The sequence below is a fragment of the Camelus ferus genome, chromosome X, assembly GCF_009834535.1.
Source record: "Camelus ferus isolate YT-003-E chromosome X, BCGSAC_Cfer_1.0, whole genome shotgun sequence".
In the NCBI taxonomy this organism is placed as follows: Eukaryota; Metazoa; Chordata; class Mammalia; order Artiodactyla; family Camelidae; genus Camelus; species Camelus ferus.
Genome location: NC_045732.1, coordinates 25,051,016 through 25,179,689, shown reverse-complemented (window position 1 = coordinate 25,179,689; position 128,674 = coordinate 25,051,016). Strand labels below are relative to the sequence as shown.

Genomic DNA, 128,674 nt, shown 5'->3' with positions numbered 1-128,674 from the left:
TATAGATAAAATGAAATAGATTAAAATATATCAACTATTGTCAATAAAGTAAAATATAATAGTTATTGCCAGATTTCCTTGCATAAGTCCTTAATAAAACAGTACAATCACTTCTAGATCATTTGTTTTTACAAAATTCTGCAATTTTTTATTTTAATTTTTTAGTATTTATAGATACATGTCCTAACAATTTAAACCACAAATACCAATTCAGTAAGTCCTATAAAGTTCTTATTTTCTCTTGCATATTTATTTTGAGTAAATAACAACTCAATTAATATAAATTACATTAAATTCAATCAGAAATATTTCTAAAAAAGGGCTAGACACTCAATATGTTCACTTATATTTTTATTTTAAAATGCATACTTAGAAAAAAAGCTCATAAATTGTTTACTTTTACTGATTTGTCTTTAATGTAAAGGTAACAAAAATGATTAGAAAGCTCACACGCACAATCTAGAGGAAGTTGCCAATCAAAAAGAAACTTTTTCAATATTGACCTTTGAAGACTTTTTTTCCATTTTCTTGAATAAAGATTTAAAATGAAACAAAATAAATCTGACACGTAAATATGGAATAAAATCAATCAAATGAACTGTCAGAGAGTCAGAATAATAAATTAATTAAGGATATTTATTACAGGAAAGACTAAAGCAGTGGCAGTCATTTCTGTGCTCAGGTTGGGATGACAGTAACTATTTTTCTTTACAGTTTTCTGTATTTTTCAAATTAATGAGTATTATTATTTTAAAGGACAAAAGGCCCAATTTGAACTATGTGGTAAAATTTTAAAAAACACTATGGCACAATACTAAATGAAAGACTATATTCAAAAACAAATATATGTACATAAAAACAGGTGAAATGGCAAATAAAACATGCAAAATGATAACAAGGGTTTTCTTTGGGTGGAAGGAGTAAATGATTTTTTAAATTTTTTCATTACAAGTGATATTTTTTATTCTTTTCATTACTCCAATTTTTTCTATAAAGCAGATTATATTACTTTCATATTAAAAAAAAAGAAAATAATTCGAGTATAGAATGTGCTACATACACATCTTTATACTAATGGCATACAACATCAATGGAAGAATTTCAAGTTAAGACCATAAAAGCTCTCCTTCAACATCTAAATGAACATTTAGTTCTTTGTGAAGATTCTCTCAGTTAAGATTTTTTGAATGTAAATGCTATTTCTTCAAATTTCAGAGGTGGGGAGGGAAGTGTTGACTATGCAATAGGTAATAATTACATACTTAAAACAGACTGATGTTTTTAGAAAGGTCTCTAGAATTTCTCTTTTCTTTGCATTTTTCCTTCTCAAAAGTTATTTTATAACAATCTTAGGTGAAAGACTGTTGATCTTTTCTTTCTAACTTTGAGCTGGGAATGGTAAGGGTAAGAAGTATGTTTCAAACACTATTCAGAAAATCAGTGATATCCAAGGACAGGGAAAAATTAATCTTAAAAGGATGAAAAGTGAGCAAGCCCACAAAAAAATACAAAGACATTCTAATACATACAATTTAGAGGGGACCATTCCAGGTAGAAGTATAATGCCAGAACTTGAATTTTAAAGGGAAATTTCCACTCTGTATTTAACATTTCAAAATCTGGTTTAAAATGTTTCACATGTTGAAAATTTTCTCTCAGCATGTAAATCACTTTCTACGCAGCTAAAGAAAACTAATACCAAATGGAGAAAAAAAAACTATGTACATTTATTATTTAAAACAAAGTTGTTATTCTAATTCCTTGTATCAAATTGTTTTATTTCTCATTCATTTTATAATATTACTCTTCTTTATTTTTTCACTTCACTTTACTCTTCTTTAGTTTTTCACTTCACATTTGTGAATCATATTTAATACATCTAATTTGTCCTCACAGTAATAGAATTATTTCTGTTTATATATGGCACAACAATTACACAGTTTGTCCAAGGTGAAATGCCCATGAAATTACAGGGCTAAGCCTCAAGTCTCCCTATACTCATTGTCCCTATCCTCTGTCCCTTGCTTCACTGTTCCACCAAAGTTTCACCTTGTAAACCAATACTTTGGGCCCATTCCTTAAATAGTGACAATCTAATTAATCATTTTGGGGGTTTGAAGTGGAAAAATTTTAAACGGTACAGTAGAATAATTTTAGGTTAAGGTGATACCCATTAGGGCAGGTATCATGGCAATTATTTCAATGCTGACAAGAAATGCATGGGTACCTGTCTCATTTTTCTGATTTAGGTGCAGACTAAATGAAGCTTCAGTTTTTTGTGAGAATTCTTTCCACTTAAGATTTTAAAACCAAGTTTACCTTTTTTCTCAAATGTGTTATTGTAGCCAATCTTATGTGGGGAAGAGGTGTTGAGGGGGGAGGAATCTCTTTAAAAGACTTCAACTGTAACTGTCTAAATCTGTCATAATTGGAAATAAGTAAAACAGACACAGTAGATTAAATAAATTCTTCCAAATAGAGCTTGTTAAAAGAAATTTATCTTTCTCCTCTAATGCTACCATTACTTTAAATATAAGCAGCCAGTATCAAGAAGCACTTTCCACTTAGTTCACAGGACCACCCCTTTGTGTTAAGAAGAGGAAAAAAAGCTATTTGTGACAGTTTATTTTTAGATATTGATCATCTCATCTTGCTGCAAAGGGAATAAAAATAATTAAAGTTGAGTGAAAAATAATTTGAAGTATGGCATATTTCAAAGCATAACTATCATCATAACTGTTCAGATGAGATTTCCTGAAAGCCTGGTAATAAATGCATGCCCTAGATATTTCTTTTTTAATCTACACTTTGCTTATTCAAATTGGCCTCTTTTACTGGCAGCTAAAGTTTAATTCTGTCTTTAGATACTGCATAAAATTCCAAGTGAGTGCAATGATGAGTGTGTATTTAATGGCTGAATGAGACCATTAGATGGACACTGACTGCTTGTAAACTACATAATTTATTTTAAAATATAGTAAGCATTCATCTATGCTATGATCTTTTTTATCAAACTTAAAGTACTGTTTCTTCAATGTACATAGCATTAATTTTCTGTTTTTCTGATAACTCAAACTCATTTTAGAAAATCTGGAAAATACAGAAAAGTAGAGTCTAAATAAACTAAAATCGCTCATATTTTCATCATCAAGAAGCAAACACTTAACTATTTTATTTCATTATTTTATCCTCATTCCTACTGTGAAGACAGATAGCAACAAACCACAGAGCCCAGAAACACTTGGTATCAAAGATATGACATCACATAACAGGAGAAAAATAATAGATTATTTAAGAGATGATTTACAAACATTAATATCATGCATATAATTAAGTTTCCTCTAAAAGATATGTTTTGTTACCATATATTTTTGCATAGTGTTTCTAAAGTTTTGTTCACTTTCATTCTAGCATTGGAAAATGGTTATAAGGATCAATACTCTTATTTTAATTAATGAATAAGCGGAGATGTAAAGTGATGGGTATCTCTCGATATCTCTGGGGTTCTTTACATGAATAACAGAAAAAGAATTACAGCTTTTACACAAGAGACAAAATTAAAATGAATAACAATTCAAGCATTAATTCCAGATTTTTCCAGAAGAGAATAAACAAGCATGTGCTAACCACATGGGATAAACGGGGCTCAAGTCAAGTCAATTTATTTTAACAAGTCAGTAATGAGCATGACACTGTTTTTGTCTTCAAGGAGTTAACAATCTAATGGAAGTCACAGCAGAATATAACTGTCATAGACAAGATGTAAAATGCATGTAAAGTAAGTTTAAGGGATTTCTACCTTTGCCCATGCAACAAAGAATTATAGCTGATAAGTCAACAAAGGGCACAAAATGGAATCATAAAAAATAATTAATAGAAAAGTACAGAGAAAAACAAACAAAGAACAGATTGGACACATAGATAACAAATAGCAAGGTAGTATATTTAATTTAACTTCAAGTATATCAATAATTACATTAAATAAATAGTCAAACTAGGGGGAAGGTATAAACAATTATGAGAAATAGTAAAAGTTTCATGAGTGAGGTGACATTTCCTAGAGGCCTTAAGGGATGGAACATAATTTTAACAGGCAGAGATAAAAAGATATATGGGGCATGTGCTGAGGAGGCCTCACAACATAAAAAGATGAAATTGCAAGATCTATTTTACCAACACCAACTTATCCACATGAACTAGAGTACAATTAAGATGCACAGGAGTAATGGAAGATAGAACTGAAATTATGTTAGGACCATACTTGGGAGTCCTTTGAATTCCAAAGAGAGGAGTTTGTAATTAATTTGGAAATTAGAGGAAAACTGCTGTGACAAAACTGGAGCTGGACTTTAGGATGACTAGTCTGAAAATAATCAATTCTGTACTTACAAGCAGATTAAATTAAGATGTCATGAAGATGTATTTTATTAAGAGAAATTTACATCTAATATTTCCTTTAAGGTACAACAGAAAAGACATGGTTAAAGTAGATGAATTAAGATATCAAGTCAGGTACACGCTAGGATGGGGTAGGCAAGGCAAGAACCAAGAACACCCAAGTACAGAAGTTTCTGTTAGGAAGCATCTCAAAGGTGACACATGGAACAGGACATGTGATGGGAAAACGTGAGATAGAAGGAACTATGACAAATGTTATGAGCCACACTGAATGTTAAAAAGCAGAAATGGGTAATGTTAGAACAAAATGTCCTAGGAAGGGCACGGCACCCCTCTTCAAAACTGAGTGCTCAGCAGGTGGAGGGTACAGAAGGTCCTTCTACATCCTCAGTATATTTGGGGTATTACAATTATTTGGAGTAATTTCAGTAATTCTGTGTTTGGTCAAGATGGAATGTACTTAGAGTTCAATCTGTAAAAGCAACTCTCTCTCTATTCTACCTAGCATTTCCTGATCTGTAAATAGCAAAACTTAAACCCATTATGCCTTGAAGTAAGATTCCTAAAGAGAATGTTGAGCCAAATAGTGCAGCTATTAAAGTCCTGTCGTGAGCATGAACAAGCCTCTCAGGGCAAGATCAGAATGGTATATGTTTTCTATGAAGTAGTTGTCTATACCAGGTGTTCATATATTCTGGAAACAAAAACAGCATCACTTGTTTCTGAGATGGCAGGTTCTTAAAATAGCAGAATGGGTAGGTTAATCACAACTTACATAAACTGCACTTCCATCCCTGCACATGCCCTACAGGAAATTTTAGTTCACTGAAAATCATTTCAGCCATTCTTAATGTAACATCTGAAGGTTAGCGTGACAAAGGTATGCTTTAGAACCTGTGAGTTCTAAACATAGACAATTCTCCATTTCTGACTTCACTCTATAGGTAAAAGTTAAAAGAAAGGTAACTTTAAAAAAAAAGATCACTTTGTTTATCTGCTTTTGATATGGGAAAACATTAGATATGTATGAATTAAATGAAAATGAATACACCTGATTCTTCTTCAAGATTTTTCAGGATAACTTATAGTCGCCATTTAGAATTGCAGTGTTGGTTTATAAGCCAACAAAGAGTGGACCAATTACTCAAAAGTTAACTTTAAGCTAGCCATTCAGATCCAGATGTTTAAAGGTGATACAAGAAATTAAAAACACCCACTTTCTGTCATAATTATGCTTGGAAATGAAGTTATTTTGGAAGGTGACATCAGATGGACTGCATTCTCATAGAACTGATAGTAAGCATGAGTTTCTCATGTATAAAAAGTTGAAAAATAAACTCTTAATTCTCCCATTTAATTCCATGGTATTTCAATTGTCTTGGGTCTCATGTATAAATGAAAAGCTTAAGTAATAATACAATACAGTCATCACAGATCTTATCATGTAGCCAGTAATAACTACTGTATTATTATAACTGCATATAGATTGTTACTGTATCCAATACACTATGAATGATTATCATCCAAATACTGTGCTATAGGGACCCTTAAAGCAGAGAGAATTTCTTTTCCTCTTAGTAGAAGGGAAGAAACTAATAGTCTGCTGTCCACATCTCAAATCTTTGGTCAAGTTTAATGGCTTTAAAAATTGCTTTAAAAATATACTTTTGAAGAAATATCACTGATAATACAGAACTATAAGGAAAATTACCCATGGACTATATTATTGCTCTTTTATCCCTGTGCCCTAGATCAATGTATGAGAACCAGAATCACCTGGAAAACTAGTAAACATGCAGATTCCTGGGCCTTCCCCAGAGTACATTTGGGGTTTATTCCAAGAATCTGTATTTCTAACAGGTTTCCATGTGATGATAACGCTGATGGTCCATGAACCACACTGGACTAGCACTGCTCTAGAACATGTCAGCAAACTATGGCCCAGGTCCAAATTCATCCTGCTGCCTATTTTTGTAAAACAAGTTTTATTGGCACAGAGCCATGCCCATTCATTTCATTTACACACTGTCTGAGGCTGCTTTTGCAATATAACAGCAGAGTTGAGTAGCTGGATCAAACACCATATAGCCTGTTCCATAAAGCCTCCTTGCTGTTTGCTCTTTCACAGAAAACGTTTGCTGATCCTTGCCCTAAAATGCCACTCTTTTTCCTATTATCTAGTTGAGATCTTTGAAATTCAGAAATAAAATTTACTGATATCAAATACGAAGACATGTAGTGAGACTGTTAAGAGTATTTCAAAGCTCATAAAATGTTCACCATCTTTATCTACGTCTGTGACTAACAGCAATAAGTTGCTGACTTTCTTACTGCCTGATGAATCCTGATGAATGTCTGATGTATTCCACAATTACAAGTCACAAAGTTACTCTCATTTCTATAAGGAAAAAATTCTTAAAATCTACAGTTTCAGAGAAATGGTGCAAATAAAAATCTATACAGTACAACTAAAAATATACTGAAGCATTTAAATCTGTATTAATAAAATTCCTTATTTGAGAAAATGCAGGCAATATAAGAAACTCTTAATTATCCCTGGTAATAAAGGACAGGAGTAGAAGAATAAATTAAATCATCAATTTCCCCAATAATCTTTCGTATCATTATATTTTATCTTCAGCTTTCCCTGTTTCTGTATCACTGGACAGGTTAACAAATAATGGCATCCTGAAAAAGTAGCAGCAATAGCAATAGGTTGACATGAGTCTCACACAGAGTGGTGGCCATAGGCCTCAGACCTCTCGGATATGATTTACTATAAGATTTAAACAAACGTATGCAGGATATATATTATTCAATTAACTACTCTACCATTTCTCCGTACCTTATGCCAGGCTTGATTCAAACATTTATATTAGCTGCTGTAGCCCTGGAGGCATTTGATTTGGTAGTCCCAGGCTTAAATAATACTCGAAGTAAAAAAAAAAACACATCAGGTCATGTAAGTAGATCACTTACATGATTAAAGTGATAATTAAAGCTATTATGTATATTTGTCTGTATGTACACCTATATAAATTAAACTATAGTTGTATTAATAAGAAACTAATAGTGTCTTACAACCAAAGTCTCAATTATTATCCAAATGGGGCAATTTAATTTTGTGAAAGGCAATGTAGTTTAGTCATCCCCACTAAAAGTGTGAGACTAACAGACTTACTTATTATAATGATGTCTCTAGAGGCTCAGGTTACTTTTACATCTATCTGCTTAATAAAACCCTTCTTTACTGGGCTATATGAATACTTTTCCAGTGAATAATTTCATATTTGGTTTCTTTAGAACCATCTGTCTTTGAATGAGAAAAATCCCCAAAACAGTATCTTATAAACTCTTGGTAAATGAGAGTACTTCTCATTGTTAGAATATGAAATAGCTAATAAATTAACAGAAAGAAAGTTTGTCAGCTAATACCTGTTGCACGATTGTTGTTAATTCCAAGCAGAGCTGTATGACATTATTCCTTGTAACTGAATAGTCTGTGACAGCAGCAAATGGTGACCTATAAAGAGAAAACGAAAACCGTTATTAACAGGAACAACTTTTGAAAAGTCCCAAAATACAGCAGCCTAAAATAAGATTTTGAATAATATGAAATAAATTGTTCTGAAGTTTACATAGTGATAAACAATATTTGGGGCATATTTAAGAAAAAAATTGAGGGAAATGTTAAGAAGAGAAACTCAAGAAGCAATGGTTACTTTCCATCAAATTTCTCTCTTTTTCTTTTTAGCTCTTAATATTTAAAAGTTCTTTGGTACTTTTTACAAGGTCTCTTCACTACATCTAAAATAAAACAACAACAAAAAGAATACTTTACAGGTTTTTATTTTAATTTAATTTTTTTTTTTAATGGAGGGACTGGAGATTGACCCCAGGACCTTGTGCATGCTAAACATGCACTCTATCACTAAGCTATGCCCTCCCCTCCAAAAAGAATACTTTAGACAAAGACAATATTTTAGTTTACTTCCAAATGAAGCTAGGATTTTGAGTACAGTATCTTTTTGAAATAGTCACAATTAATAGCTAATAATAATGACAGCTAACATTACGTGCTAGTTACTGTTCTAAATGCTTTACATGCACCAACTAATTTTCACAACTCTTACAAGATAGGCATTATTATTATTTCCATTTTACACATGAGAAACTTGAGGTACAGAAAGGTTAAGTGGAAAGTATTAAATGGTGGACCTCATATTCAAATCCAGGATTTCTGACTCTAGAGCCCATCCCCGCAGAGAGTTAAACACTAATATTTCGCCTCTAGGTTTTCACTTGTATTAAACCAATTATTTATGTCACTTCACATCCTTTTACAAACAACTTGTTATATAAATAATATATATTGGTATAAAGTTTATATTTTCAAGAATGTTACAGATAGCAGCAGTCTTCCTGGGCAAGTCAATGAGCAAATGAATTCACAGTGGCTTTCCATTACTCCTTATCCTCTTTCTTGTATGTGAATGACAATCAGGTTTTTGTAGGGCCAAAGCTTACATGATTTTGGAGGCCTAATTTAAAGAAAACAAAATCACAAATAGAAGGCATGATGGTAAAAATTTACCAGATTACTGAAACTTTAGTGCTTTAGATTTCTCTACTGATAACTCTTTAGGCAATTTACTCAAAATGATTATATAAAACTGCTTCCTGCTTATAAACTGAATTTATCTCTTCTAGAAAACTCTAAAACTCAAACACCTCTCATTCTCACAGGGGTCCAAAAGACAAGAGGCTCTTTATTGGTTACATTTTTTTTAAACCACATTTTTCACTTATGTATTTTGGCCATTCTAGTAGTTATGTATTTAATCTGCATTTCCCCAAAGTATTTTTTCTATTTATATATTATCTACATCGAAGTTATCTCTATTTCCCTAATAATTTTCTAACTGGTGATGCTGTTCGTCTTTATGTACATATTTGCTAACCACATATACTCTATAGTGAAATGTCTGCTCAAGCCCTTTGCCCATTCTTTACTTAGATTTTTGGTATTTCTACTATTGAGTTTAGAGAGTTCTTAATAGTTTCTGTATACAAGTCCTTTGTTGAATAGGCAACATGTAAAATTTCTTCCCAGTCTATGGCTTGTCCTTCCATCCTTTTAACAGAATCCTTAGCAGGTCAAATTTTTTTTATTTTAATGAGGTCGAAGTATTGATAGTTAGTTTTCTGGGTTATTCGTTTAGTGTTGTATCTAAGAAATCTTCACCTGACTCGCCCATGTCTTCTTCTAAAGGCTTTATAATTTTTTTCCATTTAGATCTATGATCCATTTTTAAGTCAATCTTTGTGTAAGGTGTAAGGTTTAGGCTGAGGTTCACTTTTTTCTCTGTGCCTATCCAAGTGTTCAAACACCATTTGTTGAAAAACTATCCATTCTCCAGTGAATTGCTTTTGCTCTTTAGTCAAAAATCATCTAACCATACGTATAAAGATATAGCTCTGGACTCTCTGTGTCTATCCTACCACCAATACCAGTTTTGATCACTGAAGTTATAGAATATTTAAAATAGTACTAAAAAACTTCAAAATTGATGAAGTATTCTGGTCCCTTTGCTTTTTAATACAAATTTTAGAATCATATTGTCTGTTGCTATAAAAAAATTCCTGCTGTAATTTTAATGTGAATTTCATTAAACCTACAGGAAGATTTGAGAATTGACATTTTAGTTGAGTCTTCTAATCCATGAACCACAATATGTCTCTCTGTTTATTTAGATCTTGTTTGATTTCATACATCAATGTTTTACAGTTTTCACATACAGATCCTGTAGACATTTTGCTAAATTTATATATAGGCAAATCATTAATTCTACAGCAACTGTAAATTGTACCAATGTTTTTACTTTTAGTTTCCAACTATTCATTGCTGGTATATAAGAAGATGATTAATTATTCTGCGTGGACTTCATATATTACAACCTTGCTTAATTCACTTACTAGTTCAAATGGATGTTTTCTAGATATCTTGGAATATTTACACAATGACACATTATCTGCAAATAAGAAAAGCTTTATTTCTTCCTTTCTAATCTCTATGTCTTTTATTTCCTTTTCTTGCCTACTATACTGGATATGACTTTTAACACATTATTAAACAGGAGGGATGAAAAGGGAGAGCCTTACCTCATTCCCAATCTTAGGAGGAAGGCATTCAGTCTTCCACAATAAAAAACAAGGTCAGCTGTTGCTTTTTATATATGCCTTATACCAAGTTGACACAGTACCATCACTCTATTCCTACTTTGCTGAGAATTTTTCTCATGAATGGGTACAAGATTCTACCAAAAGCTTTTTTTACATTAACTGATAAATTCATATAATTTTTATTCCATAGCACATTAACATGGTAGATTACACTGATTTATTTTCAAGTAGTGAAGCAGCCTTGCATACGTGGAATAAATCTCATTTAGTCAAGGTGTAAAATTCTATTTATATATGGTTGGATTTGGATCGCCAATATTTTGTGGAGGATATTAACATATAAGTTTGAGAAATATTGGTCTGTTTTTTTTTTGTACCGTCTCTGTTGGGTATTGGGATCAGGATAATGATTGTGTCGTAAAATGAGATGGAAAGGATAATGTCCATGTCTACTTTCTGGAAAAGATTGTGTAGAATTAGTGTCATTTTTTCTTTAAACATACAGAATTCACCAGTGAAATCATCTAGGCCTGGACCTTTTTCTCCTTACCTTAAAGAGTTTCTAAGTACAATTCAATTTCTTTCATAGTTACAGGGTTATTCAGAGAATCTATTTCATCCTGGGTAAGTTTCAGTAGTTTGTGTTTTTGAAGGAATTGATTCATTTCATCTAAGCTGTCAAATGCATGTATAAAGAGTTATTTGTAGTATTCCTTTATTATTCTTTTAATTTTGATTGACTTCTCAACATACTGTTTCCGTTTTCAGTTTCATTGATTTCTGCTCTTTTATCATTGTTATTATTATTTGCTCCCTTCTGCTTGCTTTGGGCTTATTTTACTCTTATTGTCTGCTTTTCTTTTTCTTTAATTTTATTTTTTAAAGAATATTTAAGGTAAGATCTACCCTCTTAACAAAATTTTAACTGTAAAATACTATTGTTAACTATAGGTACAATGTTCTACAGCAGATCTCTAGAACTTTTCATCTTATTAAGTGAAATTTTATGCTCATGATTTTTGATTAGCAATTATTTTTCTATTTTCTTGGGATGGGAGATTAGATATCTGATTTGTGATCTTTCATTCAGTGCTATAAATTTCCCTTTCAGCACTGCTTTAGCTGTGTGCCACAAAAAATATGACTTGTTCTAATTTTCATTCTGTTCAATATTTCTATTTATTTCCCTTGAGATTTCCTCTTTTATCCACAGATTACTTAGAAGTGTGTTGTCTGATCTCTAGTTTGACTCCATTACAGTTAAAGAACACATTCTAACTGATTTAAATTATTTTAAATGTGTTGAAGTTTGCTTTATGATGCAGATATGGTATACCTTCATGAATGTTCCATGGGCATTTGAGAAGAATCTGTATTCTATTGTTGTTTGATGAAATGCTCTAAAAATGACAGCTATATCTTGTTATTTGGTGGTGGTGTTCACCTCTTCTAATCCTTACTGACTTTCTGTTCTGAGAGTGGAGATGAAGTATCCAACTGTAATTGTGGGTTTATCTATTTCTTCTTTTAGTGATGTTACTTTTTGCTTCACATACTTTGAAATGCTGTTGTTTGGTATACACATCTTAGCAATTTCTGCTTCTTTTTTGAATTGTCTATTTATATGCTCATCGACTGCATTTTGGGTTTCTTTGTTCTTAATTTAAAAGTAACATTCACACATTAACCCTCTGCTTCTCATAACCATTTGTTGCAAGTATTTTTCCCAGATTGTCATCTGTCTTAGTCATGTTTTTCAATTTTATGTAGTCCAACAGTGTATTTCTTTGCATTTTATTCCATATTTTAAAAGACTTAATAAGTCTACATTTAGAAATCATTTTTTGTCTATATTTTCTCCAGTTTTCTTATGGATTTACATTTTCCACTTAGTAAATGATATACCTAAAATTATTTTAGTGAACAGGTAGTGTTCTATCATTATTTATTTCCCAAAGGCTTAACCAAGTGCCCCAATTCTATTAAATGATCCTTTCTTTTTCCAGTGGTTTTAATATATTGTTTTCCAAATGATTTTATATACCACAGTCTGTTATGAGCTGTATTTCACTATCATTTATTCCAATTCCAAAACAGTGTATTTTTCAATGCAACTTACCAAAACAGTAGACACTAAGAATTCAAATAGTTAATTAGAAGAAAATATATGTGATTAATTAATCTATTTTCTCAGTTAAAAAAATAGAATTAACCTTTTTAACTGTAAGCAGGAATCCACTTAAAAAAATTTATCCTGTTGCAAGGTTTCTAAAACATGACTGTAGGGGTCATTGCATAGCTGTATCTAAATTTACTAAAACTCATTAAACTTAAAATGGATAAATTCTATAGAATGTAAATTAAGTCTCAATAAAACTATTTTTAAAAGATGTATAATATAAGAACTTCTAGGAAAAAATCATTAAAAAAAAACCTACCCCAATGCCATTTTTTTGCTGCATTGAAGCATAAAAATTGGCATTTTAATTAAAAATTGAAAAATGCTTCTGGCATGATTAGAAAGAGCTTGGATTCCTAGTTATGCAAAGGTCAAAGTCTGTTAATAAAATCTAAAAACTTCATTCAAAAGTGAAGAGATGAAGTACAGCATGATTTTTCCCATAAAATCTTTAAAAAAGACTCTTATTTAATCTTCAAAATGTACCAAAAGAAAAATCTATTTGATGACCAAATGCCTGTAGCAAACAATTCTAAGGCATGTTTCCCACTTCCCTGACCACTTGTATTTCAAGTAGGACAAGCTTCTCACTTAAGATTAAATGTCAAGAAAACTGGAAAAAAAAAAAAATCTAAACATATACCAAGGAAAGCACTGATTTTTATCTTGCAGTGAATTCCCCTAAAGTTTTCATTTTAAGGGCAAATCACATAAATTATACTAAGAACCATTCTTAGCCAACAGATATTAATGTTTGGTATAATGATTTTGGCTATACATACACATAAATAAAAGACTGATAGGTTCCAATCTTTGTGAGTTACCAAAGACGAACACGCAATCATGACTTAATGATCATCTATGAGCTAAAGAGACAGATATTTGCAAAATAGTTGAACATGATCAGCTCGAAAACAAAATGAAATTGAGAGGAATGTGTTCCTAAATCTAAAGAAACCCCAAGCTAGAGCTCAGAGTACTTTAAAAAACAAAACAAAACAAAACAAAAAACACATGGCTGGCTCTAAGTAAAAGAAATTAAATTAACGGCAGGAAAGCTTTTTGGTGCCAGAAACTTAAAAAAAAAAAAAGATAAAATCCTTTGCTTATTAACAAATGGCCATTACAGGAACTACCCTATTAGATCTTAAAAGTTAGGCAACTGTCCTCGTAAAATCATAATATGGATAATATACAATGTTTATACTTCTTTCTAGTGAAAATGTTTATGGCCATATAAGAAATTATTCATTGCACATTCTTTTCAAACAAAAGCATCACATTTATGGAAAGGTTACTAATGGTTCAGAAATTCCAAACAAATTAGAAGCTAATAAGAAAAACAAAGAAGTTAATTAGGAAATCTGGAAGGCCTTACTATTTCTCAGGTTGGTACTGCTGAGCCTGAGGGGAAGTCTATGAATAGTGGCCTTGCTAACATCACTGCTCACTTCTGGAACAAGAGGTGCCAAGTGGGGAGCAGTGAGCACATGAGAGGAAATAAGACCTAAAGACAATGAGACACAGGATCTGGTAGTGTCTGAGGTAGTTTTCTTTTGTCTCTGTAATTGTTTTCCTGGTATAGAAATAATTTGTGTCCTACAGTTTCATAGGTTGGAAGAAGAAATTAATTCAACCACTTTCTTAGATAAGGCAAAAATATCAAAGAATGTATTTTTTTTCCTTAGCATCGTCTTAGGCCTTAAACAAAGGTTTTCAGTGATATAAAAAGATATCTCATTGATCCCTTCAAAACAGAATGGTCTTAAAATGTATTTCAGAAACAATCAGAAATAGGTATTAATGCTAAAAATGAGATGAAAGAATAAATTTTCACTATATATAGCAAAATAAACTTTCTCTATAAATAATACTTTTGTGCATTTTAAATGATCTTACTGTACAACATGATACATACAGTGATCTGTAAACCTTCAAGTACAGACTGATTTGGCAAAGCCATATAAAATTGCAAGAAAGATGTGGTGTGAAAAACAGCAGGATGTAGGTTAAAAATAGATAAGCAAACCATAACTTGAAAATAAACAGTAAAGCTACCAAGTGTGATTCATCTCTGAGTCTTCTCCTCTGGGAAAGTCTTGTTTCATTCAAGACAGTATTTAAAATGGGAGGAAAAAAGGATTTTGTTAGCCTTAGATTTTATTTTATGCAAGAAATGTAAGGAGCTGGTTTTTGAAAATAAATGTTATCTAAATGGAAGCTCCATGAAACTGCAGCTTTTGTGATTTGTAAACATTTCCCCTAACACCCTAATGCTAATGCACTAAACATTCAAAAAGTTTTCACTGATATTAAAAAATCTCATTGATGTCTTCAAAGTAAAATATGAAATAAATTTCCTATAAATAAAATTGTATATAGCAATTTGAAGTATCAAGGCCAGAAAGAGAAAGTGGAATCCTTGTTTAGCATTTTAAGAGAAACACCAAAGTACAAATAAATGTTTATATATGCCACATTCTGAAGAATCACCTCCTCAAAATTCTTTAGAATTAGACAGCATTCAACAAAGATGTAGCATGACAAAGGAACATGATAAAAAAGAAACAAGGGCTTTGTTATCACAACAAAAATAGATTCAAATTATAGTTTTCATAGTAGTGAACAGCTTCAGACAAATTACTTAATGTCTCATATGTAAAATGAGGATAATGATACCTGCTCTGTGAGAATTCAGTGAGTTGATACATGTAGAGCATCTAGTTCAGTATGGAACTAAATTGAAGAATTTTGCCTATTTCTTTCTCTTTCTCCCACTTTGACATAAAAATTGCAATAAACTCATCATATTGCTGTGCATGCAAGTTCTCCCCAAAATGGAATAAAAAATTTAATGCAAAAAAATTTGTCACTGTTTTTTAAAAATTAAGCCAGTTGTTTAGCATCAAAATAACCATACTTAACTGACAGATTTTTTCTTTCTTCAACTAAAAAATTATATTGTATTGTATACTAAAGGAATACACTAAGGTAAAAGATCCAATGCTTGGCAATATTTGATTGCAGTGGCCATTTTAAACCTTCTAAATTAAAGTAAATCTACCATAACAAATCAAAACATTAAAAAATTTTGGTAAACATTTCTATGGAACTTTATACAATTAAGTACTTAAGTTCTAAGTTCTTCAAAAGCAAACAAAAATTTAAAAGACAAGATATATTCTTATGTTATATAAAGAAAGCATAAAAACAGATTAGTTTTGCTCTAGAACTTCATATTAACTAAATTTAATTAGAGAGGAAGTAGGGAGTTAAATCATGATTCTACAAGTCACTTGTTAGTGTTTATCCTTTGAAATTATGTAAAGGGAAAATAAGATGAATCTATTCCTCATATGGCTTTGGAGAACAAGGTCAATGTTAGTGCATAGAAGAGAACTTCAAATTCTGTAGGTCTTACATGCTTATTCTAACACGAAAATAAAAATAGGGGTTAAGGTTCAAGGTTACCTAGGGCTAGAGACAGAGCTGAAACTCAACTCTTTTTCAGCCCTCTGCTCTTTTATACTATTTCACGATGCATTTTGGCAGGGATTCACAACAGCAGTCATGGAGAACACTGCTCTTTTGGCTTTTCTAGCATTGATTAATATGTTTTGTTTCCTGTGTAGTTTGTTGGACACACTGAAACAAGAGGGCATGTGGAGTGTTGTCTTGTGCTCTTGCTGCTACCTAGAAAACATTTTTTCTTTGAAAGGAATAAAATATAACTTAAATACACATCCACTAACAATCTCTAATAAAAGTCTGGGCTACTTGTCAGGAAAACAAACAGCCTAAACATTTCACCTGGCATAGCTGTAGATAAAATCCTATTACATTTAAATTGATTTTGGAACCTTCTGAAATTTATATTAGCCAAGGAGCAGTTAAGATATTCATACAATACATGGCAGAGGAAGAAGCAAAGTCAAGTTCCCCAAAATAGAAGTAGCACTCATCATTTACCTTTCTTCTTTTCCAACACCTCTAAAAGATTAAGAATCTATGAAAAGTGGAAGTTAACTTTATACAAAACTATCCTGAAATACAAATCCTGAAAAGTCACAGAAAAATTTCTTCAGAGTTCACTTACCTTACAACCAACCCATGCATTCCAGTTTTCATGAATTCTAAGTAAAAACACTGAACTGTTACTGGTGAGATCCCATATATCCTATTTTTTCACAAACTTTGTCTTACCCTACCTAATCTCTCAGCATTTGATCATCTCCTTTTTTTCCCTAAAACTCTTTACTCCCATCTTAAATGCTCTCACCACACACCCAAAAGGGTAATTACGTGAGGTGAAAGATGTATCAACTAATCTTATTGTGGGAATCATTTTGCAATGTGTATTGAAATCACCATGTTGTATACCTTAAACTTAGGCAATGTTATATGTCACTTCTATCTTAATAAAGTTGGGAAAAAATAAAACAATACTCAAATCTCAAAAAAAAAAACAAAACCAAAAAAACCAAACCAACAGCCCACCCTCACACACAAATACACAAACAAAACAACAACAATAAAAACCTCTTTACTCTCTTTGCTTCCATGACACCACTCTCAACTAATCCAACCCTACTGAGTCTCTGAATAGGCCTTCTTATTTTTTCAATAAGCTGAACTTCTAATCAACCTTCAGTTGGTGGTGGTCTGCAGAGGTCACTCCTTATTCCAGTTCTCCTCATCATTCACTCAAAACAAATTTATTGAGTACCCACTATAGGCCAGGAACTCTTCTACATAATTGTGATAGCAGTGAACCAAGAAGATGAAAATCCCTGCTCACTTGAAGCATACATCACATACAGAGTAGTCAGACAGAAACAATAATAATACATAAGTACATTATATAGTGTTAGAAGGGTTTAAGGGTCATGGGAAACAAATAAAGCAGGTTAAGAGGAATCCATTATAAAGATCTCCTTAGACCTCCACATTAATATGTGCAAGACTATTCCCAAATCGCTACTGACCATATGCCTTTTCTAAGCAGCAATATTGTGAAGACCTTTTCACAGTCTATCATGGCCAACACTCAATACTTGTCTTCCACCATAACCTGTTCCTCCTATTTTGATAATGGCATAACCATCCACTAGGTCAGCCAAGTCAGAGACTTCTTATTCATCCCAGATGTCTCTGGTTTCCTTAATCTCTACCTCTATCTCTAACATTCATCTATCCTCACTGCTGCTTCTCTAAATAAAGATCTCAGTAAATAGCAATGGAGAGAAACAACTCTGTAGTCAGATTCCTGGAATGAATCCTGGCTCCATCACTTACATCTTATTTGGTTTTGAACTGAACTTGTTACTTTTCCTATTGTAAAATGAAGACAACCCTCCTAGGGTTGTTTTGATTAAATGAGTATGGCTGGCAGCATCTGAATCACCAACAGTAGCAGCAGCAGGATTCCAGTGGCACCACTCCACAGTGGCAGGTTCAATATCCATGGGTTCAACCGACCTCCAATTGAAAATATTTGGAAAAAAATTCCAGAGAGTTCAAAAAAGTAAAATTTGAATTTGCTGCCTATTGGCAATTATTTACATAGTATTTACAATGAATTAGGTATTATAAATAATCTACAGATGACTTAAAGTATAAAGGAGGACGTGAATAGGTTATATGCAAATACCATTTCATTCTATATAAAAGATTTTGGTATCTGAGGTGGTCCTGGTGGATACTAAGGGACAAATATTCCTAAAATAACCTCCTAACTGGTTTCCCTTCTTCCAGCCTTATTCTTCAGTAATCTTTCCCAACACTACAGCCCAACTATTCTTCAAAATTCAAAGGTTTGAACACAACAATAACTTTAAACAGCTCCCCACTGCCTTCAGCATAAATGCCTTAGCATGGCAAAGAATTCTTTTTCTCCTTCTTTCTTTCTTTTAAAACAAGCTGTTAACGTACAATCATTATAGGCAAGCCAGCCTGGAGCTGAACTTCCCTGCAGAAAAACCTTCAAAATATAAACTTCAGTTTCTTTTTTCCATTTAAAGTCTCAGAAGAAGACTTTAAAGTTATCACAAAGTTGTCTTTTTTTTTTTCCCTTCCAAGTATACATTTCATTTTTATGGTCAAAATGTTAAGTGGCCTTTGATTTAATTATCACCGTGGTATGACAAAGCATAAAATAAGCATTGTGAGAAACTTTGCAGCAGTGGAAGCCAAACACATGATTTAAATTATTCCTTCAGGCTTTTTGTCACATTTTCTCTTCAAAACACCATTGATTGACTTCATGGACTGCTATGAACGCGTAGATGCACTCATGTACGTTTGTAAATGAATTGGCATTTACTAAGAGCATCTTACTAGATGATAAAAATAATGTCACCATAAAAATTATAATACAATAAAATCTAAGAAACTATTATATAGTGTTCTAGAAGCCATTATGTGTTTTTATAAACAGCCATATCTGCCATTAAGAAGTAAAAATATTCTCGGGGGGAGGGTATAGCTCAAGTGGTAAAGCACATACTTACCATGCATGAGGTCCTGGGTTCAATCCCCAGTACCTCCTCTAAAAATAAATAAATAAACCTAATTACCTACCCCCTCAACAAAAAATAAAAGAAGTTAAAATATTCTCTAATCATTCTATTTATTTATTTAACAAGTACTAGGATAAAAGCAAATTAATGAAATTTGACAAATATAAATATCAGGGCTGAGCAAATTTATAATTACAGGACAGCTGATAGGTATTAGAAGATATAACTAAAATGAAATATGTTTTCTTTAAGTTTTCTGATTACTGAGAAGCCTCCTGAAACAAGTGTATTATATTACTTAAGGATAAGCCATATTTTAAGTATATTTACTTACTGACCATTATATAACTTGTAGAATTTATAAATTTAAACTGCAATTACTTTATATAATTCATAAATGTGGTTTAGACAATTATGAGAATTTTAATGATGTCATAATATAAAAGAAACAGGTTGTTCACCAATGAATTACCAAAAAGCTAATAATATACAGCTTACTGTTCAGATCTGGATTTAGTATTATCATGTTATATGTTATTACTAATTTGTATAAAATTAGACAATATAGAATTAAGTAAAATTACCTTAAATTTACCTCAGACATATAAATACTTTATTTTTAATATAAGGTCTCATACTTTTAAAAAGTCAAAATACAGCTGACCCTTGAATGAGACTGTTAGGGTTGCCAACTCCACACAGATGAAAATCCACATGTAACTTTATAATCAGTCCTCCAAGGTATTTTATTACTTTGGGTGCTATTTTAAAGGGGATTGTTTCTCTACTTTCTTTTTCTGTTGATTCATCATTAGTGTAAAGAAATGCCACTGATTTTTGAACGTTAATCTTGTAACCTGCTACCACGCTGAATTCTTCAATCAGCTTAGTAGTTTTTGTGTGGACCTTTTAGGGTTTTCTATATGTAGTAACATGTCATCAGCATATAATGACACTTTTACCTCTTCTTTTCCAATTTGGATCCCTTTTATTTCTTTCTCTTGCCTGACTGCTGTGGCTAGGACTTCCAAGACTATGTTGAATAGGAGTGGTGATAGTGGGCAGCCTTGTCTTGTCCCAGATTTTAGTGGGAAGCTTTTGAGTTTTTCACCACTGAGCACTATGCTGGCTGTAGGTTTGTCATACATAGCTTTTATTATGTTGATATGTTCCCTCTACGCCCACTTTGGTGAGAGTTTTTATCATAAATGGGTGTTGAATTTTATCAAATGCTTTTTCTGCATCGATTGAGATGATCATGTGGTTTTTGTCCTTTCTCTTGTTGATGTGATGTATTACATTGATTGATTTGCGTATGTTGAACCAGCCTTGTGTCCCTGGGATGAACCCCACTTGGTCATGATGTATAATCTTTTTTATGTGTTGTTGGATTCTATTTGCTAATATTTTGGTGAGAATTTTGGCGTCTATGTTCATCAGTGATATTGGCCTATAATTCTCTTTTTTGGTAGTGTCTTTGCTTGGTTTTGGTATCAGGGTGATGGTGGCTTCACAGAATGAGTTTGGGAGTATTCCCTCCTTTTCAATCTTCTGGAAGAGTTTGAGAAGGACTGGTATAAGCTCTTCTTTGTACATTTGGTAGAATTCCCTGGCATATCCACAGATTAAACCAACTGATGATGATCATATAGTATTGTAGTGTGTATTTACTGAAAAAAATTCAAACCCATGTTGTTCAAGGGTCAACTGCATATATATGTATATGTATGTAAATCCTACTGACATTGATTCAAGAAAGAATTCTAGTAAAATTGTACACTAGCAGAGTTTCTATGAGAGACAAAGTGTATTTTGAAATCTGATTATTTAAGTATTATAACAGTGCCTGCCCCTCTCAAAAAATTCTCCAAAATGAAAGTTTATTTAGTTTTTTAAATAGTTGCAATGTTTTACCATTAAAATGTTTAACCACATATACAACTTTAATCTAACATTTTTCATTTTATATTATGAAAACATCATTTTATGTGTTTCAAAACAAAATTAACTGAACTAGCAAAAAAGGACCAAAACCACGTTTACAATATCCAAAACTGACTGTGCAATGTGAATAATAATAAAGAATGAACAAAAGCAGGGGTAATGAGACAAGCAATGCATGCTACGAAAGTGTCAGTGTCCAACTACCCATTTAAAACAGTGAATAGAATCCTGATGGTCACTTTCTTAAATACAACCAATTAATGAAAAAAATACAGAAAATCAGGAGACAAGGCAGTATTACAAATCTTATTATAACTGCCAAAAATGATTTTGCTTATAAAGTGGCAAAGGTATTTTTAAATTGTCAGGGAGTAATTATTGATTGGCTAAACTTAGTTGGGTACAAAATTTTGCAAACAATTAGTATCTATTTGATGACACACCTATATTGTGGTAAATCATGAGACATCTGTTATTTAATATTCCTCTACTTGTTCAACCTTTTCACAAGAAAACATGAAACAATGTTATATTAAAACTGGTATCTGAGGAGGATAACCTATGAAACATGTGGAAGATTTTACCTGTCCAACCAGGCAAGCAGACTCTTGGCTGCTCCAATCAGATCCACAACCGAAGTCAGAAAATCATTTGGCAATTTTCGGCTGGTTCTCCCATCATAATGGCCACTCCTTCTCCTCCCTGTTATAAAATTCTGTAGATTTTTGGCAGATGCATTCAGCTTGTGAGAAAGGGTTTTTAGATTTTCTGTTTCCAAGCCATAATTCTGAATTATAAAGAGAGAACAAACATACTTAAAGTCAATATTTTATTCATTCATGAAAATATTTACTGAGTACTTTACTATACTTGACTATATGTATAAGCAATGAAACAAATATTAAGAGGGACACATAAATAAGATAGGATTCCTAGCCTAGCAGAACACATAATCAAATGAGGATTTAGGGAAACATCAGCTAAACAAAATGAACATGCAAAGAAAGGGCACTGTATCTTGGAACTATGCCGCCCAAGACAGAAAGATTATAAGGACTCATAAGCATTTTTTAAAAAAACCCAAACCTAAGTTCATTTACTTGTGAAATTCATTATCAACAATTATTTTTCAGTATCTATTCTATTAGCATATGCATAATCATGAGTATAGGTACTAGAAAAATTCTGCTTCCTTTAAATGAGCAAAGTAAGCAAAACCCAGCAATAAAATGAAACAGCAAAAGATAAATCATATGCAAGATAACTTTTCTTCTGTGTCTCCTCCACAATGACTCACATAAGAAGTTTGTTTTATAAAATGGTATACCTGGAAAACCTCTACATCTTCAGGGGAACCAATAGACTTTCTCTCTTTTATAATACAAATTATAAAACTAAACTTATTTTTAATTTTGTCATGGTTGCATTAGCTTACAGTCAAATATGAAGCACATCTAAAGCAATCACAATGGCTTTTTGATAAGTATTATTTGTTTTCTTCTTTCCCTTGGTCTCATTTTTCAATTTCTAGTAGTATTTATTATTTTACCCTAAATATTTCATCTATAAATTATTACAGAAAAGAGTTATATCAGTAAATATAAACTTTTTTTTTACCATATTATATAGGAAAATATTGTAAGACCGCCTCACACAAACTTTAGGGAAAGACTTTATAAGTTACAATTAAATTTTACAATTAATAATTATGAGTTGTAAAACAATTCTGAGAAAGACTGGTTAACCAGATCACAGGATGACCTTAATCAAACTACTAAGCAGCATGTACGGTACTGTCATCTGTAAAGTTAAAAGTATTATTCACTTATAGAAAATCATAAAATTCAAAGTATGTTAGATAGCTTCTGAGGCCCAAACAAATTCTGTTCGATTTACCCTGCTTTTACAGTTAAGTAAAGTGAGACACAGGGAAATTTTTTGGCTTTGCGTAAAGAGCTCAGAGCTTAGAGTAGACAGAGTTCAGAATGGGACTCTGTGAGGCCACCAGTGAAGGAATGCCTCTACCACAACTCCTTAGCATCAATAGTCTACTCCTGTTCAAGTAGGGTGGTGAGAAAAAATGAACCAAAATGGAAGATTAAATACTGGCGAGGTGAAAAAGGGAAGCAAATGGCACAATGAATGTAGCTATATTGTTGAGTCAACAACCACAAGGTACCTAGTTTATATACAATTTAGGTTTATTTTTTCAACGGTAATTTAAGAAAGAACTTAGAGGAGAAAAAAGGAGGGACCAGAGAAGGATTTGGACGCATAAATATTAAATACCAAGTTATGTATGTTCCCACTAAAGATTTAATAGTGATAAAAATCTGATTATTCTTTGCTGAAAATTCAAATTTTTGTTAAAAGAACTTTGTTTTGGAGCCATGGATTTGTTTTGAAAAAAAAAAAAACCAGTATATTATATATATTCACTGCTAAATTTGAATTACAATAGTCTCTCAAGTTAAGAGGTTTGGTTTACACAAATGAAACAGTCTATTCAAATTCTATTGCATCTGAGCATGGACTACTTGTGAAACATTCATGAGATTTTATCCAGCATGCCCCTATATTAAAAAAGAAATCCTCTTATAAGAGATACTCTCTAAGGACTAGATAAGAACAACTTATAATTACGTCAACTAAACTTAAATGATACTTCTGAAGTGCTTGAAACTATTTTCATGTTTTCCCTATGTTAAAGCATTTTCCCTTAAGTACAACAGTCTGCATTTTTCATTTTTGTGTATTAATGATTTTAATGAGAAAACATTTGTTTACAAACTATAATGATTTCTTAGAGAAGCTCAAATTATAACAGTTTATATTAGAGAGGAACCTAATCGATCAACCTGGTAACATAACTTGCACTCTGTAGCCATTACCCCCATAAAAGATTCATTTAAATTATCTCTTTATATATTAGCATCTCAAATATTTCATTAGAAAAGGTAAAAATGATTTAAAAAGAATACAGATCTTCTTATAAATAAAAATCTGAAGTCAAAGTAAAAACACTTTGAAGCTTTCACACTTGATAATATTAAAAAAATTTTTAAATACAACTCAAGAATTAGAGAAGAGAAAAATCTTCTGTGCAAAACCTGGAAAGATGCCTTGAGAAGGTCTCCTAACTTGGAATCCTACTAAAGAAATAACCTATATGGAGGAAATCCAGGTGAAAAATGAGGACGCCAGAGGAATCCAGTGGCGAGAAGAGACAAAAGATGCATAGTAGAGGATGGGGAAGGAAATTCTTAATACTTATTTTAGTTAACACAAAATGTGACTACTTAAACCAATAATTCAAAAGCATTTTAAAAAAAATTCTAAAAAGTATAAAAATAGGCTGGAAGCTTATCTGTATATTAGCACCTATGTGGTACTATTTTAACAAAAGAGATGGATTAGTTGATCTCGCAAGTTAATTCTTATGACAGCTCTCAATTCTAAGTAGCTCAAAATCAATTACGGACAACACAGATACTTTCTTGCTATTTCCTTCATGAAAGTGGATGGTTTGTTGTGACTTGCAGTCACCAGTAAATCACACTCCCTTGCCTACCATGTGAAGAAGCAAGAAGTAAATGAAGCACCCCTTTGCTTTGGGCCAGAGGTATGCAGATGAGAACTGCTTTGACTTTTTATAAACTGCAGGTTTATTCACTACAGATTTGCTTTTTACTGGATATGTATGGGACAACTAGGCATTACTATTGGTATAGAAAGAACTACAACAAGTAAACAAAAGCTTGGACATGAAGTGTACTTAGCTATTTTCTTTGCCCTAGGTGTTACCTTCTTGGCCAATAACATTTCTGCCAGGAAGCAGATGTGACTCCACACTGATTCAATATAGCCAGTCTAGTCTTAGGGAATTGTGGCTAAGTTCATACTGTTCTTCTCTCAATTATATGCATGTAAAAGCACATGAAAGAATGAAACGAAGGAATACATTTAACATTTTAGAAAATCAAGTTGGCTATATCCTTACTAGTGGCAAATTCTCACTAAACATCTAACTGAAAATATTCAGTATTGGCACCACATATTTTACAATGTCAATGCTACTTTATTTAGAGCTCTTAATGTGAATGCATCATGTAGCAGGTGTTTAGGTTTTATAATATTTTGCTTTATAAATATGAGTGAGTCCTAAAAGGACTGCTTTAATGACTTTTTCAGAATTGAATTATTTTGAGATGAATGAACCAAGCAATTATGCTGCAAAGAAACAAATCCTAGCAATTGCAGACATCAAATTTTTCATGCAAAATACCTATTACATGAAAAGTACATGAAGAATGAAATGAAAACTGTTCTTATCCTGTCATAAATGATTCACTTGTACTTCTCAATAAAAGGTGTATTGTCAGAACATAAATTAAAGACTATACATTAAATTATATATATTTTATTTATGCTTTACTATTTCAGTGAATACAATGAGCTCTCTACTGAAGCACACCAAATGATAGCATAACAGCTCCAAAGAGTTAATACAACTCTAAACTATGAACAGCTTATTTCTTTCTAGGATAGCATGGTATAAACGATATGGTTGGTGCTTAATAAATGCATGAATGAACAAGTTACTAAATAAACCTTTGATTTTCATCATCTGGTGTAACATTTATTTCCCATCAGGACTAATTTTAAGACAAGGCAGATGAAACTATTCCATGGCTTAAAAGAAACAAAGGAATTTGGTACTTTTTCTGTGTCTTCCTTATCCTAGGAACAGAAACTTCAGAGTCAGAGGCTGTATAGGCAACAGAAAAAAATACAGTTCTCTGGAGAAAGGCAGAGAACTTCATTCAGTAATATAACATTAATTTAACAACCCCTATATGCTAATAAGCACTGGGCAGAAAGCATATCGAGGACTGAAAAACCTAAGCAAAGAATAATAATGTGATACAAAGTATAAGTTGCCATTCTTCCCATTACTTCACATTCTGCAGCAGCCGAATCAAAATCCTCATTTTTCTCTGAACACCCCATACTCTTTCACAATTCTGTCTTTACACGTATTTCTACTGCCTAGGTAAGTTTTCTCCAACTTTTTGTCTGGCAAACATCTACTAATCTTGCAAGTCCCAAAGCAAATCCCACCTACACTTCCTGGATCCCTGTAGTGTTCATCATCTCCTTCTGCACTCCCCTGGGATTTTCTTTAAATCTATTATTATCTTTTAATGACTGCTGTCTTCTTTACTAGACTGTATAATATGCTATGAGCATAGACTATGCCTTTTTCATCTTTGTATTCCCTGCGGTAGGACTGCATGAGCATGAATGTATATATTTGTTAAAAGAATAAATGAATACAAAAGAACACAGTAATGCCATTTCCAGCAACATGGATGCATCTGGAGATTGTCATTCTAAATGAAGTAAGCCAGAAAGAGAAAGAAAAATGCCATATGATATCACTCATGTGGAATCTTAAAAAAAGGACACAAATGAACTTCTCTACAAAATGAAACAGACTCACAGACACAGAGAACAAAATTATGGTTACCAGGGGGTAAAGGCTGTGGCAAGGGATAAATTGGGAATTTAAAAACTGCACTTCTTAGGGAGTGATGGAAATGTTAGCTATCTTGATTGTGGTCATGGTTTCATTGGTGTATATACATCTATCAAAATTCATCAAATTGTACATTTGAAATAAGTGTAGTTTACTGTACAGGAACCATACCACAATAAAAGTGTTAAAAAACATAAAAATACATTAAAAAATAAAAATTAAAAAAAGAAGAAATGAATACAGTAGATGTAAAGAAAAAGTAGAAAGCCAGTAAAGACATTATAGTTTCAGAGACAAAACATAGTTCCTGATTCCCAACAGCACAACTCATAGTCTAGTCAACTCAGCTTGCTGATGAGGGATCTCACCTCCTATTTTATAATGGCATGCAGAAGTAAGTCAGAATTCTTGTTGCTCAGAAATTTACTTTATATTCACTGGAAAACATCTGGTACATAAATTGAAAGATATTTGCACTTCTAATGCTGATGTATAGCCATGAGGAAGCAACAAAAAGGAAGTTTAATATTTGATATCTTTGGGGAATGTGACCAATCTATTGTTGAATAAACACAGAAAGAATGAATTTAATGTTTTGATTTATTATTTTTCCCAAGAAAGTGATGCAACACAACAGTGCTTAAACTCAGAACTACAGAGGGGTTAAAACTCAACATATGAAGAGATTTGCCATAGCTCCATGGCTCGAACGTGGCAATAGTCTAGACGTGTTTCCTCTGATGTTATCCTTTTAAGTAAGTCTAGGTCAGCAGAGCTTATTCATGGGTCAAAGCCTACAGGTCTAGACTATCTGTAGGTAGCACCATAATCACCAATCTTACTTCCTTCTTCAAACTGGCAGAGTGGAGCTCAGCACAAGAGTGGCTCATTTATAAGAAGCCCTGCTTATGAGACAGACACTTGAGATTTCAAGCTGTGACACCCCCAACTATTACTGTTATAGAAGATGTGGCAAATAGGGGACTTCTAGATCAGATTCCCATCTCCAAGCCACTTCCACTATACCTTCATGGCCACTCTGACTCGGATCTGGAGACCAGTATGCAAAAACACTGTGGACTCTTACCTCACCCTGAGTACTACTTTTTATTTCAGGCATGATTTTTCCGATCTGATTCAGATAAGGGAAAGTGCAACTGCATGTTCTGCTCTGAATTGATTTCTCTTATCTCAGTGCCCACACTAAGAAGTACAAATCTCTTATCAGGACATTAAGGTATTTTACCATCTGGCCCTATTCTATTTTTTAAAGTCTAATTTTCTGTCACTGCCTCGCACCTACTTTTGGTAGGAAAATAGCTGACCATTTTTCACGCACGCTCTTTATTCTGTGTGCCTGTGTACGTGTTGCTTTTTCTACCTGGAAATCCCTTCCCTCTGTTCCTCCACCTCTTAAACACATGCTCATCCTCCACTAGACTGTTAAAGATCACCTCTTTTGCAGTATGAACCCATTTATTTTAGTCAAAACTACTTATTTTTTCTGTTTCCTCATAATACTTAGCTCATATTTTTATTTAGGAATTACGCTATAATATTGTGATTATTTGTATGTCACTCTCATCCCACTAGGCTTTTCAAGATGGCAGGAACTAGATTTTACATCTGACACACAGTGCTGAATGTACTGATTCTGAAATTGTTTAATTATCTATACATTTCTTATTAATCATCATCTCAACAGTAGATACTACCTACTGAACACCTACTGTGAGCCAGGCACTGAATTTGGCACTATACAAACACAATCTCATTTGCTTTTCATACTACCACGAAGAGGTAGTTGGTATTATCTCTATTTTAAATAAAAGAACTAAGGCTATGGTGAAATTATTCCCCTCAAATGTCAGTAATTGACTGAGCCAAATTTCAATTCCAGATTATTATGTTACAAGACTCATGTTCTTTCTCATTGTAGCTCTAGCCCCAATCATGTTAGTGTCATCTTACCTAACATGGAAAAGAAAATCTATATTCTTCTCAGAATATCTAATGTACTATCAGAAATCTTACAGGATTATTTTCACATTGATTTCTCTTGTCTGACTAGGCAGTGCTCTTTTAACATACAAAAGTAGCAATATAATGCACAATATTCAATTTTCATTGAGGCATGTATAAAGAACACTCAAATAAATTGATTATTTTAAAATGGATTCTTCTAAAATAGGATTACTTAATATTTGTGATTCTAAAACAAAACTTTTAGAAGGAAATGAATGTCATAACTGATCGTATACAGTTGTATATCCCAAATGTTGCTGTGAAAACTCCCTTGGTGAGCTCTAACTTAGTTTTTCAAGTAGCTAGATTAAAATGTCACCAATGGAGATAATAAGCCTCTTTAATTTGTAATGTGGCACTGCATAACACATCAAGTTCAATGGAGGAAAATAACACATCCAGTTGTTTGAGAATTAGGGGATTCTTTTTGCTTGCATTTAAATTATGTTTTTAAAGGGGGTGGAGAGAAGGAGAAGAAGAAACAAAAAAAAATTTTTAAGGAAAAATGATTTTAAAAGTCAAGAAAAAAAAAATAAACTGGCAAAGTTTCCCTCCACACGTCTTATGTCCTTACCAGTGCACACAGGAGGTCAACTGCTTCCAAGATCAGTTCCTGATGGCCAATGCGGCTGACCCCCAGATCTTCTAGCTCCTGATGCGTGATGCGCAGTAGCTGGTCCCCACTGATCTTCTCCCTCTCAAAGTTCTTAATATATTGCTGCAAGCAGTCATCAAGACCTGCAAAAGAAAAATATGGAAGGTCAGAATGAAAAAACAGTTGAAGCAAACAAATTTTTAGAAATAAAAAAACAAGTATTAATTTCTACGAAGTCACAAGTTAAGTCCATTTCAACTCTGGACTAGTTCTATCACCCACCTTTTCTCAACCTTTATATGGGCTGCAGTGGGAGAAAAAAATCACTTCCTCATATCCCCAACTGTTAAGTTCCTATTCAAATTTTCCTCAGCAATTACTGGAAATCTTTCTCTCTCTTCTCAGCAGTTCTCTCTGTTGCCTGTTTCACGAAGTATGCTAATGGGCAGGTTCCCCTACTTCCAAACTTATTTGCACCCCACTCCTTCTTTCCTCTTTAACCTCACTGCACAGAGAGAGGTATCATTCCTGCTATACAAGGCTAATCTTTCCCAATGAACCTAAATAATTATAAGTAAAATTTATAACTACCACCTACAAATTTCCTACCTATTGTTCTTAAGAAAACATAACAGAAAATAAATGTTGATCTGTATTGTAAACCATACAAATTTACCATGAAAAAAAATGTGCTTTTGTCAACTGAAATATTAAACACACTATACACTACTTTTATAACACCACGCCTTAAAAAAATCAAAAGGAAGTCTCAAGTCATTTCTATGACATGTCTCTGACTTTTTCCGTAAGTTATACTGCTTTCTGCCATCTGCAGGGAAAGGAATGAACATAACCATAGCTCTAGAAAGAGGTTTCAAAAATAATGAAACATTTACAAAATGATGATAACATTTGAGAGATATTCTAAGGATGTATAAATTTTCAGTAAAGCAATGATATTACAGAAGATGGAGTAAAATAAATAAATGAATCCACTATAATACAGAAGTAGAAGTATAATATGCAAATTGTATTTAACGTTCAAAATGTTAAAAACCCACTTAAAACTGATGTTAGAGAATAACTCTATCCCCACTCCAGACAGTTTTACTTTATATCATTTTATACACAATATATGCGCTCTTATCTAAAAACAGAATACTCTGTGATGTTTACAGCAAAAAATAAAAATGTAAATGTAAATTCACTAGTTAGACTTCTATGCCACTCACTATCCACTATGAAGAACAAAGATTGACCTATGAAGGTTTGTGAGGACCTAGGTCCCACTTCTGCAAAATAAAGTTAGGAAATTAAACATGCATCAGTCCAATATCCTTTTGCTTACTCATATACATGAATGATAATTCAAGGCAGAAGATCTTACTTTTAATCTCGTTTTCAGCCCCCTCATTACACTGACACTACTTTTTTCTAAGATATCCAATGACCGGTAACACCAGATTTAACTGCCCCATTTCCAATCTCATTCTTCCTAAGCAATTTCTCTATTTCTACTAGCATTTTTCCTAGCCTTAGAGCCATCTTTGATGACTCCTCAATTTAATCTCTTATCCTGTAAGTGAGAAACAATTTATTCATTCAAAATAGCTCTTGCTCTGTCCTTTCATACTCATGCTGTACAGCCTTCCCTGATTCCTGGTTGCTGTCCTGGCAGCACTCTATCCAGTCTATCACTGTCAGATCTCTAAAAACACTCGTTGATCATCAAGCCATTACCTGATTCAAAAATTTCAATGATTCCTCCTACCAAAAGGTTAAAACTCAAAGATCTTTAAAAACTTTTTAACTTCTAAAACTTTCTTTTGGTCCTGGATACGAAGCATTAGTTAGAGTTCAGGTATTAATTGCAACATCTACTAAAGACAAAAACAAGCATTTTATCTATAATATAAACAGCTAGAATGCTCATATAACCATGTTTTTCTTCTATCTGTAGGATAGTATACAATGATAAATGACTAAGCAGAAAATAACTCACATTTAAGATCTTGTGGTACTTCCTAAATCGTCTAAAAAAGATAAATAATTCAGTAGCATTTCAGCACTAAGTGAATTTTACTGTATTCTAATTACTGGAAAATTGACCAGCCTATGTCAACATATAAGCTACTTAACAGATATGTAGAATATTTAGTAAATCAAATTGCTGAAGTATTCTAGAAAAACGAGATTTTGCTCTAGAATCTATGTAGTTAAAATTGGCTTAACAATTCTTATATAGTTCAGGATGATATAGCCACGTAAATTCTCGACTTAACTCAGAGGTGAGCTGGCCATCACTCTTACTTAATAAGTGTATTCACTCTTTGCTCTGCTTTTTACTGTATTCAACTTTATATTTTGTTCAACCAAAAACTAAGAAAAGGTTTTCTTCAGAAGCATTTATGCCATTAGATAATTCTAAATTCCAACAAAATTTAGGCAATATCTACTTTAACAAATGGGAAAAAAATATGAACAAGCATAACAAACTGTGGGGTATCCATACCATGGAATAATACCCAGCAATTAAAAAGGAAATACTGATACAGACAACTTGGATGACTCTCAAAGGTATGATGCCGAATGAAAATGGCCAATCTGGAAGAGGTTACTGGCTGATTTCATTTATATTATATACTTAAAAAGACAACACTAGCAGCAGAAAACAGGTCAGCAGTTGCCAGAGATTGGGAATATGAAGAGGCTGTGACTTTAGGAGCAGGATGGAGTTTTTTTGTGGTGATGAAACTGTTTTGTGTCTCGTCTGCAGTGTTGGTAACATAAATCTATACACGTATTAAAACTCATACAATCATAATGCCCCAAAAGTCAATTTTACTCTTGCTAATTTAAAAAATAAAAATTTTTAAAAATGCAAATGAATTACAGGCCATATAACATTTGGAAAAGACTATAAAAACTAAAATTTTAGTTGAAAAAATTTTCCTTCTGATACCATTTTATCGTAATGTTTTACACAAAAGACCCAGACCAGGGAATAATGCTTCCAGCGACCCATTCAGCAATTACTTAAGTACCTACGAACTTTGGGGCAATATGCATTCATGCATTTAACTACCGTTGAAAAGACTCCTTTACCCTGCTAACTGGCAGGGCTGATAGGCTATAAACAGAATTCTCTGAGAAGCCAAGTATGATGCAGGGTGTGCAGACTGATGCAGTGATATCAATCAGAGCCTGTGGTCTCTGGAAGACTTCTTAGAAGGTCAAGCCCCACTATAATGATCATCACCATTTCTACTCCTCTCCTCATACCTAATTATTTGTCTAAAAACTTAATGCTATCTTTAAGACAGAGCCTGGAAAAAAAATCTTGACTGAGTGACTAGGTGGTAAGATGTCAATTGTTACATTTTACAAAACAATTCACCCTTCCTACAATCGGTTTCTGGTTCTTCATCTTAAACCAGAGTAGGTTTTAAATGCCAGGCAACTTTAAAAGGAATCTCAAAGAAATATCTGCTTTAAAACTCCCCTCTCCTAGAAAACAACCAAAAGAAAGTAAAAGGAAGAAAACTTTGTCAGCACTGAAACTAGAAGAGTGCCAACCACATAACAGATAGACTAAATATGTAATGTTAAAAAATAAAAAGGTACTAGAAGAAAATTGGGTTTTGTATGAAAGCAAAGCCAAAAACAGGAAAGAATAAGAGAGAGATTTGAGTACATAAAAATTAAGTTTTTGTTACGATATATCAAAGCAGAACATTCACAGAAAAGTACTTAAACTATATTCAGTGATATACGACATCAAGACCAATGAATGAGGGCAAAGTAATTCACAGATACATTATGAAGTTGCTTAAAACTGCTCAATTTTAAAATACTGATATATGGTAATCTGAGATAGGAGCCTAAAAATGCAATAGCACATTAACAAAACAATGTTTGAATGGTTTCATAATTTTGTAATTTTTAACATTTTTGATGCAGAACATGATAAGTCAGCTGGACAAGCAGTTTTCCTCAAAGTGATTTTCAGAACAGATTCCAAATAAACTTATAAATGCTCTTTAAGTAAAGATGAAATAAACTCTATATATTATACACTTATTCTGCACTTCGATATTTAAATTTTTTAAACAAAGCCTGAAATGATTTTAATGACAATAAACAAAGACTGCTTGCTATTATCATGGAGCTTCAAGCTATTACATACTAATGTTTTAGCTAAAACTGAAGCTGTTTTTCTCTTTGCAAGTCTTCAAAGTCCTTAACAAAGAATATTTTACTAACAGAAAAACAATTTTTAATATGAATCACAGAGCGACACAACATAAGGGATTAGTTGTAAACCTAGGGATTAGTGATGTCTTTAATTATACAGCTTACTAGATAATCATTTGTTGTTTGTTTTATTTAAGGAAGCTTAAGGATATCTAAGCCTTTCACCTTTTATTCTGGCATTCTCAAAGACCTCCAAATTCAGGCTCCAAACTATCTTTCAAAAGTATCTCTCATACATTCATATATCCTACACTGCAGCCAAATTGAACAACTCAGCTGTTTCCTTAATATGATTGCAGTTACCCAAAATGTGCTTTTCTACATATTTAGTTGTTGAAATCCTGTCAGGTCTTGGTCATCAAGAATCAGATGGATCTCTCTTCTCTTTTTATCTCTGGATTTTACACTTCTGGTACTTATTACCCATGCCTTTCTAATAATCTGTGTTAGTGTCTTGTCACCCCAAAGATTATAGAGCTCTGAAGGGTAGATCACTAACTCCTCCACACAGCACTGAGCACAGTGGGCACCTGATACATATTCAATCATGCCTTCACTGAATAGTTACTGAGTTGATTACTATGTACTTAGGCACTGGAAATTAATGCCAAGCAAAAACTGACATGGTCATTGACTTTAGGAACTTCATAGTATAATATTGAAGACAATCATTAATCATTTAATTGCCAAAACAGATGTGTAAATACAAGCTGTGATAACTATTACAAAGGAAAAAATACATCATGCTGTGAAAAACCAAAATGGAGACTTACCTATGCTGAGGAGGAAGTCAGGAATAACTTACTTGAGGAATCAATTACTGTACTATGATCTATAAGCTTAAAAATTGTCAACTAGGCAAACAGGAGGAAAAGAGGGAACAATGCAGGCAAAAGAAAGAACATATGCAAAGACCCTATGCTATGAAAGGAACACACTGTACATTCAAAAAACTGGAAGAGGTTTGTGTGGTTAAAATGCAGAGATGACAAAGAGAACTGAGCAGCATGGGATTAAAGAGGTGGGCCAGGGTGAGAGGATGCAGGGTCTTGTAGGCCATATTGAGAATCCTCACCGTGATTCTAAGAGCAATGAGAAGATACTGAAGGGTTTGAAATAGGTAGCATTAAAAGTATTTTGTGAACATTACTCCAGCTGGAGTATGGTAAATCAATTGGAAGCTGCCAAGAGGGAGGCAGGTTGTGTCACATTTGAAGTAATCTAAGTATGAAATACTAGTAATTTGCCCTAAGATGATGGCAGAAAAGGAAGAGAAGAGACAGATTGGAAAGAAGATAAAATGTGCTGGACTTGGTGCTGGATTGAATGTATGAGGCAGAGGAGGCCATGAGAAGGAAGGTTATGCCTATCTTTCTGGATTACAAAAATGGTGACATTATTCACAGACAATGGAAACACCAAAAGAGAAGCAGTTGAGGGTAGCTAGTTCTTTTTCTGACATGTTGGGATTCCAGTTCCTTTGAGGCAGCCAGGTAGCAATGCTGAGCAGTCAGTAAGAAATAAAGGTCTGCTCTGAAGACATATATTTGAAAGTCATTGGTGTATAGGTAGAAAATTGAAGCCACAAGTGTTATTGGGACTGACTAGGGAAAATGAGCAGTGTGAAAAGAAGATTTAGAACTGAACGTTAAGAAACTCCAAAATGTAAAGGCTTGGTAGAGGAAAACTTGCAAAGAAAACTGAGGAAGTACAGCCAGAGAGGAATGAAAAAAGAACGAGAAAAGGGTGGTGTCATGAAAGCCAATAGGGGAGGGGGGAGGAAACTGTTTCAATACTAGCAGTACAGGACTGTGGTAAAAGAAAAGTCTGGGTCAGATGGCGAGATTCAAAGCCAACTCTGAATTTGACAATTAGGAGATTATCAGTGACTTTAACCAGAGTATCATAATGGTAGAAACAGAAACCAGATAGAGCATGGAATTGAGGGGTGAGAAAGTAGAGGCCTTGCATGCAGAATATTCCTTTACGAGATGATATGGTGTTGGTGATAGAGCGTGGATAGGGAGTTACCACAGTGGATCAAAGGCACTATTGTTATACCAATTTCAGACATTAAAGAACTAAAGGATATATGGTAAAAGTAACTAAAGGTGAATAATGTCACCATTTATCTATTTGAGAGATTAGGTAACTCCCTAAATGTACACAGTAACTGACTGGCAAAAGCAAGGATTAAAACCTAGTCCCTGAGGATTCTGAAGTCCAATCTGCTTTGACTACATCAGATCATTTCAAGACTGAAAAAAATAGATCTCAAAAATAAAGTGGATTTATATGCTCGCAAAAAGAAGGGGGTAAATGGAGCTAGACAGAAACATGTAGTTATTAAAATGAAGAAGGGGTAACATAGGACAGTGGCTAATAAAATCGTACTCTTCGAAACCTACGTGGAAAAATTACTTAAAACTACCAAGAAGTGAATTCCATTCAAGTATACTCTGATGAATCAAACACAGTGTAAGGTACCTGGCTGGCATTCAATCTGAAGCTGCATTCAAATAAGTGAAAGGAGAAACACTGTGAAGTTTTTAGATGTCACTGAAACCAACACACTGGCTGGAGAACTCTTCCTTATGTTCTTCAATGCCATCCTTCAGTCACCCTCCTTCTACAAACAAGCAGTGGCTCTACAACAAACAGTATACCAGCTCTTTTCACAAGGATTCCCAAGAAAACCAAATAAAATAGAAAAAGGAATGTTGATTTTCTTCTGAGCCTGTTCTCATTTACCCTGTCCTAATTTCTTTTAGAAAATGCTAAGCTAGCAATAGTTTTCCATTATTTCTAAATGGAAGAGTTGATGCTGATTAACAGTAATACCTTCCATTTATTTTTTTTTGTGCTGTGTGCCAAGCATAGTTCTAAGTACTTCACAAATATTTTCTCATTTAATCCGTAGAACAATCTTATGAATTACATATCATTATCTTCATTTTACAGATAAGAAAATTGAGATTTAGAGACCATGCCCTAGATCCCACAGCTTAATAATAAATAGTAAGGCAAGGTCTAAAACCAAGTCCATCTGACTCCAAATCCCTACCTTTATAGCGTGTGCTAAATTAGAAGGAATTGGGATTGTCCCCAAAGTGATCATCTGTACCATACCAAAAAGACATTATGCCAAAAATATTTTTCCATTTTCCATTTAAAACTTTAAACACATTGTTTTAAAATCCATTTATTTAAATTACACTTTGTATCAAAAGCTGTTTAAATATGTTATTTACACACATACATGCACACACAACTCAGCAGGATAACACAAATTGAAAGTAGATGAGAAAAAAATGACTGAGGGAAAATACAATTAGCCATGAAATAGGAGCCAGAAATAATGGTAATACAAAAAATTCATACCAATGAAGAATATTAGACTTACTAAAGTGAGGAGGTAGAACATTGGCTATAAATTGTCTAGAAGCTCATAGAGAGGAAACAGAATTAGGTACACAGTTAAAAACATTAATTAGATAAAACCAAGTCAATTTCTCAGAGAAGTCCATCTAATCCTAACAATAAAGCCAGAAAAAAGATTTCTCATTGGAAGAAATCCTTGTGTGGTGTAATGAACTTACAACTTCAAGGACACTATGAACAAGAGTGAAAAGGCAATCCACAGAATGTGAGAAAATATTTGCATGATTGACTGCCTTCAATCAATGTCTCCAATACACACCAACTACAGGTTCCAACTGGTCTTTTACAGCAATGTTGAAATATTTTTCCCCCTAAATTATGTTATATTGTATACCAAGTAGTAACTAGTTATCATGAAGACAGAAAAATAATTATATTTACTGGCTAAGTTGAATCATCTTTGGAAAATTGATAGTTTGTCACCAAATGCCTAAAATGTTTTGGGAATACATATTATATACTCATTTAATATAATGATAATTTAAAATGAAACACTCCTACTGTCAGATTTATCTTGAAAAGCATATTTACAGAATTAGACTAACAAAGTACAAGTCACAGGCAACAAAAGAAAAAAAAGATGAATTGGACTTCATCAAAATTAAAAACTTTTGTCCATCAAAGGACATTATAAACAAGAGTGAAAAGGCAACCCACAGAATGGGAGAAAATATTTGCAAATCATAATCTGACAAGGGATTAATATCCAGAATATATAAAGAACTCCCCTGTAACTCAACAACAAAAAAAACCCCTTGATTTTTAAAATGTCAAAGGGCTTAATTAAAAACAGATTCCTCCAAAGAAGATATATAGATGCCCAAAAAGCACATGAAAAGCTGCTCAACATCACTAATCACTAGGGAAATGTAAATCAAAATCACAATGAGATACCCTTACACCTATTAGGATGCCAATGATCCAAACAAACAAACAAACAAACAAAAAACAGAAAATAACAATTGTTGGCAAGGATGTGGCTAAACTGGAACCCCTGAACACCATTAGAGGGAATGTAAAATGGTATAACCACTTTAGAAAATGGTTATAGCATAGTAGTTACTTAAAAAATGAAAAATAGAACTACCATATGATCCAGCAATTCCACTTCTGAATATATACCCAAAAGAACTGAAAGCAAGGTCTCAAAAAGATACCTGTAAACCCATGTCCATAGTAGCATTATTTGCAATAGCCAAAGGTGAAAGCTCCTCAAGTGTCTATCAACAGACAAATGGACAAACAACATGTGATATATATATTGATACACACACACAATGGAGTATCATTCAGTCTTAAAAAGGAGGGAAATTCTGTCACATGCTGTAACATGGATGAAATCTGAGGACATTATTCTAAGTGAAATAAATCAGTCACAAAAGAACACTGTATGATTCCACTTTTATGAGGTACCTAGAGTAGTGGAATTCATAAGGACAGAAAACAGAATGGTGGTTGCCAGGGGCTAAGAGAGGGAGAATGGGGAGCTGGTGTCTAATAGGTACAGAGTTTCAGTTCTGCAAGTTGAGGAGCTCTGTGGATAGATGGTAATGATGCTAGCACAACAATGTGAATGTATACATCACTGAACTGTACACTTAAAAATTGTTAAGATAGTAAATTTGATGTCATGTGTATTTTATAATTTAAAAAAATTGAATGGTAAAAACGATAAATTTTATGTTATGTATATTTTACCACAATAAAAAAAGTACAGGTTAACTAACAGATTAATCTTAGCCTAAATGTGCTACTTTCAAATTTTAATTAGACTTAAGCATTTGGGGAGGTATATGGGTTTATGAAAGCCACACCTATAAGTTACTAATATCTGATTACTAATGCTATGTCCTCGTGTAATCAAATTTCTCTAACACAATTTTCCTTTTTATTGACTACAAAGAAACAATCAAAGACAATGATTAACTAAATTCAGTGAATCTTACACGAAACTCATCAACATGATATCTCAACCAAGCTAATTCATCAGGAACAAATAATTTGCCTAATCACAATGGGACTTAATATAGCTGCCATCTTTTTTACTATTTTCATCTAATGTCTAAACAATATTGTTAAGTGTGAAGACATGCCAAAAAGTTTCAGCAATGTGTGAATTTTGAATTTTATAAAAAATTGTACATTAGGTATACCAAGAGGGGAAAAGAACTTTGTATCCAACTGCCATCCAGATAAATTTCGAAGTAACAGTAGCAGAAAGGATGGATCAGTCATCTTTGAGTGCTGGGGGAGATTTCCTTCTCCAGGGATGACATGCCCATAGGCAGAAGGGAGCTGTTTTGGAGGGGAAACGTGGTGTTGATGTGGGGACAACTCTGAGTCATGTCATCGAAAAGGGTAAAACTTGTTGATCCAACTTTATTTCAGGTGTTATATCTAGTCTCAGCTTACCTCAGCCCCAGGCTTTGCTTAATACTCTTGGTTTCTTTGGATTTAAATTAGCTGCCTAAATCAATAACTACTCCTTATACTTCCACCATAGCACAGACCTCTACGCAACTAGCTTGCTGACAAACTAGCCTGCTGAGCTAGGAATCTCTCCCTTCCTGTCCCCAGTATCAGGATCCCTCCCAGGTGCTTTTTCAATCCCTGATACCAACTTCCATTTATTCATTCAACAGATACTTATCAAATGCCTAGTTATGATCTAGGCATTATTCTAGGGAGTATGAATAAAAGGTAAGCAGAAAGAGACATGGTCCCTTCCTTCATGGAGCTAACAGTTTACTGGGAAAGAATCACATTAAAGAATTACACAAGAAATCCTGGTAAGTAAATCAAAGGGAAAGAAAGGCATCTTTGCATTCTGCTCCAAAAGCCTGTAATAGGGGGATATGATCAAATCCAAGAGCTCAAAGGTAGGTTTTCTGGGAGAAGTATGGCAAGAACTCAGCCTGGATGAATATGAGTCAATTAGACAAAAAGGGAGGTAAGAGCACTGGACTCTGGAAACAACAAAGACCCAGGGTTGGAGACAGGAAGAATGTGAGGCACTGAAAGAAGGCCAGCATGACTAAAGGTTGTGTTCAGACCTGAGTTCGCAAACGCTCTCTGGCTTCAACGTGTAGCACAGTGACTTGTGGCCAGTTTGCCTTTTGCCAAAGGATCATCTATGGCAGGAACTTGTCCTCCTGCTCAGTACCTTCACTTCGATGGTTACTCCTGCCACGTGAGTTGAAGCATATAGCTTTCCCACACATACCATTTCTTTGCTATTTTATTCCTCCACGCTATCTACACACACAAACACACCACCACCCACCCACCTCTTACTCTCCTCCAGGTAAGGGAAGGTAAAGAAAAGACCTACAAGTAGAACCTATTCCATGTTATTTATAACTATACCCGATGTCTTCTGAATAACAACTCAAAATCAACAGAAAAAATGTGATAAGATGTAGAAAAATCTTTTAAAAATGGTGATTTTTAGAAAAATAGTATGGTAATAGGGAGGTAAAAAAACTACCTTTAGTAGTTACAGCTGATCATTTTAATTCAGACATACGCAACTAATTGAAATAACTTCCACAGAAGAAAACTCTAGCATAAAAGTAACCGCAGAAATAAAGAGTACTATCCACTAGTAAACTTAATCTCAACACATCTCCTATGATCTTTCCCTAATACAAAACAAATCTTACTCAGCATTCCAAATTCACTGTTTGGAGCCTCCTCCATTGTTAAACACACACACACACACACACACACACACACACACACACATTTCTCCACAATAAATGAGTGACAGCATTATTAACTATTCAATAATTTCACAGAGTCAAGAAAAAAGGAACTTTTGGTGTTTTAAAATTGTTACGACTCTAAAACAGGTTCTAAAGTATTAGGCTCAATTTATTTTTCAGTCAACATTAACTTTCCATCTAATGTTTATATCACTTAGTTTTATTGAATATTAAAATTAACATAAAGCTATGAATTTTGGTCTTTTAACAAAAAGTTAAAATGTATTCATAAGGATTTATTTTCAAGATAAAAAGAATCCTACATTTATCCCACAGTCACTCCTGGGTTGTCTAATAGAAACATAAGTACTGATACTGAATTTTATGTTTTCCTTCATGTATTAGAATCAATATATAATATACAATTATATTAAAAGCCAAATAATTTTTATTACCTATGATGCAAATTTTACTTTGCCTAGGAAAACAGGCTGTTTGGAGGGGCTGGCTTTCTCCCCTAAAATTCCTAAGACCTCCTTAAAATACTTCTAACAATTATAACCCAAAACAATGTCAGTTTTCCATTGCTTCTCATACTTCTTGTGCATACAAAAGGTTTGGGGATCTGATCAAACTGTAGATTCTGATTCAGTTGGCCTGAGGTGGGGCCTGACATCTTGTGTTTCTAACAAGCTCCCAAGTAACGAATGGTCATTACTACAGCAAAACTTGTTAGAGGCAAAAAGAGATGACATTTTTCAACAACTGATGAGGTCATTATCAAATAGGACAATAATGACGACTGGTAATACACAGAAATAGACACAAGTAGGCTTATGTTTTGTTGCCAAATCATGTCTTTTACAGGCTTACCAGGCCCAATTAGGAAATATATTTATAGTGACACTCAAGGATCAACAAATATTTGCCTTAAATTTATAAACCACAAAAGAACAAATTTTTCATACTGTAAGCTAGTCAAATTTTTTAACCGAGTGGAAAGAAAAAAGACTAGTACAAACTAATTGCTTATTTGAATAAATCTCTAATTGCCTGTTTAAAGGATAGGTATTTAGAAAACTTCGTAATTTTCCAAAACATGAAGTCTATAGAGAAACTCACCAGCCTAAACGAGCAGAATTAGTCTCATCCTTCACAATATTACCATCAATTACAAATGAGTGCTGTGGGAAGTTCTTCAAAAAAAGGGGAAAAAAAAATCACAAACAATACAAAGTCATGTTCTTTATCATTAAGCATTTCTAAAAGAGCTCCTAAAATATGAGAATCTTCTAGTATTTCTCCTAATTCCTGTCTGCTCAATAAAATTCTCCTTTATTATGATAGTATTCTATTGTAATCACCACCAGTTAGGGAAGTGGGGTTCCTCCTTTCGACGATCGAACTGGAAAAGGGTGTCAGGGAGCACTGCTTTCCTTTTGTTCCATCCAGATGTCAAATTCCTACCCGTGGACTAGAATTAGAAATACCAGAAAATAAGAAAGGAAGGAGGAAAAAGTTCTAAAGAGATGCCTATGAGAGGAGAGAGGGAGGACATCAGAGATTTGGCTAAATACTGTGTCAAAGAAACAATTTGACAGACTTGCTCTTTTTTTTTTTTAAATCTTGCCCTCACTCCTTACCACAGAGACAACATCGCTTCTCTAGTCACAAATTAACCTCCATCACATCTGTTTCTTAGCTGATTGCAAGTGCTTGCCAGGAATTTAAGAATTAACTTTTAGATGACATTTGCAAAGTTCCAAGTCAGATTTAATCCTAGATTCATATGGCTGGCGACCCAACAGTTAATGGAGCTTAATGTTCTTGTGATCCTTCTGATTAAATTACTGCTCAAAAGCCTAGTTTCATAGACAGCAGTTTGTAAGAAGAGAAAGATGCATGGACATCATCTTCACTCAGTTCTCAGAATTTAAAAGCTGTCTAACATGAAATGTAACTGAAGATCACTAGATACTGATGTCATACGAGAACACAATTTTTAAAAAATTACCTCCACAAAACACAAAGACTAAAGAATCAGCTCTTCCAGGGAAAGGAGACTAAGGAAGAAGGGGAGAAAAAAGAATGTGAGGGTTGGGGGAGGTTAGGGCAAGGGCAAAGACCCAACACATGTAATGACTTTATATTATGCAAAGCCCTACCCAAAAACTTCTGAGCTTGGTCCAACAAAAGTGTATTCACTCACTCTCCTATGAGACTTCAGTCACTGCCTGAAAGCAGCTGTGCAAACAATCTTTTAGCAAGCTTTTATTTCAATTGAATCCCAAATCTCTCCACTGGTTAATTTCAATAAAAAGACCCTGAGGGATGCAAGATTTGCATACACATAAATATACTACTATTGACTGCAGCACAGGCCTATACTCAAGACAGCTGTAAATCAACCTGGGAAAGAAACCCAGGGCTTAGGAAGAATCATCTTGAGCAGGCACAAACTAAGCTATTTCCTAAACTGTCTTGCAAATGCTATAAATACAAAAAGTAAAACAAGCTACAGAAATACTGGTAGACATTTCTAAATGTATATTAAAAAGATTAATATTATCTTTCTATTTTAATTTTATAGCTGAGTCAAAACTGCTCCTTTTCCAAAGGCAATAAATAGTTCACTACTCATAACTTGACAGTAGGCTATGGAATTCAAGGTATTTTTCCAGAAATGGAAAAAATTTTGAAGCAACCTAGGGTGAATATGAATTTTTCACTTCAAGAAAGAAAATATGAATTATGCTAAAATATGTAACAATGTGAGAAAAGCTACAATTACTTTTTATTGTCAGCAGCCTCCCAGGAAACATGTTCTCTTTGGTTATAGTATCACAGATTAAAAGTCATTTAGGAAGAGTGTGATTCATTCAATAATGATAAAGGCAACATTAAATTCCTGTTGAAGTTTTAGATATTTCTAGTTATGAACAAAGCACTCTAATCCTGACCTCACAGTGCTATTAATCCAAAAAAAGGTATAAAATTCAAAACAAAACCTTGCATTTCTATTCAAAACTGAGTCATGTCAAGAACTGATTTCATTATTTTTCATGGCAATCTCAAACCTTGTCAAAAAGGAGGAGAAAAACAACCAAATTACTTCTGCTTGACTAAGAGGGGCATGCAGTTGGTGACAATCTTGTAAGTACACAACAATAGGAAAAAAAAAAAAAAAAGAAACTTAAAGATGATTTTTTTTAAAGCCTACCATAAAAAACAGAACAGAACTAATCTGGAGAAACTGGTGATGTCTGGAAGAAAGCGTGGCCCAGTAGCCCACTTGCTGTACTATGGCATCTTTTCTTCAACACATACAGGGTAGTCCAGCCTCAAGGTTAACTAATTCAACCTTGAGCAGCTAATGAATATCCTTACTAGGGGAATTTCTTCTGGAATAAGATTTATTTCTTTATCCCTTATTTCTAACTTTTAATAATTTTTTAGAGTACAACCTTAACTACAGGTTTACATTTGCTTCAAAATATCTTATAGCTCTTAGATTTATTTCAGAAATAATAAAGTTCTAATACATGTCCCACAATTAAAAGCATTGGCAGACTCTGTCAAATGGGAAAAGAAGAGCTAGTAAAGCCAGAAAATCAAAAGTGTTACACTGAGGAGCAAAACCAATGAAACTTTTCAATTTATGGTTCTTATACATGTGAACAAAAAATACTGCAAACCGTACCAGTAAACAAAGAATGCTGAAGCCATCAAGTCATCAGCCGCTGCCACTACCCGCTAGTGAAGACAAGCCTGCAGCCCAGCTTCTGCAGCCACTCACAATGGTGCCCTCTGAGGGGACTCAGAATAAGAAAGGACAGGATACTGGTCCTAGATAGCTAGATGGTCGTCAAAGGAATCAATTCAATGAGCCCAAATGTTTGCTCCCTCCCATACATAGAGAAGTGCTAAATTCTTTAACCTGAGATGTCTGATCTTCAGTTAACAAGTAATCTTTTAATGTTCCAACTACCTGGTCTTTGTTGTAAAGCTCCTAGCTCCTCCCCTACCTCTTCGGAGCAGTCCCTTAGAGCGATCTGAGAGGCTGTCATCCTGGGATTAGTCCTCAGAATTGTACACCGAATAAAACATAACTCTCAACTTTTAGGTTGTACATTTATTTCAATCGACATACATTTTGATCATTAAGACAAGAAAAAGGGAAGGATAACACAGACCACACTTAACATTTTGTTTTATAAACAGGCCTTACATTAACAACAGGATTAATATTCCTTGCATATGTGGAACACCCGAAGAAGACTGCACACTTGGACTTCTAATCACTATAAACTGAAGAGAGACAAGAACCTAAATCTCCTACTCCCACCTCTGCTGGTCTTGAAAGGAAAGAATGAAAGGAAAGATTAGAGACAATGGAATACCCTCTGGCCCATCTGGGAGTGGTCCAAGGGTTTCCCTTCTCCACTTCTTCATTCTCAGAGGCTCGCTTTATGCATTTTCAGAGGAATACAAAAAAAGTTTTCAGGAAATATCTACATAATAATGGGGGCAGATGCCTTAATGGTTCAACAATTAAAATGTTAATGGTATCATCAGTACATCAATAAATAAACTGAAATCAACCCAAAACAGAATTAACTTTTTACTGCTAAAATTATATTTTTATTATAAAATATGAAAGCAAGTTACTTGACAAACTAAGTTACTAAGTGAAAATATGTAAAAATCATCCTCCACATAAATTTGTTTCCTAGAAGATAGAAAGCTAAATCCTTAAGCCTCAGAGACCACGAATGATCATTTCCTTAAACTAACTTTTCTAAACCAATCGTTAGGATTTGTAAAAATATGGGACATTTATTTTTTAATTACAAAATTTAATTATAAATTAATGGTTAATATATCAATTAACGAGACCTTATTAAATGTAAAGACACGTTTAGAACAATTCAGAATCATGATCAACTATAAAACTTAAACTTAAGAACCATTCCCATTAAGGTCAAGAAATATTCAACATCGAACAGTGGCTTAGTCAACACAAAAAGGTAAGAAAAAGTAGGAGTTACGGATATTAAGAGAAAAAACTATCAACATATGCATAATACGATTGCTTAGAATATTCAAGAAAATCAACTGAAAAACTATTAGACTAAGCAGGTTTATTAAAGTGCTCTAAAACAAGAGCAGTATACAATAACTTCCCTATACACAACAAAGACAATTAGAAAATGTAATGAAAAAAATTCCATTCACAATAGGAACAAAAACAACAAACTACCTAGGGAAAAAAAGCTAACAAAAATGTAGAAGACACTTTTTTTTTTAATCTATCAAATTTCACTGAAGGATATAAAAGGAGATCCAAGTAAATAAAGGACACACACATTTCTGGATGAGAAGACCCAATAGTGGATGGATATTAATTTTCCCCTAGTTAACCTATAAATTCTATGTCATCTCAGTCAAAATCTTAATGTTTTTTTTTTTGTAAGACTTGACAAGTTGAACCTATATTTCATATGAAAAGAAAAATAAGCAATAACCAAGAAATATCTGAAAGAGGATAACATGGTTGCTGGTAGGGGGAGGACTTGCCATTCAGATAGCAAACATTCTATAAAGCAACACTAATTCAAAACTGCGCTAAAATAAATAGATAAATAAACCAAAAAAGAACCCAGAGACTTTAACTTTATATATTGTACTTAAATTTTTTTTCTCATATTGAAAAGCTTAATCAAGGTTTAAAAAAATGAATTACTGGAAAAAAATACAGGACAAGATTTAAGAATAGTGGAATGGAAAAGGTCCTCCTAAGCAAGATACAACACCAAGTAGCCATAGATGGGGGAAAAAAAGTGACAGATAAGGCTACATTAAAGTTTAAATGTTTTCCTGAAAAAAAGATACTTAGGGTACTTTTTCAAACTACTGACATGAACCTTAGCTTCAGATAAAAATCTCATTTTTTTCCCTTTCTCCCTTTACTCCTTTTAAGATGCTAGGCTTTAGCAAGCCACTGTTTCTTATAGAAGTGTGCTGCATTTCTTGCAGATAGACCCAGAATCAGTCTTTCTTTTCCTTTCAAAGCAAATTCTATGAAAGGTTAGTGATTAAATGTGCCGATTCTTTCAACTGATTAGGCTATTCTTGCAATCTAGTTTATGTACCTATTGCTGCATGTTTCTATTTATGAATATAGAAGGTGCAATGGAAAACCCTATGTGGAATAATATGTTACATAATGCTATTTTCTGGAAGTAGTTTTTAAAAATGTACCAGTTTACTCTTTGTACTGACATGTGGTTTAAGTGAAGTACACAGCAACTGTATAAACAATGGAAACTCATATACTGGAGTCAATATAATAACCCTCATTTAGGATTAAGATTATACATTTAACCCCAGACACTTAGTAAGACCAGCTGTGGGACTACCTGCCATTTTTGTATTTCCAGAATTTAGCTCACAGACGGTATTTAGTACATGTTTACATAATAAATATCCTTTGCTTTATTTTAAAACTCAACATAGATTTAAAGTTAGTTTTGTGAGGTTTCTTTCAATTTTGAGAGATATTCTCCTTTCAAAACCTTTATGTAGTGAACAATCACTAGTTAACTCATTTCTCTCTATAGCTGAACTTTACACTCATCAGCCATAGTCACAAGTAGAATTTAACATACTTTCCTTGTCTCATTATCACGGAATCTGAGTTGCCACTGATATTTTATGGAGTTAGATAACCATACTAAAGTTCATGTAAAAAAACTAAGGGCAGAATTGCTAACGTACATCAACATATCATGGTCATCGGGAGAGAGTCTATTCTTAAATAATACCAGTATGAAGCCATAGTTTTAGCAGTGATGTTTTTAAAAGGAGAATACATATACTGGGTGATTAGACAGAATATAGGAGAAGTTATTTCCCCTATGCCTGTCACTTGTGAATGATCATATCTGCAAAATGAGGGAAGAAATGTGACATTTTAAAAGGAAAATTTTCTACTGTATGGAAATTTTCTTTAAAAATGTAGACCGAGATTAAAATCTTGGGTTTTTCTAGTACTTTTGTAGTTTCACTTTTTACATTTAGATCTCAACCATTTGGAGGATATCTTGTGTATGGTAGGAGGTATGGATCTAATTTTACCTTTATCATATAGTAAATTTTGGTATGTGCTGGGGTCTAGCTCTGGGCTTTCTAATCTACACCACTCATATACTTGCCTATCCATGGGCTGGCACCATGCTGTTTTTATTATAGAGGCTTTATAATGTTTTAATATCTAGTAAAGCTAATCCCACCTTACTGTTTTTCTTTTCCCATGTTTCCCGGCTCTTCTTTTTTTATACAGTTTTAGGTTTGATAATTGATATACTCAATCATGAACTAAAAGATTCAACAGATTAATTTAAGAATTATGCCCTAAACATAATTAGGATGGTAAAAATTAAATTATGTCAAATAAATATGAAAATTTCACTGTCTACTATTTTAGCATGATCTTTTAACATAACTATTTAAGAGCTAACTAAATGTCAGCTATTTTCATGCACTGGAATACTAAAAAATGTATTTTTATTTGTAAGATGTAGTATCAGATACATGCTCATTTGCCATTAAAATTTCAGATTAGTTGCTAGACTAGAAATGGAAAAAATCATAAACATAAATTTTCTTTAAAAATATTAACTCTATTAGGCATCATCATAAATCCAAATATAGCCTTTGGCATAAGGATTTACATTACTTAAACCGAATATGAACCTAAACTAAATCATTCTAAAATATTAATGATTTACTCTAATTTTCTCAATTTTATTGGATAAGCAAAACCAGGAATTTTATGTAGTTTCCTTTAACTTGCTATAGGCTTCAATTCCATGTCCTTACTTACCCAAGGACACCACATAGAGTTGTGTAGGTTGTGCACTGCAAACTTGCACAACCATATAGGATAGTAAAAGGCTACACAAGTCAAAGTGGCAGCCCTGTTTTTGCCCTTTTTGCTATCAGAGTAGAAAAACATTTCTTAAAAATAAGCAAGGTGTCCAAGAATTCAATTCAACTCAATTCTGACACTATCTACCCAGAGATAGCATCAGATTCCACATGTAAAGGGCTCAAGTCCCATAAGACTCCCCTCCAATTCAGAGGCTAATCGCAAGCCCAGGTTGTTACCTGTGCTTCTGACCCACCAGTTACAAACTGGAGGTTCCAACAATCTCCTCCAACTCAGGATGCCAACTGCAAGTCCAGATTGTTACTGAAAATGAGCAGGACCCTGCTGGACCCTCCCAGGTACAAAAGCCCCTCTGTGTTTCCTGTTTCTTGTTTGTAGAAAAAGGCCTTAGTCTTCTAGGCACTCCAAGAGTTCCAAAGAGCACACTCAAGCAATTATTAATTAGGGAAGTGAGGGTATGCAGAAACAAAGGAAAAGCAGTCAAGCAAGAAAAGAAATAATAGCTTAAACAACAGTTCAGCAATAAAACAGTCCTAGTTCCTAAGACCCCCCTCCGCCCCGGTAGAAGATGATGACTGCATGACGACTACAAGCACACAGACTCCAGATTGGTTGGAATGAGAAGGCTGATGATTATAAGATTCCCAAAACATCACCTTGTTACCTCGCCATCAACCCATCAGAAGAAAGTCACACACCCTGCTACCCTCACCCCACAAGGCTTTAAAAATCCTTCCCTGAAAGCGGTCAAGGAGTTCAGGTTTTTAAGCATGAGCTGCCCATTCTCCTTGCTTAGCATTCTGTAATAAACACTGCACTTCACCACAACCTCTTGTCAGTAGACTGACTTCACTGCGTGGTGGGCAAGTGGATCCAAGTTTGGTTCATTAACATTACCTCTGCTCCTGATCAACTGGCTATGAATCAACGGTTCCCACAACCCCCTCCTTAAGCTCCATTAATTTGCTAGAAAAGCTCACAGAACTCAGAAATATTTCACCTACCAGATTACCAGTTTGTTATAAAAGAACATAACTCAGGAACAGGCAGATGGCAGATGCTTAGGGCAGGGTATGGGGAAGGGCGAGGAACTTCCAAGTTCCCTCTGAGTAGGCCACTCTCCTCAACTCTCCATGTGTTCACCACCTGGATGCTCTCTGAACCCTGTCCTCTTGGGGGTTTATGGGAGCTTCACTACACAGGCACTATTGATTAAATCACTGGTCACTGATGATTGAACTCAATCTCAAAGCCCTCTCTCCTTCCCAGGGGTTCGGAGGTAGGACTGAAGATTCCAACCCTCTAACCACATGACTGGCTCCACTGGCAAGGAGCCCACATCCTTAGGTGCAGTCCAAAAGTCACCTCATTAACATAACAAAACACCTTTATTGCTTCTTAAGAAGTTCCAAGGATTTTAGGAGCTCTGGGTCAGAAACTGAGGAAGGGGAAATATGTATTTCTTATTATGTATCATACTCCCTGAACCCACAAGTGATATTTGTTTGGCTTTGATAAAGGCCAAAATGAATCATCTCTGAGCCGGATCTTAGTACAGTTCATATTACCAGCATTTTGGTTAAGCGTTTGTAGAGTTAGATAAATATCAAGAAATATGAACATATATTATTTCCAATTTAAAAACCCTCTATTTTTGACCACATAATACAAAAAGTGAAAAGGTTGCTGCCTACACGTACAAATTTCAGCTACTGGACTAGCCTTTCAGTGGGCTATACAACCTTCTCACTTTTTCTTTAATCATTTCTTAACCCAGTTTTCTAAGCTCATTCATTCTAATACTATTAGTATCGCTAACATCCTGGCTTACAATAGAACTCCTAATTTAACAAATCACTGCTCAGAAAAGATACATCTTTGCCAAAAGGAACAAGCTTGAACAATGCATAGCTGTGGCTTAAAATCCAAGGTGTTAATAAGAGGGACTAAAAGAGTTTAAAACTGTATTTGCATACTTCTACTACTGCAAAACACTTGTAAAGAACTAAGGAAAAAAGGAGTGACTAAAACATATAAAAGTTTTTAAATGTTCTTTCACTCACTCTTCTCATTCATAATGAATCTTCCAAATTTAGGCAAGTTTGCTCAAAAATATTAGGAAAATTTATTCATATAAAATGGTATTTCCTGTATGTATTTTGATTTGGTTTTTCATTCAGGCAACAACCTTTGTACTTTTAGTTAACAGAAAAGCTTTCAAAATGTTTAATTTATACAAACAGATAAAAAGAAAGTCTCTGCTCCTGAAATTAAATAAAATACATCTTTCTTAGGTCTTAAAAGGGAGGAAGAAAAGAAAAACTTCCTGCCCTGCCCCTAAATTTACATGTGAGATACAAGTCAAAGAGTAGTAGTTATCTTAGATCAGGTTTTATTAGTTGGGCTGATTTTATTTATTAGCTCATTCACAAATATTTACTATATGGGTGTGCCAGATACAACTCTTAAAGTCTTCTGAAACTCAGACACTGCTAAGTCTGAATAAAATACTATATATAACCAAATGAAAACATGTGGAATTCTACATTTCAGAAGTATGATATTTTTTAATGGTTAGAACAGGATTATTCAAGAACATTAAGGCATGAGTTGCATAATCAGAAATTTTTGTATGAATAGGCCATGTTGAGTTGAATGGTCCATTCTTAGCAAAGAGTCTTGATTCTCACTCAAGTGTAAATTAAGTGCTTATGGAATCTTTGTCTATTTTCATCTTTTCAGTAATCTTTTCTTTTTCTCCAGTTTCATTATGTAACTTCAGTAAAATTAAATTAGAATGGCTTAAAAAATACCTCATTATTTACATTCAGTGTCAATTATAGTAATTAACTATTTGCAGACTAGTGTTATGGCACCTGGTGATAACAAGAGTAACTTTTGTCCAGTTCCTACTATGATTTTTGCATACAGTATCACCCCCTGACTACAACCCTCTTTAATGGGTGATGTTAGTAGTTTTTATTTAGAGCCAATGTTTATTTAGAACTTACTAAGTATTAATGACTGAGGTTTGTCTTTTGCATAGATTACTTCATTTAAATCTCAGTTTTCTTTAAGGTAGGTGTTATTTCCGCACTTTAAAAAGGAGGAAGAGTTTATTATGTGCCCAAATCCATACAACCAATAAGCAGCAAAACTAGAATTTAAATCTTGGTATATTTAGCTTCAAAGTCCACATTTTCCCCACTGTAATACAGTGACCACTGGAGCAGACTGCTGGAGGTGGTTAGTTATACATGGTGATGGTGGACACGCCTGACAGGAGTTTAAATTAATGTGATCAAATAGTATAAATAATTCTGACAAAACTTAAAATTAGAATGGGGACATTCTGATCACCTAAGGAAAAGAATAACTGAACTATCAAAAAGGTTTTTATGTTATACCCCAATGTTTATAAGCAACTTTTAAAAATAGCTAATTATGTAGCAACACGTTATATTTTACTATTAAAAAACTAAGCAATCCACATACAAATAAAAATATTACCCAACCATACAGAATTAGCTCTGATATAATTACTAAATTATGTGTGTCAGGTATGACTACAAAGAGAGAGAGAAAATTGTCTCTAAAACAAATTTCCTTTCATTTGAAGGATATACATACAATTAATTTTCATGTAAAAAATATAAGGGATAACTTGAGGATGTACATTCAAAAAGAAAGAAGCCATTCGATTAAAGGTTTCGTTTGTTTTTATAAGGTACTTATTTTAGTCATACTGACACTGAAAACGATATTAGTAAAATACCCTAAAGTGGTATTTATGCTTTAAGGTTGTTTATTTGAGTAGGTGGAGGTAGGCAGTTTCTGGTTCCAAATTTTATTGGTATTTATGAGGGCAATCAACCAAGTTTTCTAGTATTGTATTACTGTTCCACATAATTGCATAAATACTTAAGATATACATATAAATTAGAAGTTAAGCAAATATCTAGGTTAAATTAACAGCTGTACATATACGACAGACAGATAAGGAAAAACATTAAGGGTCATATTCCAGTGTTTTCGGGTTGTTGAGACAGGTTAACACACTAAAAAAATATAGGAACAAGACCCAATTCTTTAGCTCTTTACCCTACAAGGTGCTTTAGTTTTACCATGTCAGCTTACGTTAAAACACAATTACAAATTTGTGAACTAAGTATAACTAAATTAATAATTCAAAACTGCTCGTTCAAGTAAGTCATAGTCCAGCTTTTACACTCCTTAACATTAATTTTTCCTGGGACTTAGACATCAGAGAAACATTTCAGTTACACCATGTGCCGGTTTGCTATTTGTCATGGAACATGAAGAGCCCAGGTGGCTGCCAATGATGCAAACTTTTCCTACTGGTCCCAGAAGCATGACTCAGTGCTTGTCCTGAGGTGACCACACTTCTTATGGTGGCAGGAAAAGTGTTATTATTCCATCTTTGACAGCAGCTATCAGAAAATGTGCATAACGCCACAGTTCATTCTCAAGTGATTAAGTTACATAATTCTGACTTTCTTAAAAGGATGACAAATCTTTAAAAATACAGTATCTAAAAATTAACATGTAAAAGAAAGCAATTCCTAAAGGACAGCAAATGCCATTAGAAAGAAATTTAGAATAGAAAACACACAATAGCATTTCAGTGGTGAAAGAAAAAGTACTTTCACATTTTCATCTAGTTACTGAATAGTTGACAGCACACCTAAAACAAGAGAACTAACTACACACATATTAAACTTGAAAAAAATCCATTTGTTTCCATTTTGTTAATTTATTTAGTCACTTCTCCCTATTTGGCATTTATATGTTTGTTAAAAAATAATTACCGAAATCTCACTATGGTAATGAAATTTACTTACCTTATCAAACCACAGATAAATGGAGATGTCACACTGCGAAGTTACTCTAGATTTTAAATAAACATTCCTTGAAATCAGAGACTCCAACTGTTGAGGCTTTAACTAACACTGAGATATAGAAATGTTGGAGAGAGAAAGAAATGAGAACGGAATAAACGATGCAATATCTACTAAATAGAAGGAGGAAACAATGTTTAAAATAGGCGCCAAGGAGGACATCACAACTAAGTGAACTCTACGAACAAATTTTAAAATAATTCAGTGGCCTTGGTCTTTCAAACACACTTTTTGATGTATCAAAGACAGCTATTTATATTTAGTAGGGACCAATTTATTCTACTATATTAATTCCAGTAGTATGAATGAGGTTACTAAGTTATATACAGTCGAAGACCACAGGGTCAAAAATTATTCCACATTTAGAGTTTTAGGTGCATGGATATCATTCATAATTAAAATGGCAAATTATTAAAATAAGTGAATTGTAATAGACTACTGAGTATAGCAAACCACTTACTCGGTTCTAAACAGACCACAAAATCTACTCTGTGTTCAGATTTGGGTTTAATCCTGTTGCACTAGACTATGCTAACAAACTCCAAAGCATTAGAAAATGAGATTTAAAATCACTGAGTCATAGCACACAGAGATTAGAAGACCATCAGAAGTTTTTCTAGCAGTTAATAGCATTTTAACTACCTATAAATGGGGTTTGGCATTCTCTGAATCTTACATTTGATTATGTGAAATGAAATCTAAACCAAACATTCTTAATGAGGGGATTATTCTATGAAGTAGGCTTGTTGCATGTGTTAATCAAGACGTGCTCTAGCTTTGACACCAGTGATCAAAAGAATTCGTTCTCTTTTGTTCCTAACAGAGATGTCCTTATAACAATAAAAAAAATCTATGTATCATACCCTTTCTGAACTTCCATGTAGTAGGTTCTTTTTGTAATTTTGTTACTAGAAAGATATGTGAGTCTAGACAAGTCCTTTAACCTCTGAGCTCAGTTGCTTACATGTAATAGGATGATGGCACAGGACCAAGAGATTTCTATAAATTGTTTCTGGTTTTAACTTTCTATCAATTCATCTCACAGAGAACAAGAGTGTCAGTGTACAGAGAAACTAAGCATGTTCTTTTATAAAAGAAATGTTACAAACTGTTTTAACTAATGATGTATTTCAATAAAGGCACATAAGAACTGCATTTCAGTTTGTTTCAACTTTGCCTATCAAATATAATTAAAACCATAAATGTTAAAGGTCTATAAACAAAACTAAATTTTGTTAAGAATTTAAGAGATGTACTACATTCATAAATACAAAGCTATATGGTGCATTTGCACATATCTAGAAATAACTTATAGAACTATACATTACACAGACCCTGATTTTAAAAGGATAATTAAAAAATGAACACCAAGAACAAAAAGCATTGTTTTTTTCCCAGCTACTCCATATCAACTTGTACATACTACATATTCTAATTTGTTTTCCTTGGTATTGTGAGTGCTTCTGTAATTCATATTTTTATTTTTACACAGTAGGACTTTTTAGCCATCTGAATTTTTTTTTTTTTTTTAAATACTACCAAGGGGTAGGCAGAGAATGAGTATGGGGAGTTAGAGTATCCAAGGGACCAGAAAGTATTTGCTCAATGACCTGCTTGCTAAACTTGTAAGTTACTGTTTTCAGTGATGAAAGATTACAGAAAAAGGGAATAAAAGGAAAAAGGAAAAAGGAGAGAAATTTGTAACCTAGTATCTTATGAATTTGCCAACCAGAATTTGTAAAAGTAATCTGGCACTGATGGCCTAGACTTGAAGAAATCAGATCCACCTACAACATCAAAAATACACCTTCTGCTTTTGTTACGTAACAAGTCTTTATGTAAAATATATGAAGTTTTATGCCTGGCATTCAATTGAAAGTACAGAAAAAAATTAAACCTTCTAAAAATTCCTAAGTCCCGAATGTCACTAAAGTAGATAGAAAAAGAATCAACAATGCTCATCATTCATGGCTTCTAAACCAAATATGAGAATGAAATAAAAACTTAGAATCAGAGTATCTTGGAGTTTTAATGGAGAACATATCACCCAACATTCTTTCATAGCAAAGAAAATCAGAAGTCCAAACTATTTACCTTAGGTAACTCTGAGGGAACCACAGCTGTCTCAATCACATGCTCTCATGTTTTAAAAGTCATTCCTTTGGTTTAAAATTTACATGGTTTTAAAAAATGAGTTATAAATGGCTCAGGGACGACCACAACAAATCCAAAGGGTCTTCAAAGTTTGAATGAAAGAGTAAAATTTGACACAGTGTTGTCCCCTGTCATTAAGACACATATAATATCAAAAAGATGCAGAAAAAGTAGTAATAACAACAAAATCATGGAGAAAAATAATTCTCAAAGGCTTTAAAGTCAGCATTGTTACACTGATTAAAAGGAGGCTGTTAATCAATTTGTATATTTAAAAAATTCTTCTAAACCAAATTTTATGTGTGAGTTGAAATCATTTACATGAAGTGCACCAATGCTGAATATATGGAGCATTCTTCCAACGAAAACCAAAGTGCATGTCAAAATGTGAAACCTAAGGGGAAAAAAACTGCTGATAATTTTTTAAAAATCGAGCTTACTAGCATTGGTAAAGTATACTTTCCAACAACCATTCTATAATATAAAACAAGGGAACTAATTTGTAGTCTTAATGCTTCTCAATTGTTCTCAATCCAAATACCATTTGTGACACATGAATGAGAAAAGTCATTGTTTTGCCAGTGATTCTCTCTTGTTTTCAGTGATCCAAGCTCAAATGAATTGGTTCATTTGTTTCTGACAATTGACTGTTTCTCCTATGAAAAGTCAATACATTCTTAACACTTAAATGGAGCTCTAGTGTTCATAAGTGCCTGCTATTTTCATTGCACAGATTCAGTGTTTAATAACTTTTATCACCATGTATACGCTTATGATAAAACTCTTATATTCCAATCTTCTGACAATGGCTGAGAAGTGGAATTTCAATGATTATGAACATTTTGGTAAAATAAAGGTGAGAAGTACAAAGAACCATGATATGCAAGGTCTACCACTGAGATGAGACTTTATACTGCTTCAGACTTAGCCAGGGATGGCGGAGCAACAAAAGCAACTCCCTAGGACCTTTGTATTGGGTTCCCTGGCAGGAAGAGGAAGATATATCATTCCAATAATTAGGCTGAATTACTTAAGTGATCACTTGACTCACATGAGGAAAAAGTTGTCTGGAGAGAAAGGCTCCAATAAAGATGTTGGAGGAAGAAGTGCCTATACACAAAGGAAAAGAGTTTTCAAGAGAGTCAGCCACCTGAAATTCATACTCTAAATATATTTTAAAATCAGTTAGAATCTTCCTTGTATGCCGTGTCTTAAGGCAAACATATGTGAACTATATTCAGTGATTTATTTCTAAATTGAGATACTTAAAAAATTCTTTTCCATAAAGATCAGTCTAAAATCCCATTTAATAATTAATAAACTATTTTTGCCAGTGTCAAAATGTTACTCCATTTCTACCCAGACTACATGTTGACTATTCTTCAGAATTCCCTATAAAGCACATTTTCCTTCCCTCATTTTCAGATAAAGAAACTGAGGGCTTGAGAAGTGAAGAGATGAGTCTAACATACATGACAGGACAGAATTTAGTTTGGACCACAATTGGAGAGACTTCCAATTCCAACTGAATACTAGAGAGAACTCGTATTGTCTTACATACAGTACTTCCTACTAGATATTTGTCCCTTTAATCTTTTTTTTTAAATTCATCTGTATGAAATGTAGAGATGGAGGAAAAGAAGAGTAGGGTAGGGTAGGGGAATGAATCTTTTGGCATGGCTACAGGTGATAAAGATGTTTTCAGCAGCCTTGAAAGGCATCATCTGGCATTTCTATTTGGGAAACTAGAATATTAAATTCATGGCAGCCTACAAGACAGTGGTTACCATACAATGATTACTCTTAACTTCTCTGAAGAACTCGTGTCCATCTGCACTCTGAAAAAGCTTCCAAGTCTACTTCTCACCATCTGTATTCCATAAATCATGCAAACCACACAATTTACTTCTACCATTCTGTTTTTAATTATTATGAGACTATCTGTATTATAGCAATAGCTAGTCATCCTAAATCTGTGTACTTTTGTTATGAAAAGCATCATTGATAAGTTGTGAAAACAACTTCAATCTAAATGTTGCCCACCTATCTTGGGACAGAGTCTATCCTGGGATAGATACTGAAGAATCTTGGAAAGTCAACCTATCTTTACCAATCACATTCAAAGATAGCTTCAAGTCCTTGATACTAAATGTACAATCTACACTGATAGTTTTTTTTTAATTTCTTTAAATGCAAAGCATTCTTACTAAAACAAAACAAAGCAGTAAAAACAAAACAAACTCTCCTTTCATTCCTATGAGCACAGCTTAAGAAAACACCTTGTACAAAAAACATCTCTGTATTTCACAGAGAAGACATTCATGCATATCTAAGCTGGTAGTCACCAGAGCATAAAGTCAGGAAAAGAAAGGAATATTTAGCAGCAAGCCAGGGAGACATTTTCACATCAACATCAGAACTTCACACTTTCATAGGGGTGGATTAATAACAAAGAATCAAGTAAGTTGAAATTGTGATAAATATAACATTTCAATTTATTGTGGCAAGAAAAAATGTATCAAGTTAAAACATTAAATTCCTGGTCACAGTTTTACCTACTTATTACCAGAGTCTGTAACTTTTGGAATTTTCACACCAGTAAACTAGAAAACAAGGAAGATCTTAATAAAAAAAAGATACAGGAATAAAGTGCAAGTATTAAAGTAGTTCTGCTTTGAAATCAAATATAATTTCTTAGAGAAGTGACCAAAGGATGTCAAGTTACAGCCACTCTCATACCCAAAACTCAGCTACTAAACACATAACATGACCCCATAATACAATGAAAATAAGGTGTTACATTTAATGACAAAAAGAAAAATGGTGACTTCTTTGCAGAAAAGCAATGAGAAAAGGTCATTTAGTTATATTCAATTTCAGCATATCTGCCCTAGGCAAATACCTGTTCTAAGTAAATATGCGTGCATATTTATAAACACATTTATATATTCAGCTTAGAATCAATTATTATAAACGACACATTTGCTCAAAAATTTTCATGCTTTGTTTAACATTCCTACACAGTGTCTGCAGGAAACAGAAACTACAGTTTGAAAGTGTTGGGAACCAGGCTTTGTTAACAAGGTTTAGAATAGCACACTCTTCTGTCCAAGAGTTTAACTGCAAATCTGTTAGCAGTGAGGTAAAATACGTAAGGAGTTGAAGCTAACTTTTGGTAGTCTCTATCCTATCCCAAGCACATTCAGTTTCCATTTCTTGCTAATCATTTCCTGATTAGCAAAATGTTTTTAAAAAGCTAATCAAATAAAAGATCAATTTCAGTAGAAGGGAAACCAGATATAACAGTCATTCAAAAAAATTTTTTTTCATGTGGAAGAGCATGAGATTTACATAGCAGCCAAGTGGTAAGGCTGAGGTTCTTGCTGCCAGGCCAGGGCCAGTTTTGCCTCTTGGAAGCATTTTGAGTACTGTGAGGAGTTTGGGGTTATCACAACGATCAGATTACCGAATGACTGCTAGATCAACGGGTGCTAGATCAACAGTCCCACACTGAAGAACTCCTACATTCCACATGGCTTTTTTTGTTTACATTTGAAAGAGCTTATTATTAACATTCACAGAGAGGCAAATCAATGTTACTTCACATGAGATTATTGCTTATATTTTAGTATTAACAAATTTGAAAATAAATTTAACTTTGATTTTTTTAATTTAAACTTTTTCCTTCACAATAGTTTTAGGTCTACAGAAAAGTTGCAAAACTAGTCCCAAAAGTTCTTCTGTACTTCTCATCCATATTCTGTTATTAACACTCATGTTACTGTGACACATTTGTCAACTAAGGAACAACACTGCTGCTAACTAAACTCCACGCTTCATTTTGATTTCACGTTTTTTTCCTAATGTGCGTTTTCTGTTCCACGATCCTATCCAGGACACGATAATACAAATAATCCTCATGTTTATTTAGCCTCCTCTGGTCTATGAGTTTCTCACATTTTCCTTGTTTTTGGCAACCTTGACAGTTTTGAGCAGTACTGCTCAGGTATTTTGTAAAATGTCCATCAATTTGTGTTTGACTAATGTTTTACCCATGGTTAGGCTGGAGTTCTGGGTTTTGGAGAGGAAGACCACAGAGGTGAAGTGCCATTCTCATCACATATTAACGGTACATGCTATCCACATGACTTATCACTGATGAGGCAAAACTCTGAGCACCTGGCCAATATAGTGTTCACTAGTTTCCTTCGCTGTAAAGTTGTAGCTCCCCTTCCCACACTCTCTTCTTGGGAAACAAGTCACTAAGTGCAGCCCACAATCATGAAGTGGGGAGTCAAGTGTCACCTCCTTGAGAGAGGAGTATCTACATAAATTATTTGGAATTATCTGTATGGGAGATTTTTCTCTCCTCCCTCATTATTTATTCAGACATTTATTTACATCAGTCTGGACTCATGGCTATTCATTTTATACACTGAGTTATAATCAAACAGTACTTTTGCTGCTCAAGTTGTGCCAGCTTTAGCTGTTGAGAGTTCTTTCAGAATGGCTCCCAAGTCTTTGACATGCCATCATTGTGGTTTCTGAACACTTCCTTACTTTCTGGCACTACAAGATACTCCAGGCTCATCTTAAACCTTCCTTCCTCAGCTCGAGAAACTGCCATTTCTCTGAAAAGCTGTGGTTCCTTTTAGCATGACTTTTAAATGCTCAGTTGGGATTATTAGAATGACATATCAAATGAGTCTGGCCTGTTATCAGTTCTAGTACTCATTTTTATTCCACTGTATCAATTCATCTGCTCTTCCATTTTCTTGTACTTATGTGGAACAACTTCTGAACTAATTGTTTGCTTCTCTTAAATCCAGATATGATCATTACAAATAGGCAAACATACCACTGTCTTTTTCAAGAACGGTCATATTGATCACCTACATAAGCCTATCTTTTTATAAATTATTTTTCATTTTTATTACAATAAGGGCAGTAGAGAATTTTTTTAAATTATGTGCGAGGTAGGTTTTATTATCTATGAATTTTATTTCAAGAGACATTAAATAATATCTGTCATGTAAAGGGGGTACTGCATCCAAAGGACTGATATAAGAAAAAATAAAGTAGACAACGTGTGAGCTTTTTTGGATCCTGATTCAAGGGGAAAAAAACTATAAAAACATTTATGACATTTATGAAACTAGAAATTTAAACTAGACATTTAATATTAAGGAGTAAATTTTGCTGCATTAATAATAGTATTGCAGGGGTGAGTGCCTGTGATGTATATATTTTTAAGTCCTTATCTTTTAGAGATACATACCAGTCTTAATTTTTTGTGATCTCATTACTGGTATATCAGTAGGAAGAAAAATGTTACTAGATCCCTAGGTATTATTCTGCTGTATTTTCTGTGTTCATCACAATTACAAGAATAATCTGGCAAAGCAACCTCATTTGAAAACAAGTCTCAAAATTAGAAACCATTTTGTTTAAGCATTAGACACGTCTTATAATCAAGGTAGATGGAGATTCATGGTGTTACCATATTTAAGTCTATTTCCTACCCTACCACTTATCAACACAGAATGTCAACAACTTTTTCAAAGAAAGTGATGAAATTCTTAAAAACAACCCAAACAAAATTAATTTTAATTTGTATGGATTTGAAAAGATAGTGAACACATTATAAGAGAAAGAATGTTTTACATAATTAAATGGACAATGCTAAGGCAACTTCAAAACAGTTGGTAATTACCACAGTTCATAGTTGATGTTATTTTTTAAGTGTCTATTGTCCTAGGCATTGTGGTAGCTTTCATAAAAAGGAGAGGCTTCAAATCATTCTCTCTACAACCAGAGAACAATTTGTTTTCACTTATTTTAAAACTTCCAGCCTAAAGCAAACTCACCTCAATTCCACTAAAGGAAAACAAGGAGAAATAGAAAATACCATCTTAGTGTTTTTACTCTGAACAAATCCTACTACATACACGTTAAAACATATATTTTAGATACACATGCAAAACCATGTGTATCATTTTAAAACATAGTGTAGATGGAACTGTACCTTTCTTTACCAATTTACAAGTACTCAACAGAGGAATCATCTCTAGCTTAACTTGACCACTCCGTATTTTACAATGATTTCACAATAGTTTTTTCATTGATTATGATTAAATTTTCTCAAGCACTTAAGATTTTTGTGTGTGATTCACTCTATTGTTGTATATGTAATATCACAATTAACTCTGTGATAAAGGAATTTCCAAATAAAACAATTTGGGGAGAACAATTTCCATTTAGTAGGTAGATAAAGGGTTTCCAAGCTATAGGAACATACTGAATAAAGTCTGCTGTTCAAAGAAACACTAATGCAGTGCAATGCTAACCACTGCTAAATAAATCTGAACAGAATACAACCGAGGCCATTAAAGGTATACCTCATTTTATTGCACTTTGCTTTATTGCACTTCACAGATATTTCATTTTTTACTAATTGAAGATCTGTGGAAACCCTGCATCAAGCAAGTTTATTGGCACCATTTTTTCCAACAGCATTTGCTCACTTCATGTCTCTGTGTCATCTTTTGGTAATTCTTGCAATATTTCTTTTTCATTATTATATTTGTTATGGTGACCCATGATCAGTGATCCTTGATGTTACTATTGCACCTTGCTGAAGGTTCAGATGATGGCTAGCATTTTTTAGCCAAGAAAGTATTTTTTAATTAATGCATATACATTTTTTAGACATAATGCCATTGGACACTTAGTAGACGACAGTATAGTATAAACAACTTTTAATGCACTGTGAAGTCAAAAAATTCATGTGAATTGCTTTACTGCAATATCCACTTTATTTCAGTGGACTGGAACCAAACCCACAATGCCTCCAAGGTAGGTCTGTATTTCTAGTAAAACGTAACACTGCTTAGGAATATCTGTTCTCAAGTACCACTACTTTTTTGGAGGGGGATTTCCTTTTTAAATATATATATAAAATATTAAACTTTAAAAAAAACTTTCTAGGTCTTGTTAATACTGTAAGTATAAGTCTTTTTAAACATACTTTTTTTAAAGTTTTTTTTAAAGTATGTACATCAGTATAGCTGATTTACAATGTTGTATTAGTTTCAGGTGTACACCATAGTGACAATATTTTTATAGATTATACTCCACTTACAGTAATTTTGAAATATTGCTTATATTCTCCATGCCATACATTACATCTCTGTTGCATATTTATTGTATAGATAGTCGTCTGTAAGCTCTTAATCGCCTTCCTGTCTGGTCCCTCCCCTGACCCCTCTTCCCCACTGGTAACCACTACTTTGCTCTCTGTTTCTGTAAGACTGTTTCTGTTTTGTTATATTTGCTTGTTTTATTTTTTAGATTCCACATATATGTGAAAACATAAGTATCTGCTTTTCTCTGACTTACTTCACGAAGCATAATACCCTCCAGACCCATCCATGTTGTTGTAAATGGCAAAATTTCATTCTATTTTATGGCTGAGTCATACTCCATTGCTTGTGTGTGTGTGTTTGTGTGTGTATCACGTGCATGTGTCTGTGTGTATCACATCTTATTCATCCATTCATCTGTTGATAGACACCTAGGTTGCTTCCACATCTAGGCTACTGTAAATAATGCTGCTATGAACACTGCAGTGCATATATCTTTTCTGAATAGTGTTTTCATTTTCTTCAGATATATACCCAGGAGTGGAATAGATGGATCATATGGTCATTCTATCTATTTTTAATTTCTTGAGGAAACTACACACTGTTTTCCATAGTGGCTACATTAATTTACATTCCCACCGACAGTGAACTAGGGTTCCCTTTTCTCCATATCCTTGCCATCATGTGTTATTTGTTGTCTTCCTGAAGATACCCATTCTAATCGGTGTGAAGTGGTATCTCAGTGTGGTTTTGATCTGCATTTCCCTGACACTTAGTGATGTTGAGCACCTTTTCATGAGGCACCATTTACTTTTATTAACAATCCTTTGAGACGAAAGCATCTCAACACTGGGTTGGTAGTAGCAGTAGCCTAAAGTAGATCTTTTGCCTAGGTCTAGCTCAGCAGAGGAGAGCATCAAATTCCTGGAGTTCAGTTCAAAATAAGAAAGATTTCACCAAGACTACACTTATATGTGGAATCTTCATCACTGGCTAACGTCCTGTTTTGAGTGGAGACTCTTCACCTCAAACAAACAACACAAAAAACACCCCTCTAAAGGCAAAAGGAACCCAAGAACCACAGCCAACCTTATCATACAATAGAGAAAATAAATCTGATGGAGAGGACATCCACATCCTTGAAAGTATTCCCAGGATTCTTTCATGTCACATCTACTTCTGGTAGAAAGGCATGGTAAACATATTTTATATTATAAAATCAGTTAAAAATTCATTCAAATTCTGCTTCTTTCTCTTCATATTTATTCATTCTTCAAAACGTTTATTGAACACCTGTTCAATAAATATTTGGGTATATAGTACAAGTCATTCAATGTTTCTAAGGAAAAGTTTCTTCATCCATAAAATAGCAATAATTTCAACCTTTCAGAGCTAGAATAGGCATAAGATAATGCAGTAAAAGCACCTAGGACAGTATATGGTATGTAGTAAGCAGTGAATAAATATTATTTATTATTAGTTCTGCCTCTAAAGACTGCTAATAGAATGAAACTTCTTCCTTAACTAAAAAAAAGCTGACATTTATCATGTATTTGCTATGTACTAGGCATCATTTTAAACATACCACAATCCTATGAGGTAGGTAATATTATTACCCCTATTTTACAAAAATGAGAAAACCCGGTGAGCTACTTCAACTCCCCCTCACTAAAATCACAGCTGAAAGTAATAGAGTGTGGATCTAACTGACTCAGAAATTTGATTTCAAAGTGTTCTTTACTGTATACTAAATGGTGCCAAATTCAAAAGGTAGAAAATTCAGGAAATTTTTTAGAAGTCAAGTGTAAAGATAATTATATACAAACTTGAACTGTGTCCTTCACCGATGAAAGTGTAAACTCAATTCAGTAGGCAGAAAAAAAGAGTTAATGTTCAACCTAATTCCATCACTGAACAGCTGCACATCTCAGTTGATCTGCTGCTTAACTTCTCTGTACCTTACCTGTAAGAGTGTTATCAACTGTCCTTTATTTCACTTTTAAATACTACTACTAATAATAGATGTGAAATGCATGATACCTTCTTAACATGTGCCAATGAGGGGAAGAACCTAGCTATATTACAGAATGTTTGCAAAAATATTCCAAAAAATCAAAAACTATGATTCTAACTAAAAATCAAACTCATTTTTAGCATATTTTCAGCATGGCAAAGTATGGTACTTGAAAACACCGTATCCTCTAGGGTCAAACAATTTCTTTCCAATCTTGATTATATTATTAGATTGATCCGCAAACCCTTCCTTCACATATCAAGAGTCAACTTCAGTAGGAACCTACTGAAATTATTACAAATCCCAAATAAATGGGATCTGAATCAACTTTTTTTAAACCATAAATATACTTAAAGCATTATGTCTAGGGACAGACTAAGAAGAAAAATTATGTAGCTCACAGCAAAAAAAAAATGTGACAATGAATATATGTACATTCATGTATAAATGGAAAATTGTGCCCTGCACTGGAATTTGACACAACGTTGTAAAATGACTATAACTCAATTAAAAATTGTTAAAAAAAAAAAGATATAACACCCAAAAAGAAAGAAAGAAAGAAAGAAAGAAAGAAAGAAAAATTATCTAGCCTTAAGCATTCCATAGAATGAGCTTCTCTGTGCGTGTGACAATGTAACGTCAAACTGAAAGCTTCTGATCTGACAGCTAGAAGGCAAGGGAGCAGCCTTCTAGATAAGGAAACCTTCTGCCATTGATTTAATGGAAAGCTGGTGTTAACAAAGACTGTTGCAAAACTCATCATGGCACCAATACAGAGGGAAATGGGGAAGGAGCACCTAGCCCTGCCATCCATCCATATTATGGCTACACCACACTGAACTTGGTTTCCACACTGGCTGTAGCAGGCAGGGAGGAAAACTAACAACTAAACAGTATATCTGTTTTGAGCACCAGAAGTAAAAACTCTACAATACTTTATCTTTTATATATATTTTAATAGCCCAGTACCTTGTTTTGAAAGACTAAATGTAAATGAACAGAAAATTAAAATATGAATTTTCTGCTCAGCCCGGGGGAAAAAAAAATCACAATTCCCAGGACTAGCAACTATTTTGGAAAAAATGTAGATAGTTAAAAAAAAAAGTATATGAAATAAACTCCCACACACAAATATAAAACATAACAAAATTATAACAAGAATTCAGCTAATGTTGAAATTACTCATTCAGCATAATTACTTAAAACAAGTATTTCAAAGGTTTTTATTAACAAATTACAAGTCTAACAGCTTGCTGGAAAATAGATTATTTCAAAAACTTTGGTAAACAAGTTGGAAAAAAGAAAAATCCAGGATCTAAACCAGCCTTCCATTGATTTGTTGTAGGTATTATTTCAGAAACTATGTTGCAAACTCATTTTAAAAACAACAAATGTAGCTGAAACAAAATAAAAAGCTTAAACAAACAAACAAACAAAAGGGTACTGGGCAACACTTTAAAAGCAATGTTTAGTGGGGAGGGTATAGCTCAGTACTAGAGCCAGTGCTTAGTATGCATGGTGTCCTGGGTTCAATCCTCAGTACCTCCTCTAAAAATAAATAAATAAATAAACCTAATTACCTTCCCCTACAATAAAAAAAAAAGTAAAAGCAATGTTTAAAAACAATGCGCTTTCTTATCATCTTATCAGACGACTATCCAATCTACCTAATAAGACTAATTTCCAAGAACATTAATGTCAAGTAAATATAAAACAGACAAGTATGCTATATTTGATATTAATTATGTAACAATGTTTTTACCATGCCAAACTAGAATACATTAATGCCATTGTGACTTTTGGTTTATTTAATAAATCTTGGTTTTTAAAACAATTTTATGTTGTGACAAAATATTCAATAGATGAACACAGAAAACTAAAACAGCAGTTATTGTACTTACATAAAATTTAAAATTCAATGAATTTATGCAAATACCCACAACCCTTTCTTTCCTCAAATTGCAAGAGTAAGATTGAGATAATGAAAACTTCTATTAGAATTAATGATTGTAATTGAAATTGAAATTGAACAAGAAATTAAATATATCTTTAGAGTTTAAAACAATTCTATCACGTTTAATGGTTTCTGTAATTCAAATCAGGGCACAATTGCAATCCATTGTTTTGCAGTACTAGCTAGAACCTTTAAGCCTGAAGGTGTTGTTTTATTAAGAGTTAACAGACATTCAAAGATATGCTAGTCTTAAAATTTTCACTTATTCTGATCTATGTTTTAACCATTCTAAATTTGGGGGGAGGGGCATACTTTATTAGAAAAGTCTCTGTAACTTGCCTTCTGGTGATTATCCAGTAACATGTAATCCACAAAAATTCCACATGAGGCACCTGCACCTGTATCCAACAAGTTACGCTTTACAGTAATTCTCTACATAGGTTCTTAACCAGCACCCTTCAAAAATTAGTCCAAATAAATTTATAGTTTAAAACATTAAAATTCATTTTTCAAAATCAGAGTGAGATGAAAAGTTATATAAGAAATGCTGATTTAAGATGCATCTTTAAATATCTTAATTTTATTCCTATTAACAAAAATGCAAATTCAACATTAAATATAATAAAGATAATGGTTCTTATTAAGCAAAGGCTATTTTTCATGTTATCCTCCAAATCAACAAATAAAGGGAACTTTCTTCTCACAAGAGAAAAATACATTTTAATTTCTTATATGAATTTTTTTAACATTTTTAAGAGGACAAACTTAAGTGATTTTGTTCAATTTCATTCTGCCATATGTTCCAAGATATATAAGTTCTTTCAAAAACATGAAAATGAAGAAACAATTAGAAAATTTGTATAAAAGAAAATAAATGCTTAAGAAAAGGGGTATGTTTTAATTTTTAAAGTAATGTTTGACTATTGTGTTGGACTATTAAATGACATCAGCAAATAATATAGCATAAACACAGAAGTATTACAGATGCATTCAAATTATTAATATTTCTTAACAAAATGAATCTAAATCATGATTTAGGTCACTGAATTGGCTAGAGCAACATAACTATGAAAAATGGATAAAGTAACCAATCTTATTTCCACTGTACTCTGGCACACAGTATACAACTTGGCACTGAAGTATCCATTAGACCACTATGAGGGACTTTACGTGCATCGTCATGATTTGCTGACAGACCAGTAATCTGTGAATATATTTATTTATTCCTTCACTCAACAAATACTTCCTGTGTGCCTACTTTTCACCAGATATTTTCTTATGCATTGTTATGCAAAAAGACTGGCTCCTGTCCTCATCAAATAACCAAACAAATTAAGATAAAAATAAAACTGACAAATGGGACAAATATGCACACAGTATCAAGAGAGCACAGAACTGAGGATCTGATGTGATTCAGGGAATCAGGAAGGCTTTTCTGAGGCGGAGGAGGGGAGGCTTGAGATCTGAAGGATGAGTAGGTGAAGAAAAAGTGCAAAGTCCAAAGCTGGGCAAGTAGGACTGAAAGAAGACTGGTGTAGCTAACGTAGGAATGAGGTTTTTACCTCACAGGCAACAGCCAAACCTTCAAGGGTCTTGCAGGCCATTTTAAGGACTTCGATCTTTATCATAAAAACAATGAGAAGACATTCAATTTTTTAAGCAGATGGGGTGAAAAGTTAAAATATAGGACCAGAAGAGAATCATTCTTAAGAAGTTCATCCTGACTGCAGGTACATGGATTAAACAAACAAAGTAAGATTGTGTAATTATCATGACCTTGACTGAAAAGATAATATTTTGTCCTTTGCAATAGGAGGAAAAGAGGATGCAGAGTACATTAATTTTACCTTTTCTAAACCCAACCACCACTTCTCAAACTTTTCCACTGATGTATTCGTAATTGCCGAACAGAGTGTACTCATAACCTTGGGAGGTCTGGGAAATGCAGCTTTAAGCAGCCTGCTGCAAGCCTAAAATTCCTGTTAAGCCTCTGGTCTCATCTTTAAAATCATGCCAATTTTGCTTTCTACACCATGAATATAATATCTATGTTTGTTTTTATATAAAAATAATGTCTTAAAATACTTAGCAAAAATCATCTCTTTGCCTTCTTTTGATCGTTTGGCTTCCACAACCAGAAATGTATCATCTGGGGTAGCAAAGGCCTATGCTATGCATGAAAACTGAATTCACTCACTGAATGTTATTCAACACAATGATCCCGTGTTAAAGACTACATTTGCTGTTCTTCAGCCAGACACTAAACTATGACAAACTCATAAAAAATAAAGCTTTAGACTCTATTTTTTTCAAATTACTCTCCCCTTCCCTTTAAATTAGTACCGATGATCCATCCTTCTAGGACTCTTTATAGAAGCTAATGCTTCATCTTTTCTTTCACAATAAGCCTCATGTGTGAGGTGCTGTAAGGAAGTCACATAGAAAGCTAAAAGTCATTAAGAACAAATTAAGTCCAAATCTGAGGTCACTCTGCTATACATGAAAATGATAATTTATCATTGCTTTAAGAACAACATCAATATTTAAAAGCCCATCTTCATTCTTCATATGAGAATTTGGATCAGTAAAATTCGAAACATTTAACAACACAATGTTAATGATGTAATTAATCATCAAAATAACTCATTTTAACATTATTTCCAAACTATTCCTGAGAAACAGATTTGAAACAGCTGTACCAATTCAATACACATTCTTTGTGGGCTTATTTTTGGCAGCCAAAGTTTTATAATGTGGTATTTATTTAAACTCAGGACACGATGAGAGTTTTATTGTCTTTGTGAAATGCAGATTTGTTCTTGTACTTTTGTGCCACCTACTCACGCTCCTCCCTCACTTTCCCTCTACTGCCCACCTCTCTCCTTCAACCCAACAAACCTAGACACAACCCCTCTGGTTAATCATCCCATCTCAACCCTAGAGTCTCTCACTGTGCTTCTACATTTAGAATACATCCCCTTTACAGTATGCCTTAATTAAGCAAATTCCTAAAACCCCACCTTCCCCATGGATTCCTTCCTGACTTTCTAAAATCATCTTCTCTTTCCACTGGTGCTTGTATACATAATGCAAACTCCTAAAATTTACCAAATGTACTAGTTGGTGCCTGTCTCTGTCTTGGCACAGGTTTGTTAATGTCACTGCCATATCTTATAGAGACTGACTTCTCCAAAGCAGGGAATTATTTTTTTCAATCCAACCATTAAAGCACCTCCCACACTGAAGTACTGAGTAAATAATATCTAAGAACCAGAATACATCTACATCAATATGCTTTTTCCCCCATGTGCACTAAATCATGAGTGTTACCTTAAGGAGCAGATATTAATGACACTATAAATAAAATGTTTTCTGTGAACTAAACTATACATATCGAAAAGATAAATTTCCTCTTTGTATAAAATGACAAGAGTTCCTGTTCCAAAAATGTCAAATCCAAAGTAGACGATTGTTGGTTACTATTTAGTCACATTGCAATTGAGAAAAAAGCTAATGTTTCAAAGGGAAGTGATAGGACCCCAATTTGATCATTTAACATATTTTTTTCCTTGCAGTGTATACTCAAGTTCCTGCCAGAAAATTATTCCTGATCTCTCTTTCAAGACAGTTTAACCCCAAAATTTGACACTTCCCTTCCCCTAAGATAAATTTCAACCTCAGCATTGGGTCCTATGAGGGGAAAAAATGACTAAAGAGCACTGTACCTGCCAAAACTTCTTTACGTTTTCCGACACATTCTCCTTTACAGCATTTAACTTTCATACTAAATAGACCTTATTTCATCACTGCGTGTTCCTATTTTTCAGAATTATATGCAAAACATTGGTTTTATCTTTGTTTTTTATACCTAAAATAATGTATTTCATTTTCTGTACTCAAGATGGCTGAGTCATCAGGACAGGAATTAGAAGTCAGTGAACGCTTCTTAAAGAAAATGGTTTATAGTAAACAGGAAAGAGCAGAGAAGTTAATTGTGGTATGATTTAAGAAGCTATCTTAAAATTTTAAATTATTTAAGGAATCATAATAATACAAGAGTGGATGAAGCTAAGTCACAGAGACCATAAGGGAAGAACAGCAAAGCGGGGACTGTTGGTTGACTTTGAAAACAATAATCCATTTTACTTGATTCAGAAAGGGATTAAAGATCACTGGAAAAATGTCATGAAGGGAGCAGGACCCCGGAAATAACTTTATCATAGTCATGTGGATATTTTGAAAGAGTTTCAAAGTCAGAAAAGGTATGAGGAGAAAATGGAATTATTGGGTGTGATGGACAAGGAAAATGAATAATAAAATTAATAACAGGGGCCCTAATGTGTTCAGGGAGGTTTGCTATATTTCAGTGGGGAAAAAGTGGATTCAAGCAACTGCAGATTATGAAATATTTCCAGACCCTACTAGCGAACAGACAGGAGCTGAGAAATAATGTCTTTTTGAGTACTAGACTGAGCAAACATAAGAAGCAGTTACTGGCCTACTTTTCTACCTACAGCTTTTTCCAATAACTGCTTTGCTTTTATTTACTGTAAAAAGGTTTACGTTTTAAAATTTTGTCAAAGCTACAAGAGGACTGAATGTAATTTCCAGCTGAAAACGGTTGGTTTCAAACACTAAATGGTAAGTATTTGATTTTCTCAATAAGTATTTTTATGAAATTAATTTTTAAAATTAATTTTGACGGCTATGAGGTATTTCCAAATAGTCTTAAGTACTATCAAGATAATTTAGGACATAAATGCTTATTTTACTGACTCATAAGAAGTTCATATATTTACTGGAACTAACATTGACACTGTGTCACATCTGATTTTTTATTGTCAGCAGAAAATTCAGTAAATACTGGAGTTTACAAGCAGTGGATTTGGTGTGAACAAAAAAAATGGAAGTATTTCCTCACAGCTTTCTTTACTAAAAATTATCATACAAATTTAATATTTATGTCTCCCTCAAATATATTTTAATAAAATGTAATAAATCAAAGTGAATTGCAATGTATAAATGGTCCTTCATAATTAATCTTGAATACATGCTATCAAAGCTTAATAATCTTGTCAGCTTGGTTTTTTCCCCTTTATCTCCCTCCCTGCTGACTGAGTTTCTATAGCCTGCCTATAATTTGTCTGGAACTATAAATATATGGCCATGCTATTCTTATATGCTTAATGGTTCTTTTTCTGTTTTAGTGAAGAAAAAAATACCCTAGAAAGAGCATAAAGAACATACCTTAATAAAGAGTTTAAGTATCTATAATTGTGACTAGCTGAAAGTATGCTATATATATGCTTTAAACGTTAAGGATGATGAAACTGTCACATTAGGAGCATGCTTTAAAAAACTCCCATAATGTAGTTTTTCCAAAGTCCTGTTCATTTTTTGGTACTTTCTTTATAACACTATGCATTATACAACGCTAAGTGAGGTGGAGCCATTCCAAAGCTACAGCCTAAATTAACTGACTTTTAAACATTATTGCATCTGAAGAAAGGGAGAAAAGTATTTTAAAAATGTGTTTTGTAAAGTTTATTTGGATAAAGGGTAAGGAGGGAAAAATTAATTAAGGTAACAGTGTAAGTTACAAGCTGAGGAAATATTTGTTTCATCCAGCTATTTTTAAAATCTTATTTTCTGGTAGTATCTCAAAATCATATTTATATGAAGATTATGGAAATTTCACCAGTAAGCAGTTTGGGACCTGAAACATACAAATAATGACATTATTCTCTTCCAGTCTAATGTGTACAAAGATACACAAATTCTCTCTTTTTAAAAAGCTCTAAAATCCATCACCAAGAGGTTTGAAATTAAGTTATTCAACTTAAATATAACAATCATTTAAAATCACAGCTAATGATGTTAGCCCAACTTCAAACTGGATTTTAGGCTGGAGAGATTTTTAAAGAACTAGTGTACTTAAAAACTAATAATGTGTGTCAGAATATGTGCATCATAGGTTCTGCTTGCTTCAGTGGACCTAAACCGTGGAAAGAGAGGGGAAACTGCAAGAATGTACCGGGAGGGTGGGAGGTGAAGAAGATGGAGTATGCAGCACTCACTACAAGCATCACGGGAATTTGTGAGTCTCTAAAGGTAACCTGACTCCCATAGAGCCAAGAAAGCGTTTCCTTGAGTATTTCAGTAACAAATTCAAACTAAAGTGATCTTTTAGGCAAATGCAAAGAAAGGGTTTTAATGAATCATTCTTGTTTCTTGCATACACCCTGGCTCTTTCTTCCATGATTGAGAAAGAGAGAGTACAGATGTTTGTCTGCATCTGACAATCCAAAGGGGGGAAATTTGATGGGAATCTAGAAAAGCCGAATTTCAATAACAAATATGAAAAGAGAAGAAACAGGAGAAAAAGAAAAAAAAAAGCCACTGCAGGACTTTGTCTTAGTCATGGCACCACAGCACCTTAGCACAATGCACCGCACACGGGGGTGGGGGGTTCGGTAAATAATAAATTCGATTTAATTCAATACACTCTCATTTGTACCGTGCTTTGCAGTTACAAAGCACTTTCCACGTATTAGAAAAGAAAAACGAGGTAAATTAAGAATAAAGGGACAAGTAAAGGAGTAAAAGCAAAGCAAATGGATAAAGGAAAACCCACAAGAACAAGCAAGACATTGAAAAGGTTCGAGAGAAAAGGGAAAAAGCTGAGTTTCTCCCTTCCGTTCTCAATCACTTGCAATCAACCTACCTTTCGTTCTAAAGTACCTGGAGCTTTAAAAAGTCGGACTGCGAAGCAAGCCCTAAGAAAGAGCTCCCTCATCTTCGGAACGGGCATTTTCAAACGATAAGCCTTTGGTCCCTGACTAATCTACCTAGAGTTTGTGCCTACGAATAACCTCTAATATCTCCCAAATGCGTCCAGGAATCCTTTTTTTTCCCCATTCCACCCATCCCCTGTCAGCATTCCTCAAATCTTAGGAATCTTGGGGGGTGGGAGGGGGGTGCAGTGGTCGTGAGGAAAGGGTACTCTACAGGCCCCTCAACTCAGACAACAGAGGGAGATAGTGAGGCAGGAAAGCCCAGGGACTAGGAAAAAGCCCACATTTGAGACTAGGAGGGCGACTGTCTTTAAGTATGGTTATTAGAAATTGCCAGGGGAAAAAAAGGGGGAGAGTCTTCAAGATGGAAGAAATGAGGGGACACTTGAATGCGCATCATCTTACACCTGGCGTCGAGCCCACAATTAAAAGCCCTAAGGTTCAAAGCCTCAATCGGTCAGAAGAGGAGGGGGCAAAGGACTCGGGGAGATGCACAGGAGGCAGCCACAGATTCTAGCGCGGATGCTGTCCCAGGGGAAGCAGGTTTTCCTCTCCCCCAAAGTAGTGCATCCTCGAGCATCCTCAGCCCAACCTAGGGAAGAGAAAGAGCTCCCCGGATCCAAACCCGGGCGGCCGCGTCCTGACCCCATTATGTGGGCTTAAAAGTTGCTGGGAGAGTTGGCGCAAGGAAAGGCACTTGGCAGGGGCGGCCGCAGAGGGGGCGTCAGGATTCCCAGGAACAAAGAGGCCAGGGAAGCGGCGACCAGAGGAGCAGGTCCCTGGGGGCTCCTCCTTGAGGGGAAAAACCAGGGTCGCCATGTCCCCCTGGCCTGGGGGCGCCGAGGGGAGCGAGGAGCGGGTGAAGTGAACCGGGATTCTGCCGCCCAGCTTCCAGCCTCCCATCGGGTCGCGCCCGCCACCCCCGCGCTCTCTGCGCCTCTCGGCGCCCCTCTCCGGCTGGGAAGCCACTGGCTGGAAACAATAGGAGACCGGAATCCCGAGCCCCTGTCAGCCTGGGAAGACCCCCGCCGCTCCCTGGCGCCTCCTGATCAGCCGGCGGAAGCCCCGATGGGGGGGCTCAGCCGCGGCGGGCGCCCCTTCCCCACCTCGCGCAGGAACCCTGCGCCCCAGGGCCGTCTCGCCCTCCACACAGCGAGCATTACCTTTCATCCAGTCCACTACTTGACTCGGAGACCATTTGCTCACCGGTTCCATGATCAGAGCCATGGGTATGGGGTCGGTTCCGCGCAGGGCGCGGAGCTCAGACACAAAACGAACTCAGCAGCCCGAGCCGCCCTCAGGTGGGGTCCCTTGCTGGCCACTGCCTCGCAGGGCGGACGACACGGAGAAGGCGGCTTTTGTGTCGAGTCTCGCGGCTGCAATGTCTCTCAGTAAGCGGCGGGCAGCAGCGGTGGGAGCGGCGACGGGGAGGGAAAGGCGCCGGGGTCGCGGCTCTGCGCCGGCTCTGCTCCGTCCCTGCTGAGGCGGCGGCTCCTGCCGTTGCTCCGCCACTCCGCTCGGGTCTCCGTCCCACCGGGGCTTCAGTTCATAGCTTGCAGTGCCGAGGGTCGCAGCGCGAAGGGAAGGAGCCGCCACCTCTCGCCCGCAGACAACTTGCCCGTTCGCCTCGTGCGCGGGAGTGAAACCCCCGGCACGACTAGCTGCCCGGCGGAAATGACGAGGGGCCTCCTGCCACCCAAAATATCTCTCCGCAGCCCTCGGGTGCGGGGCGCGCGCGCCACGAGCCCCCCGCCCGCTCGCTGTCGCGCGGTCCCGCCCCCGGGGCCGACGGCAGGCGCGCGAGGCGCGTGCGCGCCCCGGCACGAGGCCGGATCCTGGGGTCTGCCTGTCAGTCAGGCAGGTGCTGGCGGCTCGCAGCGTAGCGTTCCCGCCCCGCGGGCCGCCCTGGGACGGAGGCGGGCGAGGAGCGCGTGCGCGGCGGCGGCGGCGGCGGCGGCGCGAGTCCCCAAGCGGGTCGGTCCGTCAGTCAGTCAGTCAGTCAGTCAATTAGGTGCTGGCGGCGGGAGCTTGGCTCCGAAGGGCCCCTGAGCGGATGCGGCGGCGGCAGGACGGCTGCCCACCAGTTGAACGGTGACTGCTGAGGCGGCTGAGGAGGTACCTGCGGTCTCGCCGCCGAGGGGAGGGGGACGCCGCCGAGCGCGGGGGTTACAGCGGGAGCCCGGGCTTCCCTCGCTCCTGCCCTCCCCGCTGCTGAGTGGGCTCCCGAGGTGATTCCCGAGCCCCGCGCGCGCCCGCGGAGACGGAAGCGTGGAATGCCGCTGCCGGGGAGCGGGCTCCGCCGGCCAGAAACGCCGCGATGACGAGGCCAGAGGGCCGGTGCTGTCGGACCGTCCCCGGTCGTGCCCCGGGCGCGGAGCCTGGAACCTTCGGGCGCCGGCCGTAGTGACTCCGAGGCAGGTTCGGCCCACGTGCCTGTTGAAGGGCCCGGGGTCGGGTTTTCGGCCAACTCCTCCAACGCCGAGAGCGCCCAGTACCTATTTTAGAGGATGTCCTTTTGTTTTCAGTTATTCTTTTATAAGAACTGAAGGGTAACACTGGGATTGAAAATGAGTGGCAAACTGTAAACGCCATGCTTCTTCAAAACTCAACGTTCTCCAGAAATCTTACACAGGCTGCTGTGCAACCCTTAGTAAAAAGACAGTTTGCCTAATGAGGCTCAATTTAAACGACAAATAACTAATCCTAGAAAGTATAGAGGCAAACTCTCGACCACCATTGTGAACGTTTTCTCTTTGTCATTCTTAAATAGCTCCATTGAGTAAAAGAGAAACTATTTCTATAACCATTTCGATAGTGTCAGTAGGTTTTGCCAGTTCCTGCAGTAACCCATTTTCTCTAGTCCAACAGCAGGAGATGCAGAACTGCCACTTTTTCTCAACTAACATGAGTTGATATTCCACCTTCAGAACCTCCAACCCCCACCCCACCCCACCCCCACACATACACAAAGAGCTGAAACCACAGTAAAAATATTTTTGATATTTTCAGGCTAGTGATAAAAACCAAGTAAAATTTAAGATGGCCTGTCTGTAGGCTTGTTTATTTTTCTAATAATCCAAACTTTAAAGTATATGGGAAATTTTGGAAAGAAGTTTAGAAGATTGTCTAGACAAGTCTACGCTCGGAGGTTACAGATATAGCACCTTCCTTTCATAACCCAAATCACGGTTGTGATTTACAATTTTTTCTTGCCTAACCAGGTGTGAAAGGCATTGTATTTTGGAGTGCTTACATTCCAAATGAGTCTCAGAACATTGCATCAATATTTCTAGAAAAGATCATTTCCAGCATCAGTAATTTATGGAGTAGCTTTATGTTCAGAAACAGAATGGAATGGATGCATTGTGAATCATTAGAGGTTGCAGTCAGAGGGGAATGTTAAAAGTAATCTGATCAAAATAATACTTCTAATAATAACAATGAACATTTATTGAGCGCTGTGCTGAGTATTTTACATATATTTTATCCTCAAAACAGCTCTATCATTAGCCACATTTTACAGATGAGAAGGCTATCACACTCACTTTCCTATCCCCAGAGCTTATTACACATCGTTCAATACATGTTGAATAAATTAATAAGGTTTAAAGAGGTTAAGTAATTTGTCTGAGGTCATGATGCATGATTATAATACCAAGTTAAGGTGATTCCAGAATATGAGCTTCTAAAACTAGAAAAAAAAATTTGTATTGGTGTTAACAAAATGCACAGTACTTTGGAAGGGGAAGTTCTGTTGAATGTTAACCAAGTATGTCACAGCAAGTTAACTACAAAGGAGTCTGAATATGTCTCATCAAAAAGTTAACTGCAAAGGAGTCTGAAAATCACCATCAATGTTCCTGACCAGTACCAACTGTGAGAATGTAGGAAGTGAAGAAATTTGGCTGAAACATCAAACTATATCCTGACTGTGCTTGTATGACAAGCAACCAGACTATACATCATATTACAGGCAAGCTTAAAGTCAGATATTGTTTGCATAATGAATGGAATATCAATCAAAACAAATGCCAAAGATCCAGATGCAATAAAAATAAGAGATGCCTATTTCATGGAAAGACCAGTGCCAAAGAAGATGGAATAAAAGATCCTAGAAAAAGCGGATTTTGAGAATTACAGCACAGAATTAAGTCGTACATGTTTTCTTCCTATTTGTTACAGTAAGGAATTTATTTAGTCTAATCACCTGAGATAACCATTAAAAAAAATAACTGTAAGAGCTAAGAATAACTGAGCCAATATGTAGGTGTGAGGGTATGCTATCAAACAGAGTTCACCAAGGCCTTAGATATTTGTCCCAATTCCTCCTCCCTGAGGTTTCCCCTACAAAACATACAAAAAATAAAAAAATTTGACTTTGACAGTGTAATAAGCATTAATTATTTCACTTAATTTGTTCAGAACATAACTGACTTTTCACTCAAATATTCTTGATCTGAAGAGAAGGGAAATAAGGTGCTTAAATCATCATTGCCTTCATTCTTGTATTCTTTACTCCAAATGACTCAGACAAATCTTTCCTGCATTTTTCTTTCCACAACTTTTCAAATAAACTAGCTTTTGTAGTCTTTTGCCTGTTACTCAAAATGTTACTGTCTTGCCCCATTTTTGTATAATATAATGTGGTTACATACAAACTTCAAGCTCTTTGCCTTCTCTTAATGCACAATGCAATCGCAGAGATTAGGTGAAAAGGTATGTTGTCATAAAATACATATCAAAACACTGCACTAAATGATATGTCACATATACTTCAACAGTCTAGATACAGAAACCAAACATTCTTTGGAAGAAGACTTGGATTCTTCGCAAGCAGGCAAAGGAGAAATATTACATTGATTAAATTAATTGGAGACATAAAACTTGTGATATGTGTGCAACCATATCAAAATAAATCAGTTTTAAATCATCTTTTAATCCAATTATTATAGTTTTGTCTTTTTTATTCTCCCTCTAGATTTCAAAAAAATTAATATTTCTTGGCCAAAGTATTTTCAGTTAAGATTTTATAGTATATGTAATGAATCTAAGTACGTCACGTGTGAAATTTACAAAGGTCCTCCGACTGGAATCTAGTTGCTCAATGGATCTGACTCTTAGGGATTAGGTCAGATAGGGAGAGAGCCTTCCACTGGAAGAAGGAGCTTCAAACCTTTGTCTCTTTGGGGCCAAAGACAGGAGTAAATAATGTGAATGTTTCTTCTGTAGCTGCAAGTTGAAGATCTCTAACCTCTGTATTTTCTAACCTAGGTTATTTTATAGGGGCCTTAATCATTACTTCCCATTTTTTCTTCTAAGAAGCTTGTTAAGCATCAGACCTCAGACTTGCCATGCAAAACATATTTTAACATTTTTTAGTTATTTAACATTTAGACAAAATGTTGTACAGAGCCCTTTCTGGCGATTTTCTCAGTTTGCTTAGATTTTTTCTGTAGCTGTCTATTTAATTCTTAAATTTCTTGCTTTTTTAGTGAATAATATTTTATCATTTTTTTCTCTTATCTTGCATTTTTGAATGATTAGTGAGAAGTGACAATATAGAACAGCTATGTGGATAGTCCATGTCCTAAAAGAGAGGAAAGGCTAGGAGCCCTCTTTTATTCTACTTAGTTTTCCCCAGACTTTCCTGTAATTTCAAAAGCTGGTGTTCTATGCTGTTACAAGTTGTATACCTTGATCAGAAAAATTAGCTAGGCAATTCTGTTAAGATTAGTAGTGATAAAACAAAATAAAAGTTATTCTCAAGAACAATATATAAAACTTGCTCCAGAGAAAGCTCAACAAAATTTCTGGAACAATATTTTTATTTTCTTGCAGTATAATTTTAACAGCTGTGTGTAAAGGACCAAAGCCTCTGATAGCAATCTGTCTGTGCCTCCAACAGAGAAGCAAGTAGGAAGAGACCTTTAACCGTAAATGGGCCTTCAAGTGTGCTGCTCTCAGCCAAACCTCCCTTTAGATTATCAAGGAGAAGCAGCCTGAGACTATAATTAAATTAGTAGAATCCTTCCTTTGCTGTTCTGCCTCTAGGGTAAGCTGTATTAAATCAAGCCATGTCCTTTCCAGACCAAGATTCACAACAGTCATCTCTGGGTGAAGAAAAATTGGCTGGAGTTGAGGTTATCCCAATAGAGTTTTTTTTTAGGGCTCCTTCCAGGTATTCCCTGCTATATTAATCACAGTCTAATAAAAAGCCCAAAGCCCACTTTAGATTAGAAAACCTAGTTTTCTTAACTAGTCCTAGCCTATCAGGGAAGTTTCTGGTGCACTTAGCAACCATTAATTAAAAGCATATAAACTTATTATTCAACAAACATTTTTTTGAACACTACCAATGTGCTGGCATGAGTTGTTATCATTTAATCAGAAAAATGAACTCGATTTTGTGGATGCAAAGATGACCAAGATGCTCACTGACTGGTAGGGGAAACAGAAACGTTCATGATTAATTTAATGGGATAATGTGATAAATGCAGTGAATGTGATAAATGCAGTGATAGATATGCCCAGTACTATCCAGAGAGGGCTGCCTAACAATTGGGAGGAAGACTATATGGAGGGAATAATGCCTGTTCTAGGTCATAGAAGATAACAGCCAAACAACAATGCAGAAAAGAGCTAATAGGCAGAAGTACAGTGTGAGCAGTTACAGAGCACTATGTACCTGGATGATGAGTTGAAAAGCAAAGCAAGAGGTGACAGGAGATGAGGTGGGAGGGGTGGGTAATAGCCAGGTCAGGGGGAAAAAATTCAAACTAAAAGATAAAAAGAGCCACTTAAGGATTTTAAGCAATGAAACGACTTGGTCATATTTATATATTTATGTTTTATATTGACTGGCAGCCATGGAAAGCACAGATTTGAGAGGAACAGGATGAGGGGGAAGGATTCAATTTGGAGGATGTGGCAGTATACCAATGAAAAGATGACTTGTGTCAGAAATAGATCAGTGGAGGTGGGGATGGAGAGAAGGGGATGGATTTAATAAATATTCAGGAGAACTTGGTGATTGATTGGATATGAGAGATTAGGAAAAGAGCAATATCAAGAATGATTCCTAGGATTCTAATTTGGGTAGATGGGTAAATTATTTCTTCTCGATCAAAAATAAAAATAAAAGTGGATTTGGGAGATGGAAGTGGTCTGAGATATTCTGTTGTGGACATTCTAAACATGACATACCCGTGGGACAGCTGAGAAGGGATTTCTAGTAGGCAGTTTCTGCATTCACATATAGGAATGTGAACCTCAGTAGGGGCTGAAGATACAGGCTTGAAAGTCACTACTAAAACAAGACTATGAATGAGATAGGGAGAGTGTGAGCTGCCCATGGAAGAGGCCCATAGAAGAGAAAGAGAAAATGAGTAAATTATAAGAAGAACCAAGAGAATGCAGTGTCATGGCAGCCCAGTGAAAAAAGAATTTCAATAGGAAAGAGTGGAAAATTGTGTGAAATGCAAAAATGATGTTCCAATAAGAACTGAGAAGAAAATTCTGGTGGTTTTGTCAGTTTTGATATCTTTCATGGCCTTATTGAGATCTGTGAAAGAACTGGATGTTAAAATGGGAAGACTTGGTATATAGGGCATCAGTTTTTTCACAAGTCGATTTTTCTTCTTCCTCATAATACACATACGTGTATATCTTATTCAGGTGGCTCCACAGTGAATGGTAACAATTCTTCAATTTACCACAACCACTGGCAATACTATTTTCTGTTGGAATCCCAGGTGCTAATGATGATCCCTACTCTTATCTGATTATACTTTCACCACTTATAGAACGGTGGCACCTTATAACTGGCTGAATTTGAAATCTCCCATCCTCATCAGGAGAACAGCTTTACCCTGGTCATCTTGCACATCTCTGCATAGGCCATGTAGGCAAGGTTCAACCACAGCCTGACATGTCATGGCAGAATGCCCTGTGATCTTGCCTGGAACGTGGCAAGACGGTCTTGTGAGGAACTATCCCAAGTCCATTTCTCATCTGCTGCTCTGGTTCCAGTGAGGAATGGGACTTTCCATCTCACTGCAGCTTCAAGTACAGCTTCAGACTAAAGAACTGTTCAGCTGTAATTTAGAGTTGGCTCCTCAATGATGGAGTAACCCACCACTTATATTATCTATCATCTGGCCCCTCCAGTTTGGTATCATCATGTGGGACTAGGGACGTGGAGAGTTGACACCATGCTGATCTTTTGTTACTGTCTGTATAAATAATAAATTTTCTAAATCCATTTGGGATTGTTTTTGCCTTACTGGCTGAATCTTGGAGGTATGATAAGCCAGCCTAGGAGCTGCCATCACCCTGCTGCTTAGGTACTGCTTGACCATTTGTCCCAGATCTGATCTAAGAAGTCCATAAATATTCCCAAAAGGAGTGAGCTCTGCTGAGCCTCTGCCTGGATAAACTAGACCAGTCCAGCTTTTGCCTAGAAATCAGCAGCAACAGCAGCAACAGCAGCAGCAGGAGCTGGATTTCAAATTTGAAAAGACTGAATTTGCCTTAATCATTGGGGCTCCCTGTGATAACCCCATAATTAATTAAAACCCTGTGTTAATGTTGCAGGATGAAAACAAAACCCTGATCTAAACTCTTTCTTCTGAGTTTTAACATTATTTATTTACAAAACACCTAGATCTTAGGAAATTCCCTCATATTCAAAATGTTAGGTCCATTTTCATCAACATTTAGCAGTCTTATTGGTCGTAGCAAATGTGACCTGGCAAAATTGGTGCTAGATAACTTCAGAGGTTCTCTTTATAAATTAATACAGCTCTGTAAGTCAAAAATTTTAATGTCAAAATTTCTTAAAGTAGGAGACAAATTGTTTAATCTTTTGGCTAATAATTGACAGACTACAGAGGAATAAAGATGGCCAATGGGACAGGAAGATTGCTTTCTCTCTGCATAGATTTTGTCATTTTTTTCTTAAATGGGTCTTGTTTACTTTTAGGAAGATTGGAAAATTAAGGATGCTCATACCAAGTGGAATAAATCATTTATTCCCACTGACCAGGAACTGTATCCAGAAGGAGAGAGAGGCATGTAAGTTTGTCACTGCTTTTGACATTTTCTTGATTTTGAAAGGAAACTTAGTTATTTGGGTATCCAAGTAATGAAAATATTTTGGTTTCTTTAGTTTCTCTTAGAAACTATTTCAAATACTTTATAGCACATTGCAAAAGCTGTCATTTATCGTTTTTTCAATGTGAGCATCTACTTTATATAGGCCCCGTGCTAAGCACTATAGATACAAAAATGAATAAAACATCGTTGCTCTCCTCAAATCCTATAAACAAAACAAAGCATACAAATAGATATTTTTGACATAAGGTAGCAAGGAAACTGACAGAGACATACAAAAGTATTTTGGGTATACTTTACATTATGAAAATATGAATACATATCAATAAATAAGCATCCTTCTAGATTCTAAAATGGAAATATAACTCGTACATTGTATAATGTATTGTCTGTATTCATTCATTCAGCAGACATTTATTAAATGGTTACTGTGTAGTAGGGACTAAGTTAAGCACCACAGATAAACTAGAGAATATAATGGATATGGCTCTCAACCCTATGGAGTTTACAATCTAGTAGAAAACATACAATATACTAGTAAGCAAACAAAACATGTATATAAATGCAAATCATGAAAAATACTGGCATGAAATGTACAAGGTGTAATGATAGAGAACAACTGGGTCAAAGGAGAGAGGAAACTCCTTACAGTGATCAGAGAAGACTTCTCTGAGAGGTGACTTTTAGGCACAGTTTTGAGATATATGATGAATATAGGCAGACAAAGATCAGAAGTAGTTCATTCAAGGGAGAAATAAAAGCATGTGTGAACCCCCTGGGGCAATAAAGAGTTTGATATGACTGAGGAACAGAAAGGAAATCTGTGTAGCTGAAGCATAGTGAATGGGCAAGGGCATGAAAGAGGGTAGAGAAATAGGCTAGAGTTGGAAAAAATAGGGTCTTGTAAGTTCATGTGGTAACTAGCTTGGGGTGCAGTGAAAAACCATTAAGACTTGTAAACAGGTCAGAAACATGATCTGAGTTATATTTATAACTTCAGGAGTGGGGGCTTCCGTTTCCACAAAGACTAAGTAGAGATACCTTTCCCTAGTCTTCCCACTAAATACAACTTAAAACCCTGGACATTATAGATAAAACAAATATAAGAAGACTTTGAAATGTGGAGAGAAAAAAGAAGACAAGCAAGGGAATTCAGATTCAAGAAATGACACAGTGGTGAGTTCCCCAGGGTTGTTAATTTTTTGCTCATCACAGACTTAGAGCTAAAGAAGCCAGCAACCTGGAAACACCAAATGCACAGACAAAAAAGTCCCAAGAAAAGCCTACACTTGTGAGTTAAGTGCCCAAGAAAGGGGCAGCCTAGCAAGGCAGAAAACACTGAGACTATAACCACTTTCCTCCAGCCAGACACCACATAGAAAACTGAACCCCACCCCCACCTATGCCAGCAAAGGCAAAGTAGGGAGCCTAGACTTCTTTACCTTCACCAGTCTATAGCAAGGCACTCCAGTGCTCCTGCCATGGTGGTGTCAGAGAAGGCCAAGTTGGAACTGGGACTTTCATCCTTGGCAGGTAGTAATGACCTCCCCTGCTCCCTTCCAGTATCTTGGAGCCTGGATTGCTACCTCTACCCAACAGTAACAAGTGTCCCCCTCTCTGCTGGAGTGTTGTCAGAGGAGTTCTTTTGGAGAATAAAGACTTAGATCATTGCCCAGCAGTAATGACACCACCTCCCACCCCATGATGTGAGCAGAGACCAAATGGTGAGCTTAAGTAATGAAACACTCCTACCCCTCCCATCCTGGGAGGTATTAATGGAAGTCTGTAGGAAAGTCAAAATTCCAACCATGGCCCAGCAGTAATGAGAAGCGCCACCTTCAGGTGTCAATGAAAGCTGAGTGGGGAACCTGGACTTTGATCACACCTGACTGAAAGAAGGCAGCACCCCTGCTTCCTCTGCTGAAGCAGTCTCACAACTAAAAACAAAGATTTGTATAAGATCCAGAGGCTCATAACATAATACCCAAACTGTCTAGATTTTATTTGAAATCCACTTGCCATACCAAAAAGCATGAAGATCTCAAACTGAATGAAATAGGAATAATCAATAAATGCCAGCAATAAGATGAGAGAAATGTCAGCATTATCTGACAAAGATTTTAAAGCAGCAATCATTAACAGTCTTCAGTGAACAATTAAAAACACAGTTGAGATATACAAAAAAAAAGAACATTTCAGCAAAGAAATAGAAGATATGAAGAAACAAATAAAATTCAAGAACTCAAAATTATAGTAACTGAAATAAAAAAAAATCAATGTAGAGGTGAAATGCAGAATAGAGGCAAATGAAGGATGAATTGGTGAACTGGAAGATAGAAAATAAAAATTACCAAATCTGAACAACAAAGAGGAAAGAGACTTAAACAAAAAGAACAGAGCCTCAGGGGCCTGTGACACAAAAACAAAAGATCTAACATTCATGTCATTGGAATCCTGTAGGAGAGGAGAAAAAGGACAGCACTGAAAAAAGACTCAAATAAATAATGGCAGGAAACTTCCCAAATGTGGCAAAAGACATAAACTTACAGATTCAAGAAGTTGAGTGAATGCCAAATAAGATAACTGAACAAATACACACCAAGACATGTTATGGTCAAATTTCTGAAAACTAAAAGCAAAGGAAAAAAAAATCTCAAAAATAGCCAGACAGAAACAAGACCTTACCTATGGGGAAAACTGATTTGAATGATAGTTTTTTTCTACATCAGAAGCCACAGAGTCCAGAAGGATGTCAGCAAGATGACGGATTAGAACTCCAAATTCTTGCTCCCCAAACAGAAACATTAAACAAACAAAACAAAAACAAAAAACCCCAGAAATATACATGCAAGAAAATTAATTTGGACCTTTACCTTACACAATATACAAAAACTAACTCAAAATAGATACATGACATAAATGTAAGAGCTAAAACTCTGAAACTCTTTGAAGAAAAGAGACTTGGAGACAATCTCCATGACACTGAATTCAGCAATGATTTCTTACATATGACAACAAAAGCACAGACAGTGAGGGAAAAAATAGGTAAATTGAACTTCATCAAAATTAAAAATTTCGTGTGTTAAAGGACACTATCAAGAGAGTGAAAAGACAAACCATAGAATGAAAGAAAGTATTTACAAATAATATATCCAGTCCAGAATATTAAAGAACTCCTACAACCTAAGAACAAAAACAAACAATTCTTCTAAAAAATGGGCAAAGGACTCTAAATAGACATTTCTCCCAAGAAGATATACCCGAAGAAGATATACAAATGGCCAAAAAGCACATAAAAAAATTCACCATCAGTAATCAATAAGGAAATGTAAATTGAAACAGTGAGATAGTACTTCACACTCATTAGTTGGCTACTATGAAAAAAATAGAAAATAACAAGTGTTGGTGAGGATGTGAGGAAATTGGAACCCTTGTACATTGCTGCTAGGAATGTAAAATGATGCAGCTACTGTGGAAAATGGTTTGGCAGTTCCTCAAAAAATTAGAAAGAATTACCATACAATTGAACAATTCTACTTCTAGGTGTACATCCAAATGAATTAAAAGCAGGGACTCAATCAGATAGTTGTACAGCATTGTTCATAGCAACATTATTTACAATAGCCAAAAGGTGGAAACAACCCAAATGTCCATCAGCAGATGAATGTATAAACAAAACGTCATGTATACATACAATGAAATGTTATTCATCCTTAAAAAGGATTGAAGTTCTGAAACATGCTACAACGTGGATGAACCTTGAAAACACTATGCTAAGTGAAATAAGCCAGACACGAAAGGACAACTGTTGTATGATTCCACTTATATCAATTACCTAGAATAGGCAAATTCAGAGAGACAGAAAGGAGAATATTGATTACTAGAGGCTGGAGGAGGGGAGAAAAGGGAGTTATTGTCTAATTGGTAAGTTTTGGAAATGGATAGTGGTGATGGTTGTACAACATTGTGACTGTACTTGATGCCACTGAATTTACACTTAAAATGCTTAAAATGGTAAATTTTATGTCATGTATATTTTATCATAATAAAAAATACTAAAATAAGGCAAAAAAAAAAAAAGGAAAACTATAGAGTCCAAAAAGAAGTGATATAGTTGTCAATGTTTGTAGAGGATTCATATAAGACTATTATGGTATAAATGGAGAAGAATAAAGTCATATAAAGAGAGGTAAGGTTTCTAAACTTCATTTCAACTGATAAAATGATGACACCAGTAGACAGTAATAAGTTTTGTGTGTATGATGTAATTATACATACAAAAGAGCAGTCACTAAAAAGCTATTATACAAGAGATACACTCAAAACCAGTATCAATAAAATGAAATTGTAAAAAGTATTCAAGTAACCTACAGGAAGACAAGAAAAAGAAAATAGAAATGAAAAACAGAGAACAAACAGAAAACAAGAAATAAAATTGGCAGGCTTAAGCTCCAAGGTAATGATAATTACCTTAAATATAAATGGTCTAAGTTCACCAATTAAAAGATTAGCAGAGTGAATTTAAAAACGTGATGCAGCTATATGCTGTCTATAAAAAACTCCAAATATAATGATATATGCAGGTTGAAAGTAAAAGGATAGAAAAAGATATATTGAGCAAATATTAATTAAAAATAACCAGGAGTAGCTATATTAATGTAAGATAAAGAAGATTTCAAAGAGGGTAGAAAACCAAAGGGGAAAAATAGAAGTGCTGGGATATTCATCTTACGAGGCAGAGTCAAGAGTTACTTTATAGAGTTGATGAAAAGGAAATAAACTTTTAAATATTCCTTAAAGTTACAATGATAAGAAATATAAGAGCTGAAAATAATCACATTGGGGGGAATTAAAGAAGCAGTAGATGTATAGTATGAGTTAGCGAAGTCCTCTTCTGCCTTGGCAGAAAGTCTATAGATAGCATCCTAAATTAACAAATCTATTAATGGTGACAATCGGCTTAAATGAGTTAAAATGGGAGGACTTAAGAGTAGGGCAGAGGACCACAGTTTAAGTCTTTCTATGCCATTTGATTATTAAGTCTTGTGCGTGTATTACTTTAGTAAACATTTAAAAGTATTTTAATTAAAACCAGAAGCCTCTACTGTGACTGACAAGAGCATAAAGACTGAAATCCCTTGCATGGTGTTTGAAATCATTTACAGGATGACCCCAGTCTAGCTTTACTTCTCTATTTCTATCCATTCCCTAGAATACTTTGTTTTGGCCACATGAGAAAATGAAGTCTCACTTCTCTTGTTAACTCTTCCTTAAGTGCCCTTCTCACCCATAAAGACCCTACTGAAAGGTAGATTCCTCTGTGGAGTGTTTCCCAAGTCAACCACCCTCTACCCCAAGGGTAGAATTATCTCCTTCCCAGCATTTTTTTAAATTCAATTTTTATGTGTAATGGGTATACACCTTCTGAGTTCTAATAAGTAAATAGAAACGTAAATTCTGGGAATTCAAAATAGAAAGCATTTCACATATTCACAGGGAAAAAGCGAAAGAATTGTGTATGTAATAAAATATTGGGAGCCGCTCACCTGAGCCTGCCCGCTCTCCCCTTGAGAGTGTACTATCCATCCTTTAATAAATCCTCACTTTACTTTAAAAATATATATATATCGGGACAACCACATTAAAAAAGGGACATTTGTTAGTAGGAAAGTACAGTCTGTCCCCCTGGCAATTCTAATGGAGCACACTTCATGACAACTCCTCCTCTCTCCCTGACTTCATGAAGATTCACCATATGTCTTCTAAGTCAGAAACCTTATTTTTAGAACAATATATTATTTCTCAGTTTGACTGAAGCCACACATCTTTCCTAGTTGGAGGAGGTATACTGTTTCCAGTGTCATATAATTATAAGTTAACCCAATCTTAATGGGGTTTGGAATGTGAAAGAAGAAACAGGAATCGGTTGGTAATGAGAATTTGACAGTATTTTCTTGCTTCCCCAGCAAATACGTTTTACAAAAGTCCTGTATGAAGACATCATTACCAAGCGTTTTTTCCTTGGCATGTGGCACCTTTTAATATTCTATTAAAACAGTCTTATGTTTTGGTTTATTTCATGGCAAATTAGGCCATTCAAAGAAAGAGTATGTTATTATTTATTTTCCTTTGAATGTGTCCAGGTTTTTAAATTATTATCAAGGATTTGTTGTTCTAATGCCATGACTCTTATGGCACCCAATGTCTGAAAGTTTAGAAATAATGATTTGAGGCTTTACATCTATTTAGGTATTAATCTGAGTATATAAATTCAAAAGGCAAAGTTAAGGATGTTTTCAGTAGCAAACCTTAATTTTCATTGAAGTATATGTCCTCATCAAAATTACAGAGCATCTACATAATTATATTATTATACCTTTTATGAAAATAAATTTCATATAGAATTATAAGAAAAATAAACTTGCCAGAACATGTAGAATTGCAAAATGATATAATATACTTAGAAAGAGAGCTAAACTAGGGATGAGAAGAGTTGGGCCTTCTGTCTAAACTTCCAAGTTCAAGTCTCTGTAATATTGAGCAAATCACATAACCCTGCTAACCCTCAGTATTTTCATCTGCAATATGGGGATTCTCATTCTTAGAATTTATTGAGGCTCAAATGAAAAAAGTATTCAAAATCACTGTAAGCTATCCAAATGTAACCTAATGTTATTATTCAAATTGCATAGAATTTGTAGTACAGTCTTCTAAATTTCCTCAAAACTGGCAACCCTTTTTTCCTTTAAGAATAACTTTGACAGCCAAAATTCATTTGAAGCCATGTCTGGCCAGTAAATTTGATGCTCCATTTAGCTAATACTGTTTTTGGTTAAGGAAAAAAAATGGTATAAAATAGACATTATTAAAAGCATGCCACATAAAATTACTGAAGTCAATGTTTTAAAAGTTCCCAAAATATTTTGAATTATATTAATATCCCAAAGATGACTACTTTGAAGTCTTAACAATAATTGATTATATTTGGTTATGTTCCTTAAAAGAATATGTTTATCTGCATTTTAGTAATGTTTCCATGTAAGCTTCTAGATTTTTCTATCTTAAGTCTACATGTTTGGTTTAAAGATACTATTCTACAAAAGTTTAAAGTAGAGCACAAGATAATCAAGTAAATTTATGTTTGTAAATGAGACATGAAATATTCAGTTATTCATTTTTTTTCCTGTGAAAAGGTAAATCAAAGGTCAGCTCCTTTAAACTATTCCTTTTGTCAAGAATGTGAGTGAAGATTGGAAGAAAAAGGGAGGGGAGTAGGAAAGAAAATGTTTGAATTACAAAGTACCACTTCACTATCAACATATTTAAATGAGTACCTGCATAAAACAAAACTGGCTTAAAAAATTAAACCTTGCCTTTGTTCTCCATTTATGGAAATACCCTTTCTGCAGGCTAGATGAAAGTAAAATGTGGTTCAAGGTTCTCACTCCTTATGTAGGTAACTGTAGCTCCTACACATCATTGTTAGAATCCTCATGTGGCAGGGGGAGGCAGAAGTCATAGAAGTATTGTATTTTTCTCAGAAAAAGATTGTACCATGCTTAGAAAATATTGAACCTCATTTCCTTAATGGTACAACTTCTTATAAGCATAATCTCATGAAAAAGAAAGACTGACCACATGCAAATTTTATTCCTAAACAGGAAGATGGAGTTGTAGCTAATTGGGAAAGAGATTAGAAAGATGATAGAATTGGCTAAAGCCAACATTTAGTTTAAAAACACTACTCAGAAATTATATTAGATACCCAATGTGATCTTGCTTTGGGGGAAGGGATATTGTTTTCCTATATGCAGTGTGTTTCTCTTTTATCGTGGCTTTTTATATTGTATTGACTACTCAGTTTTTCTTGGTCCATTAGAACATAAACATGTGAAAATAGCAAGCCATTAAGACTCTTTCAAAAACTGTTAGTATAATCACAAGATGTTCTGTTAGCATGCAGTGTACCTCATTTTTAGTATGAAAAGTGTTCTTGGGCTCTGATGAAACCTTATGAAGGTTTGGTTCAACAGCCATGTAAAAATGAAAAATCTGTTAATACTAATTTACCTGTCTTAGTAAATCACAAAACAAGCAACCTAAAGCAAACATTCATACAAAAATTTCCTGTATACATTTGATAAAGATGACTCCAACTGATACCTGCCATTTCTGCAACTGTATTTTGCATTCACTTTGAATACCTCAGAGAATCAAGTAGTTTGCTAACACTTTAGTTGTGCTTCTTAGAAATTGATTTCTGTAGATTTAATATAGCTGCTGTTATCACTGTACAGGAGGAAAAATAATTTTCCCTCTACCCTTCTGAGTTCTTAGCTGAGACCCCTGTAATCAAAGGTGGGTTAACAAGAGAGATGGCTTTAGAATTCAGGCTTAAATGCCACCTTAATAAGGAAAGGGGAGAGGGTGATAGGCCTCTTAGGGGAGAGTAAATTATTTTTAGGAAAGATGAGTGGGCTCTTAAAAGAATAGATGGGAGGTATGATAATTTGTGACTAAGTTTGTCTGGGTGTGGTATGGACTTCTAGTTTTCTCTCCTGTGATAAGAGTCAGCCCTCTCTGGTTGATGAATCTCCTGGGGAGGGGATTTATGATAATGAATTCCTTTAGGAGGATTTATCTTTAAGCAGATAAGGAGAATTGAGAGAAAGCTTCTCCCTGTATTTGCTGTTTTCAAGTAACTTGGGCTCAAAATAATCAATATACCAAGCAGCACATTCTGAAGTGGCATATTTTACTACCTTTCATTACCTTACATATTATCCTTTAGTAAAGGCCTAGAAGAAATATATCAAGATTCGTAGAGAGAATCAAAAGTTCAAGGTAAGTGGAACTTTCGTCACTTTCCCCATAAACTGGTTAGAAAAATATTCTTAAGCAAGGAAATTCATGACAGTTTGATGCTGATGTTCTACTTCAGTGACCTTTCTTTTCCCAAATGAGTGAAATCAAAACTTATGTTTCCAAACTCACCAATACCTAATGACTTCCTCAGACATAGACATCAGCTAAGCTCTACCATCAAATGGTTTGATATCAGTATCATCAGTGGTAATTTGGATTGGGATGGGCTGATTAAGTAAGTCAAAACACTTTTGGTTGCATACATTTGTGATCAATAGCAGTGAATTCTCATGCCTCAGATCCAAGCAACATATGTGACCAAAACATTTTGCTGTTCAAGAGAAATGAGTTAGTACAGGGACATATCGGCATCATGAGCAAAAGAAGGTTTATTATTTCAGAAGACAAACTTGTTGCCATAATATCAGTATTCAAGAAAAATTTGTAACCACCTATAGAGATACATAGAAGATTTTTTAAGAAAAAGTAAGCAAAATTATTGAAATAGAAGGCAAGCCTCCTAGAAAGTTGTTTGCTGCAATGAAACCAAATGCAAAGTTTCACTGAAACAGAAGAAATCACTGTGCAATCTGTTCCTCCCCCAGTATTTATCATATAAAGACTTTTTGGGAGGCATTTGCACACATATAATGATCAGTGAAAATGTTCATTTCAGTTCAGTTTAAAGGTGTTGGAGAAATAAAGAATGTCTGCAGTTATCTAATGAGTACATATTTCTCAGGCTGCAAACTGAGTTGAGATTGCAATGTGGGGACCCTGGTTGGGATCTTGGAACAGAAGAAGACATTAGTGAAAAAAATTGGTGAATTTTGAATAAAGTCTGTAGTTTAGTTAGTAACATTTTATCAATGTTAATTTCTTGTTCTTGATAATCAAACTATGGTATCTAAAATGTTAACATTAGGGGAAGCAAGGTGAGGGATAAACTGTACTATTTTTTAACTTTTCTATAAGTTTAACACACACACATACAGAAAGAAAAGCTTAATTTTTATATAACTAAATGTAATGCCCAGAAAACTTTATCTAGTGACAGAAGAATTATCTGTGTCTCAGAAAGCTTTATTTGTCACAACTAGGTTAAGTTGGTCACCTTTGAGATTTTTCTTAAGGATATTCATGGGTATTGTTTTCTCCCCCTCCCTGAAGTAGATGTAAAGCTGGAAGGAAGCTTAAACAAATATTTAAAAGTTTCCATGAAGTGGGCACATCTACTTGTTATGTTTGATTTGGTTATGTCCTAAACTGATGTCCTCCACAACGTGACTTCTCTTATTTAATCCTTGGGCCTATCCCCTGCATGCTGATATCTGCTAAAATCAAACTATATACCTGACTTGATCCTGGCTGTACATTCCTCTAGTTTGGTGGTCATTAGTGTCTCCTGTAGATCTCTCACAGGCTCAGTAACTATTTCTCTTCATAGCTACTATCTACCTCTCCAGGAACTTTCAGATGCCATCCCACTGGAAATTCAGGGGATTTTCTCTGGGCCTCTCCAATATGGGCAAAAATAGCTATTATACTTTTAATGGTTTGGCGGACTTTTCTTAAAGGTTTGCCATCTCCTTGGTCTTCACCCAGAGTTCTTTATATTCTCTCAGATACTCACACTTAAAGCAGGATTCTGTATAGCATCTGGAGGGAAGGACACAGCTCTCCCTTCCCCCACTACATCTGGCTCTCCTATTTTCTCTTTTCAGATTTTCCTCCCTGTTTTGCCCTATAGCTCTAAGGCTTTTATGTAATCTGCGGGAGGAGAAAACTTATTTAGCCAGTACACTTTCGAAGTCTTTTAGTCTTACGTATCTAGATTTTGACTTTTTTTTGAAGTACAATTTAAATATAGCTAAATACTCTGTGTGTACTGTTCAGTTTTGACAAATGCATAAACTTGTATAACCCATACTGTTATTAAGACCCAGAACATTCTAATCACCACAGAAAGTTCCCTTATGCCCCATCTCAGTGAATATGCCCCACAACAACCATGATCTGATTTTTTGTCATTATAGGTTACTAGTTTTGTCCATTCTAGAATTTCATATAATTGAAATTATACAATATATACTTTTTGTGTCTTATTCTTTTACTCAGTATAATGTTTTTGAAATTTATCCATATTGAGGCTTGGATCTATAGTTCATTCTTCTTAGTTTCTGAAAAATCCCTGAAAAGAAATATTAGGAATCAAGTTTTTTTACATTGTGTTTAATTTTAATTACTTAATACATGATTTTAAGCACATAGTTTTACTCTACGTATTTAGCTGATCAGTTTTGGTCAGTTTGTGGTATATAATTTATATCCAAGAATGAAATTCTGTCTTCAAATTTTGCACATATAGGAGATTGGGATAGACTTTTGATCAACATATGACCATTGTCTAGGAACCAATTAAAGGTTGAGTGTTGCCACAATCATAATTTTTAAATATTTCTGGAACATTGAGAAATAAAGAAGGCTTTAAGCAGTTGTCACATGAGATATAGAGGAGCAGCATGTTGATGCCAGCTGAAACAAAATATTGGGAGCCACTTGGCTGAGCAGCTGCTTTCATACTAATACATCATACATATAAGTATCAAAATGGTTACCAGTAGAGTTTTACATCTATTTGGGAAGACTCCAGCTTCACTAGATGCTTCAGTACCTTCTAGCCTTAAATTATATATCCTAGTAACATCAAGTGTCAAAGCCTTTAGTACTCATTTCAGGTTCTCTACAAAACTGGTTAATTTTAAAGCCTGTTTTTAAATTTTAAAGATTGGTGGTCAGTAAACTTTCTTGCCTCCTTCATAGAAAAAAAATGTTCATATCATCATGTGCAGTTTTCCTAAATGTCCATCCTAACCCTAATAAGTATATCAAAGGTCAAAATACATATTAACCTCCATATATGCAGGAAAACATTTTGGTAAAATTAAATATTCAATTTCTATTTTAAAAAATTCCAGTAAGAAACAGTCAGAAAACATTGTCTTCTAAAGATTTTGAGAGATTTCTCATTCTAGCTCTATTCCTTCCAGGTTCTCCCTCTTATAATTAAAAAATTAAATAAAATTAATTAAATAAGTAAATTAAATTAAAAATTAAATTAAAAAAAATTTGAAATCCTAAACATAACATAACAAACAATCATAGACAGACTCTGAAAGGGGTGAAAGGAAGAAGGCTGACAGTCTAGCTAACTTGTGACTGGAGGAAAGACACAGTGATGAGTTCTGTGGATTTCCTTGTTGTCTCCCATGTATTACCGACAGAGTATGGCACCACCATATTGGCCTCCACCCAGAACTACCAACAGGCAAAGACAATACAAAGTTGCAAGAAAGCCCAGTTCCCACTCTCTTGCCAAAGTGCTAGGAAAAGGGTGGCCTAAGAACAGAAAACCTTTTTGCAAGACCCACCCTATACCAGACAAAGAGCAAGGGAGAAAGTATGCCTTGTCCCCCATGTTTCACTGGTAGTCTACTTGGCACAAGCTAAGTGGCACTCTGATTTATCCACTAGGTGGTGTCAGCAAGCTGAGTGGGGATATGAAGCAGACAGTACTTATCTGATTCTCCTGTAGAGGTAGTAATGATTGGATCAAGTGGGCGGCTGATCTTCCATTACCTGCTTGATGGAAGCCAGTGGTGCTCTGATTCTCCTGCCAAGGTGCTGTTGGTGGGACTGAGTGGGGAAAGGCTCTTCCATTCCCCACCTGGCAGAATTAGGCTATGCTCAGATTCCTCCAACAGGGTAGTTTCATTAGGATTCAGAAGTGAGCTAAACCTCCAGTTGTACCTAGCAGCAATGAAATTTAACCAGGTTGTGAGAGGTGGAGCTATATCCCCTCTCCAGTGTCAAAGGGCTCAGTGGGAAGCCCCCTTCTGGAATCAATGAGACTGAATAAAGTGGTGCAAGTCAGGCCTAGCAAACATTTGGGTTTCTAGCTACCTCTGGTTTCAACAAGGCCAGTGCCAAGCTGAACTTCCAAACTCATCTAGTAACAGTGAGACTGAATGATGTGGTGCTAAGCAACGCTAGACAGTACTACTGTTCATTCACTGATGGGGCCCAGTAGGAAGCTGAGCCTCTATACCCACCTGCCTGAATCCTAGTTTCACTGGGAAGGTGACAGCAGGACTGAAGGAGGAGCTGACCTTCACTCTAACTATCTGTAGTGAGGCAGTGTGAGCCGGTGCCCCACTTTTGCCAAGGTGGTGTTGGCAGGACCCAGCAGGAAACATAACATACACTCCGCCTGATGTGAGAGGTATACCTCAACAGGTAGACTGCCTGATAAAATAAAGAAGGTTAAATAGAATCCATAGCCTCATAATACAGTTTCTAAAATGTTGAGAACATAATTTAAAAAATCACTCAGCTCTGCAGCAAGAACCAGGAAAATCAAACATGAATGAGAAAAGACAATTAATAGATGTCAACATCAAAAAGGAATCAAATGTTGAGTGTTGAAAGTATCTGACAAAATTTTTAAAGCAGTCATCATAAAAATGTTTTAATGAGCAATTATGAATTCTCTTGAAAAATTAAAAATCTCACCAAAGAAAAAGAAGCTATAACCAAAAAAAAATGGTGCTGGTAGAACTAAAAACACGGTAATCAAAATGAAAAACTCACTCACTGGCTCAATAGTAGAATAGAGAAAATAGAGATAGAATAAGTGAACCAGAGTATAGATCAGTAGAATTTACCCAGTATGAACATCAAAGAGAAAATAGACTGAAAAAAATTGAACAGACTCCAGGGACCTATGGGACAATAGCAAAATGGAACATATGTATCATCAGAGTTTGAAAAGGAGAGGAGAGAGTGGGAGTGAAATATTATTCCAAAGAATAATGCCTGAAAATGATCCAAATTTGGACAAGGAAGTAAACCTTCAGATCCAGGAAGCTGAGCAAGTCTCAAATAAGGTAAGCCAAAATATATCCATGACACATCATAATCAAACTTTTGAAAACTAAAGACAAAGAAATAAATCTTGAAAGCAGCCAGAGAGAAATGCTGTATTACTTATAAGGAAACACTGATTGGTATGACAGCAGATTTCTCATCTGAAAATATGGAAGTCAGTAGTAAGTTGCTAACATTTTTCAAGCACTGAATTAAAAATAGTTGTCAACAGCAAGTTCTATATCTAACAGAAATATCCTGCTGGAACTCAGGGGCAATAAGACATTCTTGGATAAAGGAAAACTAAGATAATTATTTACTAACAAGCTTCCCATTAAAGAATGGCTAAAGTAACTTCTCTAATCAGAAATGTAATGATAACATAAGGAGGCTTGGAATTTCAGAAAGGAAAGAAAATTGGAATGTATAAATATAGGGGTAAATATAACAGACTAGGATTCCTACTTCTCATGAGTTTCTTAAACCATATTTGAAGGCTGAAGTAAAAATTATAACACCAGCTGCTGTGGTGCTTAACATAAGTAGAGAGCATACTTTTAAAAAACATGCTTTTTAAATGGTGAGCACAAAGGGACCTAAACGGAAGTCATGTTTCTATACTTAAAGTGGTGAAATGTTGCAGCCAGTTAATTGTGATATCATATATTTATATATATTTAATACCTAGAACCAGGCTAAGAAAACTAAATGAAGAAAAGTATTCAAAAATATTATACATTTATCAGGAGGAAATTCTTAAAAATGTTCACATACCCCACTGGAAAGTAAGAAAAGAAGAGGAATGAGAATTGGAGAAAACAAACCGAAAGAAAATAATAAAATGGCTAACTTAAGCCATAACATATCAATCAATAACTTAAATGCAAATTGTCTGTATACACTAATTAAAAGAAGAGATTGGCAGAACAGCTAAAAATAATCCCCACACTTCACTTCCAGTTTCTGGTCCAACATATAAAGAGCTTGGAAGTTATCATTCCTGTTTTCACAAAAACTGAAAATCAACAACTCTTCTTAGCTCTGTCACAGAATTGAAGTCACAGGAAAAATCACAGCTCCTAAAACTGGAGAGACAGAGACTCAGGCTTTACCAGGATCAGAAGTTGCAACTGGAGTCTGTTAGGAACACATTGCTGGAGACTGACCATTGGACTAGCTTGAGAGAGAAAAACTCCTAGGGACTCTGCCTTAGGGGGATACCCATACTTCAGTGAGTTATATCTCCAGGAGGCCCACCAGGTTCTCAGGGTGAAGACTGGAGAAAAATCCCCTCTTGCTTTTGGCAGGGGAAAGGGAAAGTAGTTATTTTGAAATATGCCCAGAGCATTCTGTTCTCAGTAACAAAGACTTCTTCTCAAGAAAAACTATTTTACCAGATGCTAACCCACATGGATTTTCCCAGAGCCTAACCAATGTGGAAAAAGGGAAATACCCATCTCCAGCCCCCTCTAGCCTTCCTGTCTCACTTAAGGAAGGGAAAAAAGCTGAGAAGCACTCATGAAGGTTACAGCCCAGTGGCCCAGGCCATGTAAAAGATAAAGATCTTTTTATAGGAATATATGATTCTTCTCCTTCTTTCACATCTTTCCACAATATCAACAGGGCTTCTGTATATTAATAAGAAATTGCAGCTGAAAGAACTTCAAGGCTCAGGCTGTATTTAAGAAGGAGTTTCTAGGGAAACCCAAAGATATCAGAGAGGACAAAGACAAGGACACTAGAGGAAATCTTAGCTTCCCATGCCTATAAAATAAACACAGCCTAGCTCCTAACTAGATAAACATAAAACCTCACACTAAAGGCCTGTTTACCTCAGTTCCTTTTTTTGATACATCATGTCTGGCTTTACACAACAACAACAAAATTACAAGTAATGATAAAAGGCAAAACAAAACAAAAACTAAACCAAAACAAACCAAAACGAAAACAGTTTGAAGAATCAGTCCAAGAATCAGGACCAGACTCAGATATGGCAGAGATTTTGGAATTATCACAGTGATGATTTAAAATAATGGTTATTAACATCCTAAGGGCTGTAATAGAAAACTGGGTAACATGCATGAACAAATAGGTTCAGAGAGATGGAAACTCTAAGAAAGATTCAAAAAGAAATGCTATAAATCACAAACACTGTAACAAAAATGAATAATGCCTTTGGTAGATTCATCAGTAGACTAGACATAGCTGAGGAAAGAATTAGCCAGCTTGATCATAAGTCAGTAGAAACTTCCCACACTGAATATATTGAGTGATAACTTATGGATAAGTGAAGTGATAAGGAATGTCAGAAGGGACAAGAAGGAAGAATTAATACTATGCTATAAGGTACCAAACTACCTGAGAAGTGTAGAGTGTTATTTGAAAGTGTACTTGGATTAATTGTAAATATATATTTCAAACTCTAAGGTAACTGCTAACAACTAAAGGCCGAGACTGTCAAAGTGGATAAAATAATAATACCCAACAATAGCACAAAAGGCAAAAAAAAGAGTAGAAGACAAAAATAGAAACAAAGAACAAGGACAACAAATAGACAAAAGTAGCAAATATGCTAGCTATTACTCCGGCTAAATCAGTAATCACTTTGAACATCAGTGGTCTAAAAGCACCAATTAAAAGACAGATTGTCAGAGTGGATCAAAAAACACCACCAAACTATATGTTGTCTACAAAAAATTCCACTTTAAATATAAAGACACATAAAGATTAAAAGTAACTGGGTGTAAAAAGATGTACCATGCTAACACTAATCAAAAGAAAGTAGGAGTAGACATATTAATTTCAGACAGAGTAGACTTCAGAGTAAGGAAAGATATCAGGGATAAAGAGGGGCATTACATAATAATAAAGAGGTTAAATTTCCAAGAAGACACAATGATCCTTAACACGTATGCATCTAACAGTGCACCCAACTCTCTCAAACAGTAGAGTATCAAAATATGTGGGGCAAAAACTGATAGAACTGCAAGGAGAAGTAGATGGAATCCACAATTACAGTTGGATGGTTCAATACTGCTCTATCAAAAATGGACAGATTTGTCAGGCAGAAAATCTAGAAATAAAAGGCAATCCTAAGGAATCTACAAAACATCTCCTAGACCTAAAGTAAGTCCAGCAAGTTCACAGGCTACAAGAGCAACAGAATTAAGAAATCTCATATCTCTATATTAACATGCAGAAATGAACATTAAAATTTATCATTTGAAATTGCTCCAAGGGAAATGAAATACTTCAGAAAACACTTGACAAAACATGTATAGGATCTGTGTACTTTTAGTTATTAAATGCTGATGCCAGAAATCAAAAAAGATCAAGATAAATGGGGAGACTTACTATATTCAGGGATTGGAAGACTCAACATAATAAAGATGTCAGTTCTCCTGGAATTTATATATTGATTTAGTGCAATTCCTAACAAATCCCACAAACTTTTATGTAGATATAGGGAAGCTTATTCTAAATTAGTATGGAAAGGAACAGACCCTGGAATACCTAAAACAATCTTGACAAGAAAAAATAAATTGAGAGGAATCACTCTACCCAATAAAGGCTTACCATATAGCTACAGCAATAAAGACAACATGGCGTTGGTGGAGGGATAGGCAAATAGAAGAAAGAAATAGACACCCACAAATATGCCCCACTGATTTTTGACGAAGGTCCAAAATGGAAGAAGTTTAGTCTTTCAACAAATCGGGCTGGATCATTTGGGCATCCATACACCAAGAAGAAAAAAAAAAAAAAAACCTCAACCTTAAGTTCACACCTATGCAAAAGTGAACTCAAAATTTGTAATAGACTTAAATATAAATTTTAAAACTACAGTCTTAGAAAAATCTTAAAAGAAAAATTTTGGGATCTAGGGCTAAGTAAGGAATTCTTGGACTTGATATCTATAACATGATACATAAAAGATAAAGCTGATAAATTAAACCTCATCAATATTAAAAATGTTTGACCTGTAAAAGACAATGAGAAAAGGATGGAAAGATGAAACTACAGACTGACAAAGTATCTGCAAAGCACACATACAACAAAGAACTAATATCTAGAATGTATAAAGAACTCTCTCAAAAGTCAAAAGTAAGAAAAAAAACCAATATGAATATGAGCAAAGACACAAAGAGACCAAGGAAAATACACAGAAGACCAATAAACAATAAAAAAGATGCTCAATATCATTAGTCATTAGAGAAGTGCAAGTTAAAACCACAATGACATACTGCTACACACTTAACAGAATGGCCACAATAAAAGGAGAGAATACAGAGAAACTGATCACTTACATCCATTGCTGGTGGGAATATAAAATAGTATAGCCACTCTGGAAAACAGTTTTTTAGTCTTTTATAAAACTGAACATTCATTTACCATATAATTCAGCAAATCCCCTCTTGGGCATTTATTCTAGAGATATTAAAACTTGTGTTCACATAAAAAAAACCTGTGCATAAATATTCTTAGCAGCTTCTTTCATGATAGCCAGAAACTAGAAACAGCCCAGTTGTCCTTCATGATTAAATGATTGAACAAACTGCAATACAAACATGCTACAGAATACTACTCAGCAATAAGAAAGAATTATTAATACATGTAACAACTTGGGTGACTTTCCAGGTGATTATGCTGAGTGAAAAAAAGCCAGTCTAAAAAGGTTAGATACTGTATGATTCCATTTATATAACATTATTGAAATCACAATATTAGAAATGGAGGACAGATTAGTGATTGTCAGGTGTTAGGGATAGTGAGAGTAGGTGAGTATATGTATAAAAGGGCAAGACAGCAGTCCTTGTTAATCAGACTATTCAGTGTCTTGATTGTGGTGGTGGATACAGAAACTTATGCATGTGATAAAATTGGATAGCCCTAAATACACCCATGCATACAGAAAAGTACACATAAGACTGGTAAAGCTGAATAAGATCAGTGGGTTTTATTAATGTCAGTGTTCTGGTTGTAACATTGCATAGTTTTGTAAAATGTTACCATTGCATGAAACTAAGTAAAGAGTACACAGGATCTCTCTGAATTGCTTCTTACAACTCTATGTGAATCTACAATTATTTTAATAAAAAATTCACTTAAAAACACAATATTATTTATAATTGCTCAAAAGAAAATTAAATACTTAAGTATACACTAATAAAACAACACATGATGCCTAGAGCAAATGGACATATATAGGCCAAAAAAAAAAAAAAAAAAAGAACCTTGACTGAAACCACATACTTTATACAAAATTTAACTGAAAAAGAATGATGGACTTAAATGTAAAATGACAACATTTTCAGGAAAAAATAATGGAAAATTTGGGAAAATCTTTAGAATCTCAGCTGAAGCAAAGATGTCTTAGATATGATGCCAAAAGTCTCATTAAAGGAAAAATTGACAAATTAAAATCATTTCCTCTATGAAACACTATATTAAGAAGATGAAAAGACCAGCTACTGAGTAGGAGAAAATATTTGCAAATCACATATCTGAAAAGGACTAGTATATAGAATATATAAAGAACTCTCAAAAATCAACAATAAAAATTTAAGTTAGTAAAAGAGTAAAAGACAGCAGCAGACATTTTACTGAAGAGGATATGCAGGTAGCAAATAAACCCATGAAAAGGTGTTCAAAATCCTTAACCATTAGGGAAATGCAAATTAAAACTACAATGAGATGTTGCATACCTATAGAATTACTAAAATAAAAAATGACAACATCAAATGCTGACAAAGATGTGGAGAAACTGGATTATTCATAGATTGCTGTTGGCAATGTAAAATGGTATAGCCACTCTGGAATTTTTTAAAAATTTTTTATAAAATTAAACATGCAGCTACCATAGAACTCAGCAGTTGTCTTCCTGGGCATTTATCCCAGAGAAATAAAAAGTTATGTTCACACAAAATTCCATACATGAATATGTAGCGTTGTTTATAATAGCAAAAACTGGAAAAAATGGACCATAAATATACTATTTCCACTGAAAAAATGTAAATATATCAAATACCAAATATAAATATACTATATGTAAAAAAATCTACAGAAAAAAAGTGAAAGGATGGAAAAGGGTATTCCATGTAAACATTAGTAAAAAGAAACCTGGAGTGGTTATATTAATATCTGACAAAGTAGATTTTAGAAAAAAGGAAAATTTCCAGGGATAAAAGAGGGACATTATATAATAATAAAAGGCTTTAGTTACCAAAATGTCATGACAATCCTAGACATGTATGCATCTAACCACAGAACTCTAAAAATACATGAAGCAAAAAGTGAGAGACAGGAGAAATAGATAAAATCTACAATTGTACTTGAGGTCTCAATATACCTCTCTCAGGGATCAGTAGAACAAGTAGACAGGAAATCAGCAAACTTAATAGAAGATTTGAACAACAGTATCAGTGAACTTCACCTAATTGACATTATACAAAACTATATTACAACAACAGATTAGGAATTCTTTCTATGTATGTGAAACATTCATTAAGATAGACAATATTCTGGGCAATAATGACACCTTAACAAATTTTAAAAGATTAAAAATGATAAAAATTATATTGTCTGACCATAATGAAATTAAACTAGGCATCAATAACAGATTTGAAAAATCTCTAAAGAATTAATAAATTTAAAATAGACTTCTAAATAACCCATGGATCAAAGAGGAATTCTGAAGATAAATTAAGGAATTATTGTGAACTGAATGAAAATATAACACTTCAAAATTTGTGGAAAGTAAAACAGTGCATAAAAAGAGATGTTTAGCATTAAATAAAAGGCCTCAAAAATTTTAAGCTTCCAAAATAAAGAACAAGAAAAATAAGAAAAGTAAGCCCAAAGCAAGCAGGTGAAAGAAAAGAATAAAATGCAGAAATCACTGAAATTGAAACAACAAAATAATAGAAAAAAGCCCAATGAAACCAATGCTGACTTTTTGAAAAGGTCAATCAAATTGATAACCTTCTAGCCAGACTGAACAAGAAAAGAAAGAGAAGATACAAATGACCATCAGGAAGAAAGGAAGGAGCATCATTATAGACCTTACAGACATTAAAAGGATAATAACAGAATACTACAAAAACCTCTATGTCCATAAATTTGACAAATTAGATTTAACGAACAAATTCCTAGAAAAACAAAAAACTCATTTGTAAAATACAAAATGGATAACCTGTTACAGCTCTATATCTGTTTTTAAAAATTGAATTTGTAGCTAGCAGTGTTCCCCCAAAGAAATTCTAGGCTCAGATGGTTTCACTGTTGAATTCTACTGCATATTTGAGGAAGAAATAATACCAACACTACAGTTATACCAGAAAATAGAAGAGGAGGATTCATATCCTGATATAAGACACAAAGATATTACAGGAAAAGAAAACCATATACCAATATCCCTTGTGAACAAAGATGTAAAAATCCTCTACTAAATATTAGCAAGTTGAATCCAGCAATGTATTAAAGGGATCATATATCATGACTAGGTCAGGTTTACCCAGGAATGCAAGACTGGTTCAAAAATTGGTGCTTCTGCACTTTGGTTAGAATGCAAATCAGTATACCCACTGTGGAAGACAGTATGGAAGTTCCTCAAAAAATTAAAAATAGAGCTACCATATAATCCAGCAATCCCACTTCAGGGTATATATCCAAAGAAAATCACTATCTCAAAGAGATATCTGCACCCCCAGGTTCATTGCAGCATTATTCACAATAGCCAAGACATGGAAACAACCCAAGTGTCCATCAATGGATAAACGGACTTTACAAAGAAGCTCCTAGACCTAATAAGTGAGTTTACCAAGGATACAGAGTCAATATAAAAAGTCACTTGTATTTCTATATACTAGCAGTGAATGATTAAGAGTCAAAAATTGAAAAAACAGTACCATAACGTTGAAATACTTAGGTTCAAATCTAACAAAATGTGTGCAGAATCTCTATGGTGAAAACTAAAACACTGATGAAAGAAATCAAGAATACCTAATAATTGAGTTCTGAACCCAATTCCAATGGATGGAGGGAGGTTTTTCCCTCACACCATCAAATAATTCTCAAGACACCAGGTATGTGTCCTTCAATTCAACTCAGTCCTGACACTATCTACCTGGAGATGATAGCAGATCCCACATTTAAGGTTTCAGTCCCATAAGACTGTACTTACCACAGTTAAGATGCCAGTTAAACACCTGTGCTTCTGACCAACCGGCTATAGATCTTAGGTTCCAGCAACCTCCTCCATGGGTTCAATTAATTTGCTTGAGCAGCTCACAGAACTCAGAGAAACATTTTACTTACTAGATTACCTGTTATAAAAGGATATAATTCAGGAACAGACAAATGGAAGAGATGCATAGGGCAGGGTATGGGGAAGGGATGTGAAAATTTCTGCCGTTTCTTTGCATGCCACTTTCCCCAATTCTCCACATGTTCACCAACCTAGAAGCTCTCTAAACTCTGTCCTTTGGGGTTTTTAATGGAGGCTTTATGATATGGGCATGGTTGATTAAATCATTGGCCATTGGTGATTGAACTCAATTTCTAGCCCTTCTCCCCTCCCTGGAGGTGGGGGTTGGATAAGGGATGGGTGGGACTTCAACCCTCTAGTCACAGTGTTGGTTCCTCTGACCTCCATCCTTAGGTGACCTAGAGGCATTCCAAAAGTCACCTCATTAACATAACAAGAGACTCCTTTATCACTCTCAACACTTAGGAAATTACCAAAGATTTCTGGCGCTCTGTGCCAGAAATGGGGGATGAAGACTAAATATATATATTTCTTATATAAGTAGCAATATCACTCCTAAGTAAATGGAGACCTACACCGTGTTCATGGATTGGAAGATTTGATAGTGTTAAGTTGTCAGTTCTCTCCCAGTTCATCTAACGATTCAACAAAATCCCAGTCAAAATACCAGCAGTTATTCAACAAGCTGACTGAAATTTATATTGAAAGACAAAGTAACTAGAATAGCCAAAACAGCTTTGAAAAAAAAGAACAATGTTGGAAGACTCTCTACTACCTGATTTCAAGACTTACTATAAAAGCTAATCAAGCTAATATGGTATTGGTGAAAGATTAGGCACATAAATCAATGGAACAGAGTAGAGTCCAGAAATAGACTCTCACAAGTATAACCAACTGATTTTTACAAAGGTACAAAAGCATTCAACTGATGACAAATAGTTCTTTCAACGAAGGGTGTTGTAACAATTGGACATCAATATGCTAAAAAATGAACTTTGACCTAAACCTCATACCTTATGGAAAAATTAAATCCAACTGGATCATAAACCTAAAGGTAAAACTTAGAGCTATATAATTTCTAGAAGAAAACATAAGAAAAAAAAATCTTTATGACTTTGGATTAGACAAAAAGTTCCTAGATAAGACACAACAAGAATAATTCATAAAAGAACATATTGAACCACCATCATCTCTCTTCTCATATAAACTTCTAAAAATTCTGAACTCATATCTACTTCTTACCTATCATTTATCAATGAAGTTAATGCAGTCAGCTTTCTGCCTTTACCCCCTACTGAAAATTCCCTCATTATGTGTTATAAAACCTACTAATTATCAAATATGACTGGGCATTTTCAGTTCTTATCTGATTGGGCTTCATTGCTTCATTTGACTTGCTAATAATTCCCTCCTTGAAATTCCTTTCTTCTTGTTGTCTATGCCACTACTCCTCTCTTAGCAGTTTCTCCGTTCTCCCCTCAGGTCTACTCTTTCGGTTTCAACTGCCAAAACATCTGGAGGGATACTTACATATCTAACTCTTAGATATACAATTGCAGTCAGATGCCCCAGCATTTTCTTATGAATTCAGCATGTCTGTTTACACTCTTTTCATCCTTTCTCCAAACCACCTCCCCCTTTTTTTCATTCCATAACTCCTTTGCAAGCTGGGCAATCACTTATTTGCCTCAGTTAGGAACCTGGGAGTCTCTTCCTCACAGCCTACATTCCATCAGTCACCAAACCCTGCTAAATATTTTTGGAACTCATCCTCTTTTTTCCAAGTTCAAGTCCTCACAATCTTTCATAGATTATTGTAATATTGCTTTCCCTGTCTTTGATAGTATGTTCCTCAAATCCTTTCTCATTCCAATTCAGATGATCTATCTAAAATGCAAATCTAACCCTGCCATTGCTTTTTTTTTTTTTTAACTTGATAATCAGCTTTATTTTGAGGGGTAGGTAACTAGGTTTATTTATTCATTTGTTTATTTTTTGATGGTGGTACTGGAGATTGAACCCAGGACCTCGTGCATGCTAAGCACATGCTCTACCACTGAGCTATACCCTCCCCTCCTGTTATTGCTTCTCTTAAAACACCTCGAGGGCTCCATTTACTTCCAAATTCCATAGTATGGAAAATTTGGCCCTCTGTTATCTAGATCCTGCTTGTCTTTTCTGCCATCTTCTCTCACTCCTTTCTTCACTACGCTTCAGTGATATCTAGATGTTTACATTTCCTCCTACACACCATGTTCTTTCTGTTCTTTATGTTTTTGCTCAAACTGTCCTTTCTGCCTCACTGCTTCCTATTCATTCTTTAAGACTCAATTTAGGAAACCTTCCCTGAACCTTCTGGGCTGGAATAGGTGCCCTCCCTCTGATATCCTGTAATATCCTGTGGTATAACTTTATCTTCCATGGCAGGAATCTGTTTAATCAATTAGAATGTGTAGTATTTTAAAACTTGGATTTATTTCTTATTTATCATTGTATCCACAACATTTGCCACACAACCTCCTTTTTTTTTTAATTTTTAAAAAATATTTTATTTATTTATTATTGAATTAGTTAATTTTTTTTTTAATTTTCTATTTTTTTGGGGGGGAGATAACTAGGTTTATTGATTTTTTAGAGGAGGTACTGGGGCTTGAACCCAGGACCTCATACATGCTAAGCATGCATTCTACCACTTAAGCTATACCCTCCCCCCAGCACACAACCTCTTATTCAGTAAATGTTCATCAAATGAATTGAATGAGTGGTTGTTGATTTTACTTCTGTGAAGCTGATCTCATCAAAGTAATTGACCCCTTAACAACTTTATAATAGCTCTCATTTTTTGGACATTAAGGAGCATAAAGTGTGGAGTACTGGTTTTGAAATTAAGCTTGTGAAAAAGTACCATTCCAAATGATAATAAGGGCAAGAACTCAAATGAAGAAAGTATTTTCACCCTCTGTATTTCCCCATGAACTTGGTATAGTAGTCTGGTCAAATAACTGATATTGCTCTATTGGTAATAGCAGTGTTCTGAAGCATAGGTAATCCTCTGTACAAACCAGCATTTATTGAGTGCATTATCTAGAAACTGAGAATACAAAGATAAAAAAGATTAGTTCTCAAAGGAGCTCACACTTTCTTGGGAACTAGAGAGAAATGAGCAAATAATTGGGAAGAGTAACTTAGTTTGGCTATGGGGTGGGGAGGCAGAGTTGATGGATGTTTTTCCTTCCGTATGTCTGCTTAGCATCAATCTGTTTCTAGTTACAGACTCACCATAACAAATCAATGTATTGTTCAGGAGGAAAACAGCCAGGGATTGTGCATGTTTAAGAAAAAACTTTAAACTGCTACTGGGAAAACAACAAACAAACAAACAAACAAACAAAAAAACACAAGCCAAAAAAAAAAAAAAACCCAAAAATGAAAACCCAAGTAACCAAAACCCCAAAACAATCTTAGAGCTCATGTCTTACAGATGGTGAATCAGTAACATCACCATTCTAGAAGAAGGACAAGTCCTGATTCATCAATGATTGTATTGGTAAAGAAGTAATTGTTTTACTAATGAGGGCCTGGAATTAAACAACTATTATTAGAGCCTCTGGTTTGGACTTTTTTGGGGCATGAGTTATTTCCCAGGGTTGAAGCAGTCATCATAAACTCTATGTGAAAGAAATACAGAAGATGGATAATTATTCCACTCTCTTTTTCTAAAAGACAATTATTAAGCTCTGTCACCAAGCATCACACTTCTCTTTCAATTAGGTCAAGTCGTCTCTGCAGAGCAACCAAAACACACGTTCATTCATTTTGCCAGTAAACTTGCAGAATGGTTGTATAACTTTTCATTTTCTATGCCTCTGTTTTAATTTGAAGAAAACAAAATTATTATATACCAGACAACTGTTTTTCATTAAAAGGTATTTCTTTAAACAATATAATTTGTGCAAAGTCAAGCAATCTGTCTTCATCAAACAGGCAATTTGATTTGTTATGTGATATTTTTAAAAATTAGGTCAAGCAACCAACTTAGATTTTTTCTTTAGTTAGTCCCAAGTAAAACTACCGGGATTCTTTAAAAAACCTACCTCTCCTCTATGTATGCTGTACATAATAATTTTTTTAATGAAATCTCTTTTTAAAAGAGTATTCTTGGCAAAGGAAGAAAGTTTACGTCTGGTAACCACCAGCTGCCCTACCTCCTGTGTGTAAAGTTTAGAATTTCAATCCCTGATTGATGCCCAAGTCCAAATACCTATGCCAGTATATCAGAGTGTGACATATTTCCCTCTCACCCACCTTCCAAATCAACTGTGTCTTCTTACCACTCATCTACCACCTTTCCACTCTCATTCACAGTTCTGGAAGGATTCAGTTCTGAGCATCACCACATGAAAGTCAACATACAATATGTATAGTGAATTGTTTAATAAAGAAACTAACAGAGTTAATATAAAGCTTGGAAAGAGGAGAAAGTATGATGTAAAGCTATAGTCAGAACAACTGAGGCCTGAGAAAGATGGGGAGAATGATGTGCCAGTCAGGGTCCAGTGAGGAAAACAGAAACTATGCTAGGTGTTGGAACAAGGCTTTTAATACAGAGAAATGGTAACCTATGTGCTGGAAGGCTGAAAGAACATAAGGGGAAGTTGAAATAGCCATTCAAATAATAGTAACTTTTAAATTAAAATAGAGAAAAGAAAAACAAAAGAGAAAATAGTTAATATGTTCATAACAACTAAGGAAGTAATATGCATAGCTGCTACATTCTTATTTCTGTAACAAGTCACAAGGTCATGAGGTCATAGTTGATATTTATAACTTCTCTCTTCCACTACCCTTTCCATGTTTGCTTTACTGCCAGCCAGAAAATCAGTCAGTTGGGTCTTTACATGGTAAGGGAATCCCAAATTTCATTCCTGAAGGGTTTGAGTCCTTAGTAGTTCTTTCTTAATTGAGTTGCTCTAGTTTTCTATTAACTTTTACTATTGGACATGGCAATATGAACTGGAACCCCAGAGAATCCCTTGAATTATAGACATTGTCTCTTGTTTTTGTAGAAGTTTCCTTTGGTAATGCAGATTGATCACCCTAGCCCTTATTTGCCTTTTGGTCAGTGGTTTGAAGAGCCCCAGATGACCAGGTAATGGTCTCACCTTCCAATTAAATGGAAACATTGTCCTCTCAGATAGACAGTAGAACCCCAAGTTGTGTTATTAGACATAAGAGAAGCAGGAACCACTATTACTGCCACCTCTTGTAATTCTAGGATTCTTGTATTCTGAATCTGTGAGAGAAAGAACATCATGTATTTGTGATTGGCTCAAAGCACTCCACATTCTGTAGAATACTGTACTAATCTCACCAGGTATATTTTTTGAGCTACAAGTGTGACTCCCAACTGCTGCTGTAGTCTTCAATAGGCCTTTGCAGATAGGTAAGGTGTGTTAGGTTTTGTTTTGTTTTGCTGCATAACAACTGATTCCATACTTAGTGGCTTAAAACAACACCCATCTATTAGCTCACAGTTCTGTAGGTCAGATAGCTGGCATGGTGTGGCTGAGTTCTTTGCTTATGGTGTCACAAGCTGAAGTCAAGGTGTAGCTGGACTGATTTCTCATCTGGAGGCTCTAGGGGAAATTCTCCTTCCAAGTTCATTCTTATTGTTGGCAGAATTCAGTTCTTTGCACCTATATGAGGGACACTGCTGTTTCCTTGTTGGCTATCAGCCAGATGCTGTTCTCAGCTCCTAGAGGCTGCCTGCATTCCTTGCCATGTGGTCCCCTACATTTTCAAGTCAGCAAGAACAGGGTTGAATTCTTCTTATGCTTTGAATCTCCAGCTTCCTCTCTTGCAACCAGTGGTAGAAAACCCTCTGTTTTAAAGGGCTCCTGTAATTAGGTCAGGCCCACTCTGATTTCTTAAAGCCCACTGTGCCAAATAACATAACCTAATCACAGGGCTTTCATTCACTATATTCACAATCTTGGAGATTATACAGGGTGGTATATACCAAGAGTTGGGGGATATTGGGGAGCATCCTAGAATTCTGTCTACCACAGAAGGCAAATCCATAACAAGAATGTCTATTCCAGTGAGAAAAGTTGCTCTTTTTTTCATGATGGAAATTGCCTCATATAATAAACCTGCTTGCTGATCCAACTGAGGAATGGTGCCATGTTGGGAGCTCCTGTTGTTTAGACTGCCGAGTGGGGTGACATTTGGATGGTGTTTGAACTTCTGGTGGCAGGTGCTCCAGAGCTAGTGCTCAGCTAGTATTGGGGATCTGGGAAATGTAGTTTGCAGCTTCCATGCCCCACCATCACAAAACAAAGTTAAAAGAGTAAATTTGAGACTGAAAGGACAATAGTTAAATGACCATCATGAATATAGATATCTCATGTTAATAAGGAAACAAAAGCATAGACTCTTCTCCATATTTTCCAGAGAGGATTTATAATGCAGTATAATGTCCCTCCAGCATTACTCAACCATTGTATACCATCTACTATATTACTTTATTTTGAAGCTTCTGCTCTTATTCTTTCTCCCTGGCTCAGCTTAGGTGCTTAGCTATTTTCCTCTAACTACTCCCTAAGTCTTCAACCTGGTAAACAGGTTTCACCTTTCCTTTATAAATGATCTTCTTATAAGGTGGCATTCATACATAAAAAAATAATATAACTACAAATGAGTGATATTTCTACATAACTCAATATACAGGTGGGTGATATATAAATACAAGTGGGTGATATTTCCAAATAACTCAAGATTTTTTTTGCTACACATTTCTTTTTGCTCCATGGTGCTCCAAATTAAATCAGTGATATATATATATATATATATATATAGCCACAGTAGAGGTTTTTATACAGCTGAATTAAAGTTCCTGATTGATTGATGTATCATTTAGAATAGTCTAGATTATGCTACAGTAACAAAAAAGCTCACATCTCAGTGGCTCAATCCAGAAAAACCTTATTTCTTGTTCATATTAAATGTTGAACATGAACAGGTAGAGAGAAGGATCTCTGTTTATTGCAGTCAGTGACCCAGGTTGATGGAGGCTCCATCTCAACATATGCATCTATAATTAGGGCTATTGAAATAGGACGCAGCAAAATGCACACTGGCTCTTACTCCTGCCCAGAAGTGACATATTACTTCCTCTTGTATTTCATTGGCCAAAGCAGATCTTATGCTAACCCTAACTTCAAAACAGGTGGGAAAGTTCATCATACTCTGTTTGTAAAAGGAGAAATGAAATTTGTGTACAGTCTTAATGGTTACTTATATTTTATTTTTTGACTCATGGCAATAATCTTGAAAGCTAAGCAAGTACCTGAGTTTTTTGTGGAAAAAGAAGTAGGAGAGATTGGGTATCAAAAGTCTAAAAAGACTGAGGACCCAAAGCATGAAACTTTTAGCCTAAAAGCTGGTTATCACTGAGAGAAACTGATATTGAGATGGAATAAGGAAATAAAAATAACAGTTAGTCATTGGTGTGTATCTCAGAGGGTAAAAAAAAAAAATCTGAAGATGATTGAATTAACAAGATTAAGTTTTATGCTATCATTGGAACTAGAGAACTAGAAATCTGGGTTATGTTTAGTTTCAGAACAGCAAATAAAGTTCCATGTTCACCTACCTAATTTCTGTGATTGTGTACATTTCTTAGCCACTTTATACACTTTATGAATTATTATGGGTAATATCACACACAATCTTACAAAATACACAGGGTAGGTGTTATTTCCTCTATTTTATACAGTTTTTACATAGGTAAATCTGAGGCTCAGAGACTATAAAGGACTATGCTATGGGCATAAAGCTTTAAGTGCTGGAGCTTAGATCAACTCTTAGTTGTTGTGATTCTTAAAATTTTACTCTACTCTCCTTATTTTGGTAATTTTTGATAAAATATATCTTATACTTGAGAATAACTTCAAAGTATTGGCAAATTGACTTTGTTTCTCTACCTTGAAAAGATTAATTTAGCTTTGTATGGTGAAGATGGAAAGAAAACCCTCTCAATGATTAAAAGACTAGAAAAATGTAATAAGCACTCATTTATAGAATGTGTTATTTTTTCAAGTGCTTATAATTTCATACAAGAAAGAATTCAGAGAATCATATATTTTAAAAAGTATTTTAAAATACTTAATATATTCAGATGGAACAAAATTCAAGTCGTACTAAAGAGTATATGGTGAAAAGCAAGTCTCTCTCCAACCCTTCATGAGCCACTCAATTTCCTTCTTGATATAATCACCATTATTAGTTATTTGTTTCCTTCCAAAGAAACATCATGGACTGTTAAAGATAAGCCTCAGGAATAATAAATAGTATACTAAAGCATCTTTTCTAATTTTTTCCTATTACTCAATTACATTTAGAACATTCCTTCTATTAGACTGTCACCTTCTCAGGGGCAGATACAGTAGCATTACTCATCTGTCTATCTTCAATGTTAGTTAACATACATTTTTGCCATTATAGGAAATATTTATTCAATTAATACTGGGATAATTTAGACAAAACAACCTATTTCCAGCAACATTTGAGGAGGTCAAATCGTTTAAGATAATGGCTAGGTATTTGCCCAGTCTATGATAAATGTAATGATGATATAAGACTGCATATATTATTAACATCTGTTTCCTTGTCTCTATTCCCACTGCTGTCCTATTCGAGGTCCTTTTTACTCCTTACTTTTGGTAAGGTATCCTAACAGGCCACTTTCTCTCCATCCTTCTTGCATTCTTCTCTCCCATAAATTGCCTGTATACTGCTGCCAAGTTATTCTCCTAAATCTACAGCTTTAATCATCTCACTTTATAAACCTATTCCTAAATTCTAATGGCTCCCACTGTCTATCAATATAAAGTTTAAACTCTTTTGTACAGCAAGCCACTTCCAGTTTGACTTCAAATTACCTTCCCAGTGTTATCGCCAGAACTTGTGTGCCCAATTCCATCAAATTGGACTTCTTACATTTCCACTAAATAAAAATTGATAAGGTCCAGTATCATATGAGAAGATATGATGGTTTTTTTTAAAGAATATTAATTTCTCTCATCAAAAAAATTAATTTATAGTTTATAATTTATAGTTTAATTTTTTCATACTCAATGAATAGGTAGCAGAAAGATAAACTAAACACTTCAACTGAGATGTAGAAAAAATAATGCAGACCTTCACATTCTATATTAGCATGACTTAGAAGACTTATAATTAAGTCCGTTTTACTTTTTAAAAATAGTATGAATTCTTCTGGCCTTAGCATGTTTTTATAAACTAAAAAAGAACAATATTCTTGAAATACTCTTTTTTCTGTGGAGACGCACTAAGTTTTCTGCTAACTCTTACTTCATTACAGTTGCCACATTTCTTTATGCACTATTCTCCAGATTTGAGCATTTCCTTCTAAAGGTTCAAGAAGCTTGTCTAGAGAGAATTTACTTTCAAAACTTAATGCACATGAAACTTGGAAAGCCATTTACCAATCCAATAGTGAAAGAATGGTACTCTTGAGATTTTGCAGATTTTCTTTCACCTTCTCTTAAATTTCTTTGAATCACTAGTAAGGTGATTTTGCTGTGCTTGTGAACAGAATCACTCTTAAAAAAACCTAAATGTATACTCTAATTCACGTGGATTCTAGAATAGCTCAGAATTTGCTTCTTCCATTTTCTCTATACAATAGTTACATTTAAGGTTAATACCTGTCAGATGATCTCAGTGGTGGGAACCTTCAAAAGAACAGGAAGATATATTTTCATATGCCTTTATCCCCTTAAGTATGAGTGGGTTATTTTTCCCCAAATGTCTATCAGAGGTAGAAAGGATAAATAAACTTTAGTACAAATACTATATAGTGACGAGAATGAATCAGTTATTGTTACACCCAATGTGAGTGAATGTCACAAACTACCCAGCAAATATTATAGCTTTACCAGTACCTGAGAGGCCCCGTAATTCATGAAGAACGAGTCTTCTGATTCCTGTTTTTTGAATGTTGAAGAACACTCTTATTCAATACTTCCCCTGCACACAACCATTTGTTTTGGAGAGGTTAAAAGAGTGCTTCACTATTGTCTTCAGGATCTCCTCCAAGTCTCTTACTCCTTTTCTATAAAATTTGATGCTGACCTTTTTGGTGTTCATGCATGAGTAGGCAGCCTGGTTGACAGTAATTGTGAAATACCTCAATCATGAGATTCACTCTAATTACAGAAATGTAAAGTGTTAAAATATGTGTGCTTTGGAATTGATGAGATTGATAGTCAGTTTTATCCTTGAAACTTTATTATCTATGAGAATTCTTTAAGCCTAGGTTGATGTTGCCTTCCTATAGTGAGCATTTCCCAGTTGTCTGGGGGCAGTTCCAACCTTGAACTACTTTAAATTATATACTTTGCTCAAGATATTTTTTGGTCATGCAGGTAATATGAATTTGGACTACAAATCCCTGGGTTAACTAGCTTGTGATTATGAATGAGTTCTCAGGGGAGTTTTTTTTTTTTTTCCATTCAACCCAGCGTGTCAAGGTTAAGATCAGCAATCTTTTTTTTTTTTTTCGCTGTCTCTTCTATAATGTAGTGTGTTTAGTTTAGTTTAGTTTTGATCTGATTTTTCTTTCTCATTTACCATTACACCTTTGGATTCCATCTTTATGAGGAGTTTCTTGGCATCTGGGCATCTGAACTTTATCTCCTGTCCCCCTTCCATGTCTGTGCAGCTGTCAAGGCAAAAGGTTAAAGTGTCTAGGATTCAGTAGAAACTCTCAGGTTGAGGCTGACTTTGATATTAAGTTAAATACAAGGTTTCACTTTGTTTTACTTCTACAGAATTCTTCCTTTTGTATCAGCTCATCAATGCATTTAAAAAGATTTTTTTTGTTTTTTAGTTAAGAGGTTGATCAGGGTAACTAGTCTGCCATCTGACTATCCTGGAAACTCATTCATTGATTCATTCAGAATAATAGCTTTAGGATAAAAACAAAATATCTGTCATAATACAATTGTTGCAATGAAGTGTTCACTATAGTGAGAAATAACTGTTCTAGATATTTCTTTAATTTTGGGAACTACTGTAGCATTGTTCTTATCTTAAGTTTTAGCTTAGATATCAAAGTCATTGGTGGAAATGGAAAATCTTGACATAGAAAATCTCAATATTATTTTTCTGGGTTTTCAGAATTAGGAAGACAGCCTAAGCCTTTATTTTCAAATCATCTGTCTGGTTTTCATAACTGATTTAAGATTTAGATTTAATGAATATTTTCTGATCCAGAAGAGATGCTCAGTACTATCACAGTTTTTGTTTGTATTAGTTGCTGTTTATTTAAACTCTTTTGATTTATGGTTTGCGCTAAGTCAGATGACCTACTGCCCATCACAAAATTGGCACATCTTTCAGTGTACCTTAGTTCCATCTAAAGTCAGTTATATTAAGGTTTAATCTATATTATCTGAATCTTTAGAATATCAAACTATGCAGTCATAAATTAAAATAGGCAGCATAGCTGTGAAATGCAAGACATTGACAAGGATAGACCAATCTGTTTGTAGCAATTAGACATACAGAAAAGTGTTTGTTTGCTTGGCTAGGTATAGAATTCTCAGCCAGGCTGATTATTTTGAATATACATAAGAAAAACAGTGGATTTTAGGCTATATCTATACCCAGTGAAAAATGCAATTGCCCAGAAGTGAGTACAAGTATTATATTTGTTTACTCTGGGGCAAACTGGTGGTTAAACTAGGCAGTGAAAGTAAAGAAAATTTATAGCCCTTTTTGCTGACTCATGGCACATTTTTTGCATAAGTAGGTATGTTAGTTAAGGAGACAGAGCTGTTAATAGCAATAGGTTTTGCATTTGTGGCTAGATTAGGTTAAATTCTTTTGTTAGGTGTGCTGCTGCTTTTATAGTACTCATCAAGCTTATAATAATGTGTTACCAATTTTTCCACTAGACTGTGAAGTCTTTGAGGGGAGAGCACTTGGCTGTTGTTTCCTTCTGTAGCTCACTGCCTGTCACATTGCTATGTACTGAGTACACAGACACATAAATTCATATATTTATTTTTATGTTTATGATTCAGTTGTTACAACTGAGAATTGAAGGACAGTCTTTATAGACATTGGGTGGAGAAGGAACTGTTTATCAAGCGTCCTTTCCCTCTCCTCAATTACTGTCTCCCCCACCACCACACACTTGAAAATAATGTGCATGATCATCATTCAGTTCAAAGGACAAGACAAAATACCCAGTTCTGAGTTTTCAGTGCTAGGCATTGAATTAGTGATACCAGGAAGATCCTCAGCTCTGACAGTGAAGGATTCAGTGTTTCAAATCAGCAAAGCAGAATGTAATTCTAAGCACAAACTACATTTCACTTCCAATCTCTCTCACCATAGAATATAAAAATTTAAAAATAAAATTTGAAGAATGTATATTTGGCAGCAAAGTAAATTCCATTTGATTGACAAGGTAACTCCTCTATCAGGCAAAACTCTAAAGTCAATTTGGTCAAAAGTAAATTTTAAAAAAATTAACAGATCTGTTAATCTTCTCTTTTTTATTCAAACACATAACTGTCAGCTTCATTTTTTTGCCCCTTGGAGATCTCCTTTCTGGAACCCACTGTCCTCCTCTTCCTGACTGGTTGCTTTTTAGGTTTGTTGCCCAGTCCTCTTTTGGAACTTCCCTTTAGTATCATCCTGAGAATTTCCTTCATCCCTTTCCTGTGTGGAGTAATTTCTCTCTTGGAGCCCATATCTTCCTCTTTCTTGGTTTATTCTTCTTTTGGTGGTGTACATTCTCCAGTAGCTTTTGGGTAAAGGAGACTTTTTAAAATTCTTATCTGTCTGAAAATGTCTTTAGACAACTGTCACATTAGATTGGTTATATATAGAAATCTAGGTTGGAAATAATCTTCTTTCAGAGTTTTGAAGGCAATGTCTTCTTCTAGCTTCCAGTATTGTTTTAAGAACTGCAATGCCATTCTAATTTTTGATCTTCTGTAAGTGCACTGTATTTTCTTTCTGGAAACTTTTGGAATCATCCTTTTATTTTCATGCTCTGAAGTTTTACTACAACATGTTTTGATATGAGTCGCTTACTTGTTGTGTTGAGCACTTGCTGGGTCCTTGAAGAAACTTTTGCTCTTCGGTTGTGGGAAATTTTCTTGTATTATTTCTTTGATCATTTTTCTCCTCTGTTTTCTTTCCTCTCTCTGTATCTCTTATTTCTCATAATAGACCTGCAGAATGGAGTCTGATTTTTTTTGTCTTTCTATTGTCTCTTTATCTTTCTGTGCTTTCCTCCTTAGATTTCCTCAACTCTGTCTTCTAATTCTTCTATTTGTATTTTTTATTAAGTAAATAGGATTTTTTGCGCATGAATTCCAAAGTTAACCTTAAACATATTCAATCTTATATTTTATTGTTAAGATATAGTAACTCTTAATCAGATACTTTGTATTTTAATCTTTAACTACTTTTTCTGATTACAGAAGCATTACAGGCTAGATTAAAAACAACAAAAACAAAAGCTCAAAGAACACAAAGTGTATAAATAGTAAAAACTGAGAGTATCCTATAATCCTATTACCTAGTAAGAAACTCATTTAATAATTTTCTATGAAAATTTTTATCTGTGTGTAGTCATACCATGGATACTGTTTTATAACTCAAAAACAATATGCTTGGACATTTTCAAGGTCTCTATTTTTAAAATGACTGTACAATATTCCATTTTGTGGATGTACCATTATTTATTTAAGTGTTCCTTTATTGAGGGTTATTTGAGATTTTCATAATTTTTTTGCTTATACAAAATTGTGCAGTGAAAATCCATGTACATAAATCTTTGTACAATTGTATGATTGAATCTGTGGGATAATTTCCTAGAATTGCCATAACTGGGGTCAATGGATAAAGTTCTTAAATTTTTAGCATACATTTCATAATAATTTAACAGTCACTTTGCTGCTTTAATTGATACTTAAGGTGGCAGAAGAACTGCTTTTTCTTCTATAATCAGCATTGTACTTACTCCTGATTTCTTACTAAATAACAAGCAGTTGCAATAATTACCATCTTAATTGGTTATGAATCGACTGCAGAGCCTACAGAATGTGTATAAATAAAGACAGACCAAATAAGTCATGGCATGACTGGCTCATTACCCTAGTGGCATAAACTTTATTATGAAATATCTGAAGTGTACATATTCCCATTTAGATGCTTCACCAGCCTAGAAATAAGATACAATGACTTACCAAGAGAATGAAAGTGGAAATTACCTATTACCCAGATTATTCTCAAGGAAGGATGTATCCAAAGTTGTGGATCATTTCTGTGCAGATATGTAGAAAGTTTGCTTTTTCCAGGGTGTTAAGGCAGCACTCATGCACCAAAGGTTGTTCTTGATTACAGAAAATCCTGGTCTATCTTTGTGCTTTTCAGATAGATGACATCCTATATGCAGGCCAGGAACTCCAGTCCCTACTAACCTATTTTTCCATTTCTAAAATATGTGTAAAGTGGTGAAGTACTTATTGGTATTGAGAAATAACTAATGAACATGATTACCCAACATGCTGAAAGCATAAAGGGCCATTGAAATCTAAATAAATGTATAAATAAATAATACATTTCTGCTAAATTAAACCCTGTTTTATTTAAAGTATATGAGACAATCAACTATAAAAAAAATCTTTTTTCTTCAATACTTAGTGTATTTTAGCCTTTCCAAATATTCAGCATAATGGTCACTCTTACACGTTTATTATGGCATTTGGAAACATGTTTGAGAATAATTAAGCTTAAGAAATTAAAGAAAACTTTCATAATTCCATTTAATATCACTCTTGAGTTATATATACCAGGTAGCAAACTAGGAAGTGTAATCATAAGAGATAATAATGGCAGAAAATATATGTAGATAGCACAAAGCTTAGTAATTAGAATCATAGTGGAATATTAGGGGAAAATAGGGTTATTTGGGAGCTTATTTCTTACATTTTGAGGATGATGACCTAAAAACACCCAAATGTACCATCTTCCCTCTGCCAGAGAAAAGGTGCTACAGTTTTTTGGACCTTGGAACTGAGCCCTTTGGCTATTTTTTGGCCTGACCATTTTCTTCATTTAGAAGAAATGACCCAAATCATGTTTATCCCATGGTTATTCGTTACTCTTATATAATGATCTAAAAAAAAACTCCTCTTTACTCCTTCTTGAATTTTACCTTTTTTTTTTTTTTTTTGTCTTTCTCTAGAACCCAAGTTTAGATTCTGCTTTGCTATTGACTTACTCTGTTAGTCACTTTAACTGTGTAGGCATTGCTATCCTTGTCTCTATAATAAAATATTTAAAATGCTTAAATAATACCAAATAATCACTGTGGTCTCTTCCAGTTTTACTTTTTGAGATTATAAAAGGTCAATCCCTCCATAATCCTTCAGTGGCTTTCTACCGCACTAACGATAAAATCAAAACCTTTTTGCACGGTCTGTAAGGCCTTACATGATCAGCCCTGCCTCCATCTCTTCCATCTCATGCCGCAGTCCTGTGCTCACTACAAGCCAGCCACATCAACTTATTACCCTTCTGGGGATTAGCTCAAATAAATATTGCCTTTTCAGAAAGATTTTCCCTGACCCCTTTATTTAACTTAAGCCACCTCATGGAAGTTACTCAGGTGTTACCATATTAACATTTTAATCTCCCTCAAACTCTTTATCACAACCAGTTATTATCTTTGTTTCTTCTCATGCCAGATTAGGATGTTAGCTCCATGGAGATGGTATCTGGTTTATTTTACATTTATTCCTGTATCTTTAGTGCCAACACAGTTCCTGACACGCAAAATGTGTTAAAAAAATACTTGCTAAATATTTATTGTTGGAAAGAGACTGGTAGGGGTAGAAATGGTATATGAACCAAGAAGCAGGGGCTAAAAGAGGCCCTGTGGTATATTGTGCTGTTTACAATAGTCAGTGAAACCCTACAGTCTCCTTATAACAACCACACAGCCAAACAGTCGACCTAAATTGATATCCTGGGTAGCTCTGGTATAAACCATAGAAGAAATTGCACATTTGATGGCTTTTTCTCAGGAAGATAGCCCTATTGAGAGACCTGAGAGTGCCTTGGTATACTTACAGGTCCCCATTGTTCTCTAACCAGAGCTTTCTTCTTTACCTCGTCTCAAATTAGGCTCCAGAGATAATAATATTAGGAAATCTAAGCTGAAATGGACCCTAGAGCAATTTCAGGGAAGGAGTCAGGGTGAGGTTTGGATGATATAAAATATTTTATTACTTAGCTTTTTGTTGTTGTTGTTACAATGGTGCAAGTGTATAAAGTGGAAAAAACTACTGGCAAAAACCCAGTATTGGGGATTTAATCAAATGTCTATCTGATTTAACCAAAATCGTAGAAACAGTTTAGTAACTTTTCTTTTCAAAAGTAATAAAATTAATTTAATTCATATAAAAAGAACATATATATTAAATTCTCAGTTTAATCTCTGCTCTGCCATTGACTTACTCTATTGGTCATTTCAACTCTCTAGGTCTTAGTATCCTTATATATATGTATAATAAAATAAATTAAATGATCACTATGGTCTCTTCCAGCTTAATATTTTGTGATTTTATGATATGGACCAAGCAATAATATCTGGACCATGATCTTTACCTTTTGAAAATTTGTTCCTTGAAACCGTATTTTGGAATGAGAGGTTGTAATGTCAGGTGCAGAAAGGCATTGAATGTTCAGAAAAAAATTAGAGACCATATTATGTACATATTGTTTATAATGCTTAACGAGTAGCAGGTACCAGTTCTTTGGGTGCTGTAATTGGATCAGGCCCAAGTTAGGTTGGATATGGTTAAATAAGCCCTATCATGATAGAGTAACTTTGGATAAGTAGATTTTCCCCCCAAAGCATACCTACCACATTTATAATATGTCACTAAAATAAGGTTATAATGTCCCATTTATTGAAATGAGAACTAAATGGCCACTGGGGATGGCTGAATTGATCCTCAGGGAGAAGATCTTTTTCCTTTTCCTCCAGAGAGTCAACAGGAAGTGTTTCATTTTAGTACTGGCTTTGTCACTATCCACATTTTTATGGATAAATATGATTGACTGTTATGAAAATCACATCACAGCTATTTTTCCTACTTTGTATAAAGTGACCTTTCTCAGTCACATTCACCTGCTGTCCTCCATGTGTCACAAAGGAATCAACCACCATGTGAGACATGAGTCATCTATCCAAAGAAAATGCAGCCTGCTAAGACCCATTCTTCCTTTACTTAATTCACATTAGCTTGGAAGTTCAACTATAGTGACTAGGTGGGATTGTTACTTAGGCAACATATACAGTTGAATCTTATTTATAATGTTTTATGTAAATAACAGTCATGTTAACCAAGAAGCACCACAAAATTTGAATTGCTTTGTGTTATGCCTGAGATGGATATCACATTCACCACATGTGTATCCACAGTGTAAGGAATCCTGCTATGGTAGCAGTTGGAAGACAGAAGCAGCATAGTTAAAAAAAAAAAATCTCTAAACTATAAGGAGGAAGCAGTTGCCCGAGACTTCAGATGAGCTCCAGAACTAAAGCAGTCCTGAGGATATAAGATATATACAAATATGATATAGTTACACAGTGATTTCTAGATTTTTTCATATTCATTTTTTTCATATTCATTCTCTGATTTGTACCTCATTAGCTGGTGAGGTAACAAGGCAGGGCTTGTGATTATTTTTTTAGAGATGAAACAAGTGTCTTGCTTTAATAAATAGTAGTTAGTAAAATAAAGGGCACACTTCACTTGGGCATTTACTGATATGTTTGTACTATAATATAATTTAAAAGGTCTCCTCTAATTTATTTTTCTGTGTGTCTATGTAGGATGCTGACCAAAAGCAAATAAATTTTGACATTGACTGAACTGCCAGGTAACATGTCATTAAAAAGGTAGATTCTGCTATTTTGGTATTGTAATTGATTACACATATTAGAAATTTGTATTAGCTATATCATTGCCTTATTATAAGAATACAAGATGACTTCATGAAAGTTGTTTAACACTGTATCTTATTGCTTTTCAAGTATTGATTTGACATCTGTACACCTTGATTTAAAACTTACATTTTATTTTGTATTTAACTCATACCCAGTTAAGTTTAAAATGAATTGGAGCATGGTTTAGGGCATAACTTATTTAAAAGTAAACCATTTGTCATTGGAGTGAAATGAAGTCATGGGATTTATGGTAGCTAACAGTTCAATGAAATGGTGCCCTTTTACTGTATCTTTGAATCATTCCATTTCTCTATATTCACACTTCCATTATCCATGCCTATTCCCATGTACCAGATGCTATGCTGTTCCACAGTAAAGGGGATAGTTTTAAACTTCTTCTACTTTCAGAAGGCAGTTTTCTTGCAGTTCAGTTTGTGAACAAAAATGATCAATATTTATTATTTTAGTGAAATCAATACTCTGATTTATTTGCCCAAAGTTAATTAGGACCAATACTTTGTATTCTGCTAATAAAACTAACTTTTTTACATTCAGGAGAAACATTAGCACCTTCCTTTTATCATCCTTAAGCAGCTCTTTGGCATAATAATGATACTTTAAATCAGATCAAAAGCTCATAGGATAAGACACTTAATTTGTTAGTATTTCTTATATTTGAATGAAATAGCGATAATGACAGCCTTCTGCATTTCTTTTAACATTCATTAGGTCATTTAGGCCTTTTATTGTGTGAAGAAATAATTATCAACAAAACATTGTCTCTTACTCAATATGAAAAACATTCTAATTCAAATTTAATCAAAGTATCAAGAATGCTGAGGCAATGAGATATATCTCTTTTGAGAATATGGTAAAACCTTCCTGTTTGCTGTGGCCAGGAATGCTCCATACAGAGATGGTCCGAGACTCAAGAGAAGACTCAAGCAAACATATGGTTTTAGCAGCTTAATGAAAAAGCGGAGCCTCTACTTAGGGAACTATAATTAGAAAGACCTATAATCATCGTGCTAAATCAGGATGGGGAATTCTTCAGCACCTCAGAGTAATTATCTAGGGATATGAAAGAAATACAAACACCTGGAGGCTCCGAGAAGGTACATGACCTGAGGCAGGGTCAGCTTCATGGGCATGTGACCTGTGCAGTTGCATAGAGCCAAAGGCTCAGAAGGACCCTGCACTTAGTTTAATGCTCTGCTTTTGCTTTCTTAAATGCCTGATAATTTTTGAACAAGGGCCCCGTCATTTTCCTTTTGCTTTGGGCCTTGCAAATATATAGCCAGTCCTAACATGAGACCACCTGAGAAAGCAGCTTTTGGATAAGGTAGCTGGTTAATGATAAAGAACCATGCCAGCGGCTTTGCCAGTGGGATACATTGAGCCAACTATAGAGAACAGTGCAGACTGGGCCCTCCACTGATTTAGAGAATAATGACTATTTTTGAAAGACTTGTGAGGAGGAAAGGCAATAAGGTTGGAGATGAATGCTTCCTTACTTTTGGTACCTTGTGTTCTACATAATTTAAGGTGGATTTCCCACCTGGCTTTCTAGATCAGTGCTCTCCAAACATTACTAATTGCCCACTCTTATCATTATAAAAATGCGTAAACATCTATATCCCAATACAGGCTTATTAGTTTAAAACTTACCTATCATATTACTATAAAACCATGTTATTTGTCAAAATTATCAAATAGAAATATAATGTGAGCCACAAATGAAAGCCATATATATAATTTTAAATTTTCTAGTAGCCAAATTAAAAAAATAAAAAGAAACAAGGAATTAATTTTAATAATTATTTTAGTTAAGTCAGTATATCAAAAATATTTTCATTTCAGCATGACATCAGTATGAAAATATGAGATGTTTACATTTTTAATACTAAGTCTTTGAAATCTGTTGTATATTTTAAACTTTTAGCATTTCAATTCAGGCTAGCCACATTGCAAGTGTTCAATAACCACATGTGGCTAATGGCTTACAATTGGATAGTCTACTTTTATATATAAAATATAAATTAAAGTATGAGAATAAAAAAGATAATGTAAAAGGAAGCTCCACATTCTAGATTTTTTAGCCTTGCAAATTCCCTGAGGTGTATGAATCCCACAATTAAAACAGGTGGTCTAGAATTGTGATTGGATTTATCAAGTTAATAGGTATGACAATTCTGAAGGGTGAAGTTTTTTTATGCCGTAGTTGGTATTGATGCAGATATTCCCCCCCACCCCCCACACACATTTCTTTGAAGAGAAGGGAACATAGAACCTATTTCTTTATGGGAAGATTGCCAACTTTCATATTTAAGAAGATTGTGTGGGATGAGATATATTTTGGCAACCATCTTTGGAAAATATAGTATGCCCCAATTCCTTACCACTGTGTAAAGTTGAGGCTCTAGGAAATTGCACTATATTGTTCCCTCTGGCATATTTTTCCATACCTCTGGGCACATACATATTCCTCTTTGGGAAGCTCAGAAAGAAATATGAGAAACTGGAGCAGTAGCTAGGCTATATCAAGTCGTGGAAGACTTTTTGTGTCATACCATGGAGCTTGAACTTTATCTCATTGGGGTTTTTCAACTGGGGAATAGCATAGGCAGAGTTCCTCTGATTGCAGTAGGAGGGTGGATTTAACAGGCCAAGACAGAGCCTAAGGCAAGTAGGAAGTAAAATAGTATATCAAAGCAGTGGTCTCAGCTTGCTCACCAAATCTCATCAGATACACATGCTTGCTTATTAAGATGTTCTACTTGGAGCACTTGTCAAGTGAAGTTCTAAAAGTAGGAACAGAAAGAAGCAGTTGAAAAAGCTTGTTAATGAAAATGTTAAGTGTTTGAATCTTAATGACTTTGAGCCTAAGCTTAAAAGTGTCCACTCCTATTTCCTTCCCTACATTGACTTTCTGCTTCCTTACAAATCCAAATACATTTAATTTATCTTAAATCAAAGAGAGATTATAAGTGAAGACAACTTCAGATGTCTCTATGGCACCACAAACCCAAAAGAAGTCAAAGGTCTAGAGAACAGGGGTGGAAATGGTTAATTTCAGGGCTATATTAAGACAATTGAGGAATATTCCACAGACAAATTGATCTATACTTTTCAAAAATGTCAATATCATGAAAAATAAATAGACTAAGAAATTGTTTCAGATTGAAGGATAGTAAAAATATATGATAACTAAATGCAATCTTGGATTGGATCCCGGATTAAAAATATTTACTCTAAAGGGCATTGCTGGGACCATCAGAGAAATCTGAACGTGGACTATGTATTAATCAGTATTATTGTATTGTAGGGGAGGAAGACTTTTCCTTTCTTCCCTTCTAAGTTTTTTGGCTGGCCTACTAATTAAATTGACACAAAACAGATTAACCAGAGAAAAACAAATAATTTCATTTGTCCGAGAGCTCATAAAAACATGAGACTCAAAGAAGTGACCAAAGCAGGAAGCTTTTATACCTTTTAGACAAAGAAACAGTAAACTTGTATAGAATTGACAAATTTGGGCTTGGGGTAGTAAGTTAGTGAGGAAGTAACAAGGTTTGTTTATACAGCCTTCTTGGCCCTAAATTTCCTATCTCTGGCGATCCGGTTACCTTCTACTGTCCTGGTATAGGAAGAGTACCTTTCACGTGGGAGATTTATTTTCTACTTTCAGGGGAACAAAGGAGTGTCAGAGTGTCCTTCTTGAACCAGCTGTTTCTTAAGTAACTTTAATTCAAAATAATCAGTATGTCAAGGTGGCATATCTTGGGGTGGCATATTTTGCTTTCCTTCAGTATCAGTTTCATTTCCTGAACTGATCATTGTAATATGGTTATAGAAAAGAATATCTTTATTCTTAAGAGATACATGCTGAAATATTTCAGGGAAGAAGGTCATGATATCTGCAACTTAAAACTACTCTTATCAATAAAAAAATGTTTAAAAAAAACTACTCTTATATGACTCACTAAAAAAAATTGGAATATGTTTACACATATATTTATATACTATATAAAAATGTTAGCAGTTGGTAATCTTGGTAAATAGGTATGGGTATTAATTGTGCTATTTTTATGATTTTTCCGAAGGTTTGAATTTTTCAAAAAGGTCTATTTTAGATATGCACAGTTAAATACTTACAAACATAATGATACAATGTCAGATTTGGTGCAGAATAATGATGGATGGGGAGTGAAAATGGGTGAAAGTATAGATGAAATAATTATCAAGATTGTAGATTATTGAAGCTGGGTGATAAATATGTGATGGTTCATTATATTATTCTGTCTACTTTGGTATATTTTTAAAAAATTCTGTAACAAAACATTAAAAAGAAGACAACAGAGGTCCTAAATAAAGAAGAGTATGGTGCCCCACCCTCATAAATAAGTAAAAAGAAACAATGCTAATACTAAAGAAAGTAATTCCATCTAAGCTGTAACTTTGCCAATTCTACTTTAATGCGGATGTGGAGGGTGCAGTTATAAAATATTACATTTTTTCATAAGGAGATTTTGGATGCTGCATTGTATTGGTTTCCTAGCATATACAGTTGACCCTTGAACAACACAGGGGTTACGGGTGCTGACACCTGTGCAGTGGAAAAATCTCATTATAATTTTATGCTTGGTCCTCTGTATCTACGGTTCTGTATCTACAGGTTCAACCAACTGTGGATCATGTAATACTGTAGTACATATTTCCTGAGCAAAAAAATCCATGTATAAGGTGGACCTGTGCATTTCAAACCGTGTTATTCAAGGGTCATTGTACTTACTTTGTTTATTGGATAATTCAGGATTGGTTGAGGTAGAGAAAGGAATTAAAAAGAAAGTTAGGAAACTGCAGAAGTAGATTTATTCTAGTTGAAAAATTTACATGATAAAAAGGGAAACTTCTAGGGTGGGGTTTCCTTTTTTTCAGACTGTAGATTGTACAAGTGTTGATATGTACAAAGCTGTGAAGTGAGTTGCTAAAAGCCTAAATGCTTCTGTTTTCCCAGTGGTTTAAAGACTAAGAGGTTTCTAACACAGCTGTTTTCTTTTCATGACTTCTTCTAACCCTCACATATAAATGTTTGTATGCCAAATATTTGTCACAGACAATTCATATAAAATCCCAAATTTTTGATGAAATGCAAACTCGTTTCATAATTGTGCCATTTTTCAAAATTCCCTAGGTGACACTTCTCTAAAACATAGATCTACAGAAAAATGAAAGTAATTCTGGCAGAACTATGAGTTCTCTTACGAGTTCAGTTATGAGGACCTTTTAACAGTACACCAAAACACAGACTACTTTGTGTTACCTACTGGATTTCAAAGGGATGAACACTGGGAAAGGACTTTAATAGGGGCAAAATCTTGTGAGGCACACCACAGTGAATAGATAAGTCTTTTGTTCATTCCATTGCTTAAGAGAAGATTTATACCCACCTTCAAAACTGAAGTATCTATGCAATATACATTCTTTGTTCTTATTAGAGAATTTTATGTGATACTAACAAACCATGAACACTACAAAGACTGTTGGTATTAGAATAAAATACTTTTTAGGACATGCAACTCAAGCCTTACCTATAATATGCAAAATGTCCACTAGCATTCAAAGGTGATTTGGAAAAGAGTTGATTATGATCAGTGATAAGTTGAGTAGTTATACTCTAAGTATATAGAGAGTACATAAAAGCTGCTTGGCTAGTTTTACAGATATTATT

General features: G+C 34.7%; 1 protein-coding gene across 1 annotated transcript; it reads right to left on the bottom strand.

Annotated features, from left to right (window-relative positions):
* Positions 1-7,032: 7,032 nt before the first annotated feature.
* On the bottom strand, positions 7,033-75,383 carry LOC116662024 (connector enhancer of kinase suppressor of ras 2-like). Its single transcript, XM_032475172.1, has 4 exons — positions 74,872-75,383; positions 29,361-29,524; positions 21,807-22,009; positions 7,033-7,921 (listed from the first exon to the last, which is right to left on the bottom strand). The coding sequence occupies exons 1-4, from the start codon at positions 74,933-74,935 to the stop codon at positions 7,804-7,806; spliced, it is 549 nt and encodes a 182-aa protein (XP_032331063.1). The 5' UTR covers positions 74,936-75,383; the 3' UTR covers positions 7,033-7,803.
* Positions 75,384-128,674: the final 53,291 nt, after the last annotated feature.

Bases quoted from the DNA above. Each gene is read 5' to 3' on its own strand.
- LOC116662024 (XM_032475172.1), bottom strand. From the start codon at position 74,935: ATGGCTCTGATCATGGAACCGGTGAGCAAATGGTCTCCGAGTCAAGTA. The intron at 29,525-74,871 runs GTAATGCTCGCT...TTTCTTTTGCAG, and splicing joins AGTAGTGGACTGGATGAAAG to GTCTTGATGACTGCTTGCAG. The intron at 7,922-21,806 runs GTAAAATCTTCC...TTCTCTTTATAG, and splicing joins CTGCTTGCCTGGTTGGACAG to GTCACCATTTGCTGCTGTCA.